At 30.3% G+C, this 144179-nt stretch overlaps 22 protein-coding genes across 22 annotated transcripts in view; 7 read left to right on the top strand and 15 right to left on the bottom strand.

The window, feature by feature from the left end:
* The window catches only part of PGO_060570 (hypothetical protein, conserved), a gene marked incomplete at both ends in the record, with an annotated part of 4899 nt that extends 664 nt beyond the window's left edge, over positions 1 to 4235 (bottom strand). Inside the window, one exon of the mRNA XM_028686701.1 lies at positions 1 to 4235. This exon is cut by the window's left edge and continues 664 nt beyond it. Within this exon, the coding sequence (XP_028542502.1) occupies positions 1 to 4235 (4235 nt within the window).
* A 2696-nt stretch (positions 4236 to 6931) lies between these two features.
* PGO_060580 (hypothetical protein, conserved) lies at positions 6932 to 8737 on the bottom strand (the record flags this gene model as incomplete). Its single annotated transcript, XM_028686702.1, has 1 exon — positions 6932 to 8737. One exon carries the CDS (start codon positions 8735 to 8737, stop codon positions 6932 to 6934), a length of 1806 nt encoding a protein of 601 aa, XP_028542503.1.
* A 1385-nt stretch (positions 8738 to 10122) lies between these two features.
* Positions 10123 to 11658, bottom strand: PGO_060590 (hypothetical protein, conserved; the record flags this gene model as incomplete). The annotated part of the gene is made up of 2 exons (XM_028686703.1): positions 10123 to 10562; positions 10755 to 11658. 2 exons carry the CDS (start codon positions 11656 to 11658, stop codon positions 10123 to 10125), a joined length of 1344 nt encoding a protein of 447 aa, XP_028542504.1.
* A 2164-nt stretch (positions 11659 to 13822) lies between these two features.
* PGO_060600 (endomembrane protein 70) lies at positions 13823 to 17518 on the top strand (the record flags this gene model as incomplete). The annotated part of the gene is made up of 7 exons (XM_028686704.1): positions 13823 to 13915; positions 14355 to 14738; positions 15414 to 15520; positions 15667 to 16545; positions 16666 to 16733; positions 16958 to 17039; positions 17275 to 17518. 7 exons carry the CDS (start codon positions 13823 to 13825, stop codon positions 17516 to 17518), a joined length of 1857 nt encoding a protein of 618 aa, XP_028542505.1.
* A 2042-nt stretch (positions 17519 to 19560) lies between these two features.
* On the bottom strand, positions 19561 to 21492 carry PGO_060610 (ATP-dependent RNA helicase; the record flags this gene model as incomplete). Its single annotated transcript, XM_028686705.1, has 1 exon — positions 19561 to 21492. One exon carries the CDS (start codon positions 21490 to 21492, stop codon positions 19561 to 19563), a length of 1932 nt encoding a protein of 643 aa, XP_028542506.1.
* Positions 21493 to 23582: 2090 nt separating this feature from the next.
* PGO_060620 (deoxyribose-phosphate aldolase) lies at positions 23583 to 24374 on the top strand (the record flags this gene model as incomplete). Its single annotated transcript, XM_028686706.1, has 1 exon — positions 23583 to 24374. One exon carries the CDS (start codon positions 23583 to 23585, stop codon positions 24372 to 24374), a length of 792 nt encoding a protein of 263 aa, XP_028542507.1.
* Positions 24375 to 26874: 2500 nt separating this feature from the next.
* On the bottom strand, positions 26875 to 45341 carry PGO_060630 (hypothetical protein, conserved; the record flags this gene model as incomplete). Its single annotated transcript, XM_028686707.1, has 3 exons — positions 26875 to 38153; positions 38386 to 44989; positions 45141 to 45341. 3 exons carry the CDS (start codon positions 45339 to 45341, stop codon positions 26875 to 26877), a joined length of 18084 nt encoding a protein of 6027 aa, XP_028542508.1.
* A 3157-nt stretch (positions 45342 to 48498) lies between these two features.
* Positions 48499 to 55813, bottom strand: PGO_060640 (schizont egress antigen-1; the record flags this gene model as incomplete). Its single annotated transcript, XM_028686708.1, has 5 exons — positions 48499 to 48538; positions 48717 to 48841; positions 48975 to 49070; positions 49264 to 49322; positions 49483 to 55813. 5 exons carry the CDS (start codon positions 55811 to 55813, stop codon positions 48499 to 48501), a joined length of 6651 nt encoding a protein of 2216 aa, XP_028542509.1.
* Positions 55814 to 58524: 2711 nt separating this feature from the next.
* Positions 58525 to 64176, bottom strand: PGO_060650 (hypothetical protein, conserved,10b antigen; the record flags this gene model as incomplete). Its single annotated transcript, XM_028686709.1, has 1 exon — positions 58525 to 64176. The coding sequence occupies one exon, from the start codon at positions 64174 to 64176 to the stop codon at positions 58525 to 58527; it is 5652 nt and encodes a 1883-aa protein (XP_028542510.1).
* An 8579-nt stretch (positions 64177 to 72755) lies between these two features.
* Positions 72756 to 77430, top strand: PGO_060660 (RNA-binding protein; the record flags this gene model as incomplete). The annotated part of the gene is made up of 2 exons (XM_028686710.1): positions 72756 to 73893; positions 74075 to 77430. The coding sequence occupies 2 exons, from the start codon at positions 72756 to 72758 to the stop codon at positions 77428 to 77430; spliced, it is 4494 nt and encodes a 1497-aa protein (XP_028542511.1).
* Positions 77431 to 79368: 1938 nt separating this feature from the next.
* Positions 79369 to 80413, bottom strand: PGO_060670 (hypothetical protein, conserved; the record flags this gene model as incomplete). The annotated part of the gene is made up of 2 exons (XM_028686711.1): positions 79369 to 79943; positions 80179 to 80413. The coding sequence occupies 2 exons, from the start codon at positions 80411 to 80413 to the stop codon at positions 79369 to 79371; spliced, it is 810 nt and encodes a 269-aa protein (XP_028542512.1).
* A 492-nt stretch (positions 80414 to 80905) lies between these two features.
* PGO_060680 (hypothetical protein, conserved) lies at positions 80906 to 83539 on the bottom strand (the record flags this gene model as incomplete). The annotated part of the gene is made up of 3 exons (XM_028686712.1): positions 80906 to 80971; positions 81362 to 82076; positions 82431 to 83539. The coding sequence occupies 3 exons, from the start codon at positions 83537 to 83539 to the stop codon at positions 80906 to 80908; spliced, it is 1890 nt and encodes a 629-aa protein (XP_028542513.1).
* Positions 83540 to 88446: 4907 nt separating this feature from the next.
* Positions 88447 to 90028, top strand: PGO_060690 (zinc transporter; the record flags this gene model as incomplete). The annotated part of the gene is made up of 6 exons (XM_028686713.1): positions 88447 to 88591; positions 88686 to 89075; positions 89273 to 89391; positions 89566 to 89653; positions 89745 to 89809; positions 89900 to 90028. The coding sequence occupies 6 exons, from the start codon at positions 88447 to 88449 to the stop codon at positions 90026 to 90028; spliced, it is 936 nt and encodes a 311-aa protein (XP_028542514.1).
* A 7707-nt stretch (positions 90029 to 97735) lies between these two features.
* Positions 97736 to 100561, bottom strand: PGO_060700 (serine/arginine-rich splicing factor 4; the record flags this gene model as incomplete). The annotated part of the gene is made up of 4 exons (XM_028686714.1): positions 97736 to 99137; positions 99258 to 99344; positions 100181 to 100269; positions 100460 to 100561. 4 exons carry the CDS (start codon positions 100559 to 100561, stop codon positions 97736 to 97738), a joined length of 1680 nt encoding a protein of 559 aa, XP_028542515.1.
* Positions 100562 to 103566: 3005 nt separating this feature from the next.
* On the bottom strand, positions 103567 to 105273 carry PGO_060710 (citrate synthase, mitochondrial precursor; the record flags this gene model as incomplete). Its single annotated transcript, XM_028686715.1, has 1 exon — positions 103567 to 105273. The coding sequence occupies one exon, from the start codon at positions 105271 to 105273 to the stop codon at positions 103567 to 103569; it is 1707 nt and encodes a 568-aa protein (XP_028542516.1).
* A 2318-nt stretch (positions 105274 to 107591) lies between these two features.
* Positions 107592 to 110375, top strand: PGO_060720 (kelch domain-containing protein; the record flags this gene model as incomplete). Its single annotated transcript, XM_028686716.1, has 1 exon — positions 107592 to 110375. The coding sequence occupies one exon, from the start codon at positions 107592 to 107594 to the stop codon at positions 110373 to 110375; it is 2784 nt and encodes a 927-aa protein (XP_028542517.1).
* Positions 110376 to 111459: 1084 nt separating this feature from the next.
* On the bottom strand, positions 111460 to 112704 carry PGO_060730 (phospholipid scramblase; the record flags this gene model as incomplete). Its single annotated transcript, XM_028686717.1, has 1 exon — positions 111460 to 112704. The coding sequence occupies one exon, from the start codon at positions 112702 to 112704 to the stop codon at positions 111460 to 111462; it is 1245 nt and encodes a 414-aa protein (XP_028542518.1).
* A 3711-nt stretch (positions 112705 to 116415) lies between these two features.
* Positions 116416 to 118776, top strand: PGO_060740 (4-hydroxy-3-methylbut-2-en-1-yl diphosphate synthase; the record flags this gene model as incomplete). The annotated part of the gene is made up of 1 exon (XM_028686718.1): positions 116416 to 118776. The coding sequence occupies one exon, from the start codon at positions 116416 to 116418 to the stop codon at positions 118774 to 118776; it is 2361 nt and encodes a 786-aa protein (XP_028542519.1).
* Positions 118777 to 119357: 581 nt separating this feature from the next.
* On the bottom strand, positions 119358 to 120408 carry PGO_060750 (hypothetical protein, conserved; the record flags this gene model as incomplete). The annotated part of the gene is made up of 4 exons (XM_028686719.1): positions 119358 to 119453; positions 119699 to 119802; positions 120028 to 120097; positions 120322 to 120408. 4 exons carry the CDS (start codon positions 120406 to 120408, stop codon positions 119358 to 119360), a joined length of 357 nt encoding a protein of 118 aa, XP_028542520.1.
* Positions 120409 to 121989: 1581 nt separating this feature from the next.
* Positions 121990 to 123342, bottom strand: PGO_060760 (hypothetical protein, conserved; the record flags this gene model as incomplete). The annotated part of the gene is made up of 1 exon (XM_028686720.1): positions 121990 to 123342. One exon carries the CDS (start codon positions 123340 to 123342, stop codon positions 121990 to 121992), a length of 1353 nt encoding a protein of 450 aa, XP_028542521.1.
* Positions 123343 to 124801: 1459 nt separating this feature from the next.
* On the bottom strand, positions 124802 to 140737 carry PGO_060770 (dynein heavy chain; the record flags this gene model as incomplete). The annotated part of the gene is made up of 1 exon (XM_028686721.1): positions 124802 to 140737. The coding sequence occupies one exon, from the start codon at positions 140735 to 140737 to the stop codon at positions 124802 to 124804; it is 15936 nt and encodes a 5311-aa protein (XP_028542522.1).
* Positions 140738 to 143042: 2305 nt separating this feature from the next.
* Positions 143043 to 144044, top strand: PGO_060780 (orotidine 5'-phosphate decarboxylase; the record flags this gene model as incomplete). Its single annotated transcript, XM_028686722.1, has 1 exon — positions 143043 to 144044. The coding sequence occupies one exon, from the start codon at positions 143043 to 143045 to the stop codon at positions 144042 to 144044; it is 1002 nt and encodes a 333-aa protein (XP_028542523.1).
* Positions 144045 to 144179: the final 135 nt, after the last annotated feature.

Consider the following 144179-nt stretch of genomic DNA (forward strand, 5'->3'; position numbering starts at 1 on the left):
TTTTTTTCATCTTTATAAAAAGTACTGAAAAAATATATCCCTTCACGATTATTTTTGAATTCATTCGGTATGGTAAATACATTTTTGCAAATTTTTAAAAAATTAAAAGTGTAATTTTTATTATCATACAACATATCATTATACATAGTATAATCCTCTTCTTTAATATTGGCTTGTTGATTTAATTCTTCATTCACTTTTTTCATATGTTCATATTGCACTTTAAAATAATCATAATGTTTCTTAACAAATTGTTCATATATTTTTACGTACCATTGGGTGACTAACTCATTAATACATTTGTCGTTAATTTGATACTTCAACTTTTCACTTAGGCATAAATACACTTGTTGCATATTTTGTGTTAGGAAATAATAGGGATTAAAATCGAATGCTACTGATAATATTTCTAAGAACATATTCATTGTGTCATTAAACAAGAATATGTATCCTTCATTTATAAAACATTTCATTACATTACACACATTTTCATGCATAGATTTCATACTTATATTGTATTTTTTCGAACCCATCTTTCCTGAATCATCACCTCCTGAATGGGTACCACCCCCGCCTCCACCTCCGCTTCCAATGTTGCTCTTTCCAATGCCAGCAGTGATGTGGAAAGAACGTTTCCCACCCCTTGTACCTAATCGACCATTTTTATGTAGATACACAATTGCAATTTCTCTTTCCTTCTCGCTCATGTGAAAATAACTTACTTCGGTACACAGCATGGGACGCTTCTCAAACATAAAAGAACTTTTTATCATATCATTAAAGAGAGGATATATACACATGACAGATGTAAAAAGATTGATACTGGTTTGCAAGAATTCGCTTTTGTTCACTAAACGAGAGTTCTCAAGCATCAACCTAGAGATATTGTTATTATTATCTTGAGCACATTGGGCATCAATACAGCCAACAAGATTGTTAATACCACTTTCACGATTCTTCAAGGATGATTCAATTTTGTAAATGGGAAAAACTGAATAATATGTCTGTGCAATCTTAAGCACATCAAAGAGAGTATGACATATTTCTGCCTTCCTCTCGTTTTCATAAAATAATGTGTATAAACTTTCAAAATTTAAAACATTTTTAGAAAAATCGGTTAAAAATTCAAACGTTTCCTGCATCACCAGGTTAATATAAGAAATGATTACCTTACTGTTCAAATCATTTACTTTCAAAACAGATATAAGGGTTAAGAGGAAGATGCAAAATTCTTTATTACACTTTGACAATTTTGTGGACTTTTTAAATTCAAGAAAAGTATTCAGCATTTTTTCTATCATCTCATTTGTAACCAAATTTTCTAAATTTGAAATGATGGATGTAAAAATTGAAAAATAATTCTTCTTCAATTCCATGGAGCTATTCGTGTCTTCCCCAGACCTTACTGCTTCTACTGCTCCGTCCTCTATTATATTCCTTAACAAATGATCCATCATAAATAAAGCAAATTCTTTGTTATAATTCAACAGATATATGCTTTCTGATATGTACTGCAATCTCTTAATTTCAAAAAGAAGAAAATTAGGGGATATTTTAGAAAAGTTCATAAAGTCTCTATTCAAAATTTGCTTATAGCAATTCAGTAAGTTGTTTATACATTCCCTATCGATTTCATAAAAAGGGGATCCTCCACATTTTTGTATGCACTTTAGGATGTGCAATTTAAGATCAATTTTTTCCTTTCTTCTTTTTAATTCATCCATATCATTTCCTCTATCATCATCATCATTCTTCCAGTTTGAGACAACTCCTTTACAAAGGTGCATATTTTGTGTCTTTTCATTGGAGGATGCAATTTTATTCGTGCCTCCCGCACCTCCTCCAAACGACACATCTTCAATAATCTTCTTATCGATGGAATTCTTCAAGTGGAGTATTCCCTGCATGTAAACTTCCCTTTCGTTTTGTGGAAGTAGTTGAAATGATATGATTCCTTCGTTCACTTCATTGTCCGCACCATCTCGTATCAATCCTTTATACTCTTTCAAAGTATTTGTAAAAAAAAGGAGAAGCTGGTAGTACACTCTGAGAAGGATGTAAATAAAGTAATCCTTCACTTTCATGATTTCACTGCATAAATTTTCAACAGTAATATTTTCATAAAATTTAAAAAATTCACAAAATACTTCTACCATGATGGAATACACTTCATGATTCAATCCTATCAAAACTTTCAATAAGCTAAAAATTTTATGTTTTAAAACATTTTTCTCATTGTTAGTTCTAGAATTACTACATCTACTTCTGATACCACCAGAAGTGTAGTAATCAATAGGGGTATGTGTTATACCCGAACCTGTAACTTGAATAGTCTTGTCTTCCTCATCACCATCTTCATCGCCATCTTGAGAATACTCCTTAGCATAATGAAAATAAGTTTCAAACCATTCTTCGTTATATTCTTTTATATACATGTTCATAAAATTTATCATAATTTTTTTGTTTAACGAGTTCTGATCTGTGTACATTGGTATCCTAATAAAACGAATAAACATTAAAATGAAAAGTTTTTTTAAATCTTCTGCACTTATTACAAAATGGGAATCACTACTGTATGTCTTTTCATTCCTATCATTAAGTAAACCCTCTTTGTCAGCCTTGTAAATATTATACTTCTCACTTGCAACCTCTGTTTCTTTATTTTTAATGAATATTAATTCTTTGTTGTTATCAAATATATTTTTACATATAGCTAAAATATTCACCAAAATCTTCACATCTGGGTGATAAATATTCTTAAAAATGTTAAGTATGTACATGTGCATGCATTTTAGTTTGTTCTCTTTCTGATGCAAATAGTTAGAAATAGGAATGCACGACAGGTTCAGGATCATCTGGATGTATATATTCTGAAATGAATAATTGCTCACATCGAAGAAATTTAAATTTATATTAAAATAACTAACTAAAAATTCCATTAACTCTACTTCATCTAGTTGAAAAAAACTCTTGTTATTTATCTTAGATATATATTCAACGATGTTTAAAAATATTATTAACAAGTCCTCATCCAGTTCTATGTCTTCCAGAAACAGGTGAAAATTTTCTGGCATGCAGATCATGTCATTCATTGTGAGGTAGTTCTTGTAAACCCTGCTGAACTGGCTTAGTGAAATTGTATCTCCTGTTTTCAGTGAGCCAGTTCCTCCAGCTCCATCAATTCCACCGCTTCTATCTCTTCCACCACGGGAAAATCGAATGAACAACATATTCAAGAGAAACTTCAAAGGAGGAGAACTGTCTCCACAACTGCTAAAGAATAGATAACCAGGAAAGAAAAAAGATAGCTCCTTTACACACTCAATGAGTGACTCAAATTCATTCCTCTTCCTGAAGCACAAGCAGTAGTAAAAACATGTTGACAAGAAATTAAACAACTCGTTTACATCTGTTATTATGAGCCCCCTGAAGACATTCAACTGTTGCCTGTTATGCACATTGCTAGAGATGTCGTTACTTATGGTGTAGAATATTTCCCTTAAAAAATTTAGACAGATATGCATGACAGCATTGAAATATTCACCATTTTGCTTCTGCATGTGAATGGAATCATTTTGTGTGTGCCCATCATTTCCTCCTTGTGCAGTGAACAGACCAATAGATGTCAATTTTCTTCTCAAGAACTCATTCAAGAAAAATAAAAAAAAGTTATACACATATCTAAAGTACAGATAATCATTATGCATGCAAAGGATGCTAAAAATTTGAGCATATTTATTTCTCGTAGAAGTTATATAAAAACGAATAAAATAATTATCTGATTCGTTAAGATAATTTCTCATCAAGAAATTCGTTTCGTCTAAAAAAATCTCCATCCATTTATTTTTCAAAATTTCAACTGATTTCTCTTTAAAATGTAACAAATTATTATCCAAATCATGATTAAAATTTAGTGGTAAGCAAAACAATATGTTAATAAAATTATTTCGAATATTTATCTTGCTATCCTGAGGATACACATTGTAGTATTTTTCCAATAATTTATTCATGTAACAAAAGGATAGGAAAATTAGATGATCTTTATATCCTCTTAACTCATTGTCATTTTCTATCATATTTGAGTACACTAGGTAAAAGGCCCCATATAATTCAGAAGTATCATTATTCTTACATTCATTTAAATAAGTGATACTAGACGCTTCATTTTTAAATGACTTAATTAATATTTTACTTAACTCCTTGCTCTTTCTCTCAATATTTGCCGGTATTTCCATTTCTTACCAAATGTGCGATGTAAGACATTACAACACGCATGTGCATTTATCTCACTTAAAAGAAAAACTACCCTTAACACCAGCCTCAGAATTTGTAATGGTATGCACTCCAATTCCCTTCTACTTAAGCGAGATGTGTACCTGGGCTCCCCTTATCTTCTGCCTCTCCCGATTTTTCAGCAGCGATTTTCTAGAAGCGATTTTCACAGGAAAATGAGTAGAAAAGTGGGTACAAAAATGGGTACAAAAGTGGGCAGAAAAGTGGGCAGAAAAGTGGGTACAAAAGTGGGCAGAAAAGTGGGCAGAAAAGTGGGCAGAAAAGTGGGCAGAAAAGTGGGCAGAAAAGTGGGCAGAAAAGTGGGCAGAAAAGTGGGTAGACAATTGGACAAAAAATGGGGGGGAGAAATGAGTGGGTCAGACAAATACATGCGTATACATTTGCACGGTAAGTCTTTCTCATGCACGAGACGTCTACTCCAGACAACTTCACAACTTTACAACAATTTTCCTGTTTTTCTCTGTAGGTTCCCTCTGCTGTCCCTTTTTCTCAAAATGGCAATGCTTCCCTTTTGATTGCAAACCTTCTGTCGCAAAGCTACAAATATCCCTCTACAAGGCCAAAAAATTCTAGTGGCTCTTTTATGCTTGTAAATTTCCTCAAGCGAAATGTTCATATATATATGTTAATTGACAGAAATATCTTCAAACGAGGAAACTACTTAACTAGTTTTTTTTCACTTGCACGTTTGTGTGTGTGTGTGTGGTATACAAACAGGTACAATATTTATATACATACATGCATATAAGCGTTTATATACTTACATGTACATAATTTCCATTCTCCAATTCGGTATATTTAAGGCGTTAAGGAATGATAGAATGGGTTTGCTTCCTTGTCATTTTCATTTTCATTTTTTTTTTTTTTTTTTCCCCCCTTTTTAGAAGCTGACAATAAACTTTCGTTCTAACGGCCTGGGGTTGATGAAGATTGGGCTGTGATCGGTTGGGTGGCTAGTTGGGAAGGAGATGAGTCTCCCTTTGTTTTTAAAGACTAAAACGAGCCAACGTAATTGCCGGCGTAATTGCAAGCACTGGTGGGTATTCCTTGCACGTATGGCTTATGTAGGAAATCCACATAAATAAAATGTGATTTGTTTACATGAAGCTTATTATCCATACACAGCGGGCTCGTGCACTGTATTTTTGTGTACATATATATATATATATATATATACATATACTTATGCACATGTATACATCCGTTGTTGACACTTTTATTTTTGTTTTCTTTTTTTTCCTTAACACTTTAAGGTTCTTTCCTGCATGCATTTAAATGTTCCTGGTTTGCAAAAGATTTGCACGAACACAAGGATGTATGCGGTGAAAAAAGGAAAAAAAAAAAGAAGATACATGTAGGTATACGTGGATACGTGCATGTGTACATGCGTACATGTATATATATATATATATATATATATATATATATATGCAAGCGCATGTGCATATAAGCTATTAAAACACACGCTAGCAGTGTACATATATTTGAGGCATCAGATTAAGCATGATCGATTTGGCCCTTTTTAATTAATTTCATTTAATGAACAATTTAGTCAGGGTTCCTTTTGGCGAATAAAATATGCACCACTAATTTGTGAGGAAGATTGATAAAATTACCCAACAATAATATGGATACCTATTATGGCATTGAAAAAAAAGAAATAAAAGTTACATAGCGCGCCCAATTTTTTTACACGCAAAAAAACAAGAACTTTTACTACTGCTGTTACAACGGTGGTGATAAGCAGATGGATTATCCATAGGTAGCAAACGTAGCAGCAATATGCGAATAATTGCTAATTCTGTTACATATATATATATTTTAACTGAACATTTGGAATATGACAGATTGGACTCCTTCCTATTTGATTTTTTTTTTTCCCCCTTTTTTTCCACATCATTACGCGCACGCTTTTCTGTTTATATGTTAATAGCAAAATTGTGAACGATGAAATGTTAGAGGATAGTAAAACATGCATATTGTATATATATATATATATATATATATATATATATATATATATATATATATATATATATAAAACAGCCTGTCTTAGGATTATAATTCTTTTTTTCTTTTTTTCTTTTTTTTGCAATATGTTTTCTTGTATGTCATTAAGGATTTCGTAGTGTCAATGGTAGGTATGCCTTTCCACTCATACGTAAAGGGATCATTTCCAAAATTAACAAGCAGAATTTTTTTAATGTAAAATTATTCCTGGGGGTAGCGAAACTCAGAAGACACAAAGTGGTGAATCAGGCACACGCGCTCATAAGAAATCTTTTCCCTAATACAAGCACAAGGTCAAAACGGGGAAAAAAAAAAAAAACCATGAAGTACCTAACCCTGGGTGCAGAAATGAAGTGGCATATCACAATTGAGAAAAAAAAAAAGAAAAAAATTAGAAAAGCTGTAAAAATTATGCATGCAACGAAAAGTGTATAAGCTACATATGCTATGAAATTTCCTCGTAACGGGCACACCGAACTGTTTGCAACTAACATAGAGTGGCTTTAGGTACGTTACCTCAAATTTGGAAATGGCTTAAAAAAAAAAAAAAAAATTAGCCATTTTGTGTGTGCAATACTTGGCGTTTCGTTGGACAGAAAGAACCCATGTTTGAGCCCAACCCCGAGATTCACACAATTTTAATTCTACTTTCCATCAACTTTTGCTTCTTCTCACGAGCTATTCGTTTTGCGCGCTCAAGGGGCGTCTCTTCAACCACATTACCATTGACACTTGGTTCAGTATGAACTGGATTACCTCCAGTAATACCAGAAGAAATGTTTGATATGACATCAACAGGAACATTCGTACAGGCATTACTGACTTGAACGTTAGACGGATCTCTCGCAGTTTTTTCTACATGAGTGCCAGCTGGCACTTCATCCGAACGAACATTCACATGGAAGAAGTCATTACTATCATACACGTCATAAACATCTTTGGAGAAAAAATCATCAGATTTTTCTTGTCCCACTTTGCCCTTCGCATTCGCGTCATCATGTTGAACAGATTCTTCTTCTTCTTCTTTTTCTTCCTCCTCTCTGATGACGAAAAACTTTTCCGTTCCAAATTCAGTACTGTAAAACTTTTTAAAATTAAAAATATTTACGTTATTAACCATTTCGTGAGTTTTAAACACTTTATCGCAAACCGGGTATGTACTCTTATACTTATAAAGCAGATATGCACGGTAGTGTTCATAGAATTCCTTCTTTTGGCTAAGGTTTTGTATCTTCCCTAGAACATCATGAATATTGTATTTCCTTCGAATTGTTTTGTAAACATCAGTCAAATCTGTTTGGTTATCCCCCATAAGTAAGACACTATGCACAGAAAAATACAATTTTGACGTTACTTCGTTAATTAAATTCATAAACAAGTTAAAATTTGTTTTCAAACTTTTTCTTCGATGCTGTCTTATTTTATTTACCATTCGAGTGTATTTATCTGTTAATTTTGTTAATTCCAGATTTAATTTTTCCTTTTCGATGATGAAATTATTGTCTTTTCTAATCTGATCAAAATTATTCGTTTCATTTCTATTCAAGTTCTCATTACTATTTCCTCTTCTATTGTAGTGACCACTACTGCTTGGATGATCTGAAAAAAATTCTCCATCCCTGTCGTCAGCATACAAATGGGTCAGCTCTTCATCCTTAGTATAACTACAACAATTTCCTTTATTGTACAATTCCACCAACTTTTTTTTTATTTGCTTTAGCGAGTTTCTTCTTCTTATAATAGGAATAGACGTATTTTTCTCTACATTTTCAATTTTGCTTTTTTGAAAAAATTCTGACTGGTCAGGCAAAATTAAATATTTTTTTAATGTTTTATTTAAAAATAATTTTTCACTAATGATATTTTTATATTCATTTGTAACATATTCTAAAATTTTACGAATAGCTGCACTGTAATGTTTTTCATTATAATCAATTTTTCTTCTCTTTTTTTTTAAATTTAAATACATGTATATATCCCACAATTCATCATTTTCTGGTAAAATTTGTTTTATTTTGTTCTTCTCTTCCCTCACATATTTTTGCAGCTCGTCTTCTTCCTCACTTAAGATATCATCATCCCCTGGTATGTCATTGCTCGCTTGGTCATCATTTCTATGCGAATCCCACGTACTATTGCAGCTGTTCCTGTGTTCACTCTTCCGTTTCTTCACAATGTGGTTGGTAATTTTGTTCAACGCTACATCGTTAAAAAGGTTTTTCAATTGAAATGTAATGCTTTTTTTCCTTTTCTTCTTTTCTTCCTCTTCATTACGCTCGTCTCCAGTAACATTGTCTGCTCCTAATCCAATGTATCCGTCTTCTGCATCCCCAATATGATCGTCATCTAATCTTCCATTTATGTCATCCCCCTCGAGATTTACATCATCTCCCTGTGCATATACATCTTCATCATCGCTAAAGTTTAAGCTCATTTTGATTGCTTTGAAAAGGAATAAAAAATTCGCATCATTCAGCTTGGCTTTTTAAAAGATGAATATTCATGTGGGAAAACCTATATGTTAGCACTTGGGAGGAGCTAATCAGGAAAAATGAAAAAATAAAATAACACACAGATGGAACACATAAAGTGGAGAAAAAAAAAAAAAAAAAAAAAATTTAATTTAAAAAAAATATGCACAGGAAAGGCAAAAAAACAGCAAAATGATGATTTAAAAAAAAAAAAAAAAAAAAAAAAAAACAAAAAGAAAAAAAAAAGGGAGAAAAAAAAAAAAAAAAAAAAAAATTTAATTTAAAAAAAATATGCACAGGTAAGGCAAAAGAACAGCAAAATGATGATTTAAAAAAAAAAAAAAAAAAAAAAAATTATGCACATGTAAGGCGTAAATGCAGAGCCAAATAATTTAAGAAAAAAAATAAAAAAAATTCAAGAACAAAGACATATTCAAATGTTATACACACTACTCCTAAACCTTTGGATTTTTTTCTTTGCATTCTTGCAAAAGTTATAAATGACCAAGATATATCAAGTATGAAAACGAAGATACAACAGATTATCCTTTTTTTTTATTTTTATTTTTTTTCCAGAAAGAGAAACCTAAACATACCATTTTGGCAAGTGAGCGAAACTAGAGATGTTCCACGGATTGATAACATAACACTGTTTAGCAATTTTGAAAACGGTAAATGCATACATATGTGTAACATATCCTTTTGTGTTATTTGAATGGGACTGAAGAGGAACGTGAGGGGGTACTCATATCGCTTAAGTGTAAAAACAGCATACACATCATAGTATCATCACACAGGTAATGTTTTTCCTTTTTTTTTTTTTTTTTTTTTTATGAGACTCTGAAAAGGTTCATCAATACCTTCGCTCATAGCAATTAGAAAATGTCACTAAACACAACTTTGTAATCATACTTTAGTGAATTTTTTTTTTTTAATTAATACTCTCAATCAATATTGGAGAAAAAAAGAAAAAAGGTTTACGCACAGGAAAAAAAAAAAAAAAAAAAAGAAAAAACAGAAAAAGAAAAGAAAGCAATCAAAGAGGAAAACCATAAATTGGTCATACATGTGACAAATGATACATATGTACGATTTAAAAAAAAAAAAAAAGTAGCACATGTTATATACATATCCCCTTTCTCATAAATCCAAAAAACTTTTGTTAATTAAAAACATTTCTCTCCACACGTAACTTACACACATATGTATACACATGTTCATAGACAATAAAATAATGATGTTAGTCCAAAAAAAAAAAAAAAAAAAAAAAAAAAATGCCACTGTTGCTTATATGCAATTTCCGAGGACAGGGAAAGTTTTCCAGACCCACTGATTGTTCATGACTCGACTAAATACGAGTCAAGAAGTACATGTCAATTTTGTTTGATAAAATGCTAAGCATGTAAAGTCCCAAAGAAAATGAGGAAGTATAAATGCCAGCAAACGAAAGGCTATTCAAATAAAAATAAATGGAATGTGCAATATATATATAAAATAAAGAATTTATTGGAGAAATTATATCCAAAAGGTATTTGTACCGATGAAGGTGAAGAACAAGTTCATATATTTTATTGTTTCCTAAATAAAGTTTCTTTAAAAGGCTATATTGATTAAGCAAACTGACGTAAAAATCGGTCTTCTTATCTTCCTTCAGCGTCTTTATTATTTCGTCCTTGCTGAAAAAATGTTCGTCTGTCCACTTCTTAACAAAGCTCAAATTGTTTTGACACATGAGTCTTGTATAGATGAGGAAAAGGTGCGCGAGGACCATAGCTCCGAGAATTTTTCCTAACGAAGGGGGGGCGGAGTGAAGTGGTTATAAGATAATAAAACATGCATTGAAGAGAATAGTAGCATGGAATACACAAAAAAAAAAATTTTCAAGGAAATTCTTAATGAGAATCTCCACAGAGTCCACATGAAGAAGGGGAGTAAAATAAGCAAGAGGGTGCATGCGTGTTTGTGTTAAATAAATTTTACTTCTACGAGATCCTAGCAAATGGAAACTTCCCCAGTTGGCTTGGACGAGGAAATATGGATGGATAGACAAGTAGAAAAAAAAAAGTACATGTACAAAATTATTCAATAAATACAACTTTCTAGAAAATAAGTTGTAGGAATTGAAAACGAAAAATAATCTGAGAACAAAAAATTTGTAAAAGAAAAAAATCAGAGTTGACAAGGTGTGTATCTTGACAAGTCGATCCGTTTTAATATTTTTAAATTCTCCTATGAATGCGTATTTTTTTTGAAAAAAATTGTAAATAAAATCACTCTTAAAATATAAAAATGTAAACAGTAAGAATAGTATATTAACAGAATTGTAACTAATCATTTTAGACAAATAATTTGATTTGTTTAAAATGGGAAAGGTATTTATATATTCATAAAGGGGACTATTTATGTACATATCCCCTATATAATAATAACAAACATTATATCCATTTTTTAATTTCTCAACATATACAGATGAATCATCTTTTAATTTGTTGTAAACTTGTACATAATATTTCTTCGCAAAATTGTATTTTGTTTTTACTAACTCTTTTGTTCTTTGTTTAAAATTCTCAATATCTTCTTTATCAATTTTTAATGCATATTTGCTTATAGCATTTTTCAGATCTTTTAATTTTCTTAATTTCTCTCTTATCGTATCATTCTCGTTCAAATTCTTCTTTTTTATAATTTCCTTCTTCACAGTTTTATCAATATTGTGAAAGTTTATATTTGTGTATACAAGTTTCCTCTTTTTATGTTCAATTTGTGCATGCGTTTTATGTACTCTGGGACTCATTTCATAACCCCTCTTCTTCAAGTCTGATGTCTTCATACTTCTTCCCATTGCGATCAGGATTATGTGGAGTAGCAAAATCACTGCCTTCATCTTTTCCTACGAGGTAGGGGGAGGCAGGCAGGGAAAATGGTTTCGATAGCTGGGATTAGACGTTGATAGAAATTGTTTTGCGTTGTTGTGCGCTGTTAGACGTGGCTAGCGGTGGATATTAGGGGTTCATCCCGCATCTGTGTGAACTAGACCCCGTACATCACTTTCTCCTCTCTCTCACACAAACAGAGGCACAAGCAGACGGACCCTGAAACAAACACAGACACACAGCGAATCAGGCACCTTTGTCCTCAAAGATGCTTTAGGGAAATTCTCACCCGAGGAACACTGCATTCCCCACTTTCGACGTACCTCTTCTCCTCGTACTTCTCATCATAACCAAAATCCGTGTGGGATGCCGTAGATAAATCTTCTCGACACTAAGCAGGATTGTAGTGCTTACTGACCCGAGAAAAATGTTCTAATGTTTCTTTTTTATCAAGGTGAGAAAAAAGGAAAAGAGTATGACCGCTGCTCCAAGTTTTTACACCCCCTAACTCTATTACACTGTTTACAGTTCACAAATTTTCCTCGAGCACACCGTTTGTGGCGTTACGTCTATTTTACATTTAAGCTTCTGACCAGAACAACCTGAACCCCGTACATAATACTTCCCAAAGGTTTATATACACATATGTATAGGTATATGCTGAGGAAAAATACATAGTATGTTTTGGTGCTCTACACACTTTGTGTGTGCACTGCGCTTATTTATTTATTTATTTTTTTTTTTTTATTATTTTTTTTTTTTTTTTATTATTCATTATTATTTATTTCTTCTTTTCCTTCTTCTTGTTCTACTTCTGTTAAGTACTTTGGCAAAACAAGCTTATCATTATTGTAACACTTATATATTAACTGCTGAATGCTCGCCCATCCATCCGTTCATTCTTTTCTGTGTTTACCACTAAGTTGCATTGGAAAAAATTAACAACACAGTTACAGGTTATGCATATGTTATTATGTGTACAAAAATGAAGCATATCCATGTTATTATCCTATGCACAGAGAACATAAGCATGAATAAAAAGGGGAGGAAAAAAAAAAAAAAAAAAAAAAAAAAAAATCTGCTACTTTTCTCTCTTTTGCACCTCTTTTCCTCTCTTGGAAAAATGCACAAGTTACAATATACATACGAGTCATGCGAAAATATGTGATCGACTTTTTCTTCACTTCCCCTGAGGGCTTATTTTTTATTCCATTTTTTTTACGCTATTTTTTGCCTCACAAAAGGGATTTGTCGGAGCTTTACAAGTAAGCTGAGAAAATGGAGATATAATATATACACTTCCCCCATCACAATATATATATATGTGTTGTATATTATATACTACCTATTATATACTACGTATTTATACTACACGCATGGTGAAGAAAACTTGATGAACTGGGACATTTGATGCTAATGAATAATGTAAAGCAAAATGTCAAATGGGTGAAAGAGCTCAATTAATACCTACATTTCCACTGGTGCCTATAAAATACCAATATATATATATACCTCACATACACATATATATATATATATATACAGTGTACACATAAATTATGAAATACCTGCTTGAACACATAAATATATGTTCACCTATCACTGGCTTGAAGATCACACTCTACATTATATTTCACCCTCTACCGCCCCCCATATGTTCAATGGAGAAATAACTACAAGAGTAGTAAATGCACCACTTTAAGCCGCCTCTTCTCTCTTTTTTTTTTTTTTTTTTTTTTTTTTTTTAGTAACACCTACTTTTACATATATATACTTCTTTTCATTGTGCTCTTCTGACAGGTTTTTTTTTTTTTTTTTTTTTTTTTTTTCTTTGTTTCCACAAAATTTTAAGAAAAGGTGTAGTAGCATGAATCCTCTCTATTTAGAACTAGTGAGATTTTTTTTTTTTTTTTACGGTTCTCCTTAAATTGTAAAAGAAGTTTTGAGATACCTTTTTTTCTTTTTTTTTTTTCTCTTAAGCACAATTATATACATTTTATGAGAAGTTTCGGCTTGCACATTGCACTTCTCATTTTGTATTCTTCTCTTCCTCTTCCCTTTTGTTCTCCTTTTTTTTTTTTTTTTTTTTTTTCCTTTGCTCTGTTTGACCGCACAAAGAAGTGTGTAGCATGACCAAGAAACACATGAACATGTTCATAATATCAAACGTGGAAAATGATTTACAAGTTGTTTTTATTCCCCCTTTTTGTCTTCTCCATCCATTTCGTTAAACATGTGGAATCCTACTTACCCGGGATGAATCCAACGGTATGTAAAAAAAAAAAAAAAAAAAAAGAAAAAAACTCTCATTGAGGTTTTTGTCGATGCATGGGAGATAAAATAAAAAAGAGGGGACAACTCATCTCCATATCAATTTCATGCATCAAGTGTCCTTCATTTGTCATTTTCGAAATGACTTGGTTTGAAGAGACGCAGCAAGATATGCTCAGGTTTCTCGGTTATCCCACGTCCAGATTAGTTACTACTCATCCAAATCAGCTCCTACCCATCCAAATCAGCTCCTACCCATCCAAATCAGCTCCTACCCATCCAAATCAGCTCCTACCCATCCAAATCAGCTCCTACCCATCCAAATCAGCTCCTACCCATCCAAATCAGCTCCTACCCATCCAAATCAGCTCCTACCCATCCAAATCAGCAGCTACTATTCACATTCATCGCTCTCCACCCAACAATCCACCTGTAGACATACAAGAAAGGGGACAAGGTTACAATTAGTGTGAAAAATTTATCGAGCAGAAGAGCTGTGACGAGCCTAAACTATTTCACATTTCCACTATGCGCATCGGATAATGAAAACATAAAGGAAGAAAAAGCACCAAATATTTTTAAAATTTTATCAGGAGACAATCTACACAACACATCAATAGAAACGACATTTCTTAAGGACACGAACTGTGCCTTTTATTGCAAAATATTTATTGATGACAATGCTTATGATAAATTAAAACATTTAATACTATACAACTACAATATGGTTTATTCAGTAGACAATTTGGACATTTTTCGAAAGGATCCACGTAGAGAGGGTTCTTATTACACGGGAATTCCAATCGGATACATTCATGAGGTGAGCAATGAGAAGAGAGTGCATACAAATGGAGTAGCTTCAGGAGGAGATATCAAAAGTGAGTAGAACCCAGCAGGAAAAAACGTCGAAAGGGTTAAGCCAAAAATGAAATGGAAATCCAGTTGGGACACAATCGAAGTCTCGATTCAGAATTATGCTAAAATTACTCGAACACTCCTGGACGAAAAAGTGAAAAAGAATTTGAAAACGCGTTCACAAGAGATGGACCAAATGCTCCAAAGACTCTCGAGAGTTTCCCCTCACTGAAACGATGATCACTCCCCTATGCCCACTCCTCCAGACACACGGCTTCCTTCTTTTCTTATTACCTCTTCATTATTATTACGTTGTCATTTTTGTTCTTATTACATCGTTTTATTGTATCGCTTTATCGTGTCGCTTTATTGTGTCGCTTTATCGTGTCGCTTTATTGTGTCGCTTTATTGTGTCGCTTTATTGTATCGCATTATTGTATCGCTTTATTGTGTCGCATTATTGTGTCGCATTATTGTGTCGCATTATTGTGTCGCATTATTGTGTCGCATTATTGTGTCGCATTATTGTGTCGCATTATTGTGTCGCATTATTGTGTCGCATTATTGTGTCGCATTATTGTGTCGCATTATTGTGTCGCATTATTTATTATTTTTTTTTTTTAACGCACCCCCTTTGCAGAAAAATTACCTACTTTACACCTACTACCAAATCACCATTTTATACAACAACAATGGGGGACATTCAGACAAAAATTATATTGTCGGTTTTGAAGTGGAACCCAAGAGGTAAGCACTTCATGAAGCGAGACAGTTTTTTCAAAGTTATTGCTTAATCAGTTTTAATCGTGCAATCATGCCGACCCCCATGATTCCATAGGAAAACTGTGCCTTCACCTCATCGCCTCTACCCCCACCACTTCTCCCCCTCGCAGCGTGGACTTTGGAAAGGACGAGCGATGTGAAGAGAACGAAACGAAAATGCTGATGAAGAGAAATAAATATGTTACATTCAAGTACGACATAAAATATGTGGTGAGTGACAACTCATTTCAGCACAGGTCAGAACATTACTACAGAAATTTGAACGATCAGAGTATGATTCATTGGTTTTCTATAATCAACAGTATAATATTGTTCATCATTTTGTGTTTTTTTATAAGTACCATTTTGATAAAGGCCTTACATAAAGATATATATAAATATAATCGGATAAATGCAAATATATTTGAAACAGATGATGTGGATGATCGTGGATGGAAATTGGTCCATGGAGATGTATTTCGAAAGCCTCGAAATTCAACATTTTTTTCTGCCTTTGTTGGTGTAGGGATACAAATTATTTTTATGATTTTAGTTTGCGTTTTAATATTATTAATTGGAGTATATAAATATAAACAAAGATATAGATACATACAAGTGATGTTTTTCATATGGATTTTTATAAGTAGCATTTCAGGATATGCTTCTTCTAGATTATATAAATTATTTAAAAGTAAACATGTTAAGTTGACTATATTTAGAACATCACTTATATACCCTTTTATATTGTTCTTAATTTTTTTCCTCATAAATCTTGTCTTACATTATGAGAATTCCAATACAGCTATTCCCTTTTCTTCCCTAACATTTGTCTGCATTCTATGGTTTGGCATTTCGGTTCCTTTGATTTGCCTCGGCTCTTACATTGGAAATAAGAAAAGTCCCATCGAATTGCCTGTACGTGTTAATAACATTCCTCGACATATTCCCAAGCAGCCCCCACTCAATAACTTTGCCCTCTCCTCGCTCCTCGTCGGATTGATTCTCTTCGCGTATGTGTAAAACTACGGCTTAATCCATTTCCCTTCACTTCCATCATACCATGTATATTTTTGTGCACTCATCCTAACTTCCACATCAACACATACACATCTTCATTTTTTACTCCGCAGGACTATGTACACAGAACTGTTTTTTCTCTTTACATCTCTCTGGAAGAGCAACATGTACTACTTATTTGGTAAGACCACGGGAGTAGCTAAAAGTGGGAGGGGGAGGGGGGGGGGATAGAGGAGAAGAGTGCATATAAAGCACACGTGTTTTTACATGTTCATCCAGCTGCCGTTTGCACAACACCCCATTACCTAGTCCCTCCGTTCACTTACAAAGAAGTAGAGAGATTTAAAAATATATTATTCCCTCGCGTTCATATCCATGAATCTCTAACCACCCCTTTTTTTTCAGGATTTTTATTTTTGGTGATTTTTCTCCTTGGACTTCTCAGCGCACAGTTGTCCATAGCCCTGACATACTATACCCTCTCCTGGTAAGCATATAACGTTCACTCACCATTTATTTTTTGCAGATCTAGTTTGATTTTTTTTGATGCGCAGTCTATGCAATGTACATATGTAGACATATAGACGTGTACCTATGCAGACGTATACATATGTACCTATGCAGATGTATACATATGTACCTATGCAGACACACATGTTATGTGCTGTATTATCTACCTCCATCAATGCCACAAATTTGCTTCCTCTTCCCCGTAATCACAGTGAGGACTACAACTGGTGGTGGAAATCCTTTGTCGCCCCCGGATCATCAGGATTATTTTTCTTCCTCTACTCTATTTATTACTTCTTTGTCAAACTTAGCATTTCTAGTTTTGCTGAAACTTTTATTTACTTTGCATATTCATTCATCATGTCTTACACATGCTTTATATACACGGGAACGGCTGGATTCTTGGCCTCCTTCGTTTTTCTGAAGAAGATTTATTCATCCATAAAGGTTGACTAATTGACCAGCGTGCATATTATACTCTAACATTATATTATGCATATAAAATGTGTACATATTTATGCACAGTCGCACTTTTTTTTTTTTTTTTTTTTTTGGAAAAAAAAAACTTAGCGTTTGTGGGATCAAGCTTTTTTTTTTAGCCCTCCCTCCTATAGGCACTTCTGATGGGGTCAAGAATTTCCAAACGAATGCCACTCTCGCACTTCTTCACATATATTTGCATACATTCTTTTTCACCGTTTTATTTTAATTATTTCACTTAAATTCCTTTATTTTAACTTTATTATTTTTTTTTTTTTTTTCGTATCCCTACCCCCCTCCTCCTCATCCCCCTTCTTTTGCATGAAATTAGAAGAGAGACAAATTCGAAAGTCCTCATCCCCCCCTCCTTCCACCTTTTTCTTTTTTCTCCATCTCTCTCTTTTGAATGCATACCCCAAGATGTTTCATTGCTCATTTTTTCTGTTGGTACCTCATAAAGTGCGTACCGAGACATGTTTTGCTTTGTAAAGCAAACATACACGCAATGCATATATGATAACACTTGCACAAATCACCTGTGTGTATTTCATTTTTCCATACCACAAATTTCCTGTGTGTGTATTTCATTTTTCCATACCACAAATTTCCTGTGTGTGTATTTCATTTTTCCATACCACGAATTTCCTGTGTGTGTATTTCATTTTTCCATACCACGAATTTCCTGTGTGTGTATTTCATTTTTCCATACCACGAATTTCCTGTGTGTGTATTTCATTTTTCCATACCACGAATTTCCTGTGTGTGTATTTCATTTTTCCATACCATAAATTTCCTGTGTGTGTATTTCATTTTTCCATAGCACACATTTCCCTCTGTGTTGTGTCATGTCTTTCTCTTTCTGACCCCGCCCTATTCATTTGATGCAACTTGTGTGAAAAAGCCTTTCACACATTTAATTCATTATTATATAGCACATGTATGAGCATACATGCATATGGTGTGTATATATATATATATATATATATCTATACATGTTATCTTCATTTGTTATGTTTATCTGACTCTTTTTATGTATTGTATTTTATTACTTTTTTTTTTTTTTTTTTTTTTTTTATTTCTTCTTCCTTCCCTTTTCCCCCCCCCCACGACATTTTAATTAAACAAAAAAATAAGAATAAAAATAAAACGAGAATATGGAACTTGTTACTACCATTGAAAGTAAAAATAATATTTTGCTTAAAACATTTAATCTTCTCTCCCTCCGGTGCATATGTTATAAGGAGGAGAGGACAATTTTCACAAAGAGGAAAAGAGGAGTGACAACATCAAACAGAAAAAATGAACATATGTTGAATATAATCCTCATCTTACAAACAGACCTAGCTTGCAGGGTGATTTAACCAAATGAAAATTCATTTCTACATTATACTATTTTGCTTTATTTTTTTTTTTTTTTTATTTTATTTTGTTTTTCATGACAAATTGGTGAAGGGAGATATGGGAGCGCATTACCCAAAGGTCAATCCAGTTACAGCACACGCTGAAACTAAGATACAATCATCCCACCATTATGCATATGTGTATGTATGTATGTATGATCCACTGAATTAGATACTTGAGAAATAACAATTTTTATGGAAAATTTTCTATCTTTGTATGGTCTCAAAAAAAAAAAAAAAAAAAATTTCAAATATAAAAATAAAACAATTATTAGGAAGTAAAAAAAAAGAACAAATTTCAAATATAAAAATAAAACAATTTCTCATAAAAAAAATAAACAAAAAAGTTTGCAAATATATCTAAACTTCTTTCAAAATTAACACCAAAAAAAGGAAAAAAAAAAAAAAAAAAAAAAAAAAAAAAAAAGATACATTAATTCGAGGTAGACTATATCATTTTGTTTACCCTATAACGTGACGTTCCATTATGTATGCACCTACATGTGTGTTTGTGTGTGTGTTTATACCACTTTTCGATTTCACTCTTTTTTGGCATCAACTACCCATTCGAGGTAACTTTAAGAAATTGTTCAAACCTGCTCTACACCAACAACCCTACTACGCCCTCCTCCCCCCCCCCCTGGATCCCTTCTTCTTCGCTGCATAAAATCCAAACTTCCGCCCACGTTTGAAGGGGAAATTTTCCAAGTATGAAGGCACACGTGTACCACTGCTCTTGACAAATTTGACAATGTCCTTCATATACTTTACATTCTGATGGGTAAAGAGAGTTATGGCCTTTCCAAATTCTCCTTTATCTGATCTACATGCTCTTCCTACACGATGTATATAATTATATTTATCATAACATACATCATAATTGATTACTGTTTCGATCCCATGGATGTCTATTCCTCTGCTCATGATATCTGTGCATACTAGGTACCATATACGTCCTTCCCGAAGTTCTTGGAAAATTTTTTTCCTTTCTTCTTTTGTTTTTTCTGATGTTAGCATAGCGATATGAAGAATCTTCTCCCTCTCCCCGCCGTCTCCACCTCTGCCAATGCCACTTCTGCACAAATTCGTGTACACCATTTTTGCCTTTGCAATCCCATCAACAAATATCAACACAGGGATGTGGATTCCTCCACTCCTAATTAAATTCCTCAAGACCATGGTCTTCTCCTCCTCATTATTTACATACACAAGTTCCTGCTTCACATTTCTATTGATCATATTTATATTCTGACCAAAGTAAACTACAGCATAATTTGTGCAAAGTGTGCTTATAAAGGATCGAGTACAACCAGGCATTGTAGCTGTGGTAAATATCTTCTGCATTTTTTTATTTTGAATTTCTTGAAGTAAATTATTTACATGACTTAAAAAATTCACTTCAAATAGCTTATCCACTTCATCGAAAACTATGAAAATACATTTTGATAAACTCACCCTTTTTTTTTCAATCAAATGGAGAAGTATTAACGGTGTGCAAACAGATACATCTATGTGCTCTTTCACTTCATCTTCCCGTGTCAGATGTAGAACCCTAAATTCTGGAAAGCCCTCGAACAAAATCAACGATTGATCATATATTTGACGGGCCAGTTCATTCGTCGGTACAACAATAAGACTTCGAATGAAAAAACAGGAATTATTCTCGACTCCAGTAGATTTATTCTCGACTCCAGTAGATTTATTCTCGACTTCAGTAAATTTATTCTCGACTCCAGTAAATTTACTCTCGACCCCCTGGGTCAGTACATCTACTGAACCCTCTTTCTTAATCCCCAAAGAAACGGTAACCTCCTTCCATTCAGTCTTCAAACTGCCTAACTTTAGAATAATCAAAAGTGGAATCAGAAATGCGCATGTTTTTCCACTTCCCGTTTGAGAAATACATATAGTGTTACATCCGCTTATAATGGTGGGAATGCAAATCTTTTGAATTTTCGTGGGTTTTTTAAATCCAAAAGTTTCCTTAATAGTGTGAAATAATTTATCATAATCAGTCCTTTGTAAAGTAGTATTTTCAATATGTTGCTTTTGCTGCTTTGTTGTTTTCCCCTGCACCAATTCCAGAGTTGGTGCATTATGTCGAGTTTCTTCTAGCGAATTTTTTTCATTTCCGCCTTCAGATTTGTTTTGTGATCTCTGTCCATTGTTATCTTCACTAACGATTGTTCCTTCCTCACCACTACTTCTGAAACCGATTCCAATCTGTTTAATTTCCACAATATCTTCGAAAAATCTAATGGGATCAATTTTCCCACTAAAATTAACGTACTCGATATTTATCTCATTCTCCTTCATATAACTACTAACCAAATTGGGGTCTGAGCAGAATTTGGGAAATTTTATGGATTCACTTTTTTTTATATTTTTCTTTTTTTCACCCCTTATTTCATCACATTCCGAGTTTTTATATTTGTTAATGTTTAAAATGTTTCTTAATGGCTTAAGATTCTCCTTCTTCAAACTCATTAGGTTAGATTCCAAGTGTTTTCTTAGATTCAACCCATAGGTCAACTGTTTTGTTATATCCATGCTTCATTTCTTGGGGAGGGTGGGGTGGAAGAAACAGACGTGTTCTTTATTTTTCCTTTGGCAATGTTTTTTCCACGAATCGAGCTATACTATCTTATTCTATGCTGTTTTATTTTTTTTTTTTTTTTTTTTTTTTACAACTGTCAATTTGGATTATTCTCGTTTTAACATTTTCAAGTATAATAATCTAATGACATGCACTTATCCTCCTTGGTTGTAATTTCCTGGATCCGCAAATTTCAGAAGGTACATATATATATATATATATATATATATATATATATATATATATATTATGTATATGTATGGAGGAGATAGGTGATGCCAGAGTAGTGAGCCTATTGTTTTTTCTTTTTTGTTTTTTTTTTTCTTTGTTTTCTTTACTTTTGCAAACTTGTGATTTAAAGTGTAAGCTTGAAAAAAGAATTCGCAGCTTTATCCCTTCTTTTTTCTATTTCTTAAATGGATCCCAAAAAAAATGTAGTTTTGTATATATATATATATATATATATATATATATATTGATAATCACCTAAAATTTGATACTTTTCTTTTCTGCAGTACATATGGGAAGCCTATTTTTTTTTTTTTTTTTTTTTTTTTGGAACGAGATAATTATTCCTTTGTTCGAAATATTTAGAATACCTTTTTTTTTTTTTTCCTTCAATTGGTAGCAATAAATTCTTGTCCCTTGAAGCGTTTTTTAATTTAAAAAATATTTGTGATTTTTACACGCTTCTTCAATTTTTACCCTTTTTTTGTTCTTTTTTTTTTTTTTTTTTTTTTTTTCACGTGTAGAAATATGTATTCTTACTACTACATACACGTGAGGAAAAGAAAGTACCTGTTTTCTTACATACGTAATTTTATATATAGATCCTTATTGCCATTTTTCCCGTGGAGAGGTTTGAACAAACCTTTATGGTTTTTTTTTCTCCCAAATCTCACAAATTCTGACTAACAATTCTTTTCACATTTTTTGTTATTTTATTATGTTTTTTTTTTTTTTTTCTTCTTTTTTTATATCAATACTTTTTAAGCAAATATTTTAGAATTGTGCAGACCACGAAGTCAGGCATAGTCAGGCATGATCTTTCTTCCGATATGGAAAAAAATTTTCAGATCAACATCAGGTCTTCACATTCGTGGCAAAAGGAAAGCATTTAGCATTTTTCCTCCCACACCAGTGTTTTATTTTTCTTTTCCTACACTCGTACCTTTAAAGATGACATGCATATATGCACATATGTATGTGTACGTATTGTGTGTATGTTTATTTGTTTGGTTTTTTTTTTTTTTTTTTTTTACTTTTCTTCCTTTTTTGACACATTTAGGTCTTCACAATTCCAGTGAGTGGAAACATACGAAAAAAAAAAAAAAGGGAGATCAAAATATTTTCTTGGGCCCTATTGAAAATATTCTTTTTGTATATACAAAATAAAAAAGTGCGAAACAGAAAAAAAAAATAAAATAAAAATTTGAAGGCATCATTTTTCCATTTCTTTGTATGTAATAACAAAAAATGTATTTACTTTAACTTTTACTTCACCCCAATTTATACGTTACTCTAATTTTCAATTTTGACATTTACTGATTTTTTTTCGTTCCCCTTTTCTGTAACTCCCCACAAAAAAAATATAAACAATAAAACAAAGTCGTCTATATTCTCCTTTCATGCCAACTGAAGAGAAAGATACATGTATAGTGTGATTTTTCTTTTTTTTTATTTTGCCGTTCATACCTCAAAATAAGCGTGTACACAACGTTTCAAATTAAGCACTTGCATATTTTTCAAAATAAATGAAAGCAAGTCTCTCACTTTGATTTTCAGTCAAAAGTATATTATAACAAAGAGTTTTTTTTAAAAGGCAGCCTGTCATTTGGCAGTTGTTTGGAATACCTTCATGTCTGAATAAAAACTGTGAATTGATATATATATATATATATATATATATATATATATATATATATATATATATATATATATACGTGTATGCTGCCCATTTTCATATCACATTTTTGCTCCAGAAAAAAACGACACTAATATTCGCTCCCCACCCCCCCCATTGTTTTATTTCTTCCATTTTACAATGGCTAACTACACCGAAACGTTTGCTGCATGGACAGCTATTTGCCTGACCGATCATACACTTTTGGGAGAAAATGACACAGAAGAAGATATAAGATTACTTTGTCAGGAGGCTGTTAAAACATGCCCATTCGCAGCAGCAGTTTGTGTGTATCCCAAGTTTGTGAAATTCATCAATGATAAAATTAAAAAAGAAATTAATCCATTTAAACCCAAAATTGCATGTGTAATAAATTTTCCACATGGTTCAGATTCAATGGAAAAGGTGTTAGACGATACAAAAAAAGCATTAACAGATGGAGTTGATGAAATTGATATTGTAATAAATTATAAAAAAATTTTACAAAACCCAGAAGAAGGATTAAAAGAAGCCACCAATTTAACGAAAAGTGTTAAAGATCTAATGAAAGAAAAAATACTCAAAGTAATAATAGAAGTTGGGGAACTTAAATCTGAGGATTTAATTGTTAAGACTACTTTAGCAGTACTTGAAGGAAATGCAGATTTTGTCAAAACATCAACTGGAAAGGTACAAATTAATGCAACACCAACTGCAGTTAAATATATTATAAAGGCAATCAAACAATACATAGAAAAAAATCCACAGAAAAAGGAAAAAATCGGATTAAAAGTAGCCGGAGGGGTAACAGATATTAGCTCAGCTAGTTACTATATCTTACTAGGTAGAACTGTTTTTAGTGCTCTTGCTTGCCACCCGAATAACTTTCGCATCGGTTCGTCTTCCCTCGTCCCGAAATTGAGAAAAATCATTGCGAACTGTCCCCCGTGTTAATTCTTCTGAGTTAAGGGGAGGACAATAGCAGACCAAATGAGGGGTGAAATATAACAGAATGAAGACTCCATATACTTTAGAAATATTACAAACCTAACGGGGGAGAGAAGAAAGACCCTATAGCATCTATGGGACAAGGGGGGGGGGGGGGGGGTCATGTGGTAAAATAATAAAACGCACAAATAGAGCTCAATTTCGCTTCTGAACCCTTGTTTCACAGGTTCTATTTCGTCCCACTTGACTCCATTTCTCTTTATTTTTTTTTTTTTACGTTTTTTTCTGCTGAGGTGCCAAAGTGATCAGGCGAAAGCGCAACGGTCGTGTAAAACATTTTACCATATACACCCTCCATTTTTTGTACACGCATGCGTGTGAACACGATGCATACATTAATTATCATGTATATGAACCTTATAAAAAATGCATCCAAACGGTTATACCTACCTCTCATTACACAATGGAATGTTCGTATACGTGAGATGTTATGCACTTTTTGACATTGCATTCGGTTTGGGCGTAAAAGACGATCGCAACAAACTGTCAAAAGGGAAATGGTTTCTTGTCCCTTTTCCCTTTTTTTTTTTTTTTTTTTTTCCCTCTCCAACGGTTAGAAAATTAAAAGAAGTGTCAAAGGGATAAATGAAAAAAAAAAAAAAAAAAAAATACAATAAAAATATGACAAAATACAGCAAAATATAACAAAATATGGGAAAATACAAAAAAAAGGAAATAGTTAGACAAAAAGAAAAGCAACATATGAAGAGACAAATATAAACCAAATGCAACGCGACACGTCGGGCACAAGAACGGAACATACTAAAAAAAAAAAAAAATTATGCATCACTGAAGGTAGACACAGTGAGCAAAATTCACAAAATTTGGGAATGCAGTAAACAAAATTAAAAAAGAATTAAAATGGAATAAGACAAATCAAAGAGGAAAAAAATGATAAAAAAACAAAAAAAACGAGCAAACGGAAAAGCGAACAAACAAAAAGGCGAACAAACAAAAAGGCGAACAAACAAAAAAACGAGCAAACAAACAAATAAAGTAAAATAGATATATATATATATATATATATATATATATATTCTTGAAAACATCTCACAACAACAACAAAAAAAAAAAAAAAAAAAAAAAAAAAAAAAAAAAGGGGGATAGAGAGCCTCATTGCAGAGGTGCTTGTGTCCATCTATTTGGTACATGTTGAAGTAAGGGAAAGAACCACACGGGACTCCCAAAAAAAAAAGTGGACAAGGATGAATGTCTATAAATATGTGTACACATATACGTACATACGCAAGCACAAAAAATATCATATTCTAAAAAAAAAAAAAAAAAAAAAAAAAAAAAAAAAAAAGGAAATAAAAAACCAGAAATTATGGTTAGCAAAAAAATCAACCATTCGTTATCTATAAATTACAGCTAACAGAAATCCCCTCCTCCCCCCTCAATTGTTGTTCACGAATCGACATAAACATTCGAAAATATTCAAACAAGACTGAAAATCTTCAAAATTAACTTTAAAAGTGATATTTCGAGGGGTCATCTTTTTATAGTCCTTACTATGCATTTTTCTGTTTTTCTTTTGTCCATATTCCTTCACCATTTCATTCATTTGATGTTTTCTGTTCTCATGAGAAGCATTTCCTTTCGATCGTTTTTTTGAATGACATAAAAGTAGAGCAGCGAGACGTAAGAAGAAGCTGAAAAAAAAAAAAAAAAAAAAAAAAAAATATTGTATAAAATCGCGAATTATCAACAAAAGAGTAAAGGGAATGGAATTAGTGGTAGGGGTATGTGGAAATGGCTCGATAACACACTTCCTCCTCTTAAGAAGTGTCATGTGTTTTTCATATACCTTTTCAGAGCACACCAGATGGCAGTTAAAAAACCTTGACGTTTATTAGTATGTCTTGAGTCTCCTTCTTTTTTTATTTCCTTTTTTTCTCTATAACATTTTTCCTTATTACATTTTGTTTCATTATTTGCACTTTTATTTAAGGGGAGATAAATATTATTAAAACTTTTCTGTATCTTTGAAAAAGATTTGAAAAACTTCGATGGGCTATAATACACACTTTCCATTACGTTCATATTATTTTTAATTGTAATTTTTATTGAAACCATGTGATCCTGCGTTTTATTATACACGTTGATAATTTCGTTTCTCTTCGTCAGGGCCAATTCTGGGTTCAAAAGACATATTATGTTTTTATTTTCCCTCAGTTCATTCGACGTGTTGCTTCTGTGGTGGGAGGTCGGCACGTCTTTGTGTTCTTCCACTGGGGCGTTGTCTGCATGTGTGTGAAGTGGATGTGCAAAATGGATTCACAAAATGGATCCGCAAAATGGATCTACAAAATGGATTCACAAAATGGATCCGCAAAATGGATCTACAAAATGGATTCACAAAATGGATCCGCAAAATGGATCTACAAAATGGATTCACAAAATGGATCCGCAAAATGGATCTGCAAAGTCGATGCAGACGGAGAGACTAACCAATCGCAGTGCTGCCATTGGAGGCAGCGTTCCTAGAGGGTGAGGGGGGTCGAGGGTTATGGTAACCCCTGACAGAGAAGCTGTTGCTGAATGTGTTTACAATAATGTCTATTTTCTTCAAGTCTGTTTTTCGAAAGAGGAAGTTAATTTTATTGTCGTGGATGTGAAAAAAGAGCTCCTTGGTGTGAACAAAATAAGTGACCTTTTTGTGTGCCGACAAATCTAGAAAATCTTGAAAAGTTAAAAAATATTTAAATGGTTCCTTCAAAAGTGTGTATTTATTTATAATCTGATGTATTTTAATGTAGCTAAGAATATTTAAATGATTCCTATTGGAGGTGTTGAAAAAGTCGAGATCATTTTGATTCCTTTGATAGTACACTAATTTAATACAACATTGTAATATCATTTGAAGTATATTATTTAGTGTTAATAAACATAAAAGGAAGAAAACTACATGTCCAAAAATAAATATGTTAATTATATGTATTATACTTAAAAAGAAATTAAAAAAAAAAGATAATTTCCTTCTCTTTTTTAAATTCATCTTAAATTTTGTCATAAATATTTTTTTCTCATTTGACAAGTCCTTTTTCTTCTTCTTTTTAATTTTGTATAAAACGTTATAATAAATTAAACTTATTATATTTATATAAATACTTAAATAGTAATACAACAATTTCTTCAAGTTGAAATTTTTATATTCTTCTATACTGTTAAATGCAAATATCTTTTTCCTCTCATCTCTTCTTCTGAATATTCGAAACACGTTATCTCCATTATTTATGTTTATTTTCTCAATTAGACATATTAACGATTGCAGTATCAATGTCACTGAAAATAGAAGCGACAGAATCAGCTGGAAAATCAACACGTACAATCCTATGCATAGTCTTTTCCCCCTTAAAAATATGTAACGCATATTTTCACTGCATTTTTGGGTCAACGATGGGAGGAATCTCCCCTCCTTCCTCAAGTCGTCAGTTGAGCGGTTCGTTAAGCGGTTCGTTAAGCGGTTCGTTAAGCGGTTCATAGAGCAGTTTGTCAAGCGGTTAGTCGATATATTCTCTGAGTCCCTTTTTGAATCCTTTGAATCCCTTTTCGGATCCTTTGAGTGCCTTTTCGGGTCCTTTGAGTGCCTTTTCGGGTCCTTTGCGTGCCATTTCGGGTCCTTTGAGTGCCATTTCGGGTCCTTCGAGTGCCATTTCGGGTCCTTTGAGTCCCTTTTTGAATCCTTTGAGTCCCTTTTTGAATCCTTTGAATCCCTTTTTGGGTCCTTAGAACCCCTTTTTGGGTCCTTAGAACCCCTTTTTGCGTTACCCCTTCTACCGCTTCTCCCTTTCCACCGCTCCCGATTGAGCATAGTCGAGTCTTCCTTCTGATCGTTAAATATTCCAGAGTCCAACGATGCGTTATCATCAATGATGAGGTTCTGAAGTTCCTTGCTCTTGCTGTTATTGCTGTACAGGTAGTTTTGATTCTCGCAAAAATCCTCCTCATCGCTAACTTGGCTAGCTTGGCTGATTGCCACCAGGTCACACGTGTCGACGATGCCTGTGACATGATCCACTCCACATAAGTCAACCAAGTAATTTGCCTCCTTAATTTGGCTAGCCCCACTATATATGCCAGCATCTCCAAATGCTTCACCTATTCCAACTGCATGAACAGAACCCACGGCAGCAACCTCATCAATTGAACTCCTCACAGTGCCAACACTGCAGGCATCTTCGTCGTAGTCCTTCTTGGCCATGTCCCAACTGATGCTTCTTCTCAGCATGCTCATATTCTCATCCTCACTTAACATGTTATCTTGATAAGAAGAATTATAGTCATTTAAAAGATGCATAATATATTTTTCGTTAGCTATAATGTCATCCTTTTCATCAATCAGAGAACTTTCATTTGATCCTTCAAACAGATTTAGCAAATCCGTGTTTTTTTCATGATGAACTTTTGAAAATAATTGTTTTCTGTCTCCTCCTGATTTATTTTCTTTTCTCTTACGCTTATGCACCATCATCAACTTATTATTTTTGCTGCTATGTCCTGTGTTCATATAAGAATCATCACTTATGATGTAATAGAATTCACTGAAAGCTTTCTTAATATGTGCAAAGAGAGAGGTGGGACTTCCAATAATATTAAAAGATATTAACAGGTTTGATAAATTTACAATTGTTTGATTAAAATAAAAATTTAACAAAAAATTTGTTAACAAGGTGTAATTTGTAAATATGTGTATGTTGGATAAACTTTTCAAATAAATGTTGCAATTTGAAATATCCCCCAATTTGTTATATGCACTTATGTATTCCTTGTAAAAAAAATTATTCACATGATTATTTAATTCCTTTTTATATTCAGATTGAAAATTTAAAAGGATGTTTATCTTGTCTATACTGATGTATTGCACGTATACATACTTGTTGTTCTTCGTTTCTTCTTTCTCTACTACTTTCTTTATCTCCCTCTTGTCCTCCCTCTTGTGCCTCTCATTGAAGTTAGCAGGAGCCATCTGCGCGCGACTGAACTTTTCACAGTTGAAGTATTCTCCATGGAAATATTCTCCATGGAAGTATTCTCCATTGAAGTATTCTCCGTTGAAGTAATCACCTTCTAAACGACCACTACTAGCGTGTTCACTGTTGACCTCGTTTGAGGCACCATACAAAGATGGAAAATCCAGAAAATTGATCACTTCTTCACCATCCCCACTTACCTTTTGTGTAGACATTTCTACTGTTTCGAATGGGTCTAATGAGGAATGGTAGCTGTCCTTTCGATCGTCCAGATGCATGTCATGTGGTACAGGAGAGATGCAGCGAACACTATAATCTATTGCATCTACCTGGTCTTCTACATCCCCTGGCTCTTTCTCCTCTTTCTTCTTACCATAGTTACTAAAGGTTTTGTAAAAATAAAACAGAATGGTAATGGTATTAATATCAGCATTAATAACAATGGGTTTGATGCTGAGAAGAAAATATTTGATAAAAAGTGTTTCACATTTTTTAATGTACTGGAAGTTACAAATCATAAATTCTGACTTATTTGTCGTTTCATAACATTTGTTCAATTTTCTTTCATTTCGATTGTTCAAACCAATGGAAGATGCGGATGATGATCGATCACTTTTTTTCAAATTATATTTTTTTTTTAAAAATAAATTCCTTTTAATTTCTAACTCATTCATAAAAATTCTCAAATTACTGTTTTTCATATTCACATCATTATTTGCATATAAAATTGCATAAGCAATGAGATATTTATATACAGCATAAAAAAGCAAGTTTTCTACTTTCACTTCTACGTTATAATATTGAATATCTTCCATGTGTGATTTCTTCAAATATAAATTGTGTAATTCAACTGATATCATGTAATCAGATGTCTGTTCAAAGAGATTTATTTTAATCCCTTTCAGCATTACATGTATATTTGTGAAAAATTTTAATATTTTCGTTTCTTCTTTTTTATCTACACTCTTGTTACTGTCTTCATACGTGACAGCTAATTTCCTCCTTCTTTCTCCTCCTCCTCCTCCTCCTCCTCCTCCTCCTGATTCTTCATTTTCCCACCAATGTCTTGCATCGTCACTTTGGGAGCTGTATCCCTTTGCTTCTATATTTTTATCATCTTTATTTTTTACACCTGCTGAATTTCTCAACATCGATATATTGTTACACTCTGTGCTCTTTTTTCTTAAGGTTCTCTTTCTGCCATTTGTCCCAATTAAACCGTTTCCATCTTCCTCGTCCTTATCAGAAAGGTACGTGCTCATGATGAAATTGAAATCTTCTCGTCTCCTTCTCCTCCTGTTTGAACCTTTAAGAAATGTTGGGTATATATTCTTCAGCTCTTTTAACTTGTTTTGATTTTTTTTTATCTTTTTCAAAATATAATCGCTCAGTTTCCTTTTGAGCTTTTTTTTTTGTTTCTGTTTCTGTTTTTGCTTTTGTTTTTGCTTTTTTATCTGATTTTGTATCTGATTTTGTTTCTGATTTTGTTTCTGATTTTGTTTCTGATTTTGTTTTTGCTTTTGTTTGTTTTGGCTTTTTTTCTTCTTCGCCAGTATATTTGATTCTCTCGAGTTTAATGCTACAGCATCACCAGCTGCATTGTTTAGATACGTGCTAAGGTAGCTGTGTGGCATGATAATCCTTGCTTCGCTCGCACAGTCTTCATCATCTTTCTCATCTTCTTCGCCTTCCTCTCTGCATTTCATTGTGAACAAGTCCTCATCCCCCACCTCTTCATCAACTAGTGTGCTCAAGTCCTTATTTTTTCCTTTTTTCTTTCTATCGAGGGTGTTCTTTATCTTCTTGGTGTATTTTTCATAAAAAAATTTGTTAATGTATTTTTTGGACGAGAATCTTCGATTCCTCGAGGGGCATTTTTTCACCGGGGTCGATTTATTATCCTCCTTTTTTGCCTTAAATGAATTCGTAGCTTCTTTTTCCCCCTTTTCTACCACTTCGACATCTTCTACCACTTCGGCATCTTCTACCACTTCGACATCTTCTACCACTTCGACATCTTCTACCACTTCGACATCTTCTACCACTTCGACATCTTCTACCACTTCGACATCTTCTACCACTTCGACATCTTCTACCACTTCGACATCTTCTACCACTTCGACATCTTCTACCACTTCGACATCTTCTACCACTTCGACATCTTCTACCACTTCGACATCTTCTACCACTTCGACATCTTCTACCACTTCTCCCTTTTCTACCACTTGGCTATTTCCACTCGTGATAGGACCCTCCTTTGGAAATACTTTGCCTCCCTTCTTTATCCTGCTCGTTGGGTCCAAGTTCTTCAAAAGAAAAAAAGAAGCTATACTGAAATACTTATTTATTTTTTTTTTTTTTTTCTTTCTTTTTTTTTTCCTCATGTATACAATGTTAAAGCGCTTTTTGTGTAAAAAAGCCAGTGCTTTTTTCCCTTCTCCCCCCCCGGTTTCATCCGTTTTTTTTTTTTTTTTGTTTTTTTGCTTTTCCCAAAGTTCTTGGCTATTTTGAAATTCCTTGCTAGATTTGAAATTATTATAGAGGTTCATTTTTTTATGCACTTTATTTTTTCTTTTAAATCTACTGAACCCTTTTTTTCCTTTTGATGAATAGGACGATGTTATTACTTGAGGATTATTATTATCCAACTTAACATCGTTTATCAATTCTTCTAAACAGAAAACCCTCCTCCCATTTTCAATTTTCGTCACAACATTAATTTTTTTGTTATTATTTAAAAAAATGTTATTATGTTCTTTCACTATATTTACATTACAAGAAAATACGTATACCTCATTTTTCTGATATATTAAAAAGCATTTAACTACTTTAGGCTTAGATACATCTGCCCATCCGAATATTTCTCTTCCAAATGGTTTCAACATATTCACAATCTTTTTTTTTGTTTTCCGTTGATAAAATATAACGTAGTACTTGGTCTTATTGTAAATAATCGTGTCTGGATTGTTTTCTATCGATATGTGTATTTCTACATTCGTGTCTTTGTTCAACATGATGTTAACATCTGTGATGATGCTCTCTTCCTTATACTCATGTATGTAGCATGTATCTCCACTTGTAGCGCTACCCACACCATCATCTACTTGATTCACTTCTAAACTGTTAAGCGGTTCCATCTGTTCGAGCGATGCAGTGGGATTGAAAAATTTAGTGGACTTTACGAGCTCATTCTCTGCACAGACATCAATAACAAAGTTCTCACAAGACTCTGCACTTCTCCTTGAAAGCACATCATTATCTCCTGGTTCACTCTCCACCAACAGTACTGTGTCTTTAGACACATCGTGATTGTTAGTTCGATTCATCAGCTCTTTTTTCATTGGAATAATAGCATCATTCCTGCTAATCCTCATCCACTGATTACCCTCACCTGTATCATTTCGAACACTTGAACGACTAACCTTAGTTACAGCTTTATGGTATATTTTTAAATTTCCAACTTTTTCAATATCAACGGGACTAGTAAAGTACAGGTTGAGTAATTCTTCTCTTCGTTTCGAAAGATCATCCGATTTCTCTGCATTCATAATAGATATATTTCTAGATTTTGTTATTTTCTTCTTCAAGTAATGATTAAACAGGTTGGTAACTTCGTGTTCCTTGTTGTTCATAAATTCATGGTTCCCTTTCCTTCTTGTGAAGTGCTCATCTCTCATACAGGCATTAATGTCAGTATAAGAAAATTTCAACAAACACTTATTAGTGTTTATTGGGTGATAATAAAACGATTCATATGGCTTAATTTCGACGATATTCACAGAACAACTGTTCCATTCCGATCCTCCTGCTGCTGCTGCTTCTGCTGGAGGAAGTGCTGCACTACTTCTTCCTCCACCTCTTACAGCACCATTTGTCAAACTGGATAGAGCTCTTTTTGAAGACCCCTCTTCCCCTCCTTGAGACAAACTTGAGGAATCACTAAAATCACTTGGTACAATGTGAATCCTCTCTGCATTGCGCACCCCAGAACTGAAAGCCTTTTTATTAATTGCATCTATGGAAAAGGAGTAGTTATTGTTAAAGTTCAAGTTGAGGTTCAGATTTTTTTTATCATTTTTAATAATTTTAAATTCTTTGGTAACTTCCTGAACATAGAGAAATCGATTTGTCTTATTAACAATTGTATATCTATTATTAAATGTAACCGTTTTTGCGTTATACAATTTTCCATTTAGCGTTATACTCATAGAAAGGAAAATATTTTCCTTTTTATTCTTGCTTGTAAGTATAATTTTTTTATTAAGACATACTTCATTTATTTTAATTTTTTTAGAAACAAATATTTGATTATTTGAAACTATTTCTAATACAACTTTACTATTTTCTACATCTCCAAAAAACATGTTGGACTTTTGTTTTATTATCTGTGTGTTTTTCCCACCACTGGATTTGACAATCAAATCGTAATTTAAATTATTTTGAAAAAAAAAAGATGAATAAATTAATAGCTGTAGTACATTACTATCAACTAAATGTTTCAAATTATTTTCATCATAATTTGTATTTATGAAATTTGTTTTCTTTCTTAATGTTAAATTTAAGAAAAAATATTTAGGAATTTCTTTACACAGATTTTCATACTCCTTCGATCCTAAATAAACAAACTTCTTCTTATTTTCACATGTCGATTTCTTCTTTCTTTTTCCCAGAAGAAGGTATCTTAGTTTAAATTTTTTCTTCTTATAAATTATGTTCTTTTTACTATCGCTAATATAACTAACATGCATTTTCACCTGAAATGATTTATCATCATCATGTATATTTCTCAGCTGATGTAATTCTATCTTTTTAGAAAAGAAATTATACACATAATTTTCATGACACAATGTGTAAAATAATTTTACATAATTAGGAATTGTGTCAAGATATCGGATAGACTTTGGAAATATTACATCTCTCTTATTTCTTTTTATTTTCCTTGGCATGCTGCTGATAAAGTACTTTTCACAGTACCCGATCTTTACTTGTTCAAATAATAAATTATGAATTTCAAATATGTAATTTATGAAAATTCCAAATGCATACACTTTATTCAATTCTAAATTTTTCTCTTCACATATTATTGTGTTACTGTAATTGCTCTGCTTTCTTGCTGTGAAAGTCAGATCGATCTCCGCATTGTTCATTTGTATGTTCGTCTTATGAATATTGTTTGCATCCCTCCCCTTCTTATTACCTTCTTCCTTGGAATCCCATCCTCCTCTTCCTCCACCAACTCCTGAATCTTCACAATTGCTGCTCATATAACTATTGCAGTTCTTCTTCTCATGCATCTTCTCCATGTGCCTAGACACATCGTACGTGTGGTATTTTCTTTCCATCCGTTCGTTATTTCGAAGAGGCTTTCGTCTGACAGAACTTCTCCTCCCCATGCTTCTCTTCACCATGCTTCTTTTCACCATGTCGTGCATCATTATGCTCTTGAATGTGGAACTCCTTTTTTCTTTCCCCAGAAGGAAACTACTTATCTGCTTTTCACTCGTCCTGCGTTCTGTCACGTTCACATGGGGATCACTTTCTCTGACATTCTCTATGACATTCTCTATGACATTCCCTATGTCATTCTCTATGTCATTCCCTGTGACATTCCCTGTGACATTCCCTGTGACATTCCCTGTGACATTCCCTATGTCATTCCCTATAGCACTCCCTCTCGCACTTCCCACTTCCTTTTCATAGTTATGCATAATCGCCATTAATGTTCTTCCCTCCAAATTGGAATTCTTTCTCTGTTCTATGCATCTGTGCTTATCATCCACTCCTTCTATTCTCTTCTGACAAAGCTCAACAGAATTATTGCTGCAGATGGACGACACTCGCAAGGGAAATTTCTTGGAATATTTCCCCAATCCGCTTACCCCCCCCCCCTTTGTGCTGCCCCCTTCTTTTTTGCTGCCCCCTCCCTTTGTGCTGCCCCCTTCTTTTTTGCTGCCCCCTTCTTTTTTGCTGCCCCCTTCTTTTTGGCTGCCCCCTTCTTTTTGGCTGCTCCCCTCTTTTTTGCTGCCCCCTTCTTTTTGGCTGCTCCCCTCTTTTTTGCTGCCCCCTTCTTTTTTGCTGCAGTAACAAATGGCCTTCATATCCCTGAGCTTGAGCGTATGGGCATATAGATTATATTTCAAGAAATCAAATGAGTGTCTACATACAATTTCTTTTATGGTCGAATTGCCTATCATTTTCTTGGCTCCATTTTTCATCAGAAAATTAAAAATTTCAAAATAGCACTTTTTTTTTTGTTCATACTTTAACATATAAAAATCGTAAAACTCTTTCTTCACAATGTAGATATAATTGATATTTTTAAAATTTGTGCTCTGGCTATTTTCTATAAGATATTTTTCTAACCTCTTTAATATTTTACTAATTTTTTCCTTGTTCACTTGGTTTATATTAATCCGATTGGGTGATGATAAGGGCATTATTATTTCTTCTACATTATCATAACAGAAACTTCCTGAATTGTTTTTTCGTCTCCTTTTACTCCTCCATCTGATCTCGTTGTCTGTGCAAGAATTTCCATTGTAATTGTTTTGCATCAAAGGAAATACTTCCTCACCATGACTCTGTGATGTGGAGCTGTTATAAGCAGAATTATTGTTTTGATTTTCCATAGATTCTTCTTGATTCAAATTGAATTTGTTATTGAGATAGTCAAAAAGAATGATAATAGGAATGAATGAAATGAGAGGTAAATAATACTTTTCATTCGTTTTTAAAACTGTCAAATTTGTACTATCACGCCTATGTAAGCCAAATTGTTTCTCGTTTTTTTTCACACTTTGAATTCCATTGTGTAGATTTTCCTGCCTTCTGTTGTAGCGTAAAAAATAGTGCAAAATTGGATGAAATAAAATGACAAAGTTGCTATTCGTTGTATTTTTCACGTACAAATTAGAGGAAAAATATATAGAAACGGTGCCCTTCTCATCAACATTCGTCTGAATATACAACTTAATAAATGTTTTAAAAATTTTATTTTTCATACTGTGCTCATTGTACATATCATGCGTTAAGTCATACTTTTTAATGGTTATTCTTTTTTTCTCTTTTCTTTTTTTTAAATCGTATATAATTGGAAGAAATCGAATATCACAAATATTTTTCGTCCTCTCAATATCAACAATTTCAAAAATGTAATCAAAGATCTTTATAATCACAACCAGTTCGCAAACTTTTCCATTCTCGTCATTTAGTAAACCTCCATGTTCATTTGTTTCAAGCTCGTAGAAAATAAAGCGATTTTTGTTTTTGTTACTGTCATTGTTGCTGTTATTGTAACTGTTATTGTTATGCTTACTATTATTGTTATTGTTTTCGACATTGTTTTCGACATTGTTACCGTTATTGCCCTTCACAGTGCTGCTTTGTATTTTGTTTCTTAACGATTGCTTAAACCTCACACTGATGGTAATTCCAGTGTAGTTATAAATCTTCGATGCCATGTGTGCAGATGAGATGGAAAACTTAACATTCCTCTTGGTTCTCACTCCTCCAATTTGTGCACTACTGTTTAGTCTAAACTTTGGTACTACTATTCCTCTATCATCATGTAATAATAAAAACTCATCATTAGTTGCATCATTTTTTCTGTTACATGGGCTAAGGGGGAAAGGAGATGAGCACACTGCATATGGGACTGAACATGCTACTGGTGTGTTGTAATAATAATAGTTATTATTCATAAAGGAAAAAGCATTATCCATTAGTGATTTTAAAAATTCTATTATAATATTTTTACTTTTGTTAGTGTATAAAATATTGATTATTGATGTATCTAATTTGAAATTTAAGAAATTTATTTTTTTTTTTTCATTTTCGAAAGCCAAAAATAATTCCATTTTTTCTAAAAGATTATCATACACAAGTTTGTAACTGTCGTATACATCTATGTTCAGGTGAAAATTAAAAAAACTGTATATACGTAAAAGATCCTTCTGTAAAAAAAGTTTTAAATTAAATATGCTCAACACTATTACTGGCATGTTTCTACTACTATTTCCATCATAAAAATGTATATGTAAATCATCTAAATGGTATTCAAATAATAGTTCGTTCATTTTTTCATATAGATAAAATAATATATCTTGCATTAAACTTTTATTATCTGTATTTTCCCTTCCATTCTCCATATGAACACTACTACTATTGCGATCCTTCTTAGGAACCTTGTTGTAACTGTCATTCTTTATATTGTTAGTTTCATTGCTAATCAAACCAATTGGTATATCTACCCTGGTACAACTCTCCAGAAAACACATAAACGTACTATGACATAGTAGTGCATTCTTCAAAATTTCTTTCGATATATTTATAATTAACGGATCATTGTGAAAACTTATAATTTCCTTTACACATGCATCTGAGATATTCATCTCTTCATCTCCTCCACATCCTTCTATCGAATTCCTAGACATGGCTGAGAAGTACTTATTTAACGACATATAATTTGTGTCGTAATAGTATGGAAGCATGTTCATATTCTCATAACAGCTTTCCGTGCTGCTACACTTTTCATTCTCCTCATCCGGCATTTTGTAGTTTATTTTTCTTTTCATATTTATTTGAAGCCTCAGATCATTTATAATTGTTTCGTTATCTTTGTCTTTCGTGCTAAAATTCAAAACGCAGATACTGCACTTTTTATTCTTCTTGTGTCGAAAAATGTTTATCGTGGGTATAACCAACTTCATCCCACAATTTCTCACTTGAATGGACTTGGAGCTTTCTCCGTGTTCTGCGAGGGGTGATGGTAAGAAGGTAATCACTAATGTGAGGCAGCGCTACTGGGAAGTATCACTACTGTGATGTATCACTACTGTGATGTATCACTACTGTGATGTATCACTACTGTTAAATATCACTACTGTGATGTATCACTACTGTTAAATATCACTACTGTGATGTATCACTACTGTTAAATATCACTACTGTGATGTATCACCACTGTCATGCATCACGCATCTCACCATTAGTGCACTTGCATGACGTGGAAAAGTGCATCTCCAGAACTGGAAAGAGAGACACGTAGGAGCTGTTCCCTGGGTCCTCATAAAAGGTGTACTGTGTAATGGTGAGGTGATATATGGGGATACATATTCTGTTATTTTGCAAAAATGCAACGTAATTGTATTTTACATTATTCACACTGACAGTTTCTTCTGTAATGGAATTATTGCTGGAATATGCATACGCTGTAATTTTTTTTATCTTCTCGAACTTTTTACACAATTTGGATATCCATCTGTACACACTAATAAAGTACAAATAATCCACAATGAACTGCCCATTAATTAAATGGAATTCTACATTTTTTATGTCTTCACTTTCTTCATTTCCTACAACATGGAATTTCTCCCGATTCTCGTTCTGGTTCTCACTCTGGTTCTCACTCTGGTTCTCACTCTGGTACTCGTTCTGGTTCTCGTTTTGGTTCTCGTTCTGGTTCTCGTTTTGGTTCTCGTTCTGGTTCTCGTTTTTATTTTCCTCCCCCTCCTCCTGATGACAGTCATCCTCAACCTCATCATCATTGTCCGCCTCGTCGTGATCTTCTTTTTTCTCGTTTCCCTCTGGTTTGGTTAATGGAACTTCCTTTTCCCACACAAAATTAACATGCACTTCATCTGTTCCTTTCGCTTCACTCTCCTCCCCTCCATTAGTAATAACATTCAAGTTTTTGCTATTCACTCGTTTAACTCTTTTTACATCTCTCACTTTGTAAATTTCATATTCTAACCTCCTCTTGTTTTTAGAAGGAGATTTTTCTTCTGCACTTTCTCCCACTTGACTTAATTCTCCCTTCGGATTGTCATTTTTCTTGAATAGCGCATCGTTATTTGGGCTATTATAATCAGTATCAGTGTTATTTTCTTCAAGAATAGCAGAGTTCCCATTAGATGCTTGTTCCTCTCCCTTGTCGTTTCTCTTCACTTTGCTTCTGCTTACATCGCCTTTGTCTACAGGAGAAATTTTTTCAAGCACAGACACTTCTCGCTCCAAGGGTTCGAAGCAACTCATATAGCGGCCACTTTCCTTACCTGACATAAACTGAACTTCGGATTGATGCATTTCATTAGCTCCATTAAACCCTTTGGAATTGTTTTTCTCCTCTTTTTTCACCTTCTCCTGACATGCAATGTCAATCTTTTTATTTATATGTTCACTTTTCTCCTTATGATTTACATCGTCCATCATTAGTGTATTGGCTTTTTCTCCTCCTCCACCATCTTCATCATCTTGTTGACTATCTACCATATTGAAGGTAAAATAATCTGTGTTCAAATTATTGTAATAACTAGTATGAACAAAATCAGCACTCGTGCTATTTTTTTTTTTTAATTTGTTCTGTTTTTGCTGATTCATGTTTTGATTTCCTGTATCTTCATACAAATTGTACAGCTGTCTATAATTGTCCGTTCTGAAATACCGAACAACACCTGTAGTTAAACATTTATCTCCAGATTCGAATCTACCTTCTTCTATCATTTCTGCCCGCCCTATTTCTCCACTTGTTGATTCTACTGCATTGTTATTTAAGATGTAATTTTTTTCTTTTAATGTGTATGGAATATTTTGTAAGGTACTCTGCGAAGAATTTGTCGATGTATTTCTAGAAGAATATGAAAAAATAAAATTTCCATTTTTTACTAATTTAAATATACTATTATAAAAATAAACTTCATTATAATTATTTCCCCTTTTTTTACAACTCAGTTTTGAAGTTTTTCTATTCAATTTATTTTCTATGGTTCTGTTTTCAATATATGATATGAAATTGTTTTGATACTCTTCATTTAATAGACAATTCAAAATATTTATTTTTTTCAAATTCAGAACAAAATTGGATATATACGAATCGTTAAATGTGTATACTAAAACATCAGAAATGTGTATCGATATCATTCTTTTTCTTTTTTTGTAATTATTAAAATGGACTTTTATCTTATGCATAAAGGATATTAATTCTTGTTTCTTTCCTTCGTTTGTTCCTACCGCTTGGTGCTCCCTCATCCCCTGCTCCTCGTTTTTTTCATATTGATTGTAATTTATTACTGCACTATTTTTTCTTTCTTGTTTTTTTTCACTCTCTTGCGTCCGTTTAGCCATCTCTTCTTCCCTCTTACCCGACGGGAAGTGCATAATATCCTGCGTATCATCCACCGTTTGATGTTTCACTAGATTTTCCACTCCATTTTCCACTTCATTTTCCTCTCCATTTTCGACTCGCTGTTCAGCTTGGTGTTCCGTTTGGCCATATGCCTGGGCAGATGGATCTGCTATCTTTTCATTAGAGTCCTCAATAATTTCAACGGGAGAATCATCTACAGGGACTGAGGCCCTGCATCTACTCTCCATGGAAATGTCGAACGAATAATCCATTCGTTTATTCGAATCGTCCAACTGCTTTACCGCTTGATCATCCAACTGGTTTGACGATTGCCCTTGCTTCTTTTCGGTCTCCCTTCCGTTCGTGTCCATATTTTCCTCAGGAGAAACTAGCACTTCACTCTTATTGTTCGTTATAGCATTTTCTAACAAAATTTGCAAAGTCTTGTAGCTGCGTATGTCGATAGTGTTCAGGTTCAAATAATTGGAATCACTTTTATTTTGAAAAAAGTAAATAATGTTTTCTATATAATTTTTATAATGAAAATAGTAAAAAATTAATTTAAAGATTATTTTATCATCCACATTTAAACTTAAATTGTATTTATTATTGCTATGAATGAATATTATTTTCTTTTCATTATTATCATTCGAATTGTATGTAATTTCGTCTAGGTAAATTTTTAATGGTTTCATGAGATATTTTTTATTACCCTCATTATTTCTCTGTATCAATATATTTTGAATTTTCTCTTCATTTTTATTTTTCATCATAAAAATAGATAATTCCAAATTTAATCTTTTCTGTTCTATTCCTGTTATATTCTTTTCTTCTCCTTCCTCCATTTGGTCTTCTTCCCCTGGATCCTCATCTATGGTAGATGATGAATTTAAACTTAACTGTCTCTTTATATTATCACAACTACTGTTATATTCAATATTTTCAGCTTCAACACTTTCGTGATGTACACCTCCAAATGTATATTTTTTCCCATTCCTTAAGGTGTGTTCATCACTATCAGCATTGTACTGGTCTTCTTCACTTCTTCGATCATTATTCTTGTATTCCATTCCTTTCACATAATTATGATTAAACCCGCTATGGACGGTTCTCCTATCGATACTACATTGTCTCCCAAAATTGTATGTGTTATTACTCAAGCAGCTTATTTTTCTAGCAGTGTCTACATTTTCCAAATTATTACTACGTAAAAATTCACGATAATGTTTTCTATATTCCATGATAAGTTTACTATCTTCACACATGGTACTACTGTCATCATTTACTAAAAATTTATTTTTTGCAATGTTCTGATCGTGTTGTTGCTGTGTTTCTAATGGACGAGAACTACCATTGGTGACGATTCTTCCCTTAGCAGAATTATAATTACATGCATCTAATGCATTTTCTGAACTATCTTCATTTGGAGTGTTATTCCTCAAGGTGGCATCTACCTCCCCTGATTCTTCACTTCCCTTGGCATTTGGAATGATCATCATAGTGTCCTTTGGTTCCACAGGCTTCCTACCCTTCAGATGTGAATCAAGCGAAGCGGCAGAATCAGATATGAATGGGTCTGCCTCATACTGCTTCTCCCCCTCGTCCTCCAGATTTTGCTTGACATGCAAATCCCCGAACTTCGAAATCATTGTAATCCTATGTACATGATTTTGTAAGTTCGTTTTTGTAAAGAAAAAAGAATTCAAAATGATCTTTTTAAGTCTCAGAAGAAGGGAGTATTTCTTATTTATTACTAGGTTAACATAGAGGTTATTCATTAGCTGAAGATTTATATCAACAAAATTTTTTTCAGATGCAACATATAGCTCTTTGCAATATTTTTTACCTAGAAGATAATAATAGTACAAACTTTTATACGTTTTGATTTTCTTTTCTAAGTTAACAGTGTTGTAATCATAATTCATGTTTATAATTTTATAAACTTCTCTAATGCTTAGAGTTATTAAAATATTTTTGTTGCATCTAACGTACACCTTGCTTTGCGACGTGTCAAATTTTTTATATACAAATATGGTGAGAGCAGGGTCTTTTATAAACTCGTATACTTTGTCATTTCCAAAATTTTTATTATTTTTATTCTCTTCATTATTGTAATTCTCCTCATTATTGTGATTCTCCTCATCGTTTTTATTACTTTTATGTGGATAGCTTGTCATGTCTTCCACATTTGAATAAGTTTCTTTTTCTCCCTTAAGAGATGTTGAATCCGTGAGGTCGATTGCTTCAAATTGCATGACACTCGCTTTGGTCTTCTTCCTAGACATGGTACTTTTGAACGAAGTTGTGCTGTTACACATATGTTGGTTAAACAAATAATTTTTGCTTTTTCTTTTATTTTTTTTCAACATTTCTCTTATTCTTTCATCTTTTTTTTTATGCACCCGTAAATCTTCCTTATGATGAAAATTATTATTCGCTTGTTGTTCAAATAATTCAAGTAAAGGATATTTTTTATCTTTATTCATAAAATTTATCATGGCATCTCTTAAACGTATATGATAAGCAAAGTCATTATTTATGTAATTTTTCACAAGGTACTCAAACATAACCATGTTCACTTGAATTGTTTTACTTGTCTTTTCATAGCTGTACAAATTCACGTTTACATTTCGAATTGATAATTTGAAACTACAATTTACAGACAAGTTGTCACCATTACTTGGACTGTTGCGATTGAAACTATTTTTCATGCTCTTCTTAGAACTAGTGTTTTCATTTCCATGTTGCTTTTCCATACGCCCTCCTCCTAAAGACAAACTTCTCCCAATGAAATTATTATCCTTGATTCCTCCAATTGACATTTCTTCCACATGTTTTTTTAAACTTGAAATAATTTGAAAACTGTGTGTATATTCAAACTTTTCTAAAAAATTTTTGTCAAATTTTTCTTTTTTTTTTTTTTTAATCAATTCTCTTTTATACATTAAAATATCCCTTATGTCAGGAATATTTAACCATTCCGCAAGGTATAATCCGTTTACAAAACATCCATATATAGAATAATAAATCATAAGATCAGAGAGATAAGTTAACTGCTTAAGTGATAATTTTACGTTTAACTTATCAATATGCATCTCGAAATTCATATATTCATTTTCTCTTAAATTTATGTTTTCCTCCAAAATATCCACTTTTTCAATTTGTGTGCCTTTCTTTTTATTCTTAATTCTATAGTATATATTTTTATCACTGTATTCATGATGTCTGAAATTATTTTCATGTGACAGTTCCCCATTAGACGGAGGCATTATTTCAGTTCTTTCAACATTCCCACCTACTTCTCCAACTAGCATCGATGATTTCACTTCTCTGGATGATAAAATTTCTTCTCTCTCCCCACGGATATGCTCCTCCTCCTTGGTATGCTTCAATCCTTGTCTAGTATTTATTTCATTTTCTTCACTGCATATTTCTTTACTTATTGATTTTTCGACCTCCTCGACCTCTGCACCTTCACCTGCTTTTTCCATCTCCTTGTTCTCTGCATCTTCGCCTTCCTTTTCGCCTTCTCTTTCTTCACCTTTTTTTTTTTTTTTTTTCCTTTTTTTCTCTCCAACCAACAATGGACTCGCTGATGCTGATCCCAATTCACCTGACATGTTATTCATGGCATTTCCATGACACAACCCTTCGAAAGGTAACTCGCTACTTTTTTCCATGTTCTTACAAAATTCAGCATATAATTTCCTGTTCCTATCTTTCATTTCATTCCGATCCGGGAAAATTTTTTGAAAAATAGATCTCTCCTTCTTAACATGTTTACATTGAAACAAGTACTTATCACAGTGAGGACATGTAATATCAAAGAAACTTTTTTTTTTAAAAGTAAATTTAGAATTACGATAGAAATATTCTGTACAATTACTAATGTAAAGATTTGTGCTTAAAAGGATAAGTGGAATTTCTGAGATGATGTATTTTTTCTGATGTAAATCATTACAAATGTCTTTTAGTTTGTTATATATTTCCAATTCATTAATATTTCTTTTATTTTTTTTTTTTTTTTCTTCTTTTTTTATAACTTTCGTAAGTAAATATTTTGCCTTGTCATCATTCATATAAAAAATTATATCACTAAATGAAAATTCTTTGCATATTCTATTTGCATAATTATGGCTTTTTACACTACTTATTGTTTTTACAAACATACCTAAAATATTTTTTTTCTTTTCTGCACTTTCCAAGATAATTTCAACATTCTCAATATCAATTGACATGTTGTTATAAAGCTCATACATCAGGTAGTTAATCCCTTTATTTATTTTATTATTCAAGTCATATACGTTATTATTAATATCTTCGATTTTCAAATTGTTTTTCTTAGTCTCCTTAATTCCGTTGATTTCCTCATCGATGTTGAAGTCATTGAAATTCTTTTCTTTTATCACGATCACGACATCACTGATTTTCAGACTCGCTTTTTGAAACAGGTACAACAGCGGGATCTGCAAGGGTGCAGAAGGAAAAACAAAGCAGAAAAATGGATTCAACGATTTAGGGTTCAAAAATAGAAGCGAAATAGACTAACATGAAGCACATCTTTGTGAACTCTTGTAAAGTGCGTGATGTAGACGGATCCATGTTCGCATGCCTTACCTGAAGATCCAACGAACGGATGTATCCATATTTGATTGTATAAGGGAGGTATAAAATGTCGAAGAAATTTTTTTTAATCTTAACATTCTGCAAATGCACTTTTCCTCTTATCAGGGAAGTTTGCAATTGTTTCTCTTCTATATTTTCAAAAAATGAGGAAAGTAAAAAATTAACAATACTTTTGTATAATCCCTTAATCATTATTTAAAAAACTGGAATTGGGATTACATGACATGAGGGGAAGAACTGCAATTCCGTGTTATTACTATTATGTGTAACGACATGCTCATTTTTCACATGAGCGGCACATATGTGTAAATGCATATATGGACGTACTTTAAAAAAAAAATATAACTAAAAATAAAAATACGTTTTAAAATGGAAAAACGGGAAGAAAAGAAAAAGGAAAGTTTTATCATACCCTTTTTCATTATCGCTTTGGACAAAAAAAAAATAAAAAAAAAAGAGAGTATGGATGATTTCAAATTATGTTATAGAAAAATAGAAAATGAATAGAAAGAAGTTAACATGATAATCTGTGTAACTTTTGCACAAATAGGATATCTATTTTTTGTATCTGGACAAGAGAACAAAGAATCAGTTGCTTCTCCTCTGTCCTCTGTTTCGAATAATTAAAAAGTGCACAAAAAAAAAAAAAATAAATAAATAAATAAAGTATATGTATCTGTATATGCATATTTTATAAGTAGATACATATATCTGGTTTATACCCGAGCGGATACTTGGGTAAAATGAAATTTTGGTTCTTAAAGATTTCGAAACAGAATGAAATTATTTCGTTTTGGCATTTTTAAAAAAAAAAAAAAAAAAAAAAAAAAGGTCTAGCACCCATATGTAGGTGAAAATATAAATGTGGCAGTGGATGCAACTATGGATACACACGTATGTCTTATGAATGTATCTATTTAGATGCAAACACATTTGTGACGTGAAAATAACATAGTGCAGATTCTCGGATATATATGCACGCGAAAATTATTGTAGAAAGTAGATAATTAGGTTATTTGCGAATTTTTAAAAAGTTACTCATCTCCTTTTCGTTATTTTAAATGGAATGAAAAGGAGAAATAGAGTAGTAGCGAAATAGAGAAGTAAGGAAATATAGAAGTAGCGAAATAGAGAAGCAAGGAAATATAGAAGTAGCGAAATAGAGAAGTAAGGAAATATAGAAGTAGCGAAATAGAGAAGTAAGGAAATATAGAAGTAGCGAAATATAGAAGTAGCGAAATAGAGAAGCAGGGAAATAGAGAAGTAGGGAAATAGCGAAATAGCCAAATGACAAAGTAGCAAAGTGGCTAAGTAGCGAAATGATGAAAAACTAAAACAGTGAAAGAACGAAGAAGTGAAAAATTGAAAAAATCAATGAATTTTTTTTTTCAATTATTTAAAATGACATAATAAATTTTTTAAATTATTACAAATAAGGAAAACTTTTTATAGTTGTTCACTAAAAAGTCAGCAAAAAAAAAAAAAATAAAATAATAAAAAAAATAGTGAAGTAATAAAAAATAATAAAGTAATAAAAAATAGTGAAATAATAAAAAATAGTGAAATAATAAAAAATAGTGAGATAATGAAAAACAGAGAAATAATGAAAAACAGAGAAATAATAAAAAATAGTGAAACACAAAATAAAAAGGTAGTGATTGACAAGGGTGATATATTTATATAGTATGCATGTATGTATTATGTGAGTGGTTCAGATATACATGACGACGGTGGGGTGGGATGACGCGATGAAGTTCATTTGAGCATTCGGCGTGAATGTTGCCTTTTCCCTTTTTCCATATTCAAATAATTGTATAGAAAGTCCAAAAAAAAAAGCGTGAGGTACACGTAAATATATGTACAAATATAATATATACAATACTTCCGCGAGGGCAAAATGTAGAAAATCTGTGTCCCGTCCTAAATTTAAAGCAAATAATACCATATTTTATAAAAAGTTCGGTGCACGCCAAATTTACGCAAAAATTTACATTGTTTCGGACAAAAAAAAAAAAAAAAAAAAAAAATGGTAATATATAGAAAAAAAGTTAAAATATGGTATTATAAATAAATTAGAACACGAAATAGTGGGAAAAAATAAAAATGTTCCGTTCATTTTTTTTTTTTTTTTTTTCCTACATAAATTGTGCATATTGTAAATACGGGGAAAATATGTGCACACCCCAAAAAAAAAAAAAAAAAAAAAAGTCGAAGGAGAAAATGAATAGACTACATATATATATATATATATATTACATAAGCAGATGCGTGTTTGTTTGTTTTTTTTTTTTTTGTTTCTGCGCACTTTGTTGTGTACACTTAACAGTTTTATACGCATGTCTGTCTGAATACATATATGATTGGGGTAGGGGAATAGAAAACATATATTCAAATGTTTCGATTAATTAATGTAGATATATGTTTCCCCTTCAAGTATCTTATTTGTTATTGTTTTTTCCGTCATTTTTTATTTATTTTTTTTATACACTGATGAAATGGAACTACAACATAAGTAATATGTAAATAATAGATTTTTATAGGTACATGTATGTGCACTTGTGTATATAGCATGTTTATATATACACCGGTGTGTGCACACGTATATCCATGAGGAATTCGCATGCCTCTATACCATCTGATCGAAGTTGCACGCATTTTCACATGCAGGAGTAAATTAATAAATTGTGTCAGATTTTTATTAATTTGTAAAATGGGGAAAATGCTGAAATGGTAAAACGTTAAAGTGGTAAAATGTCAATATGGGAAAATGTCAATATGGTAAAATGTCAATGTGGTAAAATGTCAATGTGGTAAAATGTCATTATGGGAAAATGTCAATGTGGTAAAATGTCAATGTGGTAAAATGTCATTATGGGAAAATGTCAATATGGTAAAATGTCAATGTGGTAAAATGTCAATGTGGTAAAATGTCATTATGGGAAAATGTCAATATGGTAAAATGTCAATGTGGTAAAATGTCAGTATGGTAAAATGTCAATATGGGAAAATGTCAATATGGGAAAATGTCAATGTGGTAAACGTTGAAATAGATTGTTTTTCTCCCTTTTCCATAACTTTTCATTTTTTATTTTTTTTTTTTTTTCCTCCCTCGTTTTTTTAATTCTCCACATTATAATAAATGTAATGACAGTCGATGAGATAACGTTAAAACCTAAGTGATAACAAATGGGAAGTAAACTGAATTTTCGTGGTTTTCCTTTTATTTCTTTAATTCAAGTTATACTCCATCCACGTGTAAAATCTTTGCATGCATGTCCTATTTGAAACATTCTCCTAACAGTGGTACTCTTTCGAAAAAAATCCAAACGGGGGTATATGCATCCCCCATTTACTTCGCCACTGGGCAGACATACACAATGCACTCTTCTCTGCAGTCAGGGGAAAAGAATAAATAAAATGGAGCCGTAAAATGAAAAAATAAATTAATAATAGTAACAGTGATAACAATAGTAATACTAGTAGTGACAATAATAATAGTGTTATGAGCAATAATCGGACGGGACTTGACTTGGTTATTTTTTCCGCCTTCCCTCTTTCCAACAGTACCTGCTGCAGTTGTTCACTAAGAAGTTAGAAAGTCTAGGAATAAAAAAGAAATCTCCCCTTTCGTAAAATTTCTCCTGACTGTTCAGAACAATTTTGACCTTCTCTCCTGTATCTATATAGCACATCTAAAAATGAGAGTAAAATGAGAATAAAAATGAAAATTCGTTTTAAAAACTGATGGCACGTCAGTAACGTAACTGGTATGACGAAAATAAGGAATAAAAAAGTGGAGAAAATTTATTGGAAAATCTAACTTACCAAATTCTGGTGGACACTGCAAGATTTGAACTTCTCATGTGAAGCTATCCGGACAGTGTAAATGTTAAGGTCCACTTTAAAATCGTTTAGGAAATTCTAAAAAAGCGCAAAAAAAAAAAAAAAAAATGAAGAATGAGGATTTTCAACATTTATCACTCCTTGTTTTATGGCGTTTCATTTCCCCCGCGTGTCATTGTCATCATATGTATATGTACATATATTTATTCATGTACACATTTATACATGCACACATTTATGCATGCACACATGTACATGTTTATGTATGTACCTTCTGCAAAAGGGGAAAATTTGCACCCGGATTCCTTGGATCATTCATATGTTGGAAATCTGCAAAAATGTAAGAAACGTTCGCAAGTAATTATGGCTATCCTGCGGGGATATGCACCCCATATGTTCGTGTTTTGCATACACATAAGAAAACACTATTTTGCAGAATATTACAAAGTCAAAATTACTAATTTAGTCGTTTATAAAATAATAGGAATACCTGTTGTTATGTAATTCCTAAGCCCAAATAACTGATGAATCTTCGCTTCGTAAATCGGATGATTCATATTTTCTTTTTCTACATCATTTCTATGTCTTGATATATGAAATGCTAGCTCTCCCCCCATTCGACTTCTCTTTCTTTCTCTCCTGTTAATATAAAGATGCATAGGTTTTATATGAACACTCTTCTTCAAAATTATGTTATCATCTGCATGCAGAGTCTTACATAATATTGCATTTTTATCTTCTTCATCCATATGAACATTTATATGATCACTAGGAGATGCTTCATTTACTGCATCTTTCTGTGCATAATCTGTCTTTTCATTTTCCTGTTCGATAGGAAATTTTCTTTTTTTCGTTTTCCGTCCCCCAATTTTGCTTATATCATAATTGTTCATTTTAGTTTTGGTTTTAGTTTTAGTTTCGCTATTTTGTTCGTTTTCTTTCTTTCCACTTTCCTTCTCTTCTGTTTTTCCATTTTTTTCCTTTTCCTTTTTGCCTTTTGTTTCCTTTTTTAAGAGGACATCCTTCGAATCATCCTTGGTTTCACAAAGTTCGATGGGTTCATTACTGCCCCGATTGGTTTCTATCACATTGGATAATCCTGCTCTCGTATTATTATTCTCTTCCTCCTTTGGGATGATTGAACCCTTAGACACATTCGTTGTCTCATCCCCATTTGCATCCAGAGGAACGAAATCATACATATCTTCTTCATTTTCATCAACATTAACAGAAACAACAGTACTAGTTTTTTCTTCACTTCCACTCAAATTCATTTCGGTGTACGCATTTTTTGCCATTTCTGTATTGTGATGAGACTGGAGTTCACTAAAATGGGTGTTCTTCACACTATCCTTAGAATCCGTTTCTGTGAGTAGTGCAAGATTATAACCTGATTCCGTTTCAATTTGATTTTGTGCATTTTCACTCTTTTTCAATTTGGTGTGATGATCTGCTCCTTCATTGTCTATACTGATATCTCCGTTTTTTTTCAAAAGGATAATCTTCTTTTCATTTTTCTCATCTTCGTGGATTGCATTTTCGTCCCTTTCTGCATCTTCATCTTGAGCAGCTCGGTATTCATCCTTGTCGACACTTCCCGTTTTATTTTTCGTTTCTACTGTCGTTTCCTCTGCCTTCTGTTTCTTAGTTACGTCCTTCTTTGCATTTCTACCTTCTCCTACATGATTTTCCCTCTCACCTTCCCTTTGCTTCCCCTTTTCCTCCACTTTTCCCCTTTTGATAAGCTTCTCATTATCCACCTTCTCACTCTGCGATAAAAAGTCCAAGTTGAATAAAGACAGCTCTTTGTACATCTCATCGATTCTTCTTTCTTTTATTTTCTTTTTTTCATCATTTTTTTTTTTTTGAATTTTTTTCCTTTTTGTGGGCATCTTTCGAGCTCCCTCTAGGTTTGTCGTTTCGACTTCATTCACAGCTGTTGTTTCAGCTTCATTCACAGCTGTCGTTTCAACTTCATTTACAGCTGTCGTTTCAACTTCATTCACAGCTGTTGTTTCAGCTTCATTCACAGCTGTCGTTTCAACTTCATTTACAGCTGTTGTTTCAGCTTCATTCACAGCTGTCGTTTCAACTTCATTTACAGCTGTCGTTTCAACTTCATTTACAGCTGTCGTTTCAACTTCATTCACAGCTGTTGTTTCAGCTTCATTCACAGCTGTCGTTTCAACTTCATTTACAGCTGTCGTTTCAACTTCATTTACAGCTGTCGTTTCAACTTCATTCACAGCTGTTGTTTCAGCTTCATTCACAGCTGTCGTTTCAACTTCATTCACAGCTGTTGTTTCAACTTCATTCACAGCTGTTGTTTCAACTTCATTCACAGCTGTTGTTTCAACTTCATTCACAGCTGTTGTTTCAACTTCATTCACAGCTGTTGTTTCAACTTCATTCACAGCTGTTGTTTCAACTTCATTCACAGCTGCCGTTTCGCTTGTTCTCTCCTTTTGATCCTCTTCTTTTCCTTGTCCATCTAGACGCACCAAGTCGGGGGGGGGTATCGGTTCGTCTGAAAATAACTCCTTCGACAATGATTCACCACCTGCTTCTATTTCTACATGCGTATCCCCCACGGGAACCCCTCCTTCGAGATGTTCATCGAAACAGAAGCTGTTTGCATCATAAAACAAATCATTCGCATTTTCCTCAGCGTTATTTGTCTTTTCCATATTTTCACCCTTGTCGTGTTGATCAACAGGAACAACATCTGCGATTCCAAGAATATCTTCCACCACATCTTCTTTTGTTACATCTATTTCACCAATCAGTGCATTGTCTATATTTCCCAAATAAGTATCTTCAATGTGATTAGAATTTTCATTTTCGATTGTGATATTAATTCCTTTTTCACTTTTTATTAAGGGAAAAGTTTCTCCTTCCTCTTTATCTATGATTTTGACTAATTTTTTCTTTCTTTTTTTTTTAATGTAATTAACGATATTAATGAATTTTCTTTTTTTTCGTTTTTTCATTAAGTTATATCGTCTATTAGGTAACTGTTTGGAAATGTTATATGAAGTGTTCTTACTATTTTCGCTTACATCATCTCTTTTGGGGGGTTCTTTATTATCACGTTTTCTTCTTATCTTACTTTCCCCTCCCTCGAGAGGATCACTTGTATCTTTGTTCATATAACGATCTGTAATGGCATCCCCAGCAGTACCATTTTCTGAAGCGTTCTCTCCCTTGCGAGCATCTTGCTCTTCCTTCTCATCACTTTCGCTTAAGGGAAACATATTCCTCAGATATAACTTCTTATATTTTATTGGTCCAATAATGTGAGGAGATAAGTCTTCCAAATTTTTACACTCACTGAATCCGATAACATCAATTTCCCCTGTGTATGGATTCCTCCTAGTGAGTTCCCTTTCACCAATCCAATATCTCAACGTTTTTATTCTGTTTCTTCTGGGATATCTTCTATATCTACCACTTGAATTCGTTTCATTGGTTCCCCATTTTCCCTCTTCTGCTTCTTCTATGTCTCTTTCTTTAATCCGCTTTAACTTTTTTTTTACAAGAATTACTTCTACGCTTTTTTTTCTTGGCGTTCTATTCGTGTTTCTAGAAAAATCCAACGGGAATTCGGTTTGACATTCGGTGTCCTTCCTCTCTTCTTCAAATTTATTTGGACTAGTGAAAAGGGAATTAGAATACGCACATTCATCTGCACATTCACCTGCACTTGCATAGACTCTGGAAGCAGATTCATGATCTACATCCAAATCTGACAGATTCAACTTCGATCCAATTGGAAAATATCCATCTTTGTCCATATCCTTCTCGTATTCATCAAGGTCATGGCCATGTTTACCATTGCTTCTAAAATTAGATTCATCCCCTTTTGGATCTTCTGCATCCCTTTCATTCGGCTCCTTATTCAAATTAAACATATTTATGTCTATTTCGTTATCACCATCATCGCAACCGAAGTAATAATCATTTGCATGAACAGAATCCAAGAGATCAAATGCTTGCTCATTTTCTTCGTTATTTATATTTATTTGGCTAGTCACATCTTCCTTTAATTTCGCTAGGAAGTTCTTAATTTCTCCATCATCCTCATCAATTTGTTCGTCATTTTCATCTAATGCAATATTATCCATTTCGATTGCGTCCAACACTTCATCATTCTTCAAACTATTACTATGATACATGAAAATCTCTTTTTTCAATAAATTTTTGGAAAATTCAAAGTCGTAAGCTTTCAAAGTATTCAAATCATGCATTTTTAAATTATACAAATCGTACATATCGTTTTCTAGTAATTTTTCATACCCTCCTATTTGTGGAACCTCCTTTTCAGCTTCTCCCTTTTCTACTTCTATCTTTTCAGCTGCTCCCTTTTCTATTTCTATCTTTTCAGCTTCTCCCTTTTCTATTTCTATCTTTTCAGCTTCTCCCTTTTCTACTTCTTCCCTTTTTATTTGACTCTTTTCTTCCTTGCTTTCCCTCTCCTCACCAGCATTGTCCAATTCGAATTCTTCCCTCTGAAATTTTTTCACAAGGTTCACATTTACTCCATTTATTTGATATTTTTCCACCCTCTTTCTAGATTCGTCTCTCAATGGAACAGCATTTCCCTCTACGCTATTTAATTTTTTCATTTGATCAATTTGGTCTACATCGTCTGCTTGGGTCTCCTGCTTCTCCATCCTTGAAGTATCCTTCAAATGTTCAGGTAAATCGATCGACATATAATCACTTGGTGTCCCACTGATAGCACTGAAGGATAATTTTTCACTTCCATCAATAGTCAATTTCGTTTTTTCATATTTTTTCACCAACAGATCGAAATATTCTTTATCTTCTCCACTAGCTAAAAAAGTGTCTCCATAATCATCTCCTCTTTTTAAGTTCTCCTGACTCATTACCGATTCATTACATATATTCACAATTTCACTTCTGGGCGGATGCAATACCGTCTCGTTCTTATCACTAAACGTTTTTTCATTTCCTTCCGTTTGATTGTTACGTATGATTTTCGGTGGTTCCTCTTCTTTTATCATGGCTGTTTCCTCATTACTCAAAGAATTGCTTTTACCTTCACCTAATTTAAAATCCTTCTGATATATCTCTTTTGTTTTATCCTCCCAGCATGCATCATCATTGTTGTGGTTATGACCTCTCCCATCTGCAACATCATTACTATCAGCATCATCATTACCATCAGTATCATCATTGTTGTGGTTGTAACCTCTCCCATCTGCAACAGTACCATCCAGCTTATCAGAACCCATTTGATCATTTGTTTCTTCCTTAAAGTAAATGTGATTCCTGTTATCCCCTTCGCAAAAAAAATTTGCTGCCTCCACGTCACAGACATAACTCTCCTTGTCAGAACATGCATTATTAGGAGAAATTTCATCCCTTTCTGCTGAATATGGAGGATGGATATTTTCCATGGAATCAAAAATAAAATTTTCCTCAAGATCATTCCTCTCCATTTCCCCTCCTTCGTCTATTCTGTTAATCGCTTCGCCTGAATCGATGAAATGTCCACGTCGTTCCATCTCAGTGCTGCCCTTTCTCTTCTGGTAGTGTTTTTCTCCCCCTACTTCAATACACATTGACTTCTCACATAAATTTGTTCCTTCTTGCATAGATTGAACATTTCTACTAGCATATCCCTCTGGGGATATACCATGCACACTACTTTGATTTTTCTCTGAATGAATAATGACATTATTAGATGCGTTTTTTTCTCTTAAAATATGATAACCCTCCTTTTCCTCATAAGAATCCAAAGAATGCATATCGCTTGATCTTTTTTTATTTCTTTTTATGTAAATTTTTTTTAGAAACTTACTGTTCTGCAATGCACGTTCGTCATATCCAATAACATGAGAATCATATACATGGGGTATATATCCATACCTATTATAGGTTGATAAAGGATGCAAATATGGATTCATTTTTTTTTTCTTACGTGTGTAGCAACCACCCTTTTCTATGATATGACAGCCCACACTGCTGCGTTCAGATTTATCTTTTTTTCTGTATGACTTGAAAAAGTTGCCACCATTAAAGTGGTAATTATACGTATTTTTAATTTTCCTCTTCCCCAATAACACTTTTGGATGCTCTTCAATATTTCGAAAATTCTTCAATTTTTCATGCCTTAATCCAAATGATTCAGATGTATTATCTTGAAGAAGGTTATTATTGTTTTTATTTCCTCTGCTTTTTAAAGAATCTTGTATTGTGAGAAAAATATCACCATAATCTATATGTTCAATATCCAATGAACCTTGTTTTTGATTATCATTCACATTTTTTACTTTATTCAAATTGTATGTATTTATATCTGCAATACTTTTACAACATATTTGATAAAATTTTTCATTTAGTTTCTTTTCTACCTTTTCACTGTTCACATTTGCCATAGAGAGAATTTCTTCAAAGTTGTTAAGTCCACTACTATCATTTTGAATAAATATTATGTTTATTTTTTCCTTGGATGTGCTTTCATTTTTACCTTTACTTCTGTTAGTTTTTTTTTTTTTTTTTTTTTTTATCATATTTTCTTCAGTAACGTTTTCTTCATCTTGCTTTGAAAGAATGGTTGATGCACCATCATCGAGGTAACTACTAATTGACGAATTCTTTTCTGAATCTTCTTTATTATTTTCAATGTTTTGTAAAAGGAATGGTAACTCATACTCACACAAGCCATTGTTTTCGTTACATTCTACAATTTTATCATCATCTTCTTCTATGCTTTCGATTAATTCATTCACATCATCTCTGTTTAGGTAGAAGAACAAATTTTCCTTTACACCTATGTTCTGATGGTTGCTCATGACTTGTTATTTATTATGTTATTTGATGTCTCTCTGTTTAACTCCGTTTGGTTATGGTTTGATATGGTTTTATCTGATTTGATCTGGTTTGATATGGTTGTATCTGGTTTGATATGATTTGATCTGGTCTGATATGATTTGATCTGATTTGATCTGATTAGACCTTGTTTGCTCTGGTTTATGCTCCTTTTAGGGAGGCATGTGAAAGGGGTGCAGAAATCATCATGCACCGGAGATGGCGGAGGTTGTGTTGAAATTTCCCGTAGATCAAATGGAGTCTCCCACGGGTTAAAAAAAAAAGGCAACTTAAAAAAAAAAAAAAAATGAATAAATAGATAAATAAATAAATAAATAAATAGATAAATAAATAGATAAATAAATAGATAAATAAATAGATAAAAAAGGCTACGCAAAATGACAAGACGGAGGGGGATTCCGAGGAAGGAAAAAATTGACTAAGGAGGGTTCTCTTCGTTTGGACTTTGCTTTTATTTTCTTGTGTTTTATTGTACTATATTTTATTACACTATATTTTATTGTATCATATTTTACTATATAATGTTTTGTTATATTTTATTATGCTTTATTGTATTTACTCTTATTATTATTATTTTTTTTTTTTCTGTCCTTGTTCACGCCTTTTAAAAGTGCAATTTACGTCGGAGAAGCATTGCGAATGATATCTACGTAAGCAACAGAATAGATAAAAGTGAACGGATAAAAATGGTAAAAATGGTGAAACGGGTAAACTACGTATAAGGCGTAAAAAGGGTGAATGAAACAAAAAAAAGCAAACAAAATTAAAAAATATATATATAAAAATGGCGGACATGGAAAAACAAAAACAAAAAAAAAAGTCCATTTCTTTCGCATTTTTTTTTTATTTTTTTATAAATGAACAGAAATAAATACCCCGATAAACGTGTGTTATTTTGAAGGAGAAGATATAAATTATAAAATTTCTTTCACTTATTTTTTTAAGCAAACTGAAACATTATATGCATTTATACATACACATATACATGCCCCCAAAATTTATGTTTTTGTGTATACACATGCATGGTTTCGCATGTGCGGGAAAATTTATTTTTAGAGTTTGAAGGCATTGTAGTGTTTTGCTACGCAAAAAAAAAAAAAAAAAAAAAAAAGTGGAAAAAAATTATGATTGAGGAAATACAAAATCTATGTACTGCATTTCAGTTATGTATATTTTCTTTAAATCGTCTTCACCCAATTGGTTTTTAATATATTTTGTTTTATTTTATTTTATTTTGTTTTATTTTATTTTATTTTGTTTTATTTTATTTTGTTTTATTTTAAATTTGTTTTATTTTATTATATTTTGTTCTGTTTTGTTTTATTTTTTATTTTATTTTTTTTTCTTTGCTTAATTTTCCTGCTCTTTCAAATGATGAACATTTTTCATATAACAAAGAGGCGAAAATAAAACACAGCTACACATCACACACACATGCACACTAAATATAGACACATGATTGGCAATTGCAACAGAATAAAAATTATATGATGGTCAAATATATATATAATAGTATATGTTTCTATGATTTAAATATCCCAAGTGGTTTTCAATTAGTATTTTTTTCTTTCCTCTCTTTTCTTTTGAAAAAATTTACATAAAAATGGGGAAATTTAACATATATTAAGAAAAAAAAAAAAAAAAAAAAAATTGCAATTCAACCATCATCACGCAGCTAGAACCTTTTTCCATCATCCAACCAATTGACTACTTGTTTTTGCAATGTAATATAGAGGTTTAAATTTTGGCGAAGTACGGAATAAAAAATTCGAATATTTAACCACTTTTTTTATACATTCTTATAATTTCATATCTTCCAATCATTAAGAAGAAAAAAGAAAAAAAGTCTCATTTTCTATCTTCGCACATTTCAGGTAGCTCTTTTTAACTTAGCATATTTTATAAAATTTATGAACATTCAGAAAAAAAAAAAAAAAAAAAAATAGCCTTTTTTTCATAAACTGTGTTCATACTATTCCATTTGTTAAAAAATGGGAAACTCGTTTTTGCGGGGTTCACAAGCTCGAGTGACACTACTTATGCTTAGACAAATAGGGATACATTCATGTGTGTGTAAAGACAATTATTTATTCATTTTTTTTTTATTTATTTGTGTCCCCGCGTTTTTTTTTTTTTTTTTTTCTTTTTCACAAATGAAACCAACATTTACTCCAGCATATTTATAGGGATAAATTGGCATATTCAGAGTTTTTGCAACCTTTACAACAGAATGATGGATAGCAAAAGGGAGGGAGGGGGGGGGTGATGGGTAGAAAGATAGGTCCTTAAGTGAAACTTTCAACCCTCATTCAGTATATTACCTACCCCCAGCTATTAAATGTGTATTCGAATTTGAAACACCCTGTTAGGTACATATATTCATTTTAATATTCAAGATAATGTTTTTCCTTATTTGCTTAAAAAAAAAAAAAAATAGGGTAGGGCAATAGTTGATCAAAGGCATAGCAATGCTTCTCTACAATTGTATATATTTTTCTCTTAAAAAAAAGTAGGGTTGGAAAAAAAAAAAAAAAAAATTAAAATTAAAAATGGAATTGAAACTTAAATAAAAATGTATTCATGTTGAAATATTAAAACATGCCCAAAAGGAACGCACGCTCACGTGTTTGCATATATATGTACACTTTTATGCATGAACACATATATAATAGGGCTACATTTTTGGGTAACTCCGAAAACGAGCATAGTTAAAATCGTTTAAAAGCATTTTCTGTTTTGCATTAGCATTCGCATTTCCATATGTCTTGCACAAATTATTCATTAAATATGCATTTTGATTATTTAAGTAGGCCCACGAATTTTCCACACCTCCCAAGTAATCATAGGCACTCTTCTGCAAATTGTTCATGTACGGGATTAGGTTATTATGATGATTCATTATTTCTTTACTATGCTGATTGCAGCCATTCATGTTAGTTTGGTTGCTATGAATGCTGCGCCAATTCATATTGTTCACGTTATTCCAGTTTCCAACATTGTGCAAGTTTCCATGGCTACTAAAATAGCCCAAGTTTTCGAAACCTCCAATATATCCCAAATCATAGTTTTCCCACTTGTTCGCAGTTTTTTTCAGTTGGTACATATTTTTCTGTAGGTTCTGTACCTCAAGAAAATTCGGAATATTAGTGTAAGCATTTTGCACTAAATTTGTGAACGAAGATTCCATATTATTTTTTGCAATGCAATTTGTATTGCCTACTTGGGTGTTTACACTAGTAGTGTATACCTTTTTTGTGTTCTTTTTGTTTTTTTTGTTTTTTTTGCTTTTCGTTTTTTCTTTGTTTTTATCATCATCTGTTGTTAGGTTGTTTATATATGAGTCCTTCGGAGGAAGGTTATTATGTTTGTTATAAAAGTTTGTGTTATTTCTTGCGTGTTTTAAAACTAATTCATTCGAATTGTCTTTGTTGATTGAGTTAAGTATGGCCATTTCTTTACGTCCCTTGCTGTTATGTTTCACTGCACTGTTATAATTGCTCATGGTGGTGTTGCAACTAACTGTGTTCAGTGCATGTGCACAACGCTTTGTGCTCTTATTGTCCTTTGCAATAGCTATCGCCATGTTACCATTTTGCATATTTTTTATATGATCCCCTTTTGCATTTTTAAAGGTAGCATTGGTGTTGTAGGTCCTATTCGGTTCATTCGTAAATTTATCATGTTTGTTTTTCCTGTCTTGTAGTGTATTCGCTTTCAACCCGATGCTGCCTTTAATATTTTCCTCTTCTTGTAACAATTTTTTTTTTAATTTCCTGTACGTTTTTTTTTTTTCCTTCTCTTCTTCCACAATATAATCATACTTAAACTTAGATATAATGTCATTTTTATACATATACTTTATAAGGTAAAAGAAAACACCACCGGTGGTTCTTTTACCCTTTTTACTAACCAGATCTATGCCTCCATAATTTTGAATTAAAATTGTTTTCTCCAGTAAGCTTAATGATATGTACACCCCCAAAGCGTCCACTACTCTTTTTATTTGATCCCTATTTCTTTCTTTCAAAATGGTACTAATAGTTGTTGTTAAAACGTCTTTAATCATTTTATTGTCGTTGTAAAATTCCTTTGGATCCATTTTATTATCTTCTCGTTCGTCTTCCAAGCTTGCCACGTTTCCTGCTTCTACCATGTCTGCTACTCCTGCCACTTCAGCAACTTCTGCAACTTCTGCAACTTCTGCAACTTCTGCAACTTCTGCAACTTCTGCAACTTCTGCAACTTCTGCAACTTCTGCAACTTCTGCAACACCTAATTCTTCATTTTCTTCCCCCTTCATATGATCCCTGCCAATAGGAATGGAACCATCCTTTACATTGGAAAACTTCTGAATCCTTTCATCTGCCATGTATGCATTCTCTTCTTCCACATTGATCAAAGGTGTACTTTTTTCTCCCTTTGCTACATATGTATCCAGGCATTTCGCTTTGACAACTTTGAATTGACATTGATTGTCTTCCATATCGTAAGGTGAAAAATTTTGGTTTATATACTTGGTTAAAAATTTCGTAATATCCTTAAACTTCTTTATATTAGTAATGTCTATGGGACTCATATTGTATATGTCTTTTTTTTGAAGAAAACTTTTATTCTCAGCTAATAGTTGTACATTTTTTAAAACTCCCCCTAAACAAGCTGAATGTACAGGTAATCTATTATGCACATCGAAAATATTTACCTTGGCTTTTTTATCATAAATTAAAAATTTCACATAATCAGAATTGTTTCGATAAGCAGCGTAATGAAGAGCTGTTCTATTGGATAAATCTGTATCATCAATTTTCGCTCCATACTTGAGCAATAACTTCGTAATTTCTATGCTACCTTTAATGGCTGCAAAATGGATGCACATACTAGCTGTAGTTTTTCCTCTATTGGGGGATAAAGAATGAGGTAACATTGCATATATATTTGCACCATTTTTTAATAACAATTCGGTTATGTCTTTATGCATTTTGGTAACTGCAATATGTAATGGAGTCCAATGTTTGTAATCTGAGACATTCACTTTTGCCCCGTTTTGTATTAACAATTCGCATATGTCAAAATATCCACCTGCGCATGCATAATGTAAGGCTCTCCTTCCAACTTTATCGAAATAGTTAATATCTGCTTTTCTCTCTAAACACTTCTTCACCACTGTTATATTATCTAGATATGCACCATGTAATAATGCTCTGTTTATATCTGGTAGACTCAGCCCTGGGGGAATAGTCACATTCATTCTTTTATCCTCCTCGAACATGTTGTTTTTGTTTTTTCCCTCTTTTCCTTCGCCCGCTTTGGGGCCATTTTCCGTTTCCTCTCTCGCTTCGGAATTCTTCATCTTTTCCATTTCGACCGTTTGCAGTTTGGCATTTTTTTCTCCCAATTTTTTTTCTCCTAAATTTTTTTCTCCCAATTTTTTTTCTCCTAAATTTTTTTCTCCGAAAATTTTCTGCTCCGTATCTTTCATTTCGATATTCTTCATATCCTCCTTCATTTCCCCTTCTGTTGTGCTTTTCTGACACAGTCTTTCCTCAGGATGGAGATCCTTTTCATCCAATCCAGCATGTGCTCCTCCCATGTTAAGTAAGTTCTCAAATTGATCATATGCCTCAGTAATGGAATTATTCGAAGTGTTTAAGATGTCTGTAATGTCTTTACTCATTGGTACTTCTTCCTGGCCTATGTTGTGATTGTCCTTTATAAAAGTAGGGACGTCTTTTTTTTTTTTTTCGTCCTTTTCTAATATTTCCAGAGTGCTCAAATTTTCATCATTTATTTTCATTTTAAAAATATTGTTTAATTCATCGTAGTTTTTACTAATATTATTTGATGAAAATTCACCTAAAACATTCAATAGATATTTGTTTCCATAATTTTTCACACAATAATCTATAAATTTATATATTTCTTTATTAACTTCAAAATTCTTAGTTTTCCCTTTTCCGTAAATTGGGTAAGAAGGTGCCCTGTTTTCTTTCTCTTTTCCTAAGCATATCTCTCCACTTCTCTCATCCATATTGCTTTCTTTTATTGAATCCTTTCCTAAAACTCTTTTATTTTTATTACTATTATCTTGCCTTTTAAATGATTGAAATGGTATATTCGATTTAATATACCTTTTTTTCTGATTAATTTCAGAATTGTTATTGTTCCAGCACATCTCGACATTTTGGAAACCATGTTGAGTATCATATTTCCTCTTTTGTATATTTGTGTACATACGTTCATTTCTCATACTTGGGATGATCACCTGTTCATTATTTTTCACTATATCCACATTTGGGAGGTTTTTCCCTTTTATATTCTCTCCAATTTTTGTATTGTTCGTGGTGTTAACATTTCTCTCGAAGACGTTCCCTGTCCTAGACGTACTTGTATTCAAATCTTTATAATATCCTTTTTTGTTACTACTTCCGCTGTTGATATTTTTTGAATCCTTCTGCTTTTGTTCATACTTAAAATCTTTCACATTTGCACCAATCGAATTCATGTTGTTTATATGCCAATTTATCTCTTCCTCTTTCTTCTTACTTAATTCGTAATTTCCGTTTCTCTTTTGATTCTCCTTTCCTCGTGATGGAACTTTCCCTACTTTGCGATTGTTACATATGCACAAGTTGACACCGTCTCCAACACTTGTGACTCCATTCAAATTATTTCCACTACTCATGTTATTGTACATAGCAGCGTTACCCATATTGTACATTCCATGCAGTTTAATGATGTACTCCATTAAATCTTTTCTTTGCATATAGTTTCCATGAAAGAAAATACCCATAGGGTTGGATGCCCCATCTAGACATGAAAAATCATAATACTCATTTGGGTTGTGAAATTCCATAGGGTTGTATAAACAATTTAGGTATCCCTGATTATTTATATCGTACCCATATTCAGAATTTATATCTTTCGACGCTTGCAGCGTGTTCCTTTTTGCCTGATTGTTCATAAAATTCATAGAATAATTATTATAGAGATCTTTACTCGAACTCGAACTAAAGTTATTATTTAAGTTCTTCGAATATGTTGTATTATAATTAATGCTATTTTTATATATCAAATTCGCCAATTTGTTTACATGGTCTTTTGCCATGCTGCCACAGGATACATTATACATTTGATGATAATTATTGTTTGTCTTTTTAGGGGCATATTCCTTTTTATTTTTTATAAAAGCAACATTTTCTTCTGCATTTTTTGTTTTACTTTGTTGCAAATTTCGACTTAGTTTTGAATACTTATTTTGTTTATTTTTCATTTGTTTTTTCTGTACCACAGGATGGGTAAAAAGATTACTACTATAAAAATTGGCAATTTCGATAGTGCCTTTCTCAGTTCCCTTTTTCCTAAAATTGCAATTTTTATTGGTGCTAATTGCTGTCGTGATACTGGAATTTTCATTGCTATTATCATTTGGAACCATGTTATTAACTTTTGTTAAACATCCAATGTCTGCATTATCTCTATCGGCCGCTTCATTATCTTTTACCCTCTGTGCCTTCTTTTTTGCCTTTTTTTTTGTCTTCTTTTTTGTCTTCTTTTTTGTCTTCTTTTCTGTCTCCTTTTCTGCCTCCTTTTCTGTCTCCTTTTCTGTCTCCTTTTCTGCCTCCTTTTCTGCCTCCTTTTCTGCCTCCTTTTCTGCCTCCTTTTCTGCCTCTTTTTCTGCCTCTTTTTCTTCCTCCTTCTTTATTCCCTTTTTCTTCTTCCTTTTATTTTTTTTTTTCTTTTTTGTTTTCATTTCTTTATCTTCTCCATTGTCTAATTTAGTCTCAGTACTGATCAGATTACTCGCACCAACATCCTTGTCATGTTCACTTTTCTTTATATTGATGCCATTGATAAAGTGTTCTTTACCTGCTTTTTCTGTCGATTCAACATTGGGATCATTATTTTCCTCACTCTTTTTTACATTTTCTTGACTCTTTGTGTTTTCCTTTATAATTTGACTATTGCTCCTATGTTCACAATGTTTGTGGTTATTATTTTTTTTGGAATGATCAAAATTTGATTGATTTTTATTTTTATTGTAATATTTTTTATTCCAATTTTCTTGTTTTTTCATTTTACCCTTGTTGTTAATGTTGTTTTCTTTTTTTCCATTTGTCCCTCCTTCGCTTACCTTAGGGATTTCATTGATCTTACAATTTATGGTATTTTTTGTATTCTCCTTTTTTCCATTACTTCCTACTTCATTGTTGTTAATATCACTGTTTAATCTGTCACACTTTAAACCCTTTTTACTGCTGTCATTTGTATTGTTAGATTTGTCTTTTTCTACTTTTTCTATTTCTTTTTGTTCTTCATTTTGGAGTTCCATTTTTTTTTTTTTTTTTTTTCTTTCCTTTTTCAAACGGAAAACATAGTAAAAATTTTAATTTCCTCACTTTGACGTGTTGTGCAAAATGTTTCACGTGTCTACGTTACTCTTGTTTTACTTATTTTCCACTTGGCACATGTGATACTTTTTTTTTTTTTTCTTTTTTTTTCTGTTTTATTTTATTATATTTTTTTTTTTTTTTTTCTCTCTCTTCACAACATTTAGTTCATAAAAATTTGAAGAATAAAATTTTTATCATATACATTACATACACATGTACGCATATAAATGTGTTGACAATTTTTATTTAGTTTAAGCACATTTTGAATTGTCCTTTCTCAGTTTAGTGTAAAGTAAGCGCCCTTGTTTTACCGAAAAAAAAAAAAAAAGAAGGTAAAATAATAAAATAAAAAATAAATTTGCCTTATGAATTCATTTCATTCTTGGTATGTGTGGGGATCCTTTCCCCTTTGGTTATTAATCATTAATAACTGTGTAAAGGTAAAAGTATGTACGTATATATATATATGTATATGTACACATAAATTTACATACATGTATGCACAAAGCGGTTGGTAATTCTGTTCATATGTGTACGCATTCCTATATACACTCGTACATATGTATGCACTTGCATATGTGCTTTCTCCATGCAAATAAGTGAAAAAAGCATCGTCAACCTTTTAAAAGCGTTCTAAAAAACATTAACAAAAGGGGGCAAATGTAAAAAAAAGAAAAAGAATAAATAAAGGAAAGAAGAAAGGGAGAAATAAAAAAAAAAAAAAAATGCAAAGAGATATAATACATGATTAATATTTTGATTATGAAATAACCCGAAGAGCTCTTTCTTTCCCTTTCTCTTTTCTTCTTTCTTTTTTTTTTTTTTCTAATTTAAATGCACATTGCTATGTTACAAAGGGGAAAAAGAAGCGAGTGAAAAAATTCATTGTGAACCTTGTTAAAGTATAAAATATTTTCACATGTATGCTTGTACATATGTGTATATTCTTCGCGTGTAAAAGTAATAACAAGTGTTAGATCAAGTAATAGTCCATTCCCTTCCTCCTCACCTTTTTACATATCTTTGAATAAAGAGATGGTGAAATGTAACTGATTTCTCATACATGTGTTCATGACCTGCTGTGTTGTAAATTAATCAATATGTTCTTATACATAACATATATATTTTTCCTTTTGCACTTAATTTTAGGGCGATTACTTTTTCGTTTTTTCTCAAACTATTTATAGCCATTCTTCATATGTAAAAATAGGCTTAAGTTTTGCATGCTATATTAATCACTCAATATTCGGAGAGGGATAATTGTGATTAATTTTATTTTTTTTTTATTTTTACTTGTGCACTAAGAAATGTTTTTTACATATCTCTCATTAAAAAAGGTGTTCTTAGCTTAAAAAAAAAAAATAAAATAAAAAACTTATTGTGTAACTACATTTACAGAAAATGTACATGTTTCCAATAATGGGTTATTATGCAAGTACACCTTTATTATTTTTTATTTTTTATTATTGTTATTATTTATATATATTTTTTTTAGTTACAATGTTACACGCACATATATATGCAAAAATACGTTTGCACACATGTAACACAATGTGTACCATTTGTGTGTTCATTCCCCTAATATGAAAGCAGTATTGTTAGATATAAATGTACACCCATCCTTACATAGGATATTTAATTTTTATTATTTTCTTTTTTTTCTTTTTTGGTGAATTATTGAAAAATAGACAAAAGGGTGATTTAAAAAAAAAAAAAAAAAAATGAAATGAGAAAACAGATTAAAATGATGTATATTTCCATTTCGTTCATGTTCATACGTACAAATGATATTTTTAAAAAAAGCTGAGGGAGTGTTAAATGCTACAAATTAAATATAAACATTCAGGTCATTTTAATTCGTTCACAATAAATAATTTTCCGTTTTGAGGGCTTTACTTTCTGTTTAATAAAGTGTTTATTTTGTTGGAAATTAAAATTTCTGTGTGTGACATATGTTAAAATAATTCCTGTAGTGAACCTTAATGTAATTGCAATAAAATTGGTAATACGGTAAACCACGTTGGACACCAAAGTATGAGTTGCTTACTTAAAAGAAGATGTTTTGTGTGAAAAAAAAAAAAAAAAAAAAAAATCTAAATCATCAAACACACACAACAAAAGTTATATTTGATGTATTTCAAGTTTGTTCGACTTAAGGGGTTCTTACAAATTTTGCCATGTCACCAAAATGGAAAGTGGTAAATGCCATGTGGCATTTTCATTACATAAAGCAGATTTCTAAGAATAAGACAAAGTGGAATATACAAAAAAAAAAGTACATAAGTATATATGAACATATGTGCACATGTAACGAATTGATAAAAAAAAAAAAAAAAAATTGCTGAACATTTATGATATGAAATATAAATATGTTTACTTCACATTTTACATTCTGTAAAAAACTTAAAATTTATCTTTTAAGACGAAGAAAAAAATATATAAGACCAAAATTTCAATAAAACATTTGGCATTTTTTTGGAAATATATAGTAGGGGGTAGTTTTTTTAAAATATATTACTTTGATAATTTTATCCTCTCACACATTTGCATACGTATATATGTATGGGTATATTAACATGTTTAACTCCTTATATCATCTGTAGATTCCTGTCATCCATCAATTTTAAATTCACACCATAAATGTTCATTCGTCGACTTTTTTTTTTTTTTAAAATAAAAAAAAGGAAGAAATAGTAATAAAAAGGATATCTTAAATAGTTAGAACTAAAATAGCAACATTAGTTAAGTGTTATTGTACATATGTAAATATTTTATTTTATTTTTTTTTTTTTTTACACATATTACACAGTGAGAAAAAAAAAAAAAAAAAAAAAATACATTATCGCATATCCAAGCAAAAGCATTCTCTATGTTTTTCCTTTTTTTTTTTTTTTTTCTTCTCACATATACGTGTTAGCAATGTGGGTGTTAAATGTACACCACTTTGTTCTACGCCCCTTTAAGCTGTTCCCTGTGCATTAGCTTGAGCATGTAAATAAAAAAAAAAAAAAAAAAAAAAAAAAAAGTATATTAGCAAAACTCAATCATATTTATCAAGCCATACACTTGCTTTTACAATACATGTGCAGGAAAAAGTGATTGATAAAATAAATGGATAAAAGTCTCCTTCCACACAAATGATATACGAAATGATGATCAGGTTGACCACATTATGTTATTGTAAACAATGTATATTTTTTCTTTAAGGTAAAAAAAAAAGAAAAAAAAAGAGTGAAACATATGACAAGCTATGTGCTCGCTTTCTCATGAATTTTGTCCGTTTGTTCAGAAATTTAAAGGAATATTAAAAAATGGAATTATCAGTTTTAACCAGTATATATATATATATATATATATATATATAACCGCTTAAAAAGTCGCGTTGTTCTTTATCTGAGTATAGTGTTACACAAGTGCACATTGATGCATTCCCCCCCCCCCCTTATCCCTAAAAAGCGTGCATAAAGATATTAAATAGGTAAAAAGTGCACAATCACGCGCATCATAACGAGGCAAAATGGTAAAAAAAAAAAAAAAAAAAAAAAAATGCAAAACAGCACATTTTGTTATCCAGGTGTGGCCATACACGAAAGAGTAAGCAACCATAGCACGCAGAATTTTTCGGCAAGGTGCAAAAAAAAAAAAAAAAAAAACATGCATACATATATATTTCGTAATTGTACTTGCTTCTATAAACGTTGCTCCACTTTTTCTATTAATTTTTGGTTCAACTTTTATTAGCAAAATGTTGGAACCGTTATTATGCCTTATAGGACGAATTAATTAAAATAACTGAAAATGGATGTCGGTAGATACAGGTCAATACGAAATGAAAAAACAAGCTATGTAATTCCTTTTAAAAAATTGCATGCTCCCGTAAAAAACATTTTGGACTCAAAACTTGCTATACGATGTACCCTTCAATAAAGCAATTTTTTTTTTTTATGGAATATTTTTCTTTAACCACATATTTCATGTCATATTAGAAGAATGTATGCTGAAAATGTACACTGTCGCAAGTGAAAAAGAAAAAAAAAAAGTGCCTCCAAAAATGTATATGTTTGTTATGCATATGTTAATTGCATATCATATTGTGCCCCATGCATGAACACAAAGTGTGTCTTAACATGTTAAAAACGAATTACTCTTTTTTTATATTTGGTTACTCGCGTATGTACGTGTGAGACCATATATTCATTCTGTTTATTTGTGTTTTCATCTAAATAAAAAAATGTATATGAAAAGAAAAGAAACGTAATTAAAAAAAAAAAAAAAAAAAAAAAAAAAAAAAAAAAAAAAAAAAAAAAAAAAAAAAAAAAAAAAAAAAAAAAAAAAAAAACTATAAGCATTCGAAAAAAAAAAAAAAAAAAAAAAAAAAAGCTCGCTATAGCATGATTATAAAACCAACCATTTCTCAATTCTTTTAAAAAAAATAATACATCTGTATATTTTTTTTTTTTGCGAGATAACTACTTTTCCCTATAAATATACCTAAAAAACATATGTAAAGGAGAATTTATTTTTTTTTCTATGCAAAAGTTTTCTTATGAATATACATTATGCCTTTTTAAATCTTGGCGTGTTTGTGAATTAGTGTTTATTTTACACTATATTCCTCGTACGTGTGCGTATGTGCATATTCGAAAATGTTGAATACATGTATATATACAAATATATACGTATAAACATGATGAATTGTGCACATTTATATATGGGTGTGTTTTAGATGTACAATATATGAACGTATTATTCAAGAATTCGTGTATTAACATATATTCATATATGCATACCTGTTTAACTTCTTCAAAACGAAGATTTATAAACTGCGCTGCCTTTGCAATAAGGATATTCACAATTTCAAGAGAAGTGCACCAAATGGTTGGTTGTTCCTTTTAACATGGAGTCCAGTTGTTGTGCATATAATAGAGATATATTTGATGGTCCATAATTTTTTGTATATTTATGAATATACGACTTTTTTTCTTTTCTTTTTTTTTATTTTTTTCTTATCCCTCCCCCCCCCCCTTCACACCCTATTGTTCAGTGCAAAAGGGAAAATAAACCAACACGTACATATGTATATTTGCACAAACATGTATGCATGCGCATGCGCACTATATATTTATATATATATGTATATATGGATACCGTGCTTAGTGGATTTACATGCGAAACATAAAATCGAAATGCTGTTTTTGTAAACCTTTAGCACAATCACTTGTTCTTCACTCATTTTGAAAATTTTTCTTTTTTGTTTTACTTCGTCATACATATTTATATTCTGTTGCATTATTTCATATATACAGATAGAAGCCTTTTTTTTCTTTTCTTTTTTTTTTTTTTCTCTCTCTCTCTCTCTTCTTTTTTCCTTTTTATTTTTTTTCATATTTCACACCCAAAACGTCAAAGGGTTAAGACCCAACGAAAAAGAAAGGAATTCGCATATATGGTATGTATAAATGAATGGAATGATTTTATTCCTCTCCTTTTTTTTTCTTTTTTTTTTTTTTTTTTTTGCTTATTCATTTAAATGTACATCAGTGTATATTAATACGTGTAGATATGTGGCTATGGGAGCAAACTTGTGAACATGCAGGGATACCTGCTCATACGTGTGAACAGGTGTGAGCATGTGAAAGCTTGTTAGAACACGTGAAAATACTTGAAAATACGTAAGAACACGTGAAAATACTTGAAAATACGTAAGAACACGTGAGAATACTTGAAAATACGTAAGAACACGTTAGAACACGTGAAAATACGTGAAAACATCTGAGAATACTCGAAAATAAGTACGAACACGTGTGTTTACATGATAATTCATGTTTGCGCGAGTGCACGCTGGCACACGTTAATAAATGTTAACAAAGGCAAACACCTGATAATACATGTTAATACATGTTTGACTCACGCCCATACACACATTCTCGTATTTGTTATTCTGCAATACATGCACACATTTGTTTATTACCATATGCCTGTAAAAATTTTCCCGTGTTTACTATTCACCAAAAAGCACACAATCTTCATTTGCATGCGCTTTGATAATGCTACACTTTTTCGCATTCATTTTTTTAGCTATAATCTTTTTGTTTATTTCAAACTTGCATTGTATAAATGAGTTAGTATGTGTGCTTAATGATATGCATATATTTCATTTCTCTTTATTCTTTCCTATTATCCATTTTTCTTTTCTTTTTTTGAACATGTAAAAAGCAAGATCATCTTTTTATATAATTTTTTTCTCCTTTTTTTTTTATTTCTTGCTTCCTAACCTCCCGCGCATTCCTTCACTATGTTTATATATATTAAAATAAAAAACGGACAACATTCCGATTAGAAACAATTCAAACAGAATGCAATAATATAAGATACGTAACTTAAAACAATAAATAAGCATTCATCTTGTTTGTTGATTTATTATTATTATTTTTTTAATGGTGTATTCTGCATGTAAGTTGTATGAAAGCGTATACATAACCATTTGTACGCATTCAGCGCGTGTAAACACGTGCCTGTATTCATTTATGTGTATAAGAATATACATGTAGCACACATGCTTATGTACTTGTACTATATTAATACACATCTTTTTGCCTCTGAATGTGATACCCTCCACAGTTAACTGAAACTGTCCTTACAATGCATAATAAAATATAATTAAATGAATATACCTGTAGACATGTACATGTATTTGCATGTTAGGTATTCATGTATTTACATTTATACTTTTTTTTTTTTTTAATTTTTGGAAAAAAATAAACCATATTTTAGACCTTATCTTTGTTTATTCTTTACGCATGTAGTTTATTTTGTTTGTAGTACCTGCTGCGATTTTTTTTTTTTTTTTCGCATGTTGTATGTTAACCCCTAATTTATGAACACCCCTTTCGACAACATATAATATGTATGAACATGTGTGTGTAAGTAAGTAAATGTAAGCATGTAGATACATATATGTATATGCCTATGTGTTTTTGCATACGCCTATGTGTTTATGCACACGTTTATGTGTTTATGCACACGTTTATGTGTTTATTCATACGTTTAAGTGTAGAGTTCCCGGAGAATCCTTCCACATCCCGCAAGCATTGTAGCCATCACCTCCCCGAGTCTTGCATTTCATTTTCACATTATAAGAACTTTTTACAAATGGGAATATGTAACTAGGATATTTTGTATGAAACGTAGAAGTGTGAAGATATGCAACGAATGTTTCGTGTGTTTTTACTACGTAAAGGAAGTGTATATGTGCACGTATTCGTATGCATGGCGTTCATTGAGCGTATTACACTATTACTCCATTGTAGTATATTATACTATTGCACTGATACGCTATTGCACCGCTACACCATTGCACCGCTACACCATTGCACCTCTACACCACTGCACCACTACACCACTGCACCACTACACCATCGCACCACTACACCATTATAGGCATGCACATAATTGGTTGAATCGAAATTGCTTAGTACATTTCTATTAAGAGAATAACGCCACTGTCGACCAACGTACCAACTAGCACATGCGTCAATTTTCCCAACGTTACAAAACTGTGTGATATGCCGTCAGCCATCAATGAAAATTTGTGTCTGAAAAAGAAATTTTATATTGTATTATAATAATGTAATATGCACGCAAGTAATAGTGCTTTAAAGCAGTTCTACATCTTGTTGTATAATATTTTGCAGCACTACATGTTTTGCAATATTTGCAATGCTTACTTTTTCATCATGGCCCCATTTTACATAAAATTTGTTACTATAACTGAAATAAAGTTACAAAATAATTAATTGTTTATTTAATCTTCCCTAAATTTTTAATAAAACATTTTTCACTCTGCTCCACACCCTATTCATATCTCAATTTACGTATTATATTTTTTTGTCACCCCTCAAATTCCTAATGGAGATATGCTGTCTACAACAAGCAAATTTCTATCAGTGCATCTTTTTTTTCAAGATAACTTAGAAAAGTAGTAGGGATGCAATCGTTATATTGTGTACACCTTTGTTAATATATTTATAAGAAATTGAGGTTTTTTCTTTCTTTTTTTCTTTTTTTTTTTTTTTCATTTTTTTGCTGTAAATAAATACCCCCTTTTAAAATAAAATAGAATAAAAGTTCATATGTTCTTTTTCTTTAATATATTTTTCCCATCATTTTATGTTAAGCTTCGCACCAAATAAACACAGAACACAATAGAAACTCATATTTAAAACATTTGCATTGTAAGAATAATATTCCTTGCAGCATTTCCCATAATCACCCCCGTTTAACAAATGATATTTTTCCATTTATAAAAAAATTGGAAGATAACGATGAAAATCGAATTAACAAAAAGGAATTAAACGAAAATTTGAGAAATTTAGTGTATAACATTTCCAAGCTTATACTTGAAAACACGAATAACAAAAAGAAGAACAGCGATATTAACGGAAAGAAGAGCAATTCTGCATCTGATGAACCCATTTTTGCAAATAAAATAATAGTCCAAAGAAATCATTACAGAGATATGGATCCACGAAGCACAATTTCAATGGATAATGCTGATAGTAATAATCATTTTTTCGTTTCTGATGAAAAAAAGGAAATTAATCAAAATTTTAATAGCTCAGGTTACTATTATAATAACAAAGGGGATGACAAATTTAAATTTTTACATAACCATAAATATAATGTATCACCCACTACATTTGGTGTGAATTTTCTAAACTGTAACAGTAGCAAAAATGTTAATTCGAAAATTGGGAAGAATAAATTCAATTTTTTTACCGGCACTAGGAGTTACAGCCATATTGTTAATGGAGAAAATACAAAAATTTGTAACAATTTTGAAACTTTATTAAATGTGGCAAACTATGGCGAGCAGCATAGAAAGAGAGAACCAGAGCCAGAGGTTTTTTTTCCTAATGAACATAGTATGCATAGATCAAATCATGATTCCCAAATAGCTACGCATCATCATATATGCCAAAATGGAAATTACGATGAAAAGGTGGAAAAGGGAGAAAAATTGGAAAATGGAGAAAAATTGGAAAAGGGAGAAAAATTGGAAAAGGGAGAAAAATTGGAAAAGGGAGAAAAATTGGAAAAGGGAGAAAAATTGGAAAAGGGAGAAAAATTGGAAAAGGGAGAAAAAATTGGAAGAATAGAAAAAGCTCAAAACTTCCAAAAAATGGAGAACAGTTACAAATCACATGACCCGAGTAATATCATGCCCCCCCATACAAAAGACTATAAATCGAATATTGAAAAAATAAAACAAAATAATATTAATAGTCAAATAATTAAGGACATCAAAAGAAGTAAGTCAAATTATAATTTTAAAAATATTGTCATCACAAATGTTTTCCTTGGGAATATTCCACCAAATATAACAGAAGAGAGAATAAAAAATGTGCTCGAAATATTTGGTTATATAATCCACATTGAGTATAAATGGTCTATCGATAAATGGTCGTATGCATTTGTTTATTTTGTTGATGAAAAGTGTGCAATAAATGCAGTCAACATCCTGAATCAAAAAAAATTTTTTGATAATTCACCAAACCATAAATTAATATGTTTCATTGTTTCAAAACAAATTCCGAATCAAAATACGTTGCACTACAGCAAGGCGAATTTTTCCCTGTTAAAAGATGGGCCTCCAGGTACACCAAATGTAAATGTTACGTTATAGTTCAATGTCTTAGTGTGTTATAAATCATTTCGTCCAATTTGGACTATTTTACGAGTGTTCATAATTTTTTTTTCCTTTTTTTTTCCTTTTTTGTATGAATTTTTTTTTTTTTTTTTTTTACTAATTTTCATAATTTCTTCCCTCACTTAAAGGCGCAAATCTGTTTTTATACGGAATTCCACTAAAATGGACAGAATTGAATTTAATTCAACTGGTAAACAAGTATGGGCATGTCGTAGGATTGAGAATTCCGTACATAAACAACGAAAATGATAAGAAACAGGGAAATAGAGGTTTCGGTTTTGTTTCTTACGACAACAAAAAGTCCGCCATTGAAGCTTTTGAAGAGTTATCAAAAATGTATATACATGGAAAATTGCTAAAAGTGCAATTAAAAAATGGAGAAGAGCATTTATTACCAGCAAAGTTAAAAAGCATATACAACGGGAACATTAGTCAGAACGTTAACGCAAACCCGAGTACTCACCAAAGCCTGAACATGCACCCCAATCCGAACATGCACCCCACTCCGAACATGCACCCCACTCCGAATGTACATCCCAATCCGAATGTACATCCCAATCCGAACATGCACCTCAGTCCGAACATGCACCTCAGTCCGAATGTACATCCCAACCCGAACGTGTACTCCAATCCGAACCTGCATCCCAATCTGAACATTAACCCTAACGTCGGTGCGAATAAAAACAAAGTAAAGGATCCGAATAACAGCAAAACGGCGCAAAGTCTAGTAAGCACGACTGATACGTTAAAAACGCTTAATTCGGTCAATTCTGTGGATATGGTAAAACAATCGAAAAATAAATTCCCAAGCAATAGTAACAACGAATGCAAAAATTTTATAGCAAATAAAAACATAGCTATTGATCATGTATGTAACAGCACGAATAATAACATACATCATATTTCTATATCGGATCAGAATTCCTCAGTAGTATTACTAGGGAATGATGCAAATAGTAATGATGCTCCACCACCATTAAACAAGGCACATGGGAAGTTCTTTAAAAATAACTCTGGAAACAGTTATAATAAATATCATGGAACAAATAAAAAAGTGAATAAATACATGCACAACTTTCAACATAACATTTTAGTGAACCCTATGTTACCCCCCTCCTATTCTTCGGAACCCATGAGCAGTTTATATAATACAAGCGAAGTAACTTCCTTTGATGTTGATGATAATGGTGAAAATAGTAACGTTTCTTTGGATTTGATGAAAAAATGTGATAATGTTAGAAGCTTTACGAGTGTCATGGATATTAGAGGTGACAATGCAATAGGATCCGATGACCAAATCATTAACGAAGATGTAAATAACCACAGGTATATAATAGATGATGGAAAAATCGAAAAAATAAAGAGGAAAAATGAAATGCCAACATATGACTACGCGAATGATAAATTTGATCACTTCCATAATTCACATGTTAATAAGATCAATACAACGATAGAGAGACAAGAACATTATTTATGGTCAAAGAGACGAATATTTCAAAACCAAGCAGAACAAAAGGAAAAAGGTATAAATAATAAACTGTATAATCATCCTAACAAAATAGATGGAAAGAAATTACAAACAAATATGAATACTGGTGGTTCGTACACGTCTAATCGATTTTTAGAGGATAGAAATGTAGAGGAAATGCAATTTTCTAGATTGAACCATTTAAAAAATAAAATTTATACACACCAAAGAAATTACATGTTCTGTAGTCCGAGTGCTGAAGAAAACACTAGTGTGAACATGTATAACCAGTTTTTTGCTAATGGCATAACGAAAGTGTGTACGGCCACACAGGAGCCAAACCAAATGCAAAAGTCACAAAAGTGTAATGAGGACGAGAATGGGCATTTCGACGCAAATGGTGGAAATGGAGGTGGTGGAAACTGGAACGGGAATAGCTTCGCCCCACTCGGAGATCCCTTTAAAAATACGAAAAATATAAAGCACCTTAGCATGGACAAAGGAAACATAACTTCCTTTTTAAATCATATCTGGTATGACAGTGCTTATAAGGATAAGGAGAAGGGACAAGGAGGAACCAATGATGTTCACAATGTCCACGATGTTCACAATGTTAACAATGTTCATAAAGATGGTTACATGGACACTTACGATATCTCTCATAAGGATTGGCATAATAAAACTCATTTGGGGAACACAAATGAATATAAGAATTATGTTGGTAATGCCACTGTCAATGAGGACACTATCGGTGTTGTTAATGACCACGAGAAAAACAAGCGAAACGATATCGAGTGCAGTAGAAAAGTGGAAGAGACTCATTTTGCAGAAAACGAGTTTGTAACTGAAATTAACAAAAATTTTAATCTGAACGTAAATGTAAATAGTTGGCAGCTTTGTGATAAAAAGTATGATGAAGTAAATGGTGCAAACCGAAGTGATGAAAACTTTTGTTTTAATTTTGAACACAATAATATACTTGAGACAAAGGTTGTCAGTAGTGGTACAAGCGGAAACAGTGGAAACATTGTGAATGAGGGAAAAAACTCTTCAAATTATTATAAAAACATGCAACTTTTTTTTACATTTTTAAACACATATGCAAATAAGAACTCACTAAACATAGATGACTATATTAGTAAGGAGAACATGGAATTGTACGAAATGTTAAACTCCAAATTTGACAACTATTCAGATAAGAATAATTTGGAATATTCGTTTATAGCATTTCTCTCCAAGAATAAGAAAAACGAGGAGGAGACACATCATGGAAACAAAAATGAAGAGCAACTCAAAAATGAGTTACCTGAAGACTTACACAACGAAGCAAGAAAAGAAACTTTTGAAGAATTAGGAGAAACACTACAGAAATATAATCCCATTTCATTCTTACAGGAAGACTATGACCATATGCTGCATTCAGAATCACCTGATTTCCATAACATCTGCCACTCTGGTTCAAGCTTTTATGGACAAATCGGTGCGTATAGCAACAATAGCAGCAGCAATGAATATAATAAAAATAGCAGTGATAGTAAAAATAATTATAGTGGAAATTATAACACGAACCAAAACGACAATCATAACAGCAATCATAACGACAATCATGATGACAATCATAACAGCAATCACAGTGGTAGTCATAACAAAAGGCAAAACTTAGACGAAAGTTTCTCGCAGCAAAATTATGACACATTAGACCGATATCTAAGTGATATATACGTTTTTAATGATTACATGAATGCAAATAACTGTAATAAATCCATATTCAATTTTGAATTCAGAAATAATGAGAACACGGGTATTAATAATGAGAAGAAATTGTACGGTGGTACCGATAATACTAACATGAGTAGGAGTAACAATGACAGCAGCAGCAGTAGCACCAGTTGTAGCAGTAAAGTTGTTTCTATGTCGCAGGAAATTATAAGCAAACATACTCCTTCATATTACAGTGAGAACAACATAAATACGAATAATAGTGGAAATATCAGTAATGTCAGAAAAAATACTTAGTAGTGGGTATTACCATCAACATGACCCAGAGGAAGGGGAATTTGGAGGGGTTATCTGATGTTGTTACTTTTAAAAAAAAAAAAAAAAAAAAAAGCATGCACAAATGCATGTATGTGTGCGCATACGTACAAAAACCATGTAAATGCAAAAATCCAAAGAACAAGAATAAGCACATTCTTCCTCCATTTTATGTAAATAATTATCACCCGTGTCTAAATGAAGATAAAGTATTTTCAAATTAGCGCAATAAGCACAGTTATAAATTTTGCTTGAATGCATAAATTGTGTATACATCTTTGCGTGACTCAACATACTGTTGTTATCATTAAATTTTACGGATGTAAAATTATATGATTAAAGACAGAGCCTAATTTATTATTTTATTTTACGTATTACTTTGTGTATTATTCTATTTATTATTTTATTTTATTATCTTGCTTTATTATCTAACTTTATTATCTTACTTTATTGCCTTACTTTATTACCCTACTTTATTATTTTACTTTATCAATTTATTTATCAATTTATTTATTTTTTATTTTATCATACCTGAACACATATTATATGTGTACGTACTCATATTAACATTTTAGCCGATATGAGAAAAATAAAACCCCGTACAATATATTTTTTTTTTAACTCTCAGTGTACATAAATGAGAAAACACACACACATACACACGCCGTTTCATTGCTATGTATGCATGTGTTAACTTTTTAAGTTATCCTATTTGTATAGAGAATGGTATACATATATATAACACATTATGCACGTGTGAATATGTATGCATGCCCCTTTTATTTATATAGCGAATTAAAGTTTTCACATATTCGTGAGCATCAACATACATTATATACACATGTTTAACCTTATCATATTAGTTCACATTTAAGTACCTCGTTTGCATACTTTTTTGCTTATTCGAATATATATTAATAACCTCTTTGTTTATTTTACATGTTGCATATTTCGTCACTCCCTTTTGACCATTGCATCGTGCGTAACGTAAACGAAGAACATATATGTATGAATATGCATGTGTGTGTGGATGTTTGCGTGGATGTGTGTATGGATGTGTCTATGCATATGCTTATGTGTGTATAGGGGCATCAGTTATATGCATTCTCTTGTGCCTGTGTGTTCATATGCACACAAAAGCGAGCGTGTAACATATGTTACATGCACAATTCATGTGATTTCAGTAGAAATTTATTAATACAAAAGCATGTACATGTAGATATTCATTATTGATGTGTAACATATTTGTGTTTATTTTTCAGTATTATTTAAAAGCGAAAATATTTTTTGCTTATATCATAATTTTATGTTACATAAAAGGAACAATAATATTATCACGCCTATCTAGTTGTGCGTACATGAGTTCTGTTTCAACTACATGCAAAAAATAGAAAAAAAATATACATATTTACACATATATAAATTTTAACTAACGACTATGTAATAAAATATACACCTAACATGTTTTACATTATTGTTAATTTTTAAATATTTGTGAAGCATTTTTAAATTTTACACCTAATTTCCCCACATATACACCACCCTCCTATTGCTATTCCTATTCCTTTTTTTTTTTTTTTTTTTTTTTTTTTTTTTTCTTTCTCCATTCAATTCTGTTGCTTTTTGGATGGAAAAACATATTCCGTTTTGGAGTATGATCCATTTTTGCTAATAACCATTTATTATATATGTGTATACATATACATTTACCTATTTAAACATTTTGAAGAGAAAGACTAACTTTTTTTAATGTTTTAAAAATTTTTATACAAGATCAGCTGTGAATGCGCAAATTTTATAAGTGTTCATTTTTTAAGTGGAAAAAATTTGAAAATAAAAAGAAAAAATGGATGACTCATATTAGCGAAGGGGAATACCAAAGTGGCTGTTTAAAGAGGAAATCGTAAAATAAAGACAAGTCTATATCTCTATGCTTCCGCTCTCTGATTGTTGTTGCAATTTGTTCCACTTGGGGGAAATGGTCACCTCTATGATATCTCTCGAATATACAGATTTGTTTGAATTAGTGTGAACAACTCGAGCAACAAAATGAAAGTCCTTATTATTATTCACATAGTCAAGGAAACTATTGGTACCAGCCCCGTCTTCAAAACCGAAGTAATAAGACTTGGTGCCTAAGTATGCTTTTCCATTAATCCCTAGATTCTCCTTTAGAATGCTTAAAATGTTATAATAATTTTCTTTTCTATATAATATCTCATTTCCTAATATAAAATCAAATGGGTTTAATTTTTTCTTCTGTATTTGTTTATTTAACTTGTTCCATGATTTATTGATAACTGCACATTTGAAATTTGGGGCACGAATTTTCATGTAACTTTTTTTCTTCAGTTTTTTTTTTTTCATCTTGATATTTAAATTTTTTCTTATATTAGGAAGCAAAACGTCGTTAATTACTTCTTTGTTTAATTCCTGAAAGATGACATTTCCTTCATCTAAGAGGGCTTTTATGCCTACCAAGCCATGTCCGCACCCTTGAAAAAAATCCCACGTGATATGAAAAAGAATGAGCAGAGTTGAAAGAGTAAACAGAATGAAACAAAGTGAAACATAATAGACGAACGAAAATAGTAGAAGCATGTGGGAAGAGAAACAAATGAAATTTAATGAAACATTTCGCTATTCGGAAAAAAAAAAAAAAACAACAAGAGCAATATTGTGAAAGTGGAAAAGGGTTTCTTGGCCATTGACATTCCCACTTGTTCTTACCTAACTCCAAGACGTTTTTATTCCGAAAATCAACTTCTCTATGTAAGAATTTCAACATTTCCCACGTACACTCCCATATGGTGTATCCTCCCTCATAAACATTTTCTTTAACCACCTTTTTTTTCTTCTTTATACTAACACAACGATTTTTAAGAATTAGAGAACTGTGAATTTCATCATTTTCTTTTGACTTCTCGAATTCTTTCTGTTCATTTAAGTAGTAAATTTCGTACATTTTCAATCGTATAGACGAAAAGAAATATATATATATTTACTGGGGGGTATATATATTATTTTTCTACCCTTTTATGTATATTACATAGATATATATATATATATATAAATACATATATTTGGTTATATAACTTTCAATATTAGTTCTTATTGTTTTTAAAAAATGGCAAAAAAAAGGCTAAAACTTTTAAACAAAAAAAAAAAAAAAAAAAAATGACGCATAATGGAAAAATAATGGTATAAATAGAGAATTGAAAAATAACGAAAGTAAAAAAAAAAAAAAAAAAAAAAAAGGAAAAAAGGAGGAGGAAATAATGGCAAAAAAAAATTTCGTTTTAAAAAAACATGGGCATTAGCACATTATATGCTTCATTATATATATGTACATATGTAATATGTTCTAATGTTCCAGGTGCAATGCTTAGATATGCCTGTTGTTCTAACGTATGAAAATAATAAATCGTCGAAATTTTGTGCGATAAAAAAGTTCCTTTCACAACATCATGTTTGAAATGTTCAAGCGCGTTGGTTCTCTTTGACTTTTCATTATTCCGTTTCCCTGATAAAATAAAAAAAAAAAAAAAAAAAAAAAAAAAAAATCATAATGAAATAAAAACATGTGCCTGTGTAAAAAGGAAATAATTAATATATCTGACATTGATTTCACACACAATGTGTAACCAAGTAATATGTGCGTATATATTCATTTCTATACATGCATGTGATATATAATTCTGTAAAACATGCGCTTATCAGGAACTCCCATTTGCATGCAACATTTCTTAAAATTCTCTCATCCAAAAGAGCAACCAATCCAGCATTCTATTTGGGTAAATAAAGAGGAATTTCCCCTCCATCACCCCCAGTTTTTTCGTAGTTCTGGATATAAACTTTTTACTTTTTAATTAATAAAAATTTTTTTTTCACACATATGCTAAAATTTCCTTACCTTCAAATTGTCAATTATGAGCCACTGATTATCATCACTATCTGAACTATAATCAGGAGCATTTTTAAATAAGTTTGTTTTATTTTTGTTCTGTTCCCTTTTGTATTTTTCTGTTGTTATATTTTCTTCTCTAAAACGAACAAACTTTTTTGCAGGGTTTTTCTCGTATGTATCAAATGGATCATCAGGAGATACATATTTTTTTTTCTCAAATTTATTTAATTTTAAATTAAGATCTTCCTTTTCGTTCAAACATGATAATGGTGAATTCAAGCTGTTTAACGAATCTAACGATATGTTGAAGTAGTACAGTAAACTACTACATGTAGTTAGAAAGGAAAGAAGTAAAATTATAAAGACATTTTTTGACATTTGCAAAATTATATTCCACATGAAATATCTTTTACTAATTAAATTTGAAAAGTTAAAACAAAAAATGTATATGTTAATTAAGGTGGATTCCAAATTTAATGGTGCCTTTTCTATACACAATAGTAGTATGGGAAGGGCTAAAATTTTTATAGAAATATTCTGAACTATTATATTCAGTAAAAATAGGAAGGGACTAACATACGTGTTCTTGTTATAATACAAAAAAATAAAGCTAGCTATTTTAAAAAGAATGTTGAATAGTATGGTTATCATTGCGTAACTTTTATAGCACTTTTTGTTCGTGTATAGCTGGAAAATGGAGATTCCTATTAATTTGGAGGATCTGTAAAAAAAAAAGTGTGTAGGGGGGAGGGGATTGTAGTAATCGCAATTGTAACGGTGCACGCATACACGCACGCACGTATGAACGAATGCACGAATGCATGAATGCATGAACACAGTTGAAATCACACAAAATGAGAAACTCAAGGTGGTAGATAAACGAACTAACTTGAAATGTTAGCCAAAACGGCGTGAAGAGAATGTAGTTTAGTAACAACCAGCTTTTCATTTGGACAGGTGCAATTACATGTTTGCATGTTTTATAACTATGGAAAACATGCACATATAAACACAGGAAATATGTAGATAGACACATATAAATATACGCATTTTTTATTGCAATGCTTGTACTTACTGTGACACTAAAGGGATGTAATTAATCAAGGAATGAGGCCATCTGTAATTCTGGACACCGTATTGCAGCATGGAAAATTTAGTGTCAATAGATGAATTGAATAAGATTAAAAGAAAGAGTATTTTAAATAAATTTTCTTTAAAGAGTATTTTCCTCAAAATCCCAAGTTGTGGCAATAAGTCTATTGTATTTTTTACACGTATGCCTCCATTTTCACTCTTCTGTATTATGTTACGCTGTGCTTTGAAATTTGAATTTAATAAAAGCGTTTCTTCGCTACATAAGCACGAAATAATAAAAATGGCGCAACTTTTTAAAATTAAAATATAAATACTTATTTTTAAAATATACATATAATACAATATTAGGGAACAAAATATCTTTATACACATTACATAAGATATATAAAAAATTTTCTCAACGCGCATTTGCTTTCTACATCGTTCAACTACTATTCCTTCAAAAACGCATGACGATAATAGCATTTGACTAGAAATAAGAAAAACGATAGTTAAGTAAAAAAAATAATTTATCTTCTTGTGGAAAAGATATATAAATAATAACAACAAGGTTGTGCTAAATTCACTTATAACAATGTAATACTTTCTATTCAATGGCAAATGCGCAAAATTTTCAATATACGAATATTTACACAAACTTGTTTTTTTTAAATATCGTGACCCTGATAAAACCCCATCTTTCATATATTTTCTAAAAAATATCTTTAAAAAAAAATTTTTCCCCTTACACACGGTTCTGCTACACTGATAAAATAATTTCTGCAAGAAATTTCCAAATTCGTATAACTTTCTTGTCAAAAAACAGAGTGTATTATTTATGTTAAAATATACATTATCCGTTAAGAATGCAAAAAAAGGCTTTGAAAAATAAAGCAATATTAAAATGTTATATATATTCTTCCTCGTATCTTCATTTACTTCTGTTTTGTATCTTGTGCTTAGTATATAGTCATTGTAACGTAAAAATAAAATATATACAAATTCACTCATAAAAAAAAGAGGCGATATGTTCCCCATCAACTTTTTTATCTTTGAACTGTCACTTTCCCTCTTAAAAATGTCTTTGTTACTACTTACAGGTTTCCTCATTTTTTCTATTCATTTTCAGAAAATAAATTTATTTTTATTTTTGAGTCTATGTACATGTGCTCTTTTTTCCCAGCCTTTCTCTCACCTGTTCTTTTCTTTTGATTGAACTATAAGAAGTTCTTCCTTTCGCAGAAAAAAACTATGTTCATGTGTATGCGTAAGCAAGTGTATGTTCATATGCATATGGCATACGTTTATTTATACGTGTTCTTCAAGGTAGGAGAAAAATAATTTCCTAAGCATATACACATGTATATATATGTATAATAAGCACAATGATGTACTAAGCAAACAATGCTTCCTATTTTTTCTTCTTCTTTTAGTTCTGTGTAAAAATTAGCCTCAAAAATATATGGAGGAGGTCTCGAGTGGGTGAAAAGTATTGTATATGTAACGTAAAAATATTTTCTCTTGATTTTTGCTTCAATTTAAACCAAGTGAAGATAAAAACTGTTATATCTTCCAACGAATTAAGGATATATTCAAACTTTTGTATTCTTATTATTTAGGCTATTTTTTTTTTTTTTTTTTCTTCATGCTTCCTTTTTCTTTTTTTTTTGGAAATATTCCGAAATATGTATAAATAAATAGTGTGCTTGTTCTTTGTTTTTTCACTTCGTGGATCTTAATCTCGGGCATGCCTTGCGAAAATGAGGCAATACGGGATATCTCAACTTTTTGTTAAAAGTAAACAAATGTTATTGTAATTGAGGGGAAAAAAGCAAAATTCAGTTTTTTTTCTTGAATTTCTACCAACAGAAAATTTATTTTGTTTCGTTCCACTACTTTGCAAATGAAAAAGGTATATTTAGATATATATATATATATATATATATATATATAACTACATATGTTTACGTTCCACATGTGGAGCTTAAGCCGATTCCTGTTATCTATGATAACAACGCATGAGGACACATTTGAAGGACAAGCTTCTTCGTAATAACAAAATGGATAAATTAAAAACTTTAAATTTCAGAAATAATATTTATTTTGAAAGTGTACAGAAATAAAACTAAAAAGAAAATACCAAATTACACAAAAAGAAAAAATATAACACATAATTTTATAGAAAAAGAAATGAAAAAAAAAAAAAAAAAAAAAAAAAAAAACATCCCATTATTTTTATAATTTTCTTTCTCTTTTTTTTTTAAAGAATTCCTTGTTAATTAAAAATAACCTTGCTACGGCTAAAGAAAGAAAATTGAAAAAAAAAAAAAAAAAGTCGTCAAGGTGTGGTCAAAATTGAAACCCACTTTAATACATACAAAAGTAGCAAACATTTGAAAATTCAAGCTTACAAAAGTTATTACGACCATATTAAACTAATTTGTCAGTTTTTTTTTTTATCCAAATATCTATTCTTTTTTTATGAATGACAATAAGACTTATGTGTAATTATTCTTAGCTAAATCCAAAAGACACTCTCTTCTTAAAAAAGTGGGGGATATGGACTTTATTTATGCACAAATAGGTTTTTAAAATGAGTAAGCTTTTATGTATATCATCACCCTAATAAAACTAGCTTGTAAAAAAAATAGACATAATTTTCTCTTTTATAAAACCGCAGCTCCTATATTGTTCTAACAATATCTCGTAAATAAACAAAGTTCTTAAAACATGAAATAACACCATTACACATGAAAGAAAAAAAAAAAAAAAATCCAAGTGTTTCTTTTGGCACGTATTCTGTTCATTTGTGACTTTTCTCAATTTAGCACTATATAACTTTTTTTTCTTTAAGTTTTTTATCAAATGTTTGAAGCAAATCTACTTTTTAATACTCACATTTCATAAAAGTCTTTTTAATTTTGTTCCCTATGTATTTTTTTTTTTTCTTTTTTTAATTGCCATGGGGAAAAAAACATATTGTTGCACTTTTAAAAAAGTGCAACATCCATTTTCTAGTTTTAGTTCTACTCTAACAGTTAGTTCGTGATACAAAATAATATATACCAACACGTAATGCAATAACTTACTAGGTGCGTTGAAACATGTTATTTTATACTGAAATGTGCAAAGGTGGCACATATGAGAAGTTTATGTTTTACATGTAAACATATATACATATATATGAATATGTACAAGCAAAGTTTCAAATATATGTATACGCATTTCCATAAATATGTGTCCAATTTGAACATTGTCATACGTGTGCAAGCTACAGGTAGTTTTATTTTCTATTAACGATTGCATATATGCATATACGTAAAAAATTTAAAAAGGTAGACAATCCACAAGTGTATTTTTTTTCTCATTATTCTTGTTAATTCGTACTAATAATTATTAACATCTGGATCGTTCTTTGATATTTTTTTTTTTCTTCTTTATTTTTAAAAGCATGGCTATCTCCGCGACCCCTATATAATTCATTTTCATTCTTTTGTTAAAAGTATAATGAACATTCTTTTAGTTTTGTAACATTTTGTAAAAGAATGATTTTTTTTCAAATATGAGGAAACAAATTTTCACCCTTTTTAGACATTTTTTATATGCATAGTATCCTGTACATTTCTCAAATCTATGTCGTATGTGCCTTATTCGCGAAAAAGAAGGTTATGGAATTTTCTTGCTGCCAGAAAACAGAATTATTTTGCATTTCAGACATGCTTGGGTGAATTAATTAAATGGATATAATCACAGTTAGAGAATAAAAATGTATATATATATATATATATATAAGAATAAGAGAGAACAAACTTGTTACTCTTTATCAGTTTTTATAACAATGTACGCAAATTAAAATATTTTTAGTCATTCTTAATTAAGCTAAGATGCATAACCATGGGGAAAATGGAAAACAGCATAACAAGTTCCCAGATATTTAATGCTACTTTATTTTCATTACTATGAGTGACCTTGTAGTATAATCGGTGTAATACATTTAAGCGTAACTAGAATTTGGAAATGTATCTATCAAAAGGGACAAAAAATGGGGAAAATATTTTTGGAGTATCATAAAATACGTACAATTTTCAACATTTATTCTATGGTACTTAAAAATTAGCATTTTATTTTTTATATTTTAAATTTATATATTGTATCTCTATATATACATTACATTTTTATTGGAGCAAATTACCGTTTTATATTAACAAACATAAAAACAACTGTTATAAATTGGACAAAAAAATAACTAATCATTTTTTTTTTTTTTTTTCCTGCTTTTTCTTTTTACGTACACATGCATTTTCCTACCTACAAATATCACACTTATTGTATTTTTTTACTGATATGTGAAAGGATCTGTAAAAAGAAAACTTATAAAATTTTTGTATTTAACATCCCCCAAAGCAAATATTTTTTATGGTAATCCTTTGTAGATGCTAAAATTACGCCTCGAAAAACAAATTGGGTTGATCCCAAATAAGATGGAGAACTTTTTATTGTCACAATATATATTATACTTTTATGTAACATTACAAATGTGAAAAAATTGCTAAATAATTAATTTTCACATGCATGTATATGTACATATACATTTTTTTTTATGAACAGGTTTGCGTTTTAAAAGAGAAAAACTTTGACAGGTGTTACATGGAGATGTCGTTTTATTTACTTTTTTTTTTCTTTTTTTTTGGAACATAAAGCGTGGAGAAGGAACCGCAAATTGCTTTACATGTTGTGATACACCCATAAAATATTTTATTTGTTGATGTTACAACCAAGCTTAAATGCGAGTACAGTTATAAAATTGATAGTTGATTATTGAAAATTTTTATGTAATGTACTTTATATAAATGTTTTTTATGAAAAAAAAAAAAAATTGAGTAAAAGAAAAAATTATTTTTTATAGTTTATTTTTTTTTTTTACAAATTTTCACGATTTACTCCTTTTTCTCTAAATTTACATCAAACAAGATGCAATTAAAATAACAGTCGTTTGTTTGTTTCTTTCTTTTGTTCTTTGTTTTTTTTTATAGCACTTTTCTTTTTAATACAAACATTTTTTATAACCTATATAATATGATATTTTAATTTGATTGTAAATTTTTTTTAGAGTTTTTTTTTTTTTTTTTTATACTCACATTTTACATTTTTGCTTTAAGATTTATTATGTTGTACATGATGATTCAGGATGCTTCTAAAACTGCATTTTAAATAAAAACTTAGCATGTAAACATAGCCTTACCACAAAGTTAATAAATACGTTTACATGCATTTATTAAGCATTTGTGCATATATAAGCTCGTTGCAAATGGGAATCTCGTGTACTACGTATATTTAAACATATATGTATAAATACATCAGCGTGTATGATGTCTTCACTGTTTGTTCTTCCAAGTATAATTTTGATTACAACATTTTAAGTACTGAAAAAAATGTAACCCTCCACTTATTAAAATACTTTTAATATCATTATTTTGTTTTAAAGATGTGTTTTAAGTGTTACAGCATGCCAACCTACATTTTGCTACACCCAAAATCTGTTTTTTTTTTTTTTTTATTTTATTTTAAGAACTATATGTAACATATATTCACCTCTTTCACGCTGATTTAATCTGTTCATTTAAGTATCTTCTCTTTTTTATAAAATATATGAATCTGAGTGTAATATTCCCACAACATAGTGGGCACTTCTTTTTACATGTCACGTGTAAATTTTACAGGCTATTTTATTTTCCTTGTACTGATAAGCATTAACCCGTATTTACATTATTTAAAATATAGATAAAACAAGTTTAACACATTTTAAAATTCCATTTTTTATACTTCAATATATAGAAAAAAGTCGTAAAATAATTATATGAAGTTATTTCAAAGTGACTAAATTATCAGTCTATTTTTCATTTATAAGTGATTTTTAGTGGCAATATGTGATACGTTCACATATGTTGTGATGTGACTTTTTTTTTTTATGACGTATTTAATTTTTAGCCTTTTTCGTTTTATTGTTTTTCGTTAAAATGTGGTTAACAATTATTTTAACCCTACTTATCTTCATTGAATGTGTTGCAGTTGTATATATACCGTCCAAAGTAGAGAATAGATTGTCCAAAATGAAAAAAAATAAATTTTTAAACATGGAAAATTTTGAAAATATTGCAAGTGGTAAGTAAATAAATATGAGAATTATTTACATAACCATTTTAAATACTTAAGTAAAAGCTAATTTTTTTTTTTTTTTTTTACCATTTTTAAATAGGTGCAATACTGGCTTTAGCTTTTATACATATGTTACCTGAAGTTATTACCTTATTAAACAAAAATAATATTAGCCTTTATTACACCTTTTCTCTAATACTTATATCAGTAACATTTTTGAATATAACAGATATGTTGCATGACCATCATATGGAACATAGCTTTAATATTAATGATACATTAGAGTCTGAAAACCAAAACAACTCTGTTATGAGCGATAAAAAAAATGACACAAACTGTTTACCACTTGATATGAATGAAACACTACGCATAGAGATTAGTGCATTAGATGATAAAAAAAGCAAATGCAAAAACAATTTTTTTTTGGAAATATTTAAATCAAATTCCTTTTTTATTGTTCTAAGCCTCTTTATCCATTCCTTCATAGAAGGTAGTTTTTTAAAAAGGATTATTCTTTTCTATTTTGTATTAAGACTTTAACAGTGATAGAACATACTTATATGTTTTAATGTGAATTATGGATAACTTAAATATTTTTGATATTTTTTATTTAAATTTTTGTTTATATGTATGAAAATTCTATAAACATATACCCTTTCTTCGTATATTAATTTTTTTATATGAAAGGTTTACTTATGGGAAGCTTAAAAGACAAAAAGGCCATTGTAATTGTGGCCCTATCCATGTTAGCGCATAAATGGGCAGAATGCTTAATTGTGTACAAGAATATTGTCAACAAGATAGAAGTTAAATATAGAAAATGAATGCATTCCTTTTATTTCCTTTTTAATTACATTTTTACTTTCATTTAATATGTATTAAAGTTGTTTATATTTATGCATATGTATAAATATATACATGTGTATGCATTAAGCTGAAAGTTCTGTAGACCCTTATTTTACATATCTTTCTTTTTTTAGAACACCTTTTTGGCGAACATATACTCATGGTCCTTTATACTGTCCTTACCAATAGGAGTTTTTATTGCAACGTTTTCTTTTCCATCAAGTAAGAACTCAAAGAAATAACAATTTTTATAATTATAAAAAATTTATGGTTATACAAAAATATATATTTTTTTTAACACTTTAATTTTTAGACGAATTTGTGGAAATAATCTTTAGCTCAATTGCTTGTGGCTTTTTTTTATACCTATCCTTCAACGTAAGTAGTTTCTCTTAGAACATTTACATGTTAAATGAGAAAAAAAAAAAATATTGTAAACATCTGCACTGCATGTAATATTTCTTACAGATGACTAAAGAAATCAAGGTAACAAAACATAACAAATACTTCCTATCTTCTAGCTACTTCCTTGGAGTTTGTGGCATGTCAGCTTTGATGATAATATTTAATTCCTTTGAAGATGCTAACATTGTTTAAAAGGATGAATTTATTTTTGCATAGTCCCCAATTTATTATTTATTAGAAAATTTAGAGATTAATTCTGAAAAGATTAAACCTTTTATCAATTTTTAGCTTATAGATCATGTTTAACAACTATTAGCTAGAATATGTTAATTTATATTTGATTCCTACATTCTTATTTGCTTATTTACAAGGTCATGATTATATTTGCATCATTTTTTTTTTGTCACCGTATGAATTTTAATGCACACATTTTTTCACTAATTTTATAGCAATTTCATATATTTTAAATACACATACACAATAAAAAAGGTAAATATAAATACATGAATTATATAATATGCATACTTTTTCTTTTATTTTGATTGTTTTATTAAAAAAAAAAACATGTTTTCATATATTACGACAATGTGAATAACACAAGGTATCCAACATTATTATGGACTAAAAATAAAAAAAATTAGCAAAATTTAGATAATATTTTAATACAAATAAAAAATATAGCAATAAAGTTTTACGTTAGATAATCATCATACTATTGTAATCAGTTTTATAGTCTTTCGATTGTTCTATAAATTCTGTCGAACTAGGAGGGACAATTGAAACAAAAATTTCATGCCACTTCATATTCTGAAGTAATTATTATGAAATTTCAGATGTGAGAAGTATTAAAGGATAATGGTTAAACTTTATGTTTTACTTCATATAATCTTAGAATTTTTTCCTTTTTTCACATACAAGACATGTTTATTTTGTTTCTATACCCATATGTACACCTACATGAAGTTTTTCGAGCATTTCTTCCCCTTATATTTTTAGTATGGAAAAATTTCCAACTGTCTTTTTTATATGTTTCTCCCCCTTTTTTTATACATTGAATTATGTTGTAAAATGCAATAAAAACAGTTTTAGAAATAATTTATATTCTGCATGGTAATATCGAAACTTTTTTGGGGCAATGTTGAACACTATTTAAAGTGTAATTAAAAAAACCCAAGGAACATACTTAGGAGTTAAATATCATCACTAAACATTAAATATAGGATTATAAAAACATTCATGATTTTTATTTTCTTAGAATTCCAAGGGAAAAAAATTCATATTAATTAACATTTTCTCATTAGAACAAGTAACTCTTAGTATCTATGTTGAAAGTCTTATACATACGTTATTTTATCGACTTCTATATTACCAGATGATTCCTGGATACTGCATTCAAGGGACATTTGGATTTGGAATATCAAAAAAAAAAGAAAACTATGTTATTAGTCATATGTGTGTTGCTCATTAAGCATAGAAATGATTAAATGTGAAGAGCACATCAAGTCATTTTCCTATGAAATGCAAATGAAAAAAATGAGAATATGTAGTAAACATTATTTTGCCATGTAAAACATAAATTAATGTGTTATTCTTAAAGAAAAGGATTTTGCATATACATATAGATGTTCTTAAAAAAAATGTTTTAAAAATGTCTAATTATGAATTTAAAAAAATGAGTTTTTTAAAGCTGTGGAAAAAAATATACGATAATACATATGAAATAAATACAAAATAAATATGTTACAAATAATAGATCATGAGTTCTTAAAGTTGAAAAGATTTATATAAATTCAGGTAGAATTTGCTGTTTGAAAATAGTAATTAAGATTTGAATGTAGGATTCTTGGAATGTATTCATTATAAATGAGATGCCTAATTACTATTGCATATAGAATATTCAAGGCCCACTATTAAACTTTCTAACAAATGAAAAATTTACAATTCTGTTCGAAATAAATAACGGAAAAATGATGCAAAGGTAAACATAGAATTAAAAACATAAACATATGGTGCTATTCTATAAGTTAAATTGTCCAATGACACGTGCTCAGCCATGTTCACTATGGGCAAAGCGTAACCCCAAAAGTGATTATAATGTATTTTAAAGTAAACAAGATAAAAAAAAAAAAAAAAAAAGTTTTGTAATGGACAATAAAATAAAACACAAATATGATGACTGTTAAATAAAAACAAAATAAAGATTTATGCGTTACACAATTAATATATTGCGAATTAATAAGAATATTATATATACCTTTTATGTTAAGTTTTAAAAAAATAAAACAACATAAAACAACAAAATATATTACAATTAATTCAATATATATATTATATATGGACACTAAAATTTTAATAAAAAAAATAAAAATTAACTATTTATCAAACATAAATTATATAAATAATAATAGTAGTAAATTCTTAAATTAAAACTAAAAATAAATAAATTATATGAAAATATATATATTAATTAAAAGCCATCATATATAAATAAAATAATAATTAAGTATATCACTTAATGAAACAATTAATTTAGTTTATAAACAAATTATAAAAATAAATAAAAAATAACAAAGGGAATTTAAATAATAAAATAATTATTTATTAAAAAAAATATATAAATGTGCTTAAATATAATTAATTAAAATAAATTGGAAAATATATATTGATAAAATTATTTAAATATTTTAGTATATTAAAAAAAATATATATAATTTAAAATATATTAAAAAAATATTTTTATTATTTAAATAATAAAAATATATAATAACTGTTAAAATAAAATAATTAACAATAAATAATTCAGTTTATTATATATTTTTAATAAATTAAAAATATTAATTAAAATAGGAATAAATTAATTTAAATATATTTTTAAGTAAATAAATGTTTTAATATATTAATAATTAATTAAATAAAAATAAATTAACTAATAAAATAAAACTGATTTATTTAATATATTAAAATAGATACAAAAAATAATTGTTTAATTATATTAATGTTAATATTGAATATATTTATTTAAATAAAAATTAATTCTTTAAATGATATATGTATTTATTTAAGTATATATTAATTATTAATATTTAATATAAAGATAACCATTTCGTATACATAATAAAACAATTAAGATATTTACTTAAACATTAAGTAAATTCATTATTTTTATATTAATAAAAAATTATAAAAATAAATTAATTATAATATCTATTCTTCCTTATGAATAAAAAATATAAAGTATTATCATGTATTATTATTTTATTAAAATATATATAGTGCAAAATAAATAATTAAATTATTTAACTTTAACATAATAATTATAATATAATTAATTAGAAATATAAAATCTTAGGAATATATATATGTGATACACACATTCTTTAATTTTTTTTATTTATAATTAAAAAAAAAAAAGTAAAAATATTTATTTTTATATTATATTATTTTATTTGTTATTTAAAAAATTTTATTTAAATTAAAATATATATTACGCTTTAAATTAATTAATGTAATAAAACATTTTATTTTTATGTTAATTTTAATTAAATAATTTAATAATTTATTACAAATAATATGCGCTGATATATATTTATATTTGATGTACATAATATAATAAAAATAAATATATTATTTTAATTATTTTTATAAGAAATTATATTAATAAATAATTAATCAAAAATAAATTAATTTATATTAAAATAATATATTATAAATAAATTATTAGTTATACAAAAAATAAAATAAATTAATTCATAAATTAAAATATTTAAACAAAATAATAAATAAATTAAAATGACTTAAAAAATAAATTAATTATATTATAATGAAATATATTTATTTTATAAATAAAATAAAAATTAATTTAGGGATAGTTGAGTATGATATTAATAATTACAATAGTACAATAAAAGTCATTTTATTTGGTTTATATTATATAATTAATTTCATATTATATTAATTAAATAAATTACTTAATATATATTTATATATATGTAAACTTATTTTATTATACGTTTTTAATTAATTTTATTTATTTATATATTTTTAATTATTTTTATTTATATATTTTTATTTATTTTATATATATATTTTTATTTATTTTTATTTACACTTATTTATTTTATTTATATTTTTTTAAATCATTTAATTGTATATCTCTTTTAATTAATTTAACTTATTATATTTTATATATTATTTAATTATCATATGTGTTATATTTTATTTATAAATCATTTAATATTTAGTTATATGTATATTTACTATTTAAATATATATATTAATTTATTAAATTTAAAATATAAACAATTTAATTTATTAAATTATATGTATGTAAGACAAATAAATTATTTAATATTTATGCATTAAAATATAGAATAAAAATCTTTTATAATTAAATAGCATTTTTTAATACGCATATTTATTCATGTTCAACTTTAATTCCTTTTAAATCTATTATTTCCATTTTTTAAATACTAATAATTAGATATTGTTACATTTTTTTATATTAATTTACAGAAATTACTGTGCATTTTGTAGTTTTTTACATGTTTAGTGCTTTCCTTATTTAGAATAATTGTTCAATACTAACATTAAAGAATTACTCAATTTTCCTCTCATTTAAAATGCATTTACAACTTTTAGCTTGTCCTTCTATGTAGTTATTTTTATTTTTATTAATACTAACGGTTCTATTTCGACATATCTTTATTTTTTATGGTTTGTATTTTAATCATAAATACATTTTTAAACTGTTATGATTTCCTTCCTACAAATGAACATATACATGAATGCTAAAAAGTGATTTCTCCCAAGAATAGGGCATTGCAGATGTATCTGTTATGTAACTCTTTTTTCTATTATTTTCATTATTTTCAATTAACAATTTTTTTAAATTCTTGTGATAAAGAATAACATATTATTGGTGTGTTGCACATTACACTATAACACTTATTAAGATTTATGTGTAAGAAATTTGGACAGTGTAATATATAAATCCGTATAATACATTATTTTTTCATTTGATAAAATGTTTTTTATCTTTCTGCAGTAAGTCCAAAAGTGTTATGTTACAATTTTAAGTAAACTTCATATGGGGTCAGCACACGTAATTCTATTTCTAGAATCATTTAAAGAATTTATGCTATTGCTTCATTATTAATAGCCCATGGTTTTTACAATTTTAACATATTTTTATGCTGTATCAAAATTACTGTTTTTTAAAAGAGCTGAATTTACTAAAATTTTACAAGCTTTTCATCACCAAATTTATTGCTACGTATATATAACGTTTACAAGTTTATGCATTTACTTATGTACACATGTAGCTATACACTACATTTTTTGCAGTTGCATGTTTTCTTAAACAATTTTAATATCACATAGTTTGTTTTGAGTACGATATTTATCGTAAATATGAAAGCATATGTGTCTAACTACTTTTACATTACAAGAACACTTCCTCAAATTTAAAAAAATATACAAATGTCTTTTTTTCTCACAAGCGTTTAAGTTTTTGATTTTACTTTATGTTGCCTCTTACAAATTTGTCATATAAAGCAGCAATGATATTTTTTACTTGAGACCGTGTTTTATAACAGTGATTATGATGCAACACATGAAATTCTGCAATTGTGCAACATTTATCGTTACGGCTTTAGCATGTAATAGAAACACGAAAAAATATAAATTTTTAGGAAAATGAGCGAGCTCTTTGCATTCCAAATAATTTTTATAATATTTTAGTTTTTTCATATTTACGCGTGCACGCATATAATGTATTTTTTTTCAAAAGTTAAAATAGTAGGACAAAAAGAAAATTACCATAACTGAAAAAATACTACGTTTCTGATTATAATTCTATAGTATGTTACTTAAATATATAAAATGCTGAAATGTAAAAATATCTATAAAAAAAGATAAAAGACACATCTGCAAAAATTGTAATCATTTTTAGCATCGACATTTAGAAGTTAATACCTATGAAATTATGTTTTATATCTATGTTCATGGGGAAAGAAAATACAAAAAGTTGAGATATAATGTTATAGAAAAGCTAAGTTAGGTTGGTTAGTTGACAATATTAGTGTTTTTCAGAAACGATAAAAACTTTAAATGCTATTACATTTGTAACTTTTTATAAGTGATCTATGCTTTCATTAAATGAATATTCGGGGATATGATGTTTTTGCGCCTTTCTCAAATAAATTGTAACTTCAGAAAAAGGCAGCTTAAAAAGTGCTATTATTATAGAATTTATGGTGTGAATAAGATCTTTTTAAATCTATATATTTTTTTTTAAATGCCTTCCGAATAGTCGGAATATTACAACATTCTATACATAAACTTTCTTTAAACATCAAATGCGTTTATCAGATATAAAAAAAAATACACAATATTTATTGTACTACTTTTTAAATAATAAAAATTAAGTGTTTTTGTTCTAATGTAAGGCACAAAATGATTCACTTTAGTTCATGTGAGCAAATGTTACGGCTAAAATGGGTTCTACAATTAAAAAATTATGTAATACTGAAATTACTAAAAATTATTAAATGAAAAGATTTTCCTCAAAATTATTGTTAACAAATTTCTAACCGTATGAAAAAAAAAATAATAGTGCGAAACATTGAGCACCTATATGGTGACTTTCTAGCAAGAATACAACAGTGTGTATATTACATCCGATACATATGCTGTCATATAATTTAGTTAATTTGAGAGTTGTGCATTATTTATGCATTTTGGAAATGCTTGAATTTACATTAAAAATAAAAAATCACCTAGTAAATAAGATTAATATTAAAAAAAAAGTTAATGCTATTTTATCAATATTTACGAAGAATGTATAATGCAAACCAAGTTTGGCAAAATTATGTGTTTAAAAGAGACTATAAAATACACATTTTTCCTTTCGACACAGCTGTCTTTGTGTGTCCCCAAATGAGAAACTCTTAAGGAAAGAGTTATAATATAGAAAAAATTATAAAAATCATGTCAATGAATTGGATAAATTTTATACACAATGTAAAAAAAATCCCCATGTTAAAACACTAGTGAGTACATAAATAGTTTTCTTTTCATTTTATACTTTTATAATACGTAAAGAATTATGCATAAACTCAAGAAACCTTTTTTATTATGACTCACTAATGCATTGTTGGAGAAACAAAAGAAGCTAAAATAGAAACACATTTTATTTATGTTTTTATTCTAGCGAAAATAACATTTCGTTTTTTAATTTTTTTATATTGGACAACCATGTTGTAAATTTTCATATTAATAAAAAAGAGGATGCATAAAGCATTTGCTAAAAAGCAAACATGCACATGTTCATTACAGAATGACATCTTAGGTACCTGTAATTTTAATACACTTGGGTATATGTATATAATGTTTTTTTGTATGTATAATATGTTTTTTGTAAATGGCCATATAAAAAATTATCACATATTATCCAATAAAAAAGACATTTCTTATTTATTTTTTTTATAATATTTAAAAAATGGGAATAGATATATAATATATTTAAAAAAATATATAGGCTAATTTTAAGTTTCATAGAGTTATTCCCAGAAAATTGTTTTAAAAATAAACAAAAATAAATATTTAAGAAAAAGGGTATTAAAAAAAATTTACAAGGACATATCATAAAAGTATAAATGTATTTATAATGTTGCTAAGTTTTTCTTGATTTAAAATGTAATTTTGATAACCCTAAAAAAAATACTTTTTAAAAAATTGACAGCACTGAAAAATTTTAATAAAATGCGAATTTTTACAATAATTATATCTTTTTCTTTTTTTTTTATTTCTTCAGTTTCAACATTTAAAACGGTTATGATTATGTATTACAATAATCATATTCAAAAAGAGAAAAAAGAAACAAAATTATTAAATTTCAATTTAGCTACTGGCATTTTCATCTGCTGTGTTCACAGTATTTTCTTCTATGTTAGTTTTTTTTCTTCCTCTTCTTCCACCCCTTTTTGGCTTTCCCTCTGACGCAGCTACTTTTTTGGTTCCTTCATCTTTATTTGAACCAGAAATATCTTCTTTATTATTTTCTTTATTTACAGATTTGTCCCCATCGCTTTTATTTTCATCATTTGGGGGGTTTTCATCTTCATTTTTGTTTGTTTTATCATTATTTGCCTTTTTCCCCTTTTCATTTGCATTCTTCGTTTTCTTTACAGTTTTTGTAACTTTTTTGGTCTTTTTACCAGTTGTTTTCTTTTTTTCCTCATTGCCTGTTTCTTTTTCTGGGCTATTTTCTCTAGCTGAATTATTGCTGGGAGATTTATGGCTTTTTCTAGATTCGTTTGTTTCATCATAATATTTGTCTTCTTTTTCTGTTTTTGTCTCAGGTGAATTGCTCTGGTAATTCGATCTTTCAGATGTGTTGTTGCTTCTTTTTAGTTTTCCTTTCTTTTCACCAGTTGAGCTGTTTTCTCTTTTCAAACTTTCACTGCTTAAACTTCTTTTTCCACTTCTGCTTCTATCATCTGCACTTAAACTTCTTTTTCCACTTCTGCTTCTATCATCTGCACTTAAACTTCTTTTTCCACTTCTGCTTCTATCATCTGCACTTAGGCTTCTTTTTCTACTTTCACTTTTACTACGACTGTTATTATTTCCACTTCTCCTTTCGCTGTATTTGCTGGATTTTTTGCTTAATCTGTCACTTGAATCATCATGCTTATTTTTTTTCTTGTAATTTTTATCATCACTTTTTGGGGAATTTTCAGATCCATTAACGCTTTTATCATCTGAACTGTAACTTCTTTTGTCTTTGTATCGACTCTTTTTATCCTTGCTTCTATCATATTTGCTTTTTTCCTTATTATTGCTTTCATTTTCAGAATCATATTTATTTTTTCTGTCTATTGATGAGCTACTATATTTATTACGTTTTCTTGATCTTGATCTACTTCTTGAGGTTGATCCTGAATCATCACTATATCTGCGTCTTTTTTTATATCTGGGACTGTAATAATCATCTTTATATCTTTTTACATAAGAAGAACCTCTCTTATCTCTTCTAACTTTTATATTTGTAACCTCATCATATACCTTAAATTCTGAACCATCAAATTTTTCTATCGCATATAGCATATCCTCACGACTAATAAATTCCACTACACCTTTCCCATGCTCAATATTAGCATATCCCACATCACCGCACTGTCTCATAATGTCTTTTAAGTGTTGCCATTTGCAATTATCTGGAAGATTACTAATAATAAGTCGGTGTTCCGTTCTTATTGGGGGGCCAGTTCCTTCTTCTCTTTTTCTATACTTCCCATAGCTGTAAAAGGCATTACGAAAATATATTTGTTTTGCAATTTATTCATGCATATATATATTTTTTTTAAAGATTATATTTAAAAAAAAAAAAAATAAAGAAAAAAAAAGAAAAAATTTATACCCTCGGTTTTCTACTGAATATTCAACACGTAAACGAAGGCCATCATATTTGTAACCATCTCTTCTTTCTATGGCATATTCTGCATCTCTAATAAGAATTTAAAAAAAAAAAAAGGAAGAAAAAAGATAAATTAAGACAATTTTCATTTTGAAATATGAGGATGAATAAAAATATACAGCTGAGTATTAAAATTATATGTAATAAATAATCACTTTTCGTGTAATAACTTTGTAATAAACGTTATTAATATGTGTTAAATAATGTTTCATCATTTTATTATTCTATTGTGGGGGATCCACAATTTTTTGTATCATTTATATGCAGAGATATGTGGTAATGCACAAAATTTTGGTTAAAAAAAAACATTCTTTTACATTTCCTTTGGTAAAATTGAAAATATAATATATCATTTTTATAATAAAATAATCGTGCAAAATAAAGATAAAAAAAATGAAAATGTTTTCAGTTATTACTGAATAGTTATTATTCCAGACATACGTTCGGTATGTAATCTGAGTAGCTCTTTATTTTTAGCATTCACAACTAGCATACATATCAGCAGTTTAGGTGTCGCTTAATGGCCAAATGTAAAAATGGTACATTCATCAAGATTAATTTTCCAAAATAGAAACAAAAACATATACGTATGTATATATATATGTATTAGGAAAACTGCGGGATTTATATACAAAGGTGTGTCCACAGAAATGAAGGACCTCTATCATTGAATGCGTGATTCCACCATAAATAAATATGTGCAAAAAATAATATCATTCATAATCATTATATATTCATATGATAATGTTTGCGCAGAAATAAATACATAAAACGTGTGATATTTTATACACATTTGCATATATCTGTGTATATATGCTCGATTTCTACACATTTCTACTATTTTTTCATCTTTCTCTTATTCTTACCTGTAATCGAAGTAATGAACAAAAGCAAATGCGTTGGGTGCGCTTGAACCTCTTGGTTTTTTTACATCGATATATTTTATACGTCCAAACTAAAAAGGGAAAGTCGGAAGGTGAGGCACAATTTGCTGACACTCTTATATTTGTGAAGATAATGTGATATATTTTCTATACTCACGGAATTTTTCACTAAACATGTGTTTGCTCAGATGTATAAAATATATACAATAAAATAATAACTTGATAATGTGGACACCTGTTGGTGTACAAGTGTCTACATACCTTGGCAAATAAATCGTAGACTTCATCTTCTATGACATTTCCTGGTAAATTTCCCACATATATACATGAAGAGTTGCTATATCGGGAAGACTTATAGCTCATTTTATTATTTTAAAATTATAACACATTAAAATAAATACACTTGTCAGATTCACTTTGCGATAATAGTTTTTAACAACGTATTAAACAAACTTAAATGTATATATGTAAAATATTTTAAAGTATGTTGAAACAAATGGGAAAAAGAAAAAAAGAAAAAAAAAAAAAAACACAAAAGGTGGAAAAATAATATTTATAAATTTATTTATACATATATAAAAAGCATAACAAAACAAGAACGAAAAGAAAGTTTGTAACAATTAATCCCCCCCATAAATTAAAACTGCCGTGTAACGTATTTATTTTTATACATTTTTTTTTTTTATGGAGATATATATACTCAGCCGTTTTCAAAAGAGTGCTTTTCCTTTTAGCGAGCAGCGTTGAAAATAGTCACAATATGAAAAAGTCTAATGCAACTGGACATTTAATGTATTTTTATATAAATCTCTGTAAAGCATGCGGTATGGGATGCATTATATGTGTGTGAACACATACAAGCATACATAAATTTATATATACATATATATATACATGTACACTTTTGTATGCTTATGTACAAGTGTAATATGAACTCATAATTGGAAGCGTTTTTTTTATTCTCCTTTGTGTTTTTCGCAAAGCTAGGTATATATATATATATGCCTTGTAAAAAGAATTTCAAAATTTGTTGCAAAGTTAACTGTATCAAATGTATCATATGTATTTGTCATTAAAATGTAAAAAAAGATAAAAATGTATATGTAATGTATAATCTCGCATACGAATATGTATATATAAATTCAAAAATTAAGAACAATGTAACAATTCTTTTTACCTTGAAGTTATATTTCCTTTAATAAAAACGTAAAAATGTATGCATACATTTGTATATGTAAAAGTACATATTTATAAATTTTAATAAATTTGTTCTTTTTAAATGAAAAAAAAAAAAAAAAAAAAAAAAAATTGACGTAAAAAATGATTATTCCGAGAAATGTAAGTTAAAATTAGCGCACAAAAAGGGATGTTAAAAAAGTATATATATTTTTTCTGTTATATGAACAAATATAATACATCAATAATAATATTCAATATATACCATATGCGTATGAATGATATATATACAGAGACTTGATGTTTTTACATGCCTTGTGCACATCATCATTCATAAAATTAGGATTACTCTTTAATGATATTTGATTTTAATATATAAAATCTTAAAAAAGTACTAATTGTTAGAGTACACATTTTGCTAGTTCAAAATGTAAATTTCATTCTCATTTTCATTTTCATCTTCACTTTTTTTTTTTTTTTTTTCTTTTTTGCCTACCCCAAATTAGATAAGATTTTTTTTTTTTTCTTTTTTTATACAGTAAAATTTCCATGAAGGGTATAAATAAATAAATAAACAACAATTCGTGGTTGTGTTGTTATTAGCATTAACACATAATGACTAATTGAATATATCAGCCAACGTTAAGGTTCATTTTAATTCTGTATTATTTAGTGAATTCATTTACTCGTTTATTTTTATGCATATTTGCACATGTACCTATATACATATATATATAAAATATATATACACATTTATAAGTGTTGTTACGGTTAAGTGCACCTTATTTTTTTTACATAACACATGCAATGGAGCATATTCAACACAAGTTGATGCTAGAAATTTACAAAATTTAAAAGCTTTCCTAGGATCATACTTATCTCTTAAAATAACACATAGAGTAATACTTCTTATCGTAGGAGAGAGAGGGGAAAAAAAAATTTATAGAAAAAGGGAGAATAAATAAAATAACAAAATGGAACTATATTTGGATGTCATTACATTTTTATGTGTGAATATGCTTTATTTTTTTTTTGAAGAAAATTAGTATGTTCATACATATATATACAAACATTGTTGTGAAGACGTAAGAACATCGCATGTGTTCGCTGTTTTTCCTACACACCATGTAAACAATAAATTAATGCGTCTTGTAATGGTTTATCCTTCATGTACATTTCATTACACGGATAAACTCTTGAAGATCAAGGAAAAAATATTTTACTAAATGATAAGAATATTCATTTTAAAAATGAAGATTTAAGAAAGGACAAGTTTAACTGACTTTTATCCCATCTTTATTGAAAACTTTATGGGTCACATAATGATGCCATTAGAAAAACGAAACATTTTTAGGGTTTTAAATGTCTATTAAATTTTTGTCAATAATTGGTATATAAGAGGTATAAGACATGCTAATATTACTCTCACCATTTATGTGGGATTGTATTAACGTACATTATTTAAATGCGTCAAATGTGTTATTTAATTTACTGTAGCCTTTTTATGTTAGTTTTTGTTACCATACATTATGCTTCAAATGATATAGAGTCAATAAAATCAGCTTAATCCAAATAAAAAAAAAAGAATAGGTGAAAAAGGATATATTATATTTGCATCTAATTTTTATTCAAATTTTTTTTTTTAAGACTTTTTTCTCATCACCCCCTCACCTCACTTCGACACATGACTGTACAAGACGAGATTATGAAAGCATACATATAAATATTTAAAGATTACGAAAGCGTTACATTTTTTTTTTTTTTTTTTTATTCTTTTTATTTAAAGCATGATAAGGTTAATTTATTTTACTAAAATAATTCTGAAAAAAAAGAAAATAATGCACCGCTGCCAAATGTGAATAATCCAACTTCGTTACAGTGTTTCATACTGTTAATGTTAAAACATGAAAAATATATCCTGTTTTTGGATGGGAAAAAAAAAAAAAAAAGTCCATATATAATATAGCCCTTTTCTTTTATTTCACCTCAAAAGGTAACATTACATAAAAGCACACACACACACACACATGTGTACATATGTATAAACATGCACGTTCGCAAGTAAAAAATGGAGTAGTTGCAGTAATACACTTGGTTATGTTTGATGATGGGGATATATATAATTGAAGGGGAAAAAATGGTATAGCTATATGTATGTTCTGGCTAAAAATGTTGTCCCCGTGGGTAAGGTCTTATTCGAATTCTTCAATTTTAACATAATTTCTTTCGCATATTTTTTTTAAATTATGCACATCCACCGATTTAGGTCGTTCTAATGGATACATTAATCCCCTCGATAATACCAATTGTGACATTACGCCTATGGATCTGGAAAGCGCAAAGAGGACGGTATAGTATTCTGGATACTTAATGCCATAATGATATAAGAGAGAACCGCTATAACAATCAACATTTGGATATGGATTTCTCACTTTCCCAGTGGCTGAAAGAATTCCTGGTATTACCTTATAACACATTTCTAATATTTGCACAATAGGATCATCTGGAAAATGTGCTAAAGCAAAGTTTCGAAGAGCTAAGAAACGAGGATCCGGGACTCTTAAAACTGCATGCCCATATCCAGGAATAACTCTTCCAGAATTTAGAAAGTTTTTGGCATATTTTTCAATAAATTCATATGTTAGTTCTTTACCATCAAGTTTTTTTTTTATGTCCAAGAGAAATTTTAAACATTCTTGATTAGCTAACCCATGCAACGGTCCAGATAATGCAATAGCACATCCAGAAAAAGACAAATAAGGATTTCCTAAGGTACTTCCTATCAAATGAGATACATGAGCACTTGCATTTCCACCCTCATGATCGCTGTGTAAAAGAAAATATAATCTTAACAAATCCTTTACCTCATTACTTTCAAAACCTATTAATTTTGCAAAATTAGCTGACCAATCAGAATCAATATCTAGATTCATTCCATCTCCTTTTTTTATATTATTATCTATAAAGGTCCTTTTAAAAATATATGCGCAAATAACTTGAATTTGCGCGATTAGAGAAACAGCATCTTCCAAAATGTATTTCCAATAATCCGTTTTTAATATTCCCTCAGAATATTTTATTTTAAATAAAGAAAATGATTCTAAAAACGAAACAGTGGATATCAATTGACTCATTGGGTGTGTAAAGGTAGGTATATTATCTATAAATTCAAAAACACATGGTGGAATTTTTTTAGTTCTGCAATATAATTCTCTTGAAAACAGTTTTAAATCATCAACTGCTGGTATTTCTTTTGTTAATAAATACCAAAGCATAGCTTCTGCCATAGGATATTCACAACTTTCGTCCCATTTCGGAAAATCTTTTAAAATTTTATCTACAGTTCTACCTCTAAATAGAATCCCTTTCCTCTTCTCTAAAATGGACGTGTCAGTAATTAATGTTATGGTGTTTCTTAATCCCCCAATAACATTATTTGGTGTACAAATAGAAATGGGTGTGTTTGGATATGTATGTATAATTCCTTTTAATTTTTCCCGAGTTTTCTGTATGCATTCATATGTTTTCTCCTTCAAAATTGTCATAATAACAGATTCCTCATTATCTATACTGTTGATATGTTTTTTTATTTTAGAATAATTTTCTAAGTATAAATTTGATTCCACCCTATTATCACTTGAAAAATGGTAAACATGCTTCATATTTATCCCCTTTATTCTGACAACAGGTATCATGCCAACATTTGGGCAGTTAAAAAAACACCTTTTCTCATTTACTAACTTTGTTTTCTTATGACTCATTAAAAGTTTTTCATCATATTGTCTTTTTTCTGGATGAGATGTGAATATCCCCTTGTGCACGTATCTACCCATAGATACTATATCAAGGCTTGCATTATGTCGTGTGCTTCGATATGTAATATTTTGGATTGTTTTCATTATGCTTAAATGGTATTTGTCTCTTTCGTGAAAAGTATTGTATGTTTTCACACTTGCTCCTGACAAGTGTGTTTATATATGTAATGATTTATGTCTACGTCAGTAGGTTATACGTATGGCTTTTTTTTTTTTTTTTTTTTCTTCTTCTTCACTCTCGGCACTGTGATTAACTTGATGTAAAAATTCAATAAAATGGAAAAGTGTCTATGTGATGCATAATTCTGCCCATGGAGGCGAAAAGAATAAAAAAATGGAGAGCTAAAAATAAAAAAAAAAAAAAAAAAAAAAAGTTTAAATGATATGTTATTAAAGCGGTAAAACATGGAAATGTACAATTAAATAAAACTCCTTTACTCTATTCAACTAATGTCGAGGGCATTCACCAATGAACAAAAGTGTGGAAAATTAAGATCGAAAATTTTCATTTGTGTTAATCAAGAAGAATGGTAAAATAATGGTGTGCAGTAAATGATCACATAAAATTTTGCCACACAAGGAAGAAATTGAGTGAAAATTTTAAGTTTCGTCTCACAAAAAAATATTACTACAATTAGGGCTGTGGTATATCATGTTACATATATGAGCCGTATGTGTGTATGCGTACAATTGTAAATATTCCTTTTGTTTGAAATGTTTTAAAAGAAAATAAGCAACATGCACTTATGCTGCGTAAAAAAAAAAAAAAAAAAAAAAAAAAGGTTTGTTATTTTTCTTTATTTTTTGTAAAATATTTTAGCAATTTTTTTTGTTTTTTTTTTTTTTTTTGCATGCATATGTATCACCTTCTGAGCTGTGCAAGTCATTAAATGATACTTATGGAAAAATATATTTCCTATTTGTGAACAATACATCCCTTCATACATTATTTTAAACAGAGTTTTAAGGACAATTGCATGAAATGAGCTATATGTAAAAGTACATGTGAGTTCATATAAATATCACAAGTTTGGCTAGACAATGTTTTTTTTTTTTTTTTTTTTTTTTTTTTTCATAGACATGTGATGTGAAAATATACATTCAGCGTATTATATTGGCTACAAATATAGATGTCAGACAAATGCTGAATAAAATATGAATTGTGTGGGACAAATTGTCCATTTGTAGACTTTGTGAAAGTTTTCAAAAGACGAAAATGTATAAACCTGTCACACGACTTACATATTTTTGCTTTTAATTTGATTGAAATTGTTCAAATAATTGAATAAACCGATTTAACGGAAGAAATGAGGGATAATTAAAAATAATGTTATGGGGTGTGTGTTTTTAAAACTTTATCCATTTTCTTTATGTTTGTAAGGGAAAAAAGGAATGTTTTTTTTTTTTTTTTCTTACCCAGTAGTCCATATAAAAACTTCTCATTCCATAAACTATAATAAAGATGATAAAATTCTTTGCAAAGCTGAAGAAAATGATATTTTATCATATCTCTTAAAACACAATAATGATAATGTTTAATATTTGTGAGAAATGAAAATTTGGGGGGGGGAGGACATAAAAAAGTACCTTTTAATAAAAGGTCAAAATGTGCGGGAATGCAAAAAGGAGAAATTAAAACAAAAGAAAAAATCATGCTTGATATTTTACCTGCCCTGTTGTTACCTTATGAATCGTCCTGCAATTTCATTCTTCTCTCCTTCGCCCACCTCCAATCAGGTTTCTATTTATATACACTCTTACCTCGTATACCTATTACTTTTCAAACATTATACACAAAAAAAAAAAAAAAAGGAAAAAAACAAATTTCATCATCTACAAAATGTAGATGCCTATAAATTCCTTTTTCAATTTTCCAAAAAGAAAAAATCCTCAAGGGATATGAAAAAAAAAATGAGGGTAGAATCATAACCATGTGAAAAAAAAGAAAAAAAAAAAAAAGTACTAAAAATATGACTCAAAATTGGTTAAAAATATAGGTGACGATGAAGGTTCGACATGATATCTCCGTGCCACAAGAAAAATTAAAAACGATTTAGGTTTTGTTCAGGCATGTAATAAAAATAATAAAAAAAGTGATAGAAATAAATTAATAAATATGCGAAAAAACAAAGCGGAATAACATTTTAGATTCGGCGAGCGCCTCTGAGTAATTAGGAAAAATATTATGTGGTCAACAAAAATAAGAATTTTCAAATTTCCATTGAATACCTGAAAAGGATAGAATGAGGGGCTCTTCTATGAACTTATGTATAATATACACATAAGTTCTATGAATGCATATGTATATACAACTTGCTCGAAATCATTTGGGTACCACGAAAATACAAAGATAAGCCGGAAAATACATACATACAAAAAAAAGAAAAAGATGATATGATAAAATGGGAAAGAAAAATAAAAAAAGTAAAGAAAAGCAAGAAAAACTAAAGCAGAAAAAAGAGAAGCAAAAGCTTAAGTCCTTGAAATCCAAAAAAAAAAAAAACAATAATGACATCAATGATGCATTAAGTGATGCAGATTTTGAAACTATATGTTTGTATTACGAAAATTTAAACAAAAAGGATAAGTATGGACACATAAATGTGAATACTACAACCAACAACACATTTGTAGAATGTGACAAACCGAGCCCCAGATCAAACTCTTCTGTAACTTTTATTAATGAAGAAGAATTTCTTTTATTTGGTGGTGAGTACAATGATAACAATGAATTAATAGCATATAATGATTTATTTAAGTATAATATAGTTAAAGATAAATGGAAATATTATTACACAACTAGTAAAAAACCCAAACCTAGGTGTTCACATCAAGCTGTTTATTTCAATAAAAAGTTATACATTTTTGGAGGCGAATTATGTACCAACACACAATTTTTTCATTACAGTGATTTTTGGTCATTTGATTTAAAAAATAACTCCTTTGAAGAAATAGAATGTAAAAACAAAAGAGATGAAAAACCTTCCCCGAGGAGCGGACATCGAATGATTTTATGGAAAAGCTGTATAATTATGTTTGGAGGTTTTTTTGATAACGGAAGGTCAGTAGAATATTTTAACGATTTATATATGTACATTATCAGTAGCAATAAATGGGTAAATCTAACAAATATATATTTAAATTCTTTGTTTAAGAGATTGACACAAGGTGATGGAGAAAATAATAGTAACTCCTCTTTATACACAAAAAATGAAAAAAAAAAAAACAAGAACGAAATAGGTTTATCCCCAAATGTGAAAAACACATTTTTTAAAAATTTCGATTTAGATTCTTACATGCCATCTAAGAGATCTAGTGTTAGTCTGTTCACAGATATGAAATTTCAGAAAGTGTATATATATGGTGGTTATGCGCAGATAAAAAATACAGCAAGAAATGCAATCGGTATTTATTACAGTGACATGTGGATAATAAATATAAACTATTTAGGAGAAGATAACATTTCAGTCAATTTTAAAAAATTAAAAAAAAGTATTTTTCAACCCTCCAAGAGAATTGGCTTCAGCACATGCATTTACAAAAATTCGTTAATATTATTTGGAGGCGTTTTTGACAAAGTGGAAAAAAATAATTTGAATAATATAACAACACAGAGTAGTAGTACGCACAATGGAGACAAAAATACTAACAAAAATGGCATCTCCCTAGAGGAATCTCTAAACATGCAATCCATCTTTTTTAACGATTTATACTCATTCGACATGAACAAAGAGCACTGGTCCTACCTTATCCTGAAGTGCACTACTCACCCGAAAGAGATAAATAAAAACAGTGGGGAAAATAAAAAAAATAAAAGTGAAGAACTCAAATCGAGTGAAACCCATTCAAGGGATAGCGACAACAAAAACTACAAAAATGGTGGGCATAACGATAAGCATTTCCTACCAGAGGAAGGAGAACCTTTTTCCAAAAATAAAAAAGCCATATTTGGCACATCGAAGGATATCTTATCGGATAGCCACGATTCCAGCGATTTCAGTGACAACAATAATGATGACGAGTACTACTCAAGTGTGTTTGTCTATTTTGATGAAAATGGGAATAAGAAAACTATGAAGATAAATAGGGAAGATGAAGAAGGAGAGCAAGGAAAGGGTATGGAAGAAAGGGAGGGAAATAAAAAAAGATGTGAAATCCACAGTGAGAAAAAAGAATTTCAGGAGAATTTTCAAAACGGAGATAACCATTTGCCGAATGTGAAGGAAGAAACGTGCTCTACCACAGTAAACAAAGTAATTGACACACACCCCATTTTTATACAGTCCCAAGAATCAACACATTCGAACCTCGTAAAATTAGTGGATAACTTAAAAAATGTAAAGAACTTGAGTAAATCTTGCACGCTTAACGATGATAAAAATGGTGACAAAACTGTTAAGGAAAAAGGAGCACCGAATGGTTGTGTAGGGAGAAACGACAATAATCATTCGATAGCAGAGGGGGAGTATACCATAGCAGAGGAGAAGCATACCATATTACAGGGGGAGCTTCCCATAGAACAAAAAGAAGATGCCATAATACATATAGATGGCTTAACCGATTCAGACTCAGAAAGCAACAGGGAAGACAAAAAAGTGAAGTTCGTAATAAATGATGGGGAACCAATTGGGAGAATCAATAGCCATATATTCGTATTAAACAAAATGTTACATCTATTTGGTGGTATGTATGAATATAAGAATAACGAAATTATGCTGAGTGATCATTGGAAAATTAATATTTTTAAAAGAGAAAAATGGGAGTTAGTACATAAAGGAAATCTGGATGATATATATGTAGACGAAACTGATTTGAGTTCTTCATTGTCTATAGATGATGAAGATAAAGATGAAAAGGAAATAGAAAATTTAATAATTTCTAATAAAATTAAAAAAATAGAAAATAAAATAAAGTCCGAAAGTATTGGGTTTAATTTTGATGCCAATGAAAATTTAAATGAATTCTTTTTGAGAACAAAACAACATTGGTTGAGACAGCTAAATGTTGTAACTGAAAATAAAAAAAATAGAAAAGATGCTTTTATTTTGTGTGAGCAAAAATATCAAGCGCTAAAAAAATATCATAATAAAATTCAGAAATATAGAGAATTACTATTATTAGACGAATACGAATCGAGCATAACAAATGGGAGCTCAAGTGATAATGCCGAGGAATTCTCTAGCTAGTTAGTTAAGTAGACATAAGCGAATGGAACAGATATTTAGCTTTTCCACCCTTAGTAGTACATCTGAGGTGCACTATGGGTATATACAAAAAACTGTGTGTTGTGATCGCTATCCCCTTTGGAGTATTTTTGTTTCCTCAATTGAAACTCATATGTATGTTTTGCTCTTCCCAGGGATTTTCAAATTTTAACAATGTGCATACGTGTGCACATATGTGTACGTGCGCATGGCTTTTTTTTTTTTTTTTTTTTTTTTTTTTTTTGTTCTGTTTTATCCCACCTTGGTATAACCACCACTCCTTTTATTTAATCCACCCATGGTTTTCCCCACCTGACCATTTTATTTGAGATGTTCACTAATTCATTTAATTGAATTTTTAATTTATGAAAATGCTGCGCTTTTCATTAATTAGTATTATGTTCATTATATTCCTTTAAATATATACATGCACACAAGCATGGTCAATACGTGTGCATTCCTGCACACCCAAACATATACATATGTATATATATGTATGCATACGAGAATTATAAAAAAAATAAAACGTCTGAAATTGGAAAATAAAAACCGACATACATATCTATGTACCTACAGATATATGCATACGGACTATTTATAAGCCCCAAACACATTAGAGATAGTAGCAAATTATTATGATTAATTTTTTTTTTTCTTTTTTTGCACTTAAGACAAAAAAGGGAAAATGCGAAATCATGAATATGAAAACGAAAATGTAAAACAAGAGGAAGTATAACATTCTACTTAGTATATACTGTCGATATTATATATATTTCCTTTCTCTCTCCGCGCGTATTCTGGGAAACCCGTTGCATAACGAAGATAATTCATTCTTAATAATGCAACATACACACACAAAAAAAAAAAAAAAAAAAAAAAAAAAAAGAAGAAATAGAAAAGAAACAATCCTTCCTTCTACAACAATAAGCTTAGTTATTAAAACATGTCGAGAGATGAATGAATTCAAAAAATATCTTATGATTTTTTTATATCTCGTTTTCCATTTCTTCAACTGAATTCATTCTTCCTAGGGTAAACCTTCCAAAGTGGACCCTTTGAAGCGATCTCATTTGGCGTCATAATATATGTAATCCATAAATAGCGAAAAGGCTAAGAGCATCATTTTCCATTCAGGATTTTTCACTTCTTCAAAGTTTAAGGTATAATTGTCAATATCCCTCTTTACAAATTTTAAGAATGGAACTTCCTTTTGCAAATGAGCAACTTTTTCATTCGTTTTTGCATCACGCAAAAAAAAATTACTAAATTTAAAAGGGCCACATGGAAGAGGAAATAAAATACTAAGCTGACAACATGTATCATCCATATAAATAATCTTTCTATTGGAAGAATCAAATAAATCAAATTTGTATGAACAACAACTGAAAGGAGCTTTTATAGTTCCGATTAACTCCTTATTATTATTATTTGAAAAATCATACATTTTAATAGTTGGTCTATTTAAACACAGCATAGTACATGTACAATCCTTTTCTACCACAATATCAGGTTTACTTATTTCTTTTCCATATGATATTATATTCATATTAATTGGAATACACATTTTCGGTAAACAATTTCTATTAAAACAATCTGAACGTTCAGTAGCTGTAAATTTCAACAACTCAGTTGATCCATCTAATACTAAATACCTATTATTAAAATCTACTTTAAACCCCATGGCAAAATCTGCTAAAAATTCTCTGTCATCAAATTGTTGTTTTATTCTGCAACTTTTTAATGGGGCTAAGATGCTCTTCCAATCATTTGTGAACATATTCATTTGTTGTTGTGGTGGAGGCATGGGATAGGGATATTGGTAATTGTGCATGTTTGGATAGGGGTAGTTGTAATTGGTGTTGGGCATATTCGGATGTGGTGCATTTGCATATTGACTATTGGGATAATGGTTTGAGTGTTGATTTGGGTGCTGGTTTGGGTGTTGATTTGGGTGCTGGTTTGGGTGTTGATTTGGGTGCTGGTTTGGGTGTTGATTGAAATACTGGCCCGGGTGCTGACTTGGGTGCTGATTTGGGTGCTGATTTGGGTGTTGATTGGAATACTGACTTGGGTGCTGATTTGGGTGCTGGTTTGAGTGTTGATTGGAATACTGACTTGGGTGCTGATTTGGGTGCTGGTTTGAGTGTTGATTGGAATACTGGCCCGGGTGTTGATTATTGACATGGGGATTTCCAACGTTTGAGTTGTTTCCGTGCTGTCCCCCTACATTCTTTTTGTTTTCTTCCTTCTCCACCATATCAGACGTGTAAATAGCCTTCTTTATGGGAATATTCATGAACTGGTTGTTCATTGTAACTTCAAAAGTGGAAATGTTTGGAGTTCCTATAGATTAGTGTTGCTTCTGCAAGTTTTGTTATAACACATATATATGTATGTATATTTTCTCTCAACTCTTGTACTTTTTTATAAAAAAATTATTTTTTTTAAAAGAATTCCTATTGTCGCACATGTTTGTATTTTTTTTTTTTTTTTTTTTTTTTTTTTTCCTCTTTTTTTTTTTTTTTTTTTTTTTTTTTTTTTTTTTTTTTTTTTTTTTTTTTTTTTTTTTTTTTTTTTTTTTTTTTCGTTTTTTTTTTTTTTTTTTTTTTTTTTAAAAAATTTTTTTTTTTTAAAATTTTTTTTTTTTTTTTACTTTTTTTTTTTTTTTTTTTTTTTTTTTTTTTTTTTTTCCACTCTATTTTGCTTTATTTTGTGCTGTTTTGTTTTATTTTGTCTTATTTCATTCTATTTTGTTTTATTTTGCTTCGCTTTATTTTATTCTTTTTATTTTTGCAAAAAAATAAGTTGGCATGCGAATAATTAATCTTCTTCGGAAAGATTTTTTCTTGTATATGAAATTACTGGACAATGTACGTACGTTGATATGTGAAAAAAATGGAAAAAAAAAGAAAGTGCAAAAAATGCACGCATCATTGGTTACAGGGCAAAAATATATGCAAACACAACAATCCCTGCCTGGTTCTCGTAATATGAAAAGTTCCTCGATTGAGAAGAGGACACAGACATTCTTTTTCAGTGTGTTGTTTTTCCTTTTTTTATTAAAAAAAAAAAAAAAAAATTTATTCGAAATTGTTAATTTGCAAATATGAAAAAGATAAAATTTTGTTTTCAAGCACGATTTGCTTAATCAAATCTCCAAATGATATCAACAATTCTGATGTTTCTCCTTAAGGAAAAGACATTCTTTTTGAACATGTGTATTGTAATGGGGTTAAATATATTAATATATCTGATTGTTCATTATAGAAGGAGAAAAAAAAAAAAAATATAAAAAAAAATGCATTTTATGAGCAAAATTTTTTTTTTTTTTTTTTTAATTTACCTAAACTGGACAGGTACTTTCATTAGTGCGCACTAACATATATCACGACACTGTTAATGATAAAAGTGAAAATTTGAAGTAAAACAAAACAATTCGAAATTTTTACCCCTCCCCCCATATAATACTTACGTTTGACTAAATTTTGATAGATAATAGTACCTTATAGTTAATTTTATTTTGCAGAAAAGGAGCGCAAAAGTGCATGCACATGTGTGTTCATGGATATCCATTTTGAATACTTCTCATCCTTATAACCTTTCATACGGAACAACGCAGCCCTGCTTAAGTTTAAAATATGCACACTTCGGTCATCCTAAAGAGGAAAGGATTGTTTGTTTAAAATTTTATCTAACGTAGACAATACCTTAGTTTTTAACTTTTTTTTTTTTTTTTTTTTCTTTTTTTTGAGACACATTTTTTGTTTTATCAAAATTCATGTCTTTTATGAGAAACCCTAATGAAGTAGTGTCCGAGCATAAGATCGCTGGCTCATATGTTTTATTTCCACACACAACACTTCTTCTCCACTTAATTGAAAATAGAAAATATTTTCTACATACAATTGCATAATTTTATTATAAGTGCTCTTTTTGTTTTTTCTGTTTTTTTTTTCATTGATAAAATTAAATTATGTATTTAAGTTCCCGTACTAGTTTTATCAAGCAGTATGGTAATTTCGTTGTAAACAAAATTAAAAATTAAATATTCTAAGTTCTGAAAATGTTACAAAAGTGATATTATAAGCTTGTGAAAAAATATTTGAAAAGGTGTGAGACAAAAAGATATTTCACTTTTTTAAAATGAAAACATTCTTTTTTTTTTGGTGGTGGTGGGGGGATTTTGATATGATTTATACTTACCATTTTATTCACTTCAAAGAAAAATGAGTTAGTTTTCATCCATGTCATATCAAAACATTGTGTAAGAAAAAGAAAAAAAAAAAAAAAAAAAAAAAAAAAGAAAGAAAAGTGTAGATTGAATATGAGAAGAAGTGGGGGTGTATAGTGGTTGGCAATTAAATTGTTGGAATATTGTAAGACAAATCTTTTTTGCCTTTTCTCGATGATTAGGGGGGAAATGTTGGGAACCCTGTTTAAAGGGTTTGTGAATGACAAAACAAACGTTTATGTCTCATTGTTTATGTGTATAGATCCACATATTTTTACCTACATATGTATAACTAACATAATTTACGGTTAATCTTGAGCATATGCACCAATATTGAAGCTCACTCAAAAGGTCACAACGATGATTTTCAGGGGTCAGTTTTACAATGTGAGCTTTAAAATTACACATGACGAAGTTACCAACCTTTAGAGATCCATTCCTTACATAACAATTTAACTTATTGCCCTACAGAGGTTGTTTCTACATATATCAGTGTCCCACCACAATGTCAAGATTTGTGACTAATTTTTCGTGAATTAAGATTCATATTTTTCAAACGAATCTCCAACAAGTTTCTCGAACAAAAATCTTTAGCTTGTTTACAATACTTTGAACTCAGTCTATATTTCTTCTTCACTTTTTCGCTAATTTTTCTGTTCATAACAATTACACACTTGTATATTATTACCACTTTGATGTTTAGCAATTTATACCCAATTTGCGTACACTTCAGATAATTTCAAATAGCATATTTTTTTATTTTTTATTTTTATTTTTTTATAAGAAAAAAAAAAAAAAAAAAAAAAAAAATAAGTTTTACATCCATAAGTAATTATACACAAGGGTAAGGAAAAAGTGTAAAATTTAAGGAAAAAAAAAAAAAAAATAATAATAATAAAATAAAAAAACAATGATAGAGCAAATAATATGAGCAAAAAGAGGAATAGAACCTGTTCATATGTTTTTGAGGAAATAATAAAAAAAAAAAAAAAGAAACATAAGTGTGTGCTAATCTGTAGCAGCAATTCGACAGAATCAGTAATAATATAATTAAAGGGGATCGATTTTATATAGAATATATTATGAAAGTCATTGACACGCAGTTAAGTAACTTTTTCAGTGGGTAGGTAACAACAAGATAAATAATGCATAAAATAAAAGTAAAAACGAAAAAATAAAAAGTAAAATAAAAATGAAAATAAAAAAGAATGTATAGCTAATCCCCAGGCCGTTAGAGCAGCAGATACTAGATAACAAAGAAACACCACGTTGATAAAATAACGTGATATATATTACCTGTAAAGGAAATCCCTCAATCAATTCCTGAGTCAGTCCCTCAGTCAATCCCTCAGTCAATCCCTCAGCCAATCCCTCAGTCAATCCCTCAGTCAATCCCTCAGTCAATCCCTCAATCAAACCCTCAATCAATCCCTCAGTCAATCCCTCAATCAAACCCTCAATCAATCCCTCAGCCAATCCCTCAATCAATCCCTCAGCCAATCCCTCAATCAATCCCTCAGCCAATCCCTCAATCAATCCACACTCGCATACTCCCTTTGTTTTTTCCCAATTATGTCAGCGTTAAGTTTGTTGCCTCTTGTCCGTAGGCGAACACAAAGGCATTATCTAAAATAAATGTAAAATACACGGATAAATGTGCAAATGAAAATACATGTGCCATAAGGAAACCAATTTACAAAACGTCTGGCTCTGTTCACACACTCTGTTGTGATTCACAATGCGTCGAACCCCCCGTAATATTTCAAAACGAAAATTGCTTGGAAAGCCAAAATGAGTTACGTAAAAAGGCTACTTTTTTTTGTGGTAGTAGTATCTTCCTATATAAAAATAAAAAAAAAGGTCTTCCAAAAAAGATCTAATATTATTAACATATTTGCAAAAGGAAACAAAGGGAATAAACAGAATTTGTATCTATTTTTGCTAGATTTCAAAGGTACGGAGAAGAAGAAGAGGAAAAGAATTTTTTTAAAGTCATCATTAATAGATGAAGAAAAATATAATCTTATAAAAGGCATAAAGAAATACTGCGAATGTAGTAAAAGGTATAGGAGATTACCAACGAGGGAAGTTACTATTGGAAATATAAAAATTGGGGGTAATAACAAAATAGCTATTCAAACCATGACCAACTGTGATACAAGAAATGTAGAAGAATGTGTATATCAAATTAAAAAGTGCCAAGATTTGGGTGCTGATTTAGTTAGACTAACAGTTCAAGGGGTTCAAGAAGTAGAAGCGAGCTACCGTATTAAAGAAAAATTATTATCTGAAAATGTAACTATTCCCTTAGTTGCTGACATACATTTTAATCCAAAAATATCTCTAATGGCAGCTGATGTGTTTGACAAAATTCGCGTGAATCCAGGGAATTACGTAGATGGAAGAAAAAAATGGATTGATCAAGTATTCAAAACAAAAGAAGAATTTGATCAAGGTAAATTATTTATTAAAGAAAAGTTTATTCCTTTAATTGAAAAATGTAAAAGGTTAAATAGAGCCATACGAATAGGAACAAATCATGGATCCTTGTCTTCTAGAATGCTCTCGTACTATGGAGATACACCTTTAGGTATGGTTGAATCAGCTTTTGAATTTTCAGATTTATGCACACAAAATAATTTTTTTAATGTCGTTTTTTCTATGAAAGCTTCTAATGCATACATAATGATACATTCCTATAGATTACTAGTTTCTAAGCAGTATGAAAAAATGAAAAACGGGTTGTTATTCCCTATACACTTAGGTGTAACAGAAGCAGGCTATGGGGATAATGGAAGAATTAAATCATACTTAGGCATAGGGTCACTACTATATGACGGAATTGGAGACACCATTAGAATTTCTCTCACTGAGGACCCTTGGGAAGAATTAACTCCTTGCCGAAAATTAATTCAAAATTTAAAAAAAAGAATGTTTTATCAAGAATCAGAAGATAACATTTTACCATCTACGCTTGGAAATACCACAACATCTTCGCTATTATCCTTTGAAGAGAATTTTCGAAATTTCAACAGTATAACCAAAAGAAACGTAGAAAAGAAAAACAAAGTACTACACGAAGAATGCACCATCGGAAACGTAATCACTGTAAAAGAATTAGAAGATGCTCTTCAAATTTTTAAAGATTTGAATTTAGAATTGGACCAAAATGGAAATCTTAAAAAAGGGGTCAAATCAACAGACATAATAATTATACCGAACATTGATGAATTAACAGACAGAGCAAAAAGGACAATTGAAAAATTGACTGAAGCAGGGTTATACATCTTCGTAGAATATGATGAAAGAAGTGTAAATGTGCTTAATCAAGTTAAAGTGAACCTAAATAAGAACATATTATTTTACATCGATATAAAAAATTTAAGGACCATTTTAGAAAAGCATAATGGTCGGATTCCACTGCAAAACGGAGAAAATGGTTATGCACTAACTGTTAACGGAAAAGAAGACTCTAAACTGATAGAACAGGTGATGAATCAAATTAAAGAATCAAATTCACGTCCTATACTTTTCTTCTTAAAATCGGATAATATATATGAACATGTACTTGTTACGAGAAGATTTAACGAAATTGTAAATTCATTAAAAATAAATATACCTTATATACACTATGCTAATATTAGTTCTACTAATTATGATGATATACTGGTAGATTCTACAGTATATGTTGGGACGTGTTTAATCGATTTAATGGGTGACGGACTTATAATTAATGTTACAAATGATCCTGTTAATGTAAAAGTGGAAAATAGAGAACACATATCTTCTCGAGTTGCGCTCAGTTCATTTATCACTCTAAACATTTTACAAGATACACGTATTCGTTTATTTAAAACTGATTATATTGCATGCCCATCTTGTGGCAGAACCCTTTTTAATATTCAAGAAACAACGAAAAAAATTATGAAACTAACTGGACATCTAAAGGGAATTAAAATTGCTGTCATGGGTTGTATTGTTAATGGTATTGGGGAAATGGCGGATGCACATTTTGGTTATGTGGGAAGTGCTCCTAAAAAAATTGATTTATACTATGGTAAACAATTGGTTGAGCGAAACATACCCGAGGAAGAAGCTTGTGATAAACTTATTCAGCTCATTAAGAAGCATGGAAAATGGAAAGATCCATAGGCTCGATGTGATTCCATCGTGTAGAAAGTGTGCTCAACTGTGAGAATGCTCCTATGTGTGAGTGTTTAATTCCCGTGGGTAAGCCATCAACACTCCCTCATACTTCATCCCCTCCTCCCGCCTTTCCTCCGTTGACCTTCTCTTCTTTTCTCTCCTCTTCTTTTCTCGTCTCCTCTCTTTCCTTTTTTTTTTTTTTTTTTTTAATGTTAAGCAGTGTGAATGTAACGCCATATCGTGGGCAAAATGTACCTCTTGTGGAAACTGATTTTTTTAAAAAAAAAATGCTCACCTAAGTATGCATCCCCACATGTGTATCCATATGTGTGTGCTCAGCACCAACTTGCAACAATTCTAACTTTTACAAAATGAAAAATTTTTTTAAGTTTGTTTTTACACTTGTTTAAGGTATGGGAAAAGGGGTATCAATGAAGTGTACACGGCCATACATACACACCGCATGCACATTTAGGTGAACATCATTAAAAGATAAAAAAAAAAAAAAAATAATAATAAAAGACAAAAAATAACTCTTTGCGCAACTTGCATAAAGTTACATACTCTCCTATGCACTTTTCCTTTTTCTATGGGTGAAACAACCAAGTTGTCATAATTCCAAATGAAAAAAGTGCTACATACGTAAAGAGGGCTGCCTTGGGAACATTTTTATTTGCACGAACCTTGGAATTGGGGTAAAATGGAAAGGGTGAGACAGAAAAAAAATAAAATAAAAAATGTGCGACGCGACGAGAAATAAAAGATATGGAGGGAACGAAAATTCATTCTTTTACATGATACATCTATATTTCATTTCCCTTTTTAACAACTACACATGAAAACAAATAAACATTCAAATATTTCATATATCATAACACGGAAATGGGGAAAGGGATTTATTTTTTTTCAATTCATTTGGTGCTTTTACCCATAAATCTGAAAAGTCGTAATGTGGGAGATGTGTACTTTGTCTACAACCACTTAGAAGTCTGTATCCACTTGTCTGTGGGATATACATGATAGGCTTTCTTCCTTCGCAAAAGGGGAAACAAAAAAGGAAAAAAAAAAAAAAAAAAAAAAAAAACATTAATTAAGGAGAAAATATGTACCCACCATCGCAAGGGATCAATAGAGTGTGAAAATTTTTTTTTCAATTATATAAATGGGACACGAACATGGAATGATGCTTAAGAAATGTTTACAAAAATATCTCTCTTTAATATATACATTTTCGTTCGAAATAATGATCATTTTTACCGCTCCCTTTGTGTGTTCCGTCACACCATGGTTGATTTTTACTTGTCCCGCAAGCGCAGTACCAATATACCTGTGTGTGTGTGTTTTTTTTTTTTTTTTTTGCGTTAAAAAAAAAAATATGAACATTAATAATTTTAATGCATTATTTTCACGCTATTCTGGCAACTTGGCTAGTAGGCTTTCACATATATACTAACATGTGCAATTATGATAGCGTATTTTTTTTCTTAAATATGCCGATTTGGGGATTGCCGTTTCTTTTCTTTCTCATCCTTACGGGTTTATTTGTTTTACCTTTTTCTTTTCTACTTTGACTAGGTATGGGTCCAGGTTTTCAGTTTTTGCCACAGGGTCATGCGGCCACCATTGTCCCCAAGTCATTTTCCCCTCTTCGTTCTCTAGCAATACGGTTGGATTTTTAGAAAAATGCCCCTTATATATATATATATATATATGTTTATATATGCACGTGGGTGTGGACGGGGGGGAGGGGAGCACTTAAGGCAGATTGGATATGGGTTTAGTTCTCCTCTGTAGTTATAAGCCTAAAATTATTGAATGGGATGGTATAAATTAGCTACTATATGATGGTGATTTAACGTAGCTACTTAACATTACATTCTTGTTATTATTCTTGTAAACAACTTCCTTTTTTTCATGCGTACAGTTTTCTTCTTTCTGTTTTTGGAAATCTTCGTTTTCTTTTGTTCATCCAGGCTTTCCTTTATGTATTTTTCTGCGCATTTTTTTTTTTTTTTTTTTTTTGCTATTCTTCTTCTCTTCTGTTAGTGCAATAATTTTACCATCTTTTTTTGTTTTGGTAACGCGAAAGTCGTAGTGGTGTAGTGACAAGCGTATGTTGAGTGCATGTGTGCAAGTATGATTATAAAATTAGAACAGCAAGTTACGCGACTATAAAATAGAAAAAGCTTTTAAATTCGAGCAGCGTAAATATGCTTCATCAGAAAATTACCTTTTTCCGTTTGTATCTCTCTGATAACTTCTTTCTATTTTATATATGTTTTCACATTAAATTCGCGATTGTATCATTTAAAGCGACGGTAAATATACACATAATCAAAGCACACGCAGCCTAGTTTATTCTTTCAAAAAAAAAAAAAAAAAAAAAAAAAAAAGAGAATGAGAGCAAGGACAAAAAGATGAAGAGAGAAAATAAATTACCCTCTTTTTTTTTTTTTTTTTTTTTGTATCTTCTCAACATGTTTTCATCGTGAACATTTACAGAAATAAATTTATCTTTTTAATCCCTTCTCACCAGTTCCAAGAGATTTTTCATTTTTTCATTACTAAAAAAATGGCATATCCAAGATTTGAAAAAGAAATTAAAAATAAAGGGTCACGAACTAAATAAAATTTCAGACATTTTAGCGGTTTAAGAAATTTAACGGGTTAACAGATTTAGGCAGTTTGGAGGGGTGGATAAGGGTGAGATAGCCATCTGGTTGCTATATGTAGACACATGCATATGTATGATACAAGTTGTATTTGTATACGTGCACAGGGTTCGTTTAAACGAATTTGAAAAAAAATTTTACATGATCCCCAGACACTTTCAAAAATTATAACATGCACACTTAAACCATTTACAAGGCAAGTGATGCCAAGTGAAAATAGGAAAGTGGGAAAAATCATAAAAAATTCACAAGAAAAGATCACAAAAAATTCATAAAAAAAGATCACAAAAAATTCACACGAAAAAATTCAAAAAAAAATTTCACAAAAGAAAGAAATTCCTTGGGTAGAAAAAAACCATGCCAACGATCCATTTGGGAAACAAACTCATCTGCAAATTACAGATTTGCTTCACACGAAGTTTACAGAAAACAAAGAATGGTGTGTGTGTGCGTTCGGATTGGGAATCAAGGTTACGTTTCAAACAAGCTGTGAAGATGTATACACTCCGTCTAGACACATGTTGCAAGGGTAGTGTCTCTCTCACTGTTACTCTTTTTGGGCTTCTGTATTCATACTTCTCGTCAAGGAGGTAAGGGAAAAAAGGAAGGAAAAGGCACGTACATTCGATAGAATTATAAGACCCATTAAAAGAAGGGTTTTGTAATTACAATATGAATTCAAGTAACGTATCGCTAATCCTTTTAAGTTTGGATTATTATTTATAATGATCCTTATGTTCTTGTCGCATAAGCATTTCACTTCGGTCAGAAAAGGGTAATTATCATAAAAGTAAAATTTCTCATTTTTTCTATTCATATAAAGGTTAATAAAAAATCTGAAAAATCCATATACGAAAACAAATATTACTCCTCCAAGTAAACCAGAAGCAAAGTCGAATTCATTCATATAGTAAGATGATTCGTGAAAATAATTATAGCGTATCATTCTCTTTATCAAATTGTATAATGGATATGCAAACATCAGTATGAAGGTAAGGACGTATTTGAAAACAAAAAGGTATGCGCTTTTTTTCTGTGAAAATAATTTTGCGCATAAAAAAAAATACTGAACTTTTTCTTTTGTATGTTTTGGTATGTTGGCTGGGAAACCCAAGCTATTAACAAAAGATTCGTATAAGGAAATGTTTCCATTATCTTCTATTCCACAAAAGCCTTCTCTACTCCCGTTTCCCCCCTTCCTTCGTCTATTCATATTTGATCGTTCCCCAGAGGAATTCTTGTGAGTATTACCACTGCCATTACAACAAGTATTATTCCTATTAGCACCAATTTCGACAAGATGCTCGTTTCCATTTCCCTCTCCCCATGTTTCATGTTTATATGGATTTAAACAGTGTCCATTTGCTATTTCTCTTTCTATATTATTTTCATGGATATTATCTTGAGTGGTGTTTACGGCTGAGTTTCTTTCGATTCCCTTTGACTTTATTCCTATTTCTCCATCTTCCTCATTGGATAAGTAATTATTTATTTTATTTGCTTCAATATCGTGAATACCTCCAACATTTTCATATATTTGTTTTGCTTCATTCATGTATGAATCATTTTTCATCACACAGTTGAAGATAAACTTTATTATTTTCTTGGTAAATTTGAATGGCACAGTCATAATAACAAATGTTAAACCCTGCATAAAATGACCGGCGCTTTCATAAGACCTAAACAACTTTTTATGCGTTGTATCTAATTTTTTATCTCTTAAATATTTATATATTATTATGAGAAAAACTAAAAGGTTCGTTAGTAATAGCACAATTTCCCAATTCATAAATGTATTAATGGCTTTTCGATAATCGCTCTTGCATATTGTACATCTGTCCCTTTTCCTCGATTCACTGTCTCTTTTAAAGAGTGTTTCTATAACATCATCGTCTTCCATCATTCGCGAAGGGTATCTTGTTGTCCATCTGAGTGTTGCAGCTTCTTTCGCATCCCCTTCCTGATATCTTATCTTTTCACACAAGCTGCTATTCTGTTCAGAATTTTGTAACTTAAGGTACGTTATTAAGTACTCTCTATTCATACTCTATGTATATGTACATGTATATATATATATATATATATATATATATGTGTATATACAATTTACTCGTGTTGACATGTAGGGATGCAGGTGTATAGGAATATATAAGAACTCTTGCGTTAAGTTCTTATCTTGTCAGGTTCCTACACAAATGAAGTGCTCACACATAAGGCGAAAAAAAAAAAAAAAAAGAACTAACGAAAAGATGAATCGGGGGGGGGACAAGAGATGGAAGAAAATTCCTAACACCTTCGGATCAAACAAAATAATGCTTGCAGACAAAATCTTAGTATGTGAACACGGAAAAAACCTTTTAAACTTTTTACATTATATTTGCATAAAATGGGTAAAAGGAAGAAAAGGAAAAAAAAAAAAAAAAAAATTAAACTAAGCTAAACTTACAAGCAAGCGAACAAATATGAACAATTTTGGCTAGCTGTTCATAAAAAAAAAAATTTTTTTTGTTCCCTATTTCCCCACCCCCTGGGATTAAAAACGAAAGTATGACAAAAAGTAGCTTTCCCATGTGCAGGAGAACAAATTTGTTAAACATGCGCGCAGAAATGTAAACACTTAAGTACTACGTTTAAACCTCCACCGCCCTCAAAGGTGAAAAAATTTAGTTGCTAGAATAGACCTGCATCTCACATGGGGGATGACTAGCACAGGAGTAGTATATAGCACTAAATATAATAAGTAATTACTAATTCAAGTGAGTAGTATTTTTGTTAACGATTTTTTTTCCCCACTTGAACAGTTTCCTTATTATGTGACTACATTTATCTATTCAATTTCAATTTGTTGTTCATTTATTTGCTCATTTGTTTGTTCATTTGTTTGTTCATTTATTTGTTCATTTGTTTGCTCATTTATTTTACTTATTTATTTTTTTTTTTTTGCATGTTCATGTGAAGTGGGGGGGGAAAAAAAAATGCTGCTCTTAAACTGGCCCCTTGTTGTAAAAATAGCACGTGTTTATCATACTTAGAACAAAAAAAAAAAATAAAATAAAATAAAATTAATAAATAAATAAGTACAATAAAATAGAATAAAATAAAACAAAGTAGGATAAAATAAAAATAACCAAATGTATGTTACAGTTTTTAAGCGGTCATCGGGTATAAGTCGAAAACTAAATTATTCCTATTATAGCATAATAAAATGTATGCATGCGTACAATATATATTTACAAAAAAAAAAAAAAAAAAAAAAAAAAAAAAAAAAAAAAAAAGCAGGTGGAACCATATATTTTACTCCTCCATGTGAAAGGGGAATAAGCAGGTATATTTTTGCGAGATAAGCCATTCTTCTCCTTTTACTCATCAGCAATATCCAGTATAAGAGAAACACCAGCTAGAATCCACTTCTCTGCGTTTTCCTTGGTTTTGAGCTTTATGTTGGTGACGTAGGTAGGACCTCTAGAAACAGTTTTATAAACAGGACAGTCGTACACATCAGTTTCTATTTTCCCCATACTTACAACAGGTTTACAATGTATAACTGGCATGAGGAAATACTTTTGCTTAGAACAAGAATCGCAAAGTGTATTTTTTTCAATATCGTAATTTGCACCATCTAAGTATAGACCATATATATAAGCCCCCTCTTTGGGATAAGAATGAATATTGTTTAATGATTTGTTCGTTACTTCAATTTGCATAATAATTTTATCCAACTCGCATTTTTCGTTTCGTGATAAAATTTGTTTAATTGCACTGAAGAAACTATTTGGATTGAAGAGAAGAGAAATGTTAAAAACTTTAGGAGTTATGAGTGGGTCATTAAACCAATCAGAAAGAAAAGTAATTCGTTCTTTCAAATTTGAAATCCATGAAGACAAATTTCTGTTGCTTGAATAAGAATTATTTTTCCATAATTCTGGCAATTTATCTTTATATAAAGAATTCATTAATGATTCCAATTTTCTATTCATATTAATTTCTCCTTTAATTGCTAAATGTAATTCTTTTAAAGAATTTTTTATAATACTTGTAAGAGAATTCATTAATGTACATTCTTGAAAAAGGAAATATTGCAGGGGTGTAATTTGATCATTTGGTATCGATTTAATTAATTCATCAACATTAAAATGGACATTGTCAATTTCGTTCAATACTTCTGATAAAATGTTCAATGTGCGAACTTCTAAAGTTTCTCCAGTTGTTAACTCTTCTACAAATGTGGAACTTTCTTTCATTTTTAATTTAAAAATATTTTTTAATAATTTTATACTTTCATTTGTTCTAAAATTCATTTCTGCATGTTGATTTAGACCATACAAAATGGATGATTCTACAACGATTTGCGTGTCAATATATTTTAAAATTTTATCATATGCATAATTATTTGGACTAAACAAATGTATATTTTTAGAAAAAGGAATTAATTGCATCCCTTCTAAGGATTGTTCTTTCATGAAATAATTTAAATATGTCTTACACACTAACATATCTTTATCATTTACAATATGTCCACCATACATAATTTCTCCAAAAATATATTTCAAATCATTCCATGGAACTTTTATAGAATTCTGATTATCTAAATAATTAAATAAAACCTTTGCACTATCTCGTAAATCACTTAAGCTGAAAGGATATTTTATATTAAACCCTTGAGCACCAAATTTCGCTCTTTCTACTATTATAGAATGAAAATAACATAGAGAAAATAAAATGTTTTTTGTTCTTAAATCTTTTTCTTCATAATCATCTGAAGAGAAAAATGTAAATGCTCTTTTTAAATTTTCCTTAAAACCAGTTGGAGCTTCATTAGTCAATTTTATAGATCTCTCTAGTATACTTATGGGAATATTTTTCGTTATTTCTGAAGTTAAGAACAGACGGAAATTGGGGTGAGAACCCTCTGCTGCATATTTATCAATTACATTTTCTAAAACGAGATTAAATTTGGCCATTAAATGAATATTCTCTAATACTATCCAATGCCCTTCCTTGTGTGACAACTCAAGTTTTGATAAAGCTATGGACTCTTGCCCTTGTCCCAAGGACACAATATGTAAATTATGATTAAGAAAAAACTTATTTTTCTTTCCTAATAATTCTACATATTTTATAAAATCCGATCCAGGGGTTAATATGAAAAGTATGGGAGTCGAATTGATCATAAAATTGTATGAAGATTCTAATGTATCTACAAAAGAATTTTTGTTCTCCATAATTTCTTCACTATTTGGTAGAACATTTTTTATATACTTTTCCAACGTAACCGTTATTCTATCTGGTCTCAACGATCTTATTATTAACAATTTTTTAAATGAATTATTTTTTAATTTTTTCCACTCCAAGGGTAAATTACATATCTCTGGTTGTATTTCTGAACACCATTGTTTAAATTTATGTTGTGCATCTATATGTATATTATTGGTTAAATTTTCAAACTCCTTAAATCCGGACAATACAGAAACATTTCTCCAACATTCATCTGATAACCATTCTTTTAATGGATTCTCAATTCCTTCTTTATTTCTGGGTGGCTTTAAAAAAAAATTCAAATAATCCATACTAAAATCTTTATCATATATCTTTTCTTTTTCCAATAATTTGAAAACGAAAATGCAATTAAACAGCAACTTATCCTTTTCCAGCAATCCTCTGTTGATCCAAGAGTAAATTGTTTTTCTGAAAGATATTATTAATTCATTCATATGTTCATCATATGCATTATTCTCCTCCCTTCTAAGGTTTGCTTCACCCATTTCATCATCTTGGTTATCTTCTTTTCCTTCGCTTATATGATCCATTTCTTCCATTTCATTGTCTTCATGCAAGTAGGTTCTAGAATCACCCAAGTTACTTCTGATTCCTTCTAGAGACATTTCGTCTTTTCTCACATCAATACCACTAGATGTACCACCAGATAGACTTCTATATCCTCTTGGTCCTGTGTTTACAGCCTCAATTGACTTAAGCAACAAACTAATGAAAGAATCCAGAGAGTACTGATACATGTAATTAATATTATGCATAAGGATAAGGATAAAGTATACGATTGAAGCTTCATTAGCGAGAGTTCTATACAATTCTCTAGTTTTATTAATCTCATTCTCTGTCTTAATAGAATATACTACTTGCTTTTGTATGTTGATGGACGTGTCTTTAGTTGTCTTCAAACTGTTAATTAGTGAAATATTATCTATGATAGTTGTCGAATCAGCAGTGGATAATTGATATAATATTTCATCTTCCAAATTGTTTAAAATTATTTTATACTCATTTCTATTTTTTACTAATATCTGTTTTTGCTTTTCTAATTCTGGCTTTTCTATATTCACAATGATAGCTAAGATTTGTTCTTCCAACCCTTCACAAGTAACACTAAAGTTTATTAAAGTACACTGGCTATTTACTTCTGGTTTGAAATGAGGATTACTTAACTTGGTTTGTAAAATGAGGTTAAAAAAATTTACCTTTGTCATGCTTTCACAGGAAAAACTTTTATTCAGGTTTAGGGAATTACTCATCTTCTCATATGACTTGTTATTATTCTCTTGTTTCGAAAAAGGATTTATTACCTCTTGTCCAAATTTATCTCCATTTTTGTTTCTATTATGTTTTTTTACCTTCATTTTCCCCCTTCTCTTTTTTCTGTCGCTTTTTGTCTTATTCGATTTTCGTCTTCCTGTGGATGCACCACCTTCATCCCCCTCCCTTCCTGCGCCACGCTTTGCAGCACTTTCTCCCCCATCCCTCATGGCGTCCTTCACAGATTCTCCCTCATCTTCGTCTACTACTACATCTCCTTCTTCTACTTCTACTACTACATCTCCGTCTACTACTACATCTCCTTCTTCTACTTCCTCCCCTTCTTCTACTTCCTCCCCTTCTTCTACTTCCCCCCCTTCTTCTACTTCCTCCCCTTCTTCTACTTCCTCTCCGCTACCCCCGCTGCTGTCGCCAGCCTGGGGACCCCCCCCAGAATCACCTTCGAAAAAGGACTTAATTTTCGAAATTCGACTAAGTGCATTGGGATAGTTGAACTGCATTTCCTCATTGTCAATTCTGACAAAAGTGTCATTTCCTTTCTTTATAAATTCTCTGTTTAGTAATCCATCTATAATATTGTCTATTTCTTCATTAACATTTTCGATAATTAGATATCCTCCTCTCAAGATAACATTTTTTACCTTTGCGATGAAATTATCACTGTTAAATTGTATGCATGTAATGTTGTTTCCTCCTTTTTCCTTTAACCATTTCAAACCTTGTAACTGTGGATCGATTAATAATGGCCAGCGATAGCACGTACTTACGATTAGTGCATTTTCTATACTGATTCTATCTTCAGGTAGTTTTTCATTTTTCCAGCTAGCTATTTGTATATCTTGAACCATGATATCAATGGGAGATTCAATTTCACTTATGAGAATGTTACTTTTTTTGATGTGTTCAAACCATAAATTTTTCCACAATTTGGTTCTAAAAGAACTTGAAAAAACTCCAAGGTATGTAATAAAAGAAGAGAGAAGTAGACAATCTCCATAAATAAATTTCTTATTCGAAATGATTATTGCAATTTCATCTGACCACCTACTATACTCATCTGATAACATGCTAACTAAATTTTCTGCTCTGTTTAATTTGTCCTTTGATTCGTTAAAAATTCGAATGACATTATTTTTTTCTTCATTCACTTCATTCATTTTGGTTCTTAATTTATCTACACTTTCAGTTAACTCTTTCACTTTATTTTCTAAGAGATCCAATTTTTCCTGGGCACTATTTTTGTTATTTGTTGCTTCTTGTAATTTATCCATTAAAGGTTTTACTTTTTTATATACTTCATTATATTTAACAATGTTGACTAGCCACAATGCTAAATATGCACATGCAGATGATTTTGTTTTCATCATTTCATAATTAAAAAACTTTTTTTCAATAAATGGAGTTAACAAATTTACTGTTTCTTCTTCCATGTTTTCTGCATCAAATTTTTGTAATTTTGATAAAAATTGAGTTGGATTGTTCATAATCTTTTGTGCAAATTTCCAAGAATAATTTTTTATTTCTTTTAAAGCGATTAACACTGCATGTGTAACATCTAGACATTCCTTTGGTGGATTCTGTAATGATTTCAATTCCTGAATTGCCGATTTAGTGATACAATTAACAGCTTCTTTTGCTTTATTCATTATAGGTAAAGCTTCACTCAGTTCTTTATCTGCCTTTATCTGAATTTCAATAGCTTCTCTCGTAAATATTTCCGTTTTCTTTTTCTCTTCATTTACAATTTCTTGTTCTTTATTAGTAATTTCTGTTGCTTCTTTTACTTTATTTAAAATTTCATTCACTTGGATTTTTTTTTCCTCAATATTTTTTATTTTTATTTCTATTTCTTTTTTTAAAATTTGAACATTTTCTCTAGTACTTGTTAAGGCTAATAATCCTTTATTCAACCTCTCAACTGATTTTTCAATTTGCTGTGTCTTCACTTGTAATAAATTCTTATAAAAATATGTGTATTCTAAGAAAGTCTTCGGAATTACATAATTATGTCTATTTTTCTTTTCTAAATAAAGTTTATTCATTTGGTTCGTACTCGTGTGGACATATGCCATGTGTTCGCAAATGCTTTGCTTCAATTCTTCATTAATATCTAAATCGTTCAAAAATTTGTTGGATACATTTACTAATGCTTCATATGGCCATGGTAAAAAATAGAGAAAAGAAAAATTAGACAAGAAGGATGGAAATTTTGTTAATCGATCTCTATACAAATTACTAATAGGAGAATGTGTAACTGCAACTTTGAAATTTTTTCTTATTTTATTTATGTAATAATTAAATACATCTTCATTGCTTTCTCCTATATTTAAATATTTTATCTGATTTCTAATGGAGGAAAAAATTCCTAAATATTCATCCTTTGTAAACAAATCATTGCACAGCCCAGTTGATGTCAAATCATTTATGTAAGTTAAAAATGGATCTAAAATGTTTTGCTCTTTCAACAATAAAACGTGAACATTTCCTGGTTTTATTGCACACTTAAAATGAAATTCTTGCATATCTGATTTGAAATTACTTAAATCATAACTGTTATTTGTAGATATCTGTAGCAAATTTAAAGAATTAATAAAAATACTCAATTTTATGAGTGACTGCTTTCCTGATCCTCCAAAACCGATTAGCATCAGATGCGAAATGTCAAAATCTAGGATCCGACATATCTTGCATATCTGCACCACTGCATAATCAAACAGAACTAGCGGCAGTTCAACATGGGTACAGTTATACTCATTTAATTTTTCTGTCAACACTTCCTTTAGCACGTAAAACTTCTTCACATTCAAGTACATCTTATCCAATCCGTTTCGCACCGATATGAACGAAGTAAATATATTTTTCCGAAAATCATAAATTGGCAATTCCTTCTGTGCAATGCACTCATCAGAAGCACTCCCACCATTTCCACCACTTCTACCACTTCCAATAGCAGCAGCACTCTCAGCGTTACTGCACGAATTGGTATAATTCTGAACCGTGTCTCCATCGAAGGTAACCGTATGTCTCTGAAAATCCTCCAGAATGAAGGGAAAGTATTTCTGCACAAGTTGATTAAAAATTTTCGTGAAAATTTCAATATGCTCATTGGATATCAACTTGTTTATATAAGAGTGCTGCATCTCGTGGAAGAAAATCATCAAGAATTTGAATGTGCTTCCATTATACAAATCAGGATTAGTGCATTTGATTATGTTATAAAATGCAATGTGAATATCATTTAAATTGAATAAGTAATGTGGTGCAGAATTGGACAAATTGAACGATATATTTTCTGTAATAGTGCTATACAAATCGTAAGAAAAAGAAATAATATTATTTAAAAGACCTTTAACAGTATCGTCAAATTTTAGCAGGTGCTGTTTTAATATTATTTTATATACATTTTCAAAATTCTTCATACTTATATCGTCGATATTTATTATATGAAATTTATTTTGAATTCTTTTATCTATAAATTTGTTTAAATTATTATTTACAGTTCCTATGAATAAAATATCGTGAATAAATTTTTTTTCATCCAAATTTTCTCTATCGTATATCAGTTTGTATGTTAATAATTGTCTTAAAAATTCCAAAGTCTGTTGTGTATCACAATTATCTTTAGCAGTTACATTTAAATCTTCCAGAAAAAAAATGTGCTTCTTCTGATTTGGAGGCCCATATGTTCTTGTATTCCTCTTTTCTACATTATTCTCAATTATTTTTTGTAAGATGAATGAATTTGTATAATAGTTAATGCTTATGATCGTGTGTGTGAATTTTTCTATATTCATATTTATGTTGTTCTTTATGCACTTTGATTTCCCTGTCCCGCTATTTCCATAAACTAGTATTGGCTGATTCTGCTCTAGAGAATATTTTATCATTTTCTCAATTCTTATCAGTTCAATTGTGTTAATGTATATCTCGTCGTAGTTCTGTGGCAGCATGTTTTCGATGTAGTTGTTTTCTGCTTTTTTTGTATGTTTTTTTTTCTTTTTTTTCCTTCCCTTGGTTTTCTTCAACTGCTTCGCCTCGTCCACTTCGTCCATTTCTTCCATCTCGTCTACTTCGCCCACTTCTGCCACCTCGTCTACTTCTTCCATTTCTTCCCCTTCTTCAACTTCTCCCATTTCTTCCACTTCCCCACAGTGAGAAGTTCCAAAATTCCATCGCAACTTCTGCAAAAACAAAATATCATCGTCCAAGTATTCACTCAAGTGTTTCCACTCATTTTCATAAATGTTATAAATATAATTGCAGCAGTAGTCATTTCCCATCTTAACCTTCACGTTGCTTTTTATATTGTTGCTAAACGTGTTTCTGGCATTCATGATTTTGTCATCTACTATTAAATTGTTTAATACCCACATATAGGCGTTCATAAAGAAGCAGTTGTAATAGTCCTTCAATATTTCATAGTTGTAGTTTATTTTATTAAGAACATTTTTCTCTTCACAGTTCTGCAAATTGTCAGCCATTTGAGTTTTTCCTTTCTTCTTTGGTGCAGCAGTGGCAGAAGAGATGGTGGCAATAGCAGATGTGGTCATTTTTTTATCTGTCTCCCCTCTTTTTGAACCCAATATATGACTACTGGCCTCTTCATTTGGTGCAAAATTATCGTCTTCATTTATATGGGCACTTTTCTGCACAGTTAGCTCCGTTTCCATCTTTGCACCTGTAGTTATAGCTACATTCGTGTCTGTTTCATTTGCTCTGACGTGTTCTATATCCTGGGATGAGTTAAAATTAGTCTCCTCCTGTTCCCCATGTCGATTCTCTATGTTCCTTATTACTTCGTTAATGTACTTTTCATATTTCGTGAGAAAGTAATCAATATAATTACAAATTGATTTTACAATATCTAGATTGGACAGATCAAAGGCGAATTTACACTGTTTCCTCAACAATTCAATGTTTTGTGCATAAAAAATGTTAAAGAGGTAGTAAAATTCAGTCTTAGCAATGCTATTTTTTAATAAATTAATCCATGAACTTAAGAATAATTTGTAACTTATATCCCCTTTATTTATATATAAAACTCCACCTCTACTGACTGTTGCAGGAGAAGCATATTTCATATTTGTTACTTCAAAGAAAAGATGCATTTCTTTTGTAAATGGTATTCTTTCATTACTCACCAAAGTTAAGACTTTATTATCATCCATAACTGTGTTCATACTTTCGATCCACTCTGCATCTATATTTCCATCAAGTAACAATATTTTATGCTTAACATTTTCGCTATATGGAAAAATATTTCTAGACATTTTTCTCATAATAGAAGATAAGGCCCCATCAATCCATTCATTATTTTTATTTAAATATCCATACAATTCGTAAGACTCTATAGATTTAGGGTTAATAACTTCGTACATGGTTTTTTCTTCAATGTTATTTAAGCTGTTAATTAAAATTTTAATTACACTAGATTTTCCACATCCATCTTCTCCCAAGATGAAAACACAATGTCTTACATCCATTAAATCTTTCAATTGTTTTACTTTCAATATAAAATTTTCATCCATTTGAAGATTTGCATCTTTAAGACTGATCTTTACAGCTTCATCGAAACTTATGACGTGCTTTTTTTCAAAAGATGTCTCAGATGAATGTGATATTTCTTTTCCATCTAACTGCACTGGAGATGTAGTAGAAGGCTCTACCTGAAGAAGAGATGGTGTAGAAACTGTTCCTTTTTTTTCAAAATTTTCTGAATGGTTTTTCTGAACAAATGATGATTCCTCGTTAAATATATCATCACAGTGAACATTGGGAAAAAGATCATTAACTAATCCTAAAAAAATTGGGATATCTTCATGTGTAATTTTTGGAATATTGAAATCTTTTAATGCTTTCATTAAAATAACTTCTTCATCAAAATTGGTATATTTCCTTTTTAAATTCCCTGCTTGGATTAGGACAACCTTAACAGCTCGAAGTCCCCAATCATAGTGAATATTCTTCTGTAACAATTCTTTACACAACTGGTATAACTCAACAAATTTGTACGATAATTTATTAGCTTTTATAAATCCAAAAGACATTAACATATTTTCACATATAAATTTGATATCTGGAACTATCATTGAACAAGATCTAAATAAATTTTTTAAATTTTCTGGTAACTCTGTTCTTCCTGCATATCCAGGATTCATAGTTATGAAAAATCCACATGTTCTCTTCAAAACAATTTCATCATCAATAAAATGAAATACATTCTTTTTTTCCTTTATAGCATCAAATATACATTTAATTTGTGTGCTAACCACTGACAATACTTCTATACTAATCCGATTGAATTCATCGAAACAACCCCATGCACCCGTTTGAGATAAACCAATACATATTTGTGACATGTTAAAATAGTTCATCTGATTGCTACAATTAAATATAAATATTGCTATTCCAATGGCTTTTGACAAATCTTTTGTTGTTTCTGTTTTTCCAGTACCTGCAGGACCAGCAGGGGCTCCTCCTAAGGTTAAATTTAATGCTTGCGTAAGAGTAATATAACATTTGTCCGTCAATGGGGTTATAACTAATTTTCCAGAATTTCCAATGTATTCATATAAATATTTCGTTTTAAAATCACATAATTTAATTTCACATGTATAATTATTCATCTTTTTATCATAAACCCAATAGTACTTTAATTGTGCTTGCCAATCGAAGCATGTTCCATCTGATATTTTCTTTTTTATAAAGGAGATTATTACATCTCTTGTATGCACATCTAAAATTATTAGAGACAATAATTTAGTTCTTATATTATAATCTTTCGCCTTTTCTACTAACTTTATCAATTTATTTATTCTTTCTATTAGTACTTTCTTATAATCTACAAAAGCTGCTTCATTTCCATTTTCTAACTCATCAAAACATTTATTTATTTCTTCTGTAACTACAATCTGATTGCACGTGCATACAACTTGACTTATGAAATTATTTATCATCGTCTCATCTCTGTTCTGTTCATCTAAATTTTCAGAACATATTTTTGCATTTTCTAAAATATTCCTAATAGTTACTTTAAGATGATTTTCTAAATCTTTTAAGTAGTATTCCACATTACCCTTCAGCAACAGCTCAGTAGGAAAATGCAAATGTTCATTTTCTATACTATACACTCCTTTCGCAGTGTATTCTATTGCTCCATTTCCTGATGTCACATCTTTTTCGTTTTCTTTACTTCCACCACCCTCGCCGTTCATTAGCCCCGACTTGGACTCCTGCACACTCTTGACTTCAAATTCGATAGTCTTGATTGCGTTAAAGACATCATTTACATATGGTAAAATTTTCAATGGGTTTTTTCCATTACTCAGGATGTCTAACAAAGCAATATTCGATAAGAAGTAAAATCGAGGGAAGGTTTTCTTTTTCTGATCCAAGTAATCATTCAAAGCCTTTTCACACAATTCTATATTTTTAAAAAACTTGCTCAACATATAAAATAAATCTTCATTCAGACAAATTTGTAGAACATTTTTTTGTTCATATGCACTTTGTATAATTTCCTTGTATTCATATTCAATGCTGAAAAACATTTTACTTTCTTGTGGCAATTGTGAATGAATATCTTCTGAATTCAAATAAATTGGTTGTAATCTCTCAAATTTGCTTAGAAATTTCCTCCATATGTTAATTACTTCATCTATTTTTTTTAAATTTTCCTGCGTGTTTAAAATCGTTTCTTGTATAAAGAGTATATACTTTTTCTGATTTATAAAAAACAATATTTCAGATGTGTGTACATCCACAATTTCTAAAATAATGTCCATGTTTGTTATTTGGATGTATGTTTTCTTTTTTAGAAATTCAAAGTTCATTTTTTTCCATATTGAGTTAATTTCTTTTATTTTGTTTTCTATTTTTTTCTCCTTCTTCGCTTGCTCTATCACGTCGTGCACCGCATCTACATGTTTGTACAACTTCAGATCGAAGAACCCCTGCAGTGTTAGCTCTTTATATTTTATTTGGAAGTTCTTATTCTGTGACGAGATCTGTGATGGGATCTGCGTTTGTTGCCTTCCCTCGAGAGGGAGGAGATCCGACATGAGTTCAGGTGCATGCATCTGCTCAGGTGCCTCCAAACTGGGAGAGCTTGTAACGGCAAAGGTAGATGTGCCAATAGAGCTAGAGACTCCCTCCATACGATAAGATAAATTGTTCAAGTTTCCAGAAGCATTTATGATAATGTTCCAATGTCTATCAAAAATACAATCATTGTTAAGATCCACGAGGAGGGGTAAAATAGAAAACAACTTTTTCAATTCCTTAACTATGTATTCATAGACAGGTAAATTTTTTAAGTCAAAAAAGTATTTTCTCATGTATAATAAAATAAAATCGATTATGTAAATATTACTGTTGACATCTATGTCTCTCCACATTTTCTTTTTTTCCTGATCCATAAAAAAAACAATACTGTTAATGACATCCCAAAGATTTTTTAAATCCTTCAATTTTGTGTCCAATTCATTTAGTTCATCAAATATGGTAATATCTAATTCGAAAAGAATTTCTAACTCGTTGTGATATTTCTGTTTATCTTTATATATCTGATAGCTTTTTCTATATTCATTAATTTTTTCATATGGATTTGCATAAATATCTTTTGGTTCACTTGGTATATTTTGAAGTATATTATTTTTTAACTCTTTTAACTCTTCTTTGAATAATTTTATCTCTACTTTGATATTTTTAATTTCATCATTTTTATATTTTATAATTTTTTCCTTTATTTCATTGTACTGTATCTCAACCTTTTCTTTATTCCTTTCAATGTTTTCTAAAATGTCGTTATATTTTATGGTTATATCTAATTCTTTTAAATTTTCTATTATTTCTTTTATCTTCTGAAAAATCAAAGGGATTATTTTTCTGCTTAGTTTCACGCTTCTCAAACTTCTCATCAAGTTGTAAAACGAATCTTTCTTTTTTTTCAATATGCTAGGTGTTGTTGGACCCTCTGAATGTGTAATTACTTCTCCATTAATAGAAGAAGACTCCCAATTTGGACTGACATCTACTACACCCCCATTCTGGATGATGATACTGTTACTGTTAGCAGTAGTTCCTTTCTTTTTAGTTTGCAAAAATTCACATACACCTACATCTCTCAGATTGGTTAAAATCAATTCATAAAAGGAATTCACAGAGTGTATTACATCCTTGACAAAATTTTGTAAATATTCAGTATACAAAGATATACCCTTCTTTGCAAAATTAATGAGTTTTTCCACAAATTTTTCTGAATGGAAAGCCACAAAATTGATAGATTCATAACTTTTCAAATGATAAAAGCTGTTCAATTCGCTTCTTAACGATAATATTAATTTTTTATAAGCAAAAACGTTTGGAAATAGATGCGTAATATTTATGTTGATAAGTTTTAAAGAGTCCTGGAAATTATTGTTATATTCAAAATAGTTTGGATAGAGAGGTATTTCATTTTTTTGCTTAAATTGGAGAAAATCTTTTTTAATGTCTTTTTTCCATGTGTGTTCATATTTTTTTAAACTCTCCAAATAATCGTAGCACTTGTCAATGGTTTTCTCAAAATAATTTTCAATACAATTTTTGCTCCTATTAATTTTTAAACTTAACAGAATTTCATTCATGTAATCTCCACCTTTTATATCTATTCTTCTTATACCTGAACATAGATTCATAAAATCAGATATCCAATTGTAAAATATGCTTGTTATGCATAAAGATTTTTTACTTTTTAATTTTAAGTCTAGATTTAATTTATTATCTACAAAATTAATTTTTATTACAAAAAGAGGGTGCTTTCTGTTTTTTGTTTTTTTCCCTCCTCCTCCTGCGCCTTCTTCATCATCTACTTCTTCATCTACTTCTTCCCCTTCTTCACCTCTCATAATATCAAAAAGATTGGAAAATAAAAAGTTGATCAATTCAATGAGCTTATCAATGAGTATGTTATTTAAAAACTTTATATAATTTTTCCACATGAGGTTGTTCTTTTTTATTTTCAATAAATCATATGTTTGTTTTATATTCATATGAATATTTTTAAAGTCTTCCATTAGTTTTCCTTTGAGTAAAGCCATATTATTCTTATAGCTGTTTAAATAGTTATAAATATCTTCATGCTTTTTTCTCCTTTCAATAATTCCTTTTTTCATCCATCCATTTGTTAAATTTAAAATAGAAATCATATTATTATGAACTGCTGAAATATTATTGTATATATCACTCATATCTTTATCTAACGTTTGTATGTATTTATAAATATTTTCCTCTGTCCATCTTAATTCTTTCATTCCTCGAAGGAGAGTATTCTTTACATTACACAATTTATCTAAAAACAAATCCTTCTGAACATTTAATGTTTTACTAATAATGGTATTGTACTTCTTAACTGTGTTATTAAGTATATAAATGAGCTCTTTAAACCTATTAGCTTTGCTGTAAATTTTTAGACATTCTGCATTAACTGTTAAATTATTTAAATAAAGATTTTTTATATTATTTATGAACATAAATATGTATGGATGAAAGTTCACGTAAAACATTTCTCCCTTTTTTCTGAATATATGTTCATTTAAAAAATTATTCACAACATCTATCGTCTCACTAAACCATTCTCTGCTCATATCAGATATGTATTGACTTATCTTATCTGTTATAATTCGATATAGTGTATTTATTTCTTCTGTTTTCTCATCTTTAAAATTTAAAACTTTTATTATTTTTCTTAGTGGAAAATATTGCTGCTCGATTCGTTTCAGCAAGGAAGTAAACAAGTTTACAATTTCGCAAAACAATGGTGAGTTCTTGTTGATGTGCAGGTTATTTATGTTCTCTTGTAGAGTCTCTCCTACGGATGTATTCTTTGTATCCATTAGGTTGACAGATAATGATTCTTTAAGCTTGGTCGATTCTTCATTATGTTTGAAATTATTTTCTAGAAAAACCTTTTTGTTGTTACTTACAATAGTCATATTTTTTATGAACAAATTGTCTACTAAAATGAACTCTTTCTTCAGATCTTCACACAGCAAGGACGTGTGTCTGATTAGTTCAACCTCAATAGAGCGAATATCTCTCAAAATTAAAAACGAATTTAGTAGTTTAATGTTTTTTTTCAAATCTTTATCAAATGAATGAACAAAAATGCATATCAATCGCTTGTTCAACTCTTTCACTTTTCCCTCAAAATGGTTATACTTATTTATAAACATATTTTCTTTTTCACTTAAAATTTCATGATTCATGTCTAAGAAGTTTTCATTAATTATGTTAAATTCACGAAATATGCTATATATTTCTTCGGTCAGCTTTTTCCCCTTTTCTCCAGGAATTTCAATTTTTTCCAATTTCATGTATGTTTGAAATATTTTCAAATACTCTATTAGTAACCTCAATTTGTATACATACAGACTCACACATGGGAAGTATGTGCACTCTTGTTCGATCTCGTCACTTGGACAAGCCATGGGACGATCTTCACTGGGAGGGTCCTCCTCACTAGATCGCTGTGCAGCAGGGCTGATCCCATCCATGTCGTGGGTCTGAGGAAACGCATTTCCCATGAACAGATTCTGCTCTCTGAGCAAATGGAATTTTTTATTTTTCTCCTTATACATCTTAAATAGATACAAAAAGTTCAAGATAAAGTTGAGAGTTTCATATAGCTTACTTTTCAGAACATCGACGCAGTTGTATATAGAGTTGATAATTTCTGGTGTATTTATGTTCTGATTGCACGAATTGATTAGTACCCTTGATAAAAAATCAAACACAAATTTACAATTGTGAATCAAATAATCTGATCTCTCTATCGACATGGACAAGGAATGAACTATGGGAGCAATGTAACAATTTTTATTTTCTATATCCTCCTTACTATTTTCCAACTTTTGTAAAAAATGAATAACAGGTTTTAGATGAGTATACAAATCAAAGACTTCTAATTTATGCTGAACAATTTCCTTTTTTATATTTTCAATAATATTTTTATAACTTGAGTTTTTCTTTTTTTCCAATATTATATTTATGATTTTTTTAAAATTTTCCTTGTCTATTTCGTTATGTAAAAAATTGATATCTTCATTCTTATTTTTTAAACAATTCAAAAATTCATTACAATTTTCGTAATTTTTTTTTTTATAATTCATAAAATTTCGTAAAATTACATGATAGCATTTGATAAAATGTATTAAATACTCTTCTACATTATTTATATCTTCTTCTATCTCATCAGATGGAAAATATGGCAGAATCAATTTTTCTTCTAACTCTCCATATATTATTCTTAAATTAAGTAAAAAATTGTTAAACTTTTTTTTCATTTCTTTTAATAGAGAAGAAGAATTTATGTAATCATTTTTGTTCATAAAATTCGAAAAAAAAATTTCTAAAAATCTTCTAATCACATTTTCTGCATCATTGTTCATTTCTAAAAAAAGAATTTTATTCTGACGTGTTTTATAAATTATCAAATATTTCTCATTCTTTCTCTTTTTATAAAGATCTAAAATAGATCCATAAATCTTTATTGCCTCCTTTTCGTTAAACACAAATAAACATTCTTCATCATTCTGTGTAAAATCGTTCAAAAGTTTCACTTCCTCTTCATCCTTTCTAATGGTGCTTATCAAATCTTCCTTCACTCCACCCTCGATGTTGAAGAAGCCAATTGCATTTGACAAAATTTCTTCTGCCTCATCGCATAGCGAGAAGTCTCCGCTATTGGGGTCATCTTCTTTGTTCATCTTGACGAATGGAGTGGAACATCAGATTCGTGTAACCGAAATGTGTAATCAAGACGTACGATATGGGTGCCTCACGAGCTGGTGTCCCGTGTGTGACACCTCTTGGGATGTGGCTCAAAAGTTAGCCTTAGGAGACCTCACGACTCAGTCCCACCTTATGTGTTCATGGAACTGGGCATTTTTTGGAGTTCTCAAGGAGAAATCTCTCATACAAGATATAAACAAAACGTATGCACACGTTTATGCTAACATGCATGCGCATACATATATATATATATATATATATGCAGTAATTGCTCTGCTAATTTGTAAACTCTCAATATATGCTCAATGAAAGGCTGCTTAGAGAGGTAGGAAATTGTAAATGTGTGCACATTTGCACTTTCACATTTTCATTAATTTTTCTCCTCCAAAAAGTTTAATCAAATTTGTTACTGTCTTTCTCTTCCTTTTCTTCCTTATTTTTTTTCTTTTCCTAAATTTATCCACCATATTTACTCATTTTCTCCGAATACGCTTCTTTCTTTCTACCTATCTATATATATATATATTTTTTTTTTTCTTTTTTTTTTTTTTTTTTTTTTTTCTCATCTCTGTACACATTTTTGTATCCCATAAACGGGTTCGCTAATTGACATGTACGCACACAGAAATATGCCTTAAAGGTATGTCTACTTTATAGCTATGTTTTTTTTTTTTTTTTTTTTTTTTTTTTTTTTTTTTTTGCCTCATACAAAACGAACCTATCAATTTTTATTCGTTTAATGAATCCTTTCTTTTCTTTTGATTCGTGTGCATTCATATCACATTCTACACTTAGCTTTTCTTTAACATTGATGTTAATGGAGACGTTGTTTTTTTTTTTTTTTCTTCTTCTCCCTTTTTACATTTTATCATCATTCCCCACGAGTTCTTCATGTTAATAGTTATGCTGCATTTTTTTTTTTTTTTTTCTCCCTTTTTACATTTTATCATCATTCCCCACGAGTTCTTCATGTTAATAATATATGCTATATTTTTGCTTCTTTTTTTTTTTTTTTTTGTTTTCTTGAATTTTTGTACATCACATAAGAGTTCTCTCTCTTCACAATGTGCTATATTTTGTGTCTAATGTTATGATATTTGTCGTTTCATCCACTTGCATAATATTTCGTTTTAAGATCATCAATCATTGAGTAATACAAAAACTAGGAAAAAAAAATGAAAGGTTCCTCAACCTAGTAAAACTTTTATATGAATACATACATCCGAGGGCTCCGAACGGGACGATATTTATGTAAAAACATATATATAATATGTACACAACTTTTGGAAGAAAAATGTATTGGTACTTGAAAAAAAAAAAAAAAAAAAAAAAAACCTTTCTATGATCATATATCATGACAATTATATTCAGCACATTCTGAAAAAAACTATTTTTGCCTATATCCATGCACATTAAAAGGTGTAAATTTTCTTGAAAATTTCTTCATATGTAAGATACTTAAAATGGGAATAGGAATATGTTCCATAGTAAGAAAAAGGGGGGGGGGGGAAATTCTTATCCTGTTGTTCATAGATTTACAAATGAGAGAGGTTGCATACACATATGAAATGTTCGTGAAGTTATTAATGCAACTTGGTATCACTGGTAGTCTTCTTATATGCTTTTTTAGGTAGTTTCATGTACATATTATGAAATGTAGAGAGCATGCTACATCCATAACAAATTACATGAATGTCCATTTTTTCCTTGCAAATAATATCCCATTTTGTCGTGTGTAATGTAATGAAATATATAAGCCCCCTCCTGGATGATCGACCTGTTTTTGTAACTTCTCTTTGCCAATTGTAGGGATGAATGTTTCTAATGTCCTATGAGATGGCCTTGATATTATGCTCAAACCTTTTATACAAAAACGTTTTGCGGATGTTCCATTTTGTCAATTGGGAAATAAATAAAAAAAAAAAAAAAAAAAAAAAAAAAAAAACGTTCAGGCAATTTTCAGTAGCATACCTGATTTGCTCCATAAGTTTCTGCCAAAAGAATACCGTTGTGCACAATCATTCAACAAAAAAAAAAAAAAAAAAAAAAAAAAAAAAGATGGAAAGCTAATATTTACAAAAAATGGTGAAATATACACTATTGCGCCAGAAAGGCCATTCTGGTTAGCAACAAAAACAATGAAACTCTTTTTCCCCTTTTTTTCCTGCAAAATTGAGGAAATAAAAATTACTAAGTTAAAAAGGGTAAAAATAAAAAAAAAAAAGAAAAAAAAAGCACATAGATAAAAAGTTCACATTTTCCAAAAATATCATCAAAAAGATGAATTTGAAAATTAAGTTAGAAAATAGAAGAAAAGAAGTGAATACATGCCTGTGCATTGGACTAGACCCAGATGAAGATGACATTAAAACCTTTGCAAAAAATGAGAAGGAAAATGGTTACAAGAATATTAAAAAGAATTTATATCATGTTAGTAATAGTAATTCTGCCACTGATAATATCAGTGTCCGGCTGAATGTAACTCAAATGTGGAGGGAAATGCTATTCGAAGAAACTCCACCAAAAGAGTTACAAGAAAAAGACGAATTTTTTTACTTTTTTAACCATTTTTGTTTTTATATAATCAATGAGACCAAACAATATGCCATAGCATATAAAATGAATTTTGCCTTTTATCTTCCATATGGTTCTCTCGGTATAGATGTTTTAAAGAATGTGTTCAATTATTTACGCCAGCTTGACATACCAACTATTTTGGACATAAAAATAAATGATATTGGTAATACAGTTAAACATTACAGGAAATTCATATTCGATTATTTGAAAAGCGATTCGTGTACAGCCAACATATACATGGGACCCAGCATGCTAAAGGACATTTGTGTTGATGAAATAGGGAAAAAATATTTCAGCGCCTTCGTTCTTATTAAAACAACGAACACAGATGCACATATATTTCAGGATAGAATTTCAATGAATAACAAACAAGCCTATATGCTTATGGCAGAAGAGGCTCAAAAAATGGAGAAACAGCTAAACTTAGAACAAAATAATGAATTTGTTGGCTTCGTTGTTGGCTCCAACTGTTTTGAAGAAATGAAAATAATAAGAGATCATTTTCCAGATTCCTATATTTTGTCACCAGGGGTAGGTGCCCAGAATGGCGATTTGCAAAAAACGTTAAGTAATGGTTACTGCAAAAATTATGAAAAAATTTTAATAAACGTTGGGCGTGCCATAACTAAAAACAGGAACCCCCAAGAAGCGTCGAAGGAATATTATTATCAGATTAAGCAGATCTTGGCCGAACTTCAGGAGTAACAGACTAATATGTATGTTTACGTTTATCCATATATGTGTATGTGTGTATATGTGTTCATGATGTGCTATCCAGAAGGGGTGGGAACAGGGGAGTGTATACAAATCCGGTTTGCCAACCGATGTGTATAAGAAAAC

The sequence above is a fragment of the Plasmodium gonderi genome, assembly GCF_002157705.1.
Source record: "Plasmodium gonderi DNA, contig: Chr06, whole genome shotgun sequence".
Taxonomy (NCBI): Eukaryota; Apicomplexa; class Aconoidasida; order Haemosporida; family Plasmodiidae; genus Plasmodium; species Plasmodium gonderi.